Source organism: Balaenoptera acutorostrata, chromosome 20, assembly GCF_949987535.1.
Source record: "Balaenoptera acutorostrata chromosome 20, mBalAcu1.1, whole genome shotgun sequence".
Taxonomy (NCBI): domain Eukaryota; kingdom Metazoa; phylum Chordata; class Mammalia; order Artiodactyla; family Balaenopteridae; genus Balaenoptera; species Balaenoptera acutorostrata.
Genome location: NC_080083.1, coordinates 8,622,828 through 8,761,657, shown reverse-complemented (window position 1 = coordinate 8,761,657; position 138,830 = coordinate 8,622,828). Strand labels below are relative to the sequence as shown.

Below are 138,830 nucleotides of genomic sequence, written 5' to 3'. Positions count from 1 at the left end.
TGCCTACCTGTGTAGTGAGGGCACAGTCTAACAATGTGATTTATGATGGGGCTTTTTGGTGGAGGTAGTGATATCAGTTCTGTGTCTGGAGGGACCGGAGGCTAAAGGTATCAGCCTGATCTCCAGAAGGGCTGAAGACTAAAGGTCAGCAATCTGGGCAATGCGACTGAGTACCAGTAAAAACTCTGGGCACCAAGGCTTGGGTGAGTGTCTCTGGTTGGCAATACTCTATGTGTGTTGTCATATGTCATGGCTGGAAGGAGCTGGCACTGTCCATAACTCCATAGGGAGAGAACAATGGAATCTCCACATTTGGATCCTTCTGGTCTCTGCCCTATGCGTCTCTTCCCTTGGCTGATTTTAATCTGTAGCCTTTCTCTGTAATAACCTGTAGCCATGAGTACAGTTGCTTTCAGTGAGTTCTGTGGGTCCTTCTAGTGAATTATTGAGACTGAGGGTAGTTTGGGGAATCCCCCAAACTTACAATCAATGTCAGTCTCGAGGGTAGTCCTGTGTTTGGACTGCAGGGAACAGTGGCCTAAACTCAGTGACATCAGAAGTGGGATTCTCTAGAATGACCTTGACTCACTGAAGCATGTGGTTTGGAAAGAGGAAGGTTGAAAGGGTGGGGGTTGGTAAACTTTGGGTTCCTGCACGACTACCTAGTCACCCATGGCATGACACTGCAGGTACACTGTGATCGGTTACTGGGGCAAAAGTTACTGATGGAATCTAGAAATGACGGATTTAACTCCTGAGTAGTTGGTTCACTGAATGCATAAGGAAATGCAAAGGAACAAGAAACAATCTCTTGGTTATTGTTTTCCATGATAGCTAAAATGAAAGCAAGGAAGAGTGTTGGGGTTGCTCTTACTGGGCCAGGCTTGAACTCCAGCCAGGCTGAGTTATAGCTGCTAGCCTTGGGGCCACGACCAATGGTTAAAATTATGCTGAAACAACAGATAGCAAAGATAGACTGATTTGTAGTAGAATGAGGAAAGATTAAGAGGGGAGTTTAAAGGACTCATCCCAGGAAGGTGGAAATCTTTAAATGGTAATTAAGAAATGGGATGAAGGGCTTTCCTGGTGGCAAAGTGGTTTAAAATCCACCTGCCAGTGCAGGGGACACAGGTTCGAGCCCTGGTCTGGGAAGATCCCACATGCTGCGGAGCAACTAAGCCCGTGCGCCACAACTACTGAGCCTGCGCTCTAGAGCCCACAAGCCACAACTACTGAGTCCATGTGCCACAGCTACTGAAGCCCACGTGCCTAGAGCCCGTGCTCCGCAACAAGAGAAGCCACCACAATAAGAAGCCCACACACCTCAACAAAGAGTAGCCCCTCCTCACCGCAACTAGACAAAGCCCACGCGCAGCAACGAGGACCCAACGCAGCCAAAAATAAATAAATAAATAGATAAATTTATTTAAAAAAAAAGAAATGGGATGAATAAAGTGGACATTGGTGAGGTCAAAAGAAAGATCTTTTAAAAAATTGAAGTATAGTTGATGTACAACATTATGTAAAGTTACAGGTGTATAATACAGTGATTCACAATTTTTAAAGGTTATACTCCATTTATAGTTATTATAAAATATTGGTTATATTCCCTGTGTTGTACAATATATCCTTGTAGCTTATTTTATACCTAATAGTTTGTACCTCTTAATCTCCTACCCCTATATTGCCCCTCCCCCCTTCCCTCTCCCCACTGGTAATCACTAGCTTGTTCTCTGTATCTGTGAGTCTGCTTATTTTTTGTTATATTCACTAGATTGTTGTATTTTTCAGATTTCACACATAAGTGATATCATACAGTATTTGTTTTTCTCTGTCTGACTCATTTCACTTAGCGTAATGCCTTCCAAGTCCATCCACATTGCTACAAATGGCAAAATTTCATTCTTTTTTATGGCTGTGTAGTATTCCTGTGTGTGTGTGTATCCATTCATCTGTTGATGAAAAAACAAAGGTCTTAATTCTTTTGGAATTTGGGTGGACCAATGGGAGCCCCTGCTGGTCCAGCAACATTGAGGGGCCCTAAATAGATCTGCTTTAGTCACCATAGTTTGGAGGAATTTAAAAAGCCAGAAGGCAAAGATGACAATTGGAAACCTTACTTCAGATGCCTGAGACCCTCACAGTCTAATAAGGACTTCTGGAAAAGCCTGAGTCCCTCCACCCCACCCCTGGCTGGGGACTCACAGCCACGTGCGTGGGGAAAATGGTCAGCAGCTAGAGAAGAGACTTTTCTGGGACTCCTTGACATCAAGGCCCCATACACTGTGGTTCCAAAACCTGTTGGTGAGTCATAACGGGGGCTACAGTTAGATTGGGAGGATATGGCAATGTAACAGTTGATGGAATTAAGGTGAAAATTTGGATAAAAATTGTAAGGTTTGAACAGACTTTATGTGAAGTGGTTTTGTCCCCTTTACCTGAATGTATTTAGGGGATGGATATTGCGTCTTCCCTTAGCTAGCGTTGTAAAACAGAAGGCATGAAATTCTGCCCTTCTTCCAATATGACTGGCCATGCTGAAGGAGAACCAATAAATTTGCCTGAGTCCACACAGGTTGTTAATGTGAAACAGTGTGGAATACCTGGTGGACAGAAGGAGATTACCACTTTAATTAATGCCCCGTTTGAAGCTACAGTCCTGGTGTGGACAGTTGTCTGTACAACAGCCTTGTGTACAGTGCAGACTTGGGCTATAGCAAAATACCACCCAACAATGACCACTGGGATTTAAGACCAGAAAATTTCCATTTGAGAGACAATTACTAGCTTGCTATTGGACATTAATTGAAACTGTGCCTATGACTAAAGGATATAAAATAATCTCAAACCTGAAATACCCACAATGTCTTGGGTAATGTTAAAGAAACACTCCAGTGGGGAGGGCAGAGCCCAGAAGAGTTTCATAACAAAATGGAAATGGTTTATACGGGAACATGCTACCAGGGGGATGCAAGGAGATACTCACCAGCAGGTAGTCTCTTCCCCCCCGCCAGGGCCAACTACGGAAGAACCCCAAGAGCTGCTGGATCCTATAGCCACTTGGGCCACGTGGGCAGCCCCTTGCGCAGCTCTCTATTGGCCAACAAAGAGCTTCCAAGATGACAAGTGGCAGTTTCAAGATGAACAGATATCATCCTGTTTGGAAGACCACCACTCTGACTGAAGAAAGTAAAATCAATCCAGCTCAGTAGGCTGAACTGTGTGATGTTTAACCCTGTGTTTGAGTTTTTACCAACTCATGGGTGGTGTTTAATGGCCTGGCCATTGGGTCATGCAGAAGGGCAACTGCCTGCTCATCACAACGTCTGGCCGAGGAGTCTCTCTCCTCTTGTCTGCAGCTGATCCTGCAAGCTATGCTCTGTACCCCTCGTGCCCCACCTCCGCATGGCCTCACTCCATCTCTCTGTGGCTTCACTGTGCTTTCTGAGGGCTGCCCAGCACCCATTCACCCAGCTGCTAGTAGCAGAGCCTGATTTTGTCTGTAGACCCCTCCGCCCTCACCCTCCGTCCATGTCATCTGGGTTAGGCTGACTCCACCCTCAGCCCCAGGTGACCCAGGCCTCGCCAGTCCACCACATTGCCAGGGGAGATGGGCTCAGGAGTGGACACTCAACCAAAGTCAGGCCAATCTGAATCAAGAGACTCAATTCTCAGACTTTTGTTGAAGCCATTAGGTAAGCGAGGTCATTGTTTGTTGGAATTAAGCCTGGGAGAATGGGAGGCCAGAACTGCTGCAGCCACTTTGCCACTAGGAGAGGAGGGCCTTTTGGACAATAAAGCCAATCACAGAGGCCAGAGAGCAAAGCCTGAGGCCTGGGGTTGTTCACGCCTGAATCCAGCTATACCTGAAGTAAACCCTATCCCTCAAGTTTTCAGTTACAAGAAGCCGTTAAAGCTTTCTGGCTTAGTCTGTTTGGCCTCCGAGCCCTCACAGAATCCATCAGGACAATCATATTTTAAAGTGACACATGAGGGACTTCCCTGGTGGTCCAGTGGTAAAGAATCCACCTTACAACGTAGTGGATGCGGGTTCGATCCCTGGTAAGGAACTAAGATCCCACGTGCCGCGGTGCAGCTGAGCTGTGTGCCACAACTACCGAGCTCTCACACCTCAGCTAGAGCTCAAGTGCCACAAACTACAGAGCCCACGCTCCCTGCAGCCTGTGCGCCACTAGAGAAGAGAAACTTCTCAACTAGAGAAGAGGAAAAAACCTGCACGCCACAACTAGAGAGAAGTTCGCGCACCACAATGAAAGATCCCGCATGCCTCAACGAAGATCCCGCCTACTGAGACCTGACGCAGCCAAAAATAATAAATAAATCTTTTTAAAAATAAATAAAGTGACACATGAAAGACACAAAGAAACATTTCTCTTTAAAAAAAAAAATCTTCAGCGATAGCCTACAGCTCCCCCTAGTGGGTAACATTGTTTTTCAGCGTCTGGATAATATGCCACCAGGTTTCCCAAAGGTCTGTATATATCTAAATTAATTTAGAACATCTTTCCTAGTTCAAAAAATATATAATTGCTGCTGTTGACAATCCTGATCACAGCACTTTCCCATAATACTTTGTAGTTCAGAACTATAATCCTGAACGAAACATGTCCCAAAATCGTACAGTGAATTTAGAATGTGCTAGACCATTAGGAATCGTATTTTATAACTATTGAAAAAAGAGAAGAATAAGAAGATAGGATAAAAGTAGCAGAAAACTACAATGCGGTAGAATTTTAATATCCAGACAAGGATAACTTCATCGGCTTCTGCTTTCAAGGACTGTCTCACACCCCACCTGTCTTTTCACTCCATATCCCATGGAAATGATCAAAGAGAGAAACATTACAAGAAAAAATAAAAAATCTGTTCCCGCAAACAAAAAACTGGAGAGAATGCCATCAACCGAACTGAAGATTTGAGGGGTTTGAGGTCCACCGCTGAGGCGCCCGGTGGCTGGTCCAGTCCCTGCAGGGAAATGTGCCCTTTGCCTCCTCTCCACTCACACAGCATCCAGCCGACAGCCCTCCGCTGTGCTAAGGTGGTCCTGCGGAGGGGAGAGGGTCCCACGGGGGAGGCACAAGATGATTTGTGCAAATACCCGGGGAGCCTCTATCCCTGCCCACTTCCGCCCAAGTGTAAGTGTGAACAGCCAACAGAGAATCACCGCATCAGCATCCTGATAAACGCAGGGCAGTCTGGAAAATAACGGTCCCCAGCAGAACAGAGGAAATACAAAAGTACTTAAAATATTCAAATTAATGTCCTCAAAATTATGTATGACAGAATATCGCATTCATTAAAAAAAAAACACCTGGTACACGAAATGTGGTATATACATACAGTGGGATATTATTCAGCCATAAGAAGGAATGAAATTCCAATATATGCTATAACATGGGTGGGCCCTGAAAACATTATGCTAGGTGAAATAAGCCAGATACAGAAGGACAGATATTGTACGATTCTACCCATATGAGGTACTAGAATAGGCAAATATACAGAGACAGAAAGTAGAATGGAGGTGACCAGGGGATAGAGGAAGGGGAGAGGGGAACTTAGTGTTTAATGGGTACAGAATTTTTGTCGGCAATCATGAAAAAATTTTGAGTATAGATAGTGGTGACGGGTATACAAAATTGTGAATGTACTTAATGTCACTGAACTATACATTTTAAAAATGGTTAGGGATTTCCCTGGTGGCACAGTGGTCAAGAATCCGCCTGCCAATGCAGGGCACACTGGTTCAAGCCCTGGTCCAGGAAGATCCCACATGCCGCGGAGCAACTAGGCCCGCGAGCCACAACTACTGAGCCCACGTGCTGCAACTACTGAAGCCCACGGACTCTAGGGCCTGCATGCTGCAACTACTGAAGCCTGCGTGCCTAGAGCCCGTGCTCCGCAACACAAGAAGCCACTGCAATGAGAAGCCCGCGCACCGCAACGAAGAGTAGCCCCGACTCGCCACAACTAGAGAAAGCCCACCTGCAGCAACGAAGACCCAATGCAGCCCAAAATAAATAAATAAATAAATAAATTTTTGTAATGGTTAAAATAGTAAATTTTAGGTTATGTATATTTCACTACGATAAAAAATACCCTCCCCAAACCAACCTGTTATAGAAAAAGGAGCAATTAGGGACTTCCCTGGTAGTCCAGTGGTTAGGACTCTGAGCTTCCACTGTAGGGGGCACGGGTTCCATCCCTGGTCAGAAACTAGGATTCTGCATGCCACGTGACATGGCCAGAAAAAAAAAAAAGAAAAAGGGTCAATCAGAGAAAAAGTGTTCTTAGAGATTTAGAATATAATGGCAAAAATAAAAAACTCAGTAGAAGCAGAAAATAATGGAATGGCCACTGCTTTAAAAATCTTGTCATTTAGAAGGCAGGCTAAGGAACTCTCAGAATATTTTTGAGAACTCTGGCTTTATAATTATTTCCATCCTTAGTAAGTCCTATTTCCAAAGAAGTCTGTGGTGCAAATGTAAAAACTCAGGCCTGTCAACGCAAAAGCAGTGTTCACTCCACAGTGCAATGAAAACAGCCCTTGCACCTCACCTCAAGACTGAGTCGCAAGGTTTAGGGTCCCAAGGAGAAGAAAGGGAAGGCATAGGGGCAAACCCGGCTAAGAGAGAGCGCTTAATTTTTCCTCTTAAGGAAGCAAAGCCCAACTCTTCAGGCCCTGCAGGATATAAAAGGGGAAGAGAAAAAAGAAAAGTCAGGCCCACATGTTCTTGTTTTCCCTTTTTGGTTTGGAATTGGGGAGTGCTGGCATGGTGGAACCATCCAGGTGGGTATGGGGGCAGCTCATGGAACAGACTGGGAGATACTTCAAACCAGGAGAAGACCCTTAGGTAGCTGCACCCAACAGGGATTTGCATAAGAGTGCAGAAGACGCAGAGGAAGGATGGAAGAGAGAAGAGCCTCGAGATGCAGTGTGATGCAAGGGATCCAGGGCTCCCAGCTCGACACAGTGAGGGGATGCCAATCTGCTGAGAGGCCACCGAGCCAGCTGAGGGCTTGGGTGGAAGAGAGGAGTCACTGGTGGCCACGGGCATGGAGGGTGAGGAGCAGTGGATGCCATGACGTGCCCGAGGCCAGGTGGGACCTGTTGCCCCAAGCATACGCCAGCCCAGAGGCCAGCCCAGCCCAGCTTGGGTAAGAAACCAGCTGAGAACGGCACAAGGATAGCCCCCCTCTTCCACCATGCCTGGATGCCACCTGATGAGATGAGAAGGGGAAGGACAGCCCTGTTGAGAAGATGAACTTGGAAATGACTGTGTATCTACTTCAAAGACAGCATCTAATCTGGAGGAGACAGAGATTCCGTTAACTATCAGGTTAATGTCTTTTCTCCTGCTGCCGGCAGGGGAAAGGAAGGAAGAGCAGTCACAGACATGAAGCGTTTCCATCATGTGCACATCTGAGTGTGTGTGTAAATTTACAACCCTGCTACATAAACATGAATCAGAGTTGAGAACACAGTAAATGATAAAACACGATGAACAAGAAACAATGGTGAGAAAGGAAACCAGCAAAACATATGGTTAAGTCTTAAGTACTGTTCCAAATTTTTGAGAAACTTAATGCAACTGATTAGAAAGAATCATAAAAACAGAAAAGACATTTAAAAAAATAAAAGACAGTATTTTTAAAAATCTGGAACTAAAATTCTAGAATCTAGATTCTTTTCAACTTTCTGACTGAGTGGGGCGGATGGTGGTGAGTAGAGAGGAAGAAGAAAAGTTTCCAAAGCAAGCCAAATGAAAAAGCAAAATAAAATATCACCTCACGCCTGTTAGAATGGCTCTTATTTTAAAAAGACAAGAAATAACAAGTGTTGGTAAGGATGTGGAGAAAAGGGAACGCTTGTGCGCTATTGGTGGGAATGTAAATTGGTGCAGGCACTGTGGAAAACAGTAAGGAGGTTCCTCAAAAAATGAAAAATAGAACTACATAAAATTCAGTAATCCACTTACAGGTATCTAGCTGAAAGAAATGAAATCACTATCCAAAGTGATACCTACACCCCCATGTTCATAGCAGCATTGTTTACAATAACCAAGACATGGAAGCAACCTAAGTGTCCATCGACAGATGAATGGATAAAGAAGATGTGGCACATATATACAATGGAATATTACTCAGCTGTAAAATTTGAAGGAAATTCTGCCATTTGCAGCAACATGGATGAACCTTGAGGGCATTATGCTAAGTGAAATAAATCAAAGACAAATACTTTTATGATCTCATATGTGGAATTTTTTAAAAACCTGAACTGGGGTGGTGGGGGGGTATTTAAAAAAACAAAACAAAACATGAACTTATAAATACAAAGAACAGATTGGTGGTTGCCAGAGGTCGGGGGTGGGGAGTGGGAAAAATTGGTGAAGGTGGTCAAAAGGTATAAACTTCCAGTTATAAGACAAATAAGTCCTGGGGGTGTAATGCACAACATGGTGACTAAAGTTAACAATACTATATTGTATATTTGAAAGTTTCTAAGAGAGTAGATCTTAAAAATTCTCACCACAAGAAAAAAATTTGTTATTATGTGTGGTGATGGCTGTTAACTAAACTTATTGTGGTAATCATTTTTCAGTATGTACATATATCAAATCACTATGTTGTATACCTAAAGCTAATAAAATGTTATATGTTGATTATATCTTAAGTTTTTTTAAAAAAGCCAAACCGGTCTATGGTGAGAGGAACAAGTGCTTCCCCGGGGCCGGGGGTGGGAGAGAACTGACTGGAAGCGGCCACAAGAGAACCTTTTTTTTAAAATTTATTTTATTGAAGAATAGTTGATTTACAATGTTATGTTTATTTCTGCTGTACAGCAAAGTTGTACATATATATATTCTTTTTCATATCGTTTTCCATTATGGTTTATCACAGGATAATTTTTTTTTAAGATTTTTTTGAGGTGGACCATTCTTAAAGTCTTTATTGAATTTGTTACCATATTGCTTTTGTTTTATGTTTTGGTTTTTTGGCCCCGAGGCCTGTGGGATCTTAGCTCCCCAACCAGGGATCGAACCCGCACCCCCCTGCATTGGTAGGCGAAGTCTTAACCACTGGACCACCAGGGAAGTCCCTATCACAGGATATTGAATATAGTTCCTTGTCCTGTACTGTACAGTCGGACCTTGTTGTTTATCCATTCTATGTATAATGGTTTGCATCTGCTAATCCCAAACTCCCCCTCCATCCCGCCCCCACTCCCACAAGAGAACTTTTTGAGGTGATGAGAAGCTTCTGTATCTTGATTGGGTTGGTGGTTACAGGGGTGTACACGTTTGTCATAACCCTATCAAACTGTACGTTTAATATGGGTGCATTTATTGTTTGTGAATTATACCTCTTTCCCAGCCTTTTCCAGCTTCTAGAGCTGCACTCCTCGGGTTCCTTAACTCACAGCGTCTTCATCCATCTTCAAAGTCAGCAGCTACTGTCTTGCTTCAGTCCACCATTGCCTTCTTCTGTCTCAAATTTCCCTCTGCCTCCCTCTTTTTTTTTTATTAATTAATTTATTTTTGGCTGTGTTGGGTCTTCGTTTCTTTGAGAGGGCTTTCTCTAGTTGCGGCAAGCGGGGGCCACTCTTCATCGTGGTGCGCGGGCCTTTCACTATCGCGGCCTCTCTTGTTACGGAGCACAGGCTCCAGACGCGCAGGCTCACTAGTTGTGGGTCACGGGCCTAGTTGCTCCGCGGCATGTGGGATCTTCCCAGACCAGGGCTCGAACCCGTGTCCCCTGCATTGGCAGGCAGATTCTCAACCACTGCGCCACCAGGGAAGCCCCCCGAAGCGCCCCCGCCCCCCGCCTCCCTCATAAGGACATTTGTGATGGGATTTAGGGCCCACTCAGATAATCCAGAATAATCTCCCCATCACAAGATCCTTACCTTTATATACATTCAAACAGAAGAACACTATTTAAGGAAATGAGGTAAGTCTATATGGACAAACATGGGGAAAGGAGGTAAATCTATATCTAAGAACATAAGAAAATGCCCAAGGTATATTATAAAGAGAAAAATAGACATTAACAAGCAGCAACAAGTTAAAAGATATAAAAGAAGACCCTACAAAAGCAATTAAAAGACAAAATACCTTCTAATAAACTTAGCAAAAACCATATCATACCTACATTAAAGAAAAGTTAAAAACACTCCAGGACGCAAAAGTACACTTGAACAAATCAACATATGTGTCATATTCTTGCATAGGGAGTTTCAACATCGTAAAATATGAATGTTCCATAAATTAATCTATAAATTTAACACGGTAACAATGAAAGTACTAATTCTTCGGGGAAAAAAACTTAGACGAAGTGATTATAAAGACTATATAAAAAATAAATGCATAAGAATAGCCAGGAAAATTCTGGAAAAGAAGAGCAATGAGTCGGGGGTGGAAGTAGCTCTCTTCGTTATTTAAAAATATTATAATATTTCAGTAATGAAAACAGTATGGTGCTGGTTCATATTAGGCAGACTGACCAATGGAAGAGAAGAGAAAGCCCAGAAATAGATGCAAATACATTCAGGAATGTTCTTTATGATTAATATGGGGGAAAGCTGAATTATTCAATGAATAATAATAAGGCAATGAGAGCCAGCCAGAAGGAAAGTTGGATCCATTACTGATGCCTAACATCAGGATAAATTCCAAATGGGTCATCAAAGGTGAAACTATAAGTCCTTAAAGAAAACATTGGAGAATTCATTTATAACCTTGGCAAGGCAAAGACTTTTAAGACAATGACTTAGTATCCAAACAGCATTAACAAAAAAACACACTTTAAAAGGTGCTTGGCAAAAACACACCCAGGTTATAAGCAACCACTAAACATACAAACTGGGAAAAATATTTTTTTTTGCAAATTGTATCACAAATGTATAATTAACCCAACATTTAAAGAGCGCTAAAAAATTATGAGAAAAAGACCAATAACACAATAGAAAAGTGAGCAAAGGATATAAACTGTCAATTCACAGAAAGTGATATTCAAATGGCTTACAAACATGAAAATATATTCAGCCTCACTCATACGAGAAATGCCAATTTAAACCACACTGAGATATTTTAATGCCTTTTTTTTCAAATAGCAGATTGAAAATTTTTAAAACATACTCTGTATCCAGGCTGTGGGCAAAAAGACACTCTATTTATTGCTAGTAAATTGGTATAATCCCTGTAGGGGACAATTTGGCAACACCTATCCAATTCACAGTGCATGGACCCTTTGATTTTGCAATTTACCCTACCAGTGTGCTTGCACACACAGCAGAATGAGGTCTGGACAGGGTTATTTTTTGGAGCAGTGCTAGTAATAGCAAGATTAACTGGTCAGCCAAGTTACAGTAACTTCATTCAATGGAATATTATGCAGCTATAATAAGCTCTCTATGAAACAAAAAATGGAAAGTCCTCCAAGATCTATCATTAAAATAGAATATCAAGGTACAGAACAGTGCTATCTTTTATGAAAATAAGGGAACTATACAAAAATATGTTTTTATTTGCTTGTGTATGCAGAAGGGCCTCCAGAGGATACACAAGAATCTAACAATGGTTGCCTCTTTGGGGCAGTGAGATTCCAGGAGACAAGGGTGAGAGGGAGACTTTCATTGTACTCTTTTTTATTTATTTTATGTTTTAAATTTTTTATTTTATTTATTATTATTTTTTTGGCCATGCCTTGTGGCCTGTGGGATCCTATTTTCCGGACCAGGAACCGAACCCGGGCCCTCCCCAGTGAAAGCGCGGAGTCCCAACCACTGGACCGCCAGGGAATTCCTTATTTTATTTTTTAAACAGGTAAGTGTATTATCTTCTATTAAAAATATAAAATAAAACCTTTTTAAGGAGTGAAGCAGATTGTAAAGCAGCACATAGAATGATTTGTTTTCTCATATACGCATTTTAAAAAGCTATTAACATCGGTTATCATTGCAAGACTTTCATTTTTTACTTACACATTTTTGTATGCTTTCACTTGTACAAGAAACATGCATTATCAGAAATAACAAAAGTGGTGATTTTAAATTTATTTTCTATTTGAATAGGGAAAAATGATATATTTGTACGTTCCCTCCTCTCTATTCTTTAACTATTACAACTGCAGTTGAATGGAATACTGGCTTTCACGTTCTATTGTTTTAGATTCAGTGTTCTTTTCAAACTCAACTGGAATTATTTTTTAAGACTTAGACTCCCCCAGGCTACTCTGAGATTCAGGCCAAATTGGTTTCAAAAGTCCTTTTGCCTCATTTAAATTTAAGGATTTTTTTTTTTTTTTTTTTGTCTGCTCCTGCAGTGACTCCACAAACAGAGGCTTCTAATTCCTTCTGTCAGCCCCAAATTTAATGACTTTATGGGAGGCGGGGGAAGGACTAAAAATCCCAGAAGAAAGACATTTTACCTTGCCCTCTAACGAAGGAGAACCAAGACCTGCCAGAGGGGCGCTCCACGTGTAGCTGCGGTTATTTATAGAGTTGGATTTAAATGTAATTCTGCCCTCTGGTAACTCCAGCGGAACAGCTACTTTAAAAGCTGGCCCCGCCCCTTTGTGTAAGAGGATATTTTGCTTTGGTACTTTACAGGTTGAATACAAATTTAGCTGGCAACAGACGAGAAACATAAACAAGCTCTGGTATGGGTCTCTGGAAGGGAGGGTTAAGTCTGGCTGTGTAATCCTGGCATGAGGACCAGCACGGATTTAAAATATTCTGTCCCCCTCCCCAAATATAAATTGGTGCAGACTCTGTGGAAAACAGTGTGGCAATTCCAAAAAAAAAAAAAATTTAAACATAAAATTATCACCTGATCCAGCAATTCCACTTCTAGATATATACCCAAAAGAATTGAAAGCAGGGACTGGAACAGGTATTTGTACACCCATGTTCATAGCAGCATTATTTACAATAGCCAAAAGGTGGAAGTAAACCAAATGTCCAGGGAGGGATGAATGGATAAACAAAATGTGGTCTATGCATATAATGAAATATTATTCAGCCTTAAAAATGAAGGAAATTTTGATACATGCTATAACATGGTTAAAATTTGAGTACATTATGCTAAGTGAAATAAGCCAGTCACAAAAGGACAAATACTGTATGATTCCACTTACATGAGGCACCCAGAGTAGTCAAATTCATAGAAACAAAAAGTAGAAGTGTGGTTTATGGAGGCTCCTTAAAAAACTAAAAATAGAACTACCATATGACCCAGCAATCCCACTACTGGGCATATACCCAGAGAAAACCATAGTTCAAAAAGACACATGCACTATTTACAATAGCCAGGTCACAGAAGCAACCTAAATCCCCATCAACAGATGAATGGATAAAGAAGATGTGGTACATATAAACAAAGGAATATTACTCAGCCATAAAAAGGAATGAAATGGGGTCATTTGTAGAGACATGGATGGACCTAGAGACTGTCATACAGAGTGAAGTAAGTCAGAAAGAGAAAAACAAATACCATATATTAACACATATATGTGGAATCTAGAAAAATGGTACAGATGAACCGGTTTGCAAGGCAGAAATAGAGACACAGACATGGAGAACAAATGTATGGACACCAAGGGGGAAAAGCCAGGGTGGGGGGGTGGTGGTGAGATGAATTGGGAGATTGGGACTGACATACCTACACTAATATGTATAAAATAGATAACTAATGAGAACCTGCTATATAGCACAGGGAACTCTACTTCACTTTGCTGTATAGTAGAAACTAACATAACATTGTAAAACAACTATACCCCAATTAAAAAAAAAAAGGAGATTATGGAGTAAGCCAAATCACTCTCCGGGCCTCAGTCTTATCATCTGTGAAATGGAAGGGTTGGGTGGAGAATCCATGATTCCTAGAGTTGTTGTGTTAGAAGAGGAGAGACTTGGGGGAATTAACCCTTACGGAAAGTAAGAAGCCCAGGACTATATAAATAAACATTGATACCTACTAGGTTTTGAGACTCTACTACAGGTCAGACATAAACATTTTTTATTAACATTTTTTAAAAATTTAAATTATCAAATATTTCAAACAAACAGAAAAATCCCTAAATATAGTGATTGTGTCCACCTCCATGAGATCTTAACTCTTTATTCATTGCTGTATCCCCAGAGCCTAGAACAGTGCCTGGGACATAGTAGAAACTCAGTGAGTTTTTTTTTTAATGAATAAATGACTCCTTATGTCTCTTCATATACAAATAAATGTTAGTTCCTCTAGGGTAATTCCTACAAGTGGAATTGCTTCAACTCTAATAAGTTAATTGCCAAACAGCCCACCAATTTACACCCTCGTCACAAATATGTAGGTTTTGTGTTTGCTCAGATTCATACCAACGTTTGATATTATCATGCTTTCTTATTTTTGCCAATCTGATGGAGATGTTAATGGTATCTCACTGTTTTATTTTGCATTTCCTTGATTATTAGTGAGGTTGGGTATTTTTCCTTAGGCTTTTCTTATGACTTGCCTGTTCCTTTCCTATGCGCATTTTTCTACTGGGTTACCTCTTATAGTATTCAATATATATTTTGGATACTAACTCTTTGTTAATGTTTTGCAAATATCTTCCTGTTGGTGGCTCATGTTTTCTCTTTGTGATGATTTTTTGACCAGAAATTTTAATTTTAATATTTTCAAATTTATGAATATTTACCTTTATGGTTTGTACTTTATGTGTTTTGTTTAAGAAATTCTTTCCTACTCTGAATTGATAAAGACATTCTCTTTTTATCTAAAAATTTTTTATTAACTCTTATTGGGAAATAATTTCAAATTTACAAAATGCTGCAAAGATAAAAATAGTACAGAGAACAGTCATATACCCTTTACCCAGATAGTGTTAACATTTAATCACATTTGTTTGTCATTTAATAAATATAATATACAACATATAGTATGTAATATATATGATATAAAACATGTACATATATTTTTTCTGATCTATTTGAGGGTAAGTTGCATACATTATGGTGCTTTACAGCTAAATACTTCAGTGTGTATTTCCTACAAATAGGGATAGTACAGTTCAAAATTTACATTGATAAAATACTTTTATCAAATCTCCCATTCATATCCCAGTTTCGTCAGTTGACAAATTTGATGTTGATACACTTTATAGCATTTTTATAATCCTATGAACTCTATAACCATATAGCAGTTTTTAAAACCCTTTGTACAGGCTCCAAACTAGAGGCAGGTATTGCATTTAATTGTCATATCTTTCTAGCTTCCTTTAATCTGGAACATTTCCTCAACCTTTTTGTCTTTTATGATATTGACATTTTTGAAGAATACAGGCCCCTCCCTTCTTTTTAGAAGAATGTTCCTCATTTTGTGTTTATCTGCTGTTTCCTTGAGATTAGATTGATGAAATGCACTCTCGGCTGGAACATACATAGATGAATATTGTGCAGTATTGCATCTGTGCAGTATTACGAAGATGTAGTATTGTATCTTTCTCAGGTTATGATGTCTGGAGGTACACAATGTCTATCTGCCCCTCATAGGTTGACCAACGCTGGTCAAAGTGTTGTCCAATTTCTCCACTGTATAATTACTGCTTTTTATTTTTTTGCTCCCCCAAACTCATAAGCAATCTGTAGGGAGACACCTTAAGACATGCAAATACTCTGGGGACTTCCCTGGTGGTCCAGTGGTTAAGATTGGAGGCTCCCAGTGCAGGGGGTCCAGGTTCGATCCCTGGTCGGGGAACTAGATGCCGCTGGCAGCAAAGCAGGCAATGAAGATCCCTGTGCCGCGACGAAGACCCCACACAGCCAAACAAATAAATACATATTTCAAAAAAAATAAAAAGACATGCACATATCCTGCTCCTCATCAAAATTTCTTCCTAGCTTTAGCATCCACTGATGATTCTTTCCTGATCCAATCTTTGTCATGATAGTTGGAAAGTGATTCATTTAAAGTTTAAAATTGTGTTTTTATGTATGTTTTTAACCTGGAATTGATTTTCTATAGTGTGAGATAGGGATCAAATTCTATCTCCTCCCTCCCCCTCCTGTATGGCTAACTAATCAGCTCCATTTGTGGAAAAGCTCATTCTTACCCCACTGATAAGAAATGTCCACTCCTTCATACATCAAATTTCCATTTTTGCTGGGTTTGTTTCAGTAGTCTCTATTCTGTCCAACTGGTTTATTTGTTTATCCCTGCACCGATACTACAGTGTTTTAGTTATTATAGTTCTGTAATAAATTTTGATATATAGTAAGGCAAGTATCCCATTATATTCTTCTTTAAAATTGTCTTATCCATTTTTGTCATCCTGGCAATTATATTCATTGTCACAGATAATTTCCACAACAATCTTGAGAGAGATTAAGAAACTTTCCCAAGGTCACAAGGCCAATAAGGAGGAACTTGAACCCAGGTCTGCCCAAGGTCAGAGTTCTTTCCATTTCTTCCTGGGGTTCTGCCTACCCAAAGCCAAAGGGATGCTTACCTAGGCATGGAGAAGTGGAGGTCAGAGAATCAAGTGTGGGCAGGTGAGAGAAGGCAGCTATCAGACTGGGTTTGGGTTTGGTCTCTGGGTGTAGACTTTGCCAGCCAAGGGACTTGGTTCTGACTCGGCTGGCAGAACTGGAAACAAGATTGGAGGAAATGGGACCCCAGGACTGATTACCCACAGGTGTCCATGGGCACATCTTGCTGCTTCCCAGGCTGAGCAGGGTAATGTGGCAGCAGCCTGAAAGGGGGACCTGCGGCTGCTTTTATGCTGGGGGTTATGGTGGGGGGCTTGGGACGCAGGGAGGGGAAAGAATCTGGCTGGCTGCCTGGAAGCTAGGACAGAGCCCACCCCAGGGAGCCCCATCCTCCACCAGCCCCTCCCTGCCTGCTTAAGAGACCCTAATCAGCTTGGGGAGATTAAGGGCTCTGGACGGCTCTTCCCACACCCCCGCCCTGGGCCCTGGCGAAGGAGACCCGTGGGAGGGCGTCAGAAGGATCGGCCCTGTGACCCCGAGCCCCGGCCCTGCGCCCGAGCCCCGGACTTTCCGGTGAGTGGCAGAGCCCCCTCCACACGGACTCCAGGTCCCTTCTGCCGGAAAGAGACCATGGAAGGGAATGGGAGTGTCCCCACTGACCCCCGACAGCTCTAAGAGGGGGGAGGGGCAGACAAGGGGGAGCGGGAAGCAGAGCAAAGCGGGGGGAAAGGGGGTGCTTCCAGGCTATGCCCCTGACCCCATATAGTCGTTCAAGCCCGCGGAGGGGGATGTGGAAGCAGAGACAAGCCGCGGGTTAATTGGGCTTTGAGAACCTGGGGGTTGCGGAGAGCCCTGGAGGTCGCGTCCTCTCATGCTGCTCTGTTTATGCTCCCAGAAGCCGGCAATGACCGCCCGCGCGCTCCTCGCGGGTGGGCGTCGGGACCCCGGGATCTGCGCACCCACGCGGGGGGCTCCGTCTCCGCCCGGCCTTCCCCGGACGCCGTCCCGGCCCCGGCCTCGGCTGCGCCCCCTGCTGCTGCTGCCGCTGCTGCTGCTGCCGCGCTCCGCCCTCTCCGCTGCGTTCACAGTGGGGGTGCTGGGCCCCTGGGCCTGCGACCCCATCTTCGCCCGTGCCCGCCCGGACCTGGCCGCCCGCCTGGCCGCCGCCCGCCTGAACCACGAAGCTGCCCTGGAGGGCGGCCCCCGCTTCGAGGTCGCGCTGCTGCCCGAGCCGTGCCGGACGCCGGGCTCGCTGGGGGCGGTGTCCTCCGCGCTCACCCGCGTCTCGGGCCTCGTGGGGCCGGTGAACCCCGCAGCCTGCCGGCCGGCGGAGCTACTAGCTCAAGAGGCGGGGATCGCCCTGGTGCCCTGGGGCTGCCCCGGAATGCGGGCGGCGGGCACCACGGCTCCCGCGGTGACGCCCGCGGCGGATGCGCTCTACGCCCTCTTGCGCGCGTTCCGCTGGGCGCACGTGGCCCTGGTCACCGCCCCCCAGGACCTGTGGGTGGAGGCGGGACGCGCGCTTTCCACGGCGCTCAGGGCCCGGGGTCTGCCCGTTGCCCTGGTGACCTCTATGGAGCCCTCGGACCTGTCTGGAGCCCGGGAGGCCCTGAGGAGGGTCCAAGATGGGCCCAGAGTCAGAGGTAGGCTCCCCTGCAGGATGCGGGGGGTTTGGCTGTCCAGCGAACAAAGGACAGAGCACCGAGCGGAGCCTCTGTGTCCGCAGCAGTGATCATGGTGATGCACTCGGTCCTGCTGGGCGGTGAGGAGCAGCGCCGCCTACTGGAGGCTGCAGAGGAGCTGGGCTTGGCTGATGGTTCCCTGGTCTTCCTGCCCTTCGACACGCTGCACTACGCCTTGTCTCCAGGCCCGGACTCCTTGGCCGTGCTCGCCAACAGCTCACAGCTTCGCAAGGCCCACGATGCGGTGCTCACCCTCACGCGTCACTGTCCCCCGGGAGGCAGCGTGCTGGACAGTCTGCGCAGGGCCCAAGAGCATCAGGAGCTGCCCCCTGACCTCAATCTGCAGCAGGTAGAGGGCCCAGGGAGGAGGGAAGAGGGGAAGAGAACCAGGGAAGAGAGCAGAGAATAGCCAAAGAGGGGAGATGGAGGCTGGAGGCAATGGGAAGAGAAGTGGATAGAGTCGATGGAATGAGAGGAGGATGCAGTCAATAGGAGGGAGTAGGAGGCCAGTACGGAGAGAATAACCAGCAGCTCTGCATGTCCTGGCTGATGAAGAGGCTCTGGCCTTGCTTGGAGCATCTTTGTGTATTGGAATTGCTTCCAGAGAGTTGGCAATGAGACCTCTCAAGGTCAGCTCCAAGGAGCAAACGCTAACAAACTCTGCACTGCAGCATCTTTTGCAGTCTACTTTAAAGTAAACCCACTTCCAACACGGCCATGACATACAGTCTGTATTAAACAACCGGTGTTCTTAAGAGAGCAGGAAGGAGGGAGAATACAGATCTAGCCTCCATGCCCAGTTCAGAGGTGTTTCCTCTGGGGCTTCACCTAGTGGTCTTAACTTTTTGAAAGCCTTACATCTTGTGAGAAGCAGAAAGGTCCCTAGGTGGAGCAAGGGCTTCTATAACCATCTGGATTCACAGCTTGTTCCCAACAATCAGCTAATATCCAGGATTCCCTGAGAACAGTGGTGAGATGGGATGGAGGGCAGGTGGAGAAATAGAGGTGGGGGAAATGGTGGGGGAAACCCTCTTCAGTTCTCAGTAAGTAGCATAGCCTTTCACCTAGCTGCCCAAGTGAGACCCCTGGGAGTCACCCTTGATTCCTCTAACCCTTCCCCCAACATCCAGACACCAAGTTCTGTCACTTATGCTTCCCAAAGGTCATTTGAATCCATATACTTTCTCCATCCTCACTGTCACGCCCCTGGTTCAGGCCACAGCACCTCTGGTCCAAATCCCCAAATAAAATCTCCCAAGTGGTCTCTGCTTCAACACTTACCTACCCCAGGCCTTTCTCCACCCAGCAATCAGAGTGAACTTCAGAAATCTGACACATCTGACTGTGTCACGCCCCCATCCAAAGTCTCCCAGTGGCTTCTCTTGCCCTGGATAGATACAGGTCTCTTCACTTGGTTTATCAGGTCTCATGTCTTCCTCTCTCTTCCTTCTTTCTTGAACTTCAGCCAGACCGAGCTACTTTGGGTTCCCCAGATGTGACCTTCTCTTTTGCTTCTGTGCTACTGGGTGTACTGTTCCCTCTCTCCTGTCCCTACACTCCCCCAGATATTTCGGATTCATCCCCTGAGGGATGGTCACTTCTGGAAGCCTCTTCCTCCTCCCCCAGCCTGGGCTGGGGCCCTCTTTCCTGTCTCCTCAGCTCCCTCAGTTACTCCTCCCCTCACTCATTACACTGCTTTAACATCCCTGTCTGTCTCCCCCTACTAGAGGAAAGATTCCTCGAGATAGGGACTGTCTTGTACCCTGATATATCCCTAGCGCTCTACACAGTGCCTGGCACTGTGAGAGATGGGAACTGGGAATAATAGAGAAGCTCCATGAGATCAGGTGGTTGCCTTGGGAAAAAGAAAAGAACTAAAAATAGAAAATAGAAGCCAACCAAAAGATGAGAAAGAAGGCTTTCGATGAATGGTAGGTAATGATTTTAAAAATATATGCAGGGCAACCAAAAGGAGAGGGAAGAGAGGAGATGTAGGTATTGGAGTTAGAGGTAACAAATGATAAGAAGAGCGTTAAGAATACTGAAAAGAGGAAAGGGCAGTGGCAAAAAGAGGTGGGATAGCCAATTGGGGAGAGAGGAAGAGCGAGCCAATGAGGAGAGGAAGAGCGAGCCAATGAGGAGAGGAAGAGCGAGCCAATGCGGAGGGATATGGAACCACTAACTAGGAGGTGCGAACAGTCAAGGCACAGAGGGCTTGAAGGACTCGAAGGGCCCAGTGAAAGGATAAGCGGAGACAGTGAGTCCCCGTCTGTTTACGGGCCGTGACCCCGAAACCTGAACCCCCTACCCTTCCTCCCCAGGTATCCCCTCTCTTCGGCACCATCTATGACTCGGTCTTCTTGTTGGCTGGGGGCGTGGCGCGAGCGCGGGCGGCCGCAGGTGGCGGCTGGGTGTCCGGAGAAGCCGTGGCCCGCCACGTCCGGGATGCCCAGGTCCCCGGCTTCTGTGGGGCCCTGGGAGGAGCCGAGGAGCCCTCCTTTGTGCTGCTGGACACGGATGCAGCCGGGGACCGGCTGTTCGCCACATACGTGCTGAACCCCACCCAGGGCTTCTTCCGCTCCGCCGGAACCCCGGTGCATTTTCCTGGAGGGGGACGGGGGCCTGGGCCCGACCCCTCGTGTTGGTTCGACCCAGACGTCATCTGCAACGGAGGTGAGGGCGAACATCCCAGCCCACACTGGAACAGTGACCATGAACCCTCCACAAAGTGGTGAAAGAGAGTGAACTCTCATCCTGTAACTCCTGTTGGAGGCCCTTCCAGGCCCTCCTCAGAGACCCCCGGCTTGTGCAGGACCCCTGTCTTGCCGAGCCCCTGGAGCCCTCTTGGAACCTTTCTAGCATTCCCAGACCACCCCCCCAGCCCGCCCTTTGCAGGACCCATGATCTTTCCCTAGATCCTGTTATGAGCTCCCATCCCCCTTTTCTGGAGCCTCCAAGATTTGACGTGACCTCATTCCTCCCTAGAGGGCAGCGGTCCGCAACCTTTTTGGCACCAGGGACCTGTTTCGTGGAGAACAGTTTTTCCACGGACTGGGGTGGGGCGGGGGGGCGTGTTCAGGCGGTAAGGCCAGCGATGGGGAGCAGGCAGATGAAGCTTCGCTCACTCACGCCGCTCACCCCCTGCTGTGCGGCCCGGTTCCTAACAGGCTGCGCGGACAAGTAGCGGTCCGCGGCCCGGGGGTTGGGGGCCTCTGCTAGAGAGGATGCCTCCCCTCTGCCACAGTCCTCAGCATCTCTCCTCTCACTGCCCCTCCAGGACTGGAGCCCGGCGTCGTCTTTATTGGCTTCCTCCTGGTGGTTTTGATGGGGCTGACAGGGGCCTTCCTGGCCCATTATTTTAGGTGAGTAGGGTAAGTAGGAGAGAAGCTTGGCTCTCCGCCTGCCAGAAATGCAACTGTGCAGCAGGCTGGGCCCACTCAAGAGTAGAAGGAGGGAGGATGTCTTTTGGAGAGGGGGAGAAGGAAGGAGTCCTGGAGGGCTGGCCGAGTCCCGGGGGGGGTCTGGTTTGGGGATGACTGCCCTCCCCTGAGCCAGCATTCCCCCCCACTGGCTTCCTCTCATGGACCTTGGTCTCCGTTGCGAAGATGACCTCCTTTCTCTACCAGGCACCGGCTACTTCACATCCAAATGGTCTCCGGCCCCAACAAGATCATCCTGACTCTGGACGACGTCACCTTCCTCCCCCCGCAAAGGGGCAGCTCTCGGAAGGTGGGGGAGGAGGGGAGCCAGGACCCAGCTGTCCTCCCCTATATGTCCGGTCCCCTGCCTGGGCCAGCCCTCACCCCAGCCCCCACCTGGGAAAGCCTGGTTTCTGCCTTCACTCGGTCCCAGGTCTGAGTGCTGGGATCAACGCCCTCATGTGTGCAATGAGGATAACAGCCCCTGTCCTGACCGCTTTCCTTGGATAGGGTGAAGCTCCAACAGAAAATGAATGTGTTTGTTTTGTAAGCTCTGAAGTGTTGTGTACTTGGGAAGTAATGTCATTATCACCTTCCCGAACTAAGATTTATTCCCTTCCCCTCTTTAATCCCCAGAACTCAGCCTGACCTCAACCCAGGACTCTGACCCCATAGTATATCTTGACCCAATGCATTGACCTCTACCCTCCAGGTGGCCCAGGGGAGTCGATGGAGTCTGGCCGCCCGCAGCTTGTCAGACGTTCGCAGCATCCACAGCCAAATCCCGGATTACACCAACATTGGCCTCTATGAGGTGAGCCTGACCCCCAGGCAGGCCGAGCTCCGTTCCTGGAGTCACGTCGTATCTTGCAGAGTCCAGGAAATGGGGATAGGAGCCCAGAATGGGAACTAGGGAGAGTTCATGGATTCCTCCTCAAAGGGGAGCATCTGGGAATCCTTCCTGCTGGGGGATTTTCCATTATCCAGGTGAGGGCTCTTCAAAGGCCAATCACAGTGGCCTAAAGACTGGAGGCCTGACAGTGGGAAGTTTGATGGGACCAGCATGTAGCCTGAAGAGGCCACTGAGGCCATCCCCCACCCTGTTGGGAGCCCCTGGTCCTCCCCCTCAGTGCTTCAAGCCTTTGGGTTACTGAAGGGCACAGGCCTCCCTGGAAAGATTGAGACAGAGGCTCATCTGGGAAGTGATCTCATGGTCACAAAGAGGACTTTTCCAGGATTGCATTGTTCAGGATGGGGCTTCCAGACTGAGCTAATCTCTGACTCAAGCCAGACTCATGTCTTGGCCCCACCCAGTACTTCTACCCCAATCAGATCACACTCTGGAGCAGCAAGACTTAGAGGGGAAAAAGAAAGTCACAAAAGGGCATTAGGACATTAACCATGGGGTCAGCAAATCTGAATGTGGTGGGATGCGTGGGAGATAATGAGAACAGATTCAGAGAGCGCTGAGAGAGAGCTCCACTAATGAAGAGGGAGTGGAGATTTAGAGCTCTTGGGTGTCATGTCGTGGAGAGAATGCAGAGATTCCTAGTATGTCACCTAGAGGCCGTTGCAGCCATTTCCCAGTAGAACACTATTGTCGTTTTGGGCAGGACACTATGCCTTGAAGAATGTTTAGTGCCACTTGTCTCTGACTATGTCCACTGATCACAGCCCCCAGTGTTTGTGACAATTAAAAATGTCTCCACATTTATTTACAAATCATCTTTAAGGGTCAGTACCAAACCCCCAGAATTCCCTCCTAGTCCAAATCCTTTAACAACAGACAAGGCCAACTACATAATTTGCAAGGTCTAGGGCAAAATAAAAATGAAGTTCCCCTTGTTCATTCAAGATGACAGCAGTAGATCACTGAACCAAGCTCAGGCCCTTCTGAGCACAGGGCCCTGGGTGACCGCATGGCTCGCACGCCCATGAACTGGCCCTGCCGACAGCTGAGGACAGTGAGGCCCAGAGCCTGCAGGGGAGCTGTCTATTCTTCACAGTTAGTCTGTAATAACGCGTGATCTACTCAGACTCCTGACACCCACCACAGTGCTCTCTTATGGCAGCGGGTGGTGATGAGGGCTGTGATTTCAATGACACTTGTGGTGGTGATGGCTCACTTAATAGGGCTGTTGGTGAGCGCATCTGGCATGGTGAGGACAGCCTGTGCATCTCTCTTTCCCACGGGTGGGCTCTCACCCAGCTGGCCGTGAAGTGGATTGGCAGGCATTATACCCCTTGCTCCAGATGCTCTTTGTCGCATGGAAGATGGGTTCTGGGGCAGTGAGCCAAGGGAAACATGGGGGCTCTACAGGGCTCCTCACATCATGGGGTTTTAAGAAACCGAGTTCACTATTCCTGTCTCTGCTCCAGGGAGACTGGGTTTGGCTGAAGAAATTCCCGGGGGAACAGCACATAGCTATCCGCCCAGCGACCAAGATGGCCTTCTCCAAGGTGAGAGTGGGCCTGTGATGGGGTATGAGGTGGCCATCGTTTCCTCCCTCCTTGCCTTCTCTTTGCAGCTGAGTCCAAGTAGGCCCCATTGTGACAGGGACGAAGAGCTCTCAGTGACGTGTCCCCTCCTCTCTAAAGCAGGTTTCTTATCATGCTCTCTTATAACACTAGTTCTTTCCTTTGAGGTGTTGATCATAATTTGTAATTGTCTGTTCACCTGTGTGTGCTTGCTTATTTCTTATCTGCCTCCCTCACTGAACTGTAAGTTGAGTGAGGGCTTTTCCCCTACCCCCTCCATTGTATTAATATTTCCAGCACCCAGCACAGTGTCTGGAACATTAGAGACACCCAATGAATGTTTGTTGAGTGAATGCTAGAAAATAAATGGGTTTCCAGTTCTGTCAGGCTGCTTGCACAGAATGGCCTAGTTGGTGCATACTGAGTGACGTGGAAAGTTGGCAAGGAGGCTATAAACTGGCTTATTCTGGTCATTCCAACCTTAGTGCCCCCCTTACCCCTAACACCATACAGCCTTGGCCTGGCCTCCTTCCCAGATGCCTCCACAGAAGCTCTTGGTCACAGCTGCAGAATGACTTAAATGGACTACCAGTAGTCAACGGACTAAATCACCATTTAACAACAGGCATTTAAGATGAAAAGAAGCCCCTTGTTGGACCAAAGAAAAACTAGAAAGGGCACCAGTCACCCACTAGCCCTCATTTTCCCAGCCAGACTGTGAGGGCCTCTGTCCCACCGAGTGGGTGTGGCCTTGTTGTTGGCTCCTCTGGGACACAGCTCAACTAGTTAGTCCTTCTTCCTTAACTAAGGGGGGGGGGGCGGGGTGCGTCTATCTGGCACAATGATGTAACAAGCAAAGCAGCCCTGGGCTGAGTCACCAGCACAAGCCATTTCTGGTGATTTTTGAAAGCACTGCAGTGTCTGCCTGATTCTCCCCCCAAGGGACGGTTATATCAGAAGTGGCGGGGGCGGGGGGGGGCGCTGAGTTCCAGGAGCTTTTCCTTCATGAGGTGTTTTCCCTTAAGACCCAGGAAGTTCAAAGTCTTATGATTAATAAATCAGAAACTGCCTGGGTCCTGATTTACCAGCGCAAAATTGTCTTTTCATTCATAGCTTTAAGTTACACCACGTTCAGTGTCTCCACGGTGGCCTTTGCCTGTGGTGTCTTTTCCAGAGAGAGGTGTCTGTAGAAGGAAGCCCCTACACGCCCTATAGACCTTTCCACTCACCATTTTTACCCCATCCTCCAATCAGAAACCGACCTGAAGCACAGCCTCCTCCTCACCTCGCTCCCAGAACAGCAAATGCCTGTTAATTCCGCCCCCTCCCCCAGATCCGGGAGCTCCGGCATGAGAACTTGGCCCTCTACCTGGGGCTTTTCCTGGCGGGGGGAGCTGGCGGCGCCGCGGCCCCCGGGGAAGGGATGCTGGCTGTGGTCTCAGAGCACTGTGCCCGTGGCTCCCTCCAAGACCTCCTCGCTCAGAGAGACATAAAGCTGGACTGGATGTTCAAGTCCTCCCTCCTACTGGACCTCATCAAGGTGTGCGTGTCGGGGTGGCACCGGGTGGGCTGCGGCGGGGAGGAGCCGGCGGGGGAACCGCGTGGGCTGGGGCTGCCCCTGACGCCACTCCTTCCAGGGCATAAGGTATCTGCACCGTCGAGGCGTGGCCCACGGGCGGCTGAAGTCACGGAACTGCGTGGTGGACGGGAGGTTCGTGCTTAAAGTCACCGACCACGGTCATGGGCGCCTGCTGGAAGCGCAGAGGGTGTTACCGGAGCCTCCCAGCGCGGAGGGTAGGACTCCCCGGCTGCCTCCCGGGCGGCCGAGCAGCCCCCGCATCCCCGTTGTTTCAAGGGCCTCTCCTTTCCTCCTTCCCTCGCACTCTCTCCATCCCACACCCACCGGACGCGACTCCTGCCACGGAGAAGGTCTTGTGACCTCTGAGATGAGGGGGGTCTGGCTCCGTGGCTGGGGAGGCGGGGAGTTGTTAGGGGGCGGGACTTGTGCCTGAGGGGCGGAGCTCCTGCCCTTGCAGGGGGGTCTGCTTCTAGTGGGGCTTTGCCTAAGGGCGGGGCTTGTGCCCAAGGGACCTAGTCTGCTCTCGGCACCGCTTTGTCTAAAGGGCGGGTCCTATTTGTGATGGCCCGGCTTTCTGAGACCTGCTCTGGGTTTCTGGTAGTTTCTCCTGGGGATCACTGCGGGCAGCAGGGCCAGACTGAGGCTGGGGAGTTGAGCGGGTGCGAGCCTGGACTTTCTGGTGAGGGTGGGGGGTCTGTCCCTAGCGCTTCTATGGCCCTCCGCGTGCCCACGCTCCCTTCCCCGACCCCAGACCAGCTGTGGACAGCCCCGGAGCTACTTCGGGACCCGGCCCTGCAGCGCCAGGGAACGCTGGCTGGCGACGTCTTCAGTCTGGGCATCATCATGCAAGAGGTCGTGTGCCGCAGCGCCCCTTACGCCATGCTGGAGCTGACTCCCGAGGGTACGGCCTCCCTCGCCTGGCCTTTGGACTAGAAAGACACCCCGCTGTTAGGCAGAGACCCAGCCTCTCTCGGTGCTGAGACTTACTTATGTGGGACTCCCTAGAGCTGAGTTCTGAAGGGTCAGGGCAGTGGAGAGCCAAGCATCAGGATGGGAGGGGGCGGCCTTTCAGCACCCAGACATCAGTGGTTTCTTCTGTCTGGACCCTGGACCCAGCCTGCTGCCCCAACGGTGGTAGCAAGCTCCCCTCTGGTTCTTAGGGGCCCCAGGGAGGCAGCACGATAGGGGGAAGGGGGAAACACAGCAGATGGATCTGGTTCAGATCTATATTATCATGTATAGGATACAGCATGCTACTTGATCACTCTAACCCTCACTTGTCTTATGTGCAGTAAATGTCAGTCTCTTTGCCTATCCCTTCTTACTGCCCCCTGGCCCCCAGGGTTCAGGGTCCTGTTGCTCCCAGCAACACCTCCCACACTACGCTTCCCCACCTACTGAAGCTTCCCCTTCCAGCCCCCTCCTCTTGAGCTTCAACAATCAGGCCAGAGTCAGAGGTGGCTTCTGTTCTGGCACACCCCCCTCTCTTGTTCCCTTCATGCCTCCAGAAGTGGTGAAGAGGGTACAGAGCCCCCCTCCACTGTGTCGGCCCTCGGTGTCCATAGACCAGGCGCCCATGGAGTGCATCCAGCTGATGAAACAGTGCTGGGCAGAGCAGCCGGAACTTCGGCCCTCCATGGACCGCACCTTCGACCTGGTCAGGGGCTGGGCTGGCCGTTTGCTGGCAACTTGGGGTGGGGGAGGGGAGGCTGCAGGAAGGCAAGCTGGCAGGATCTCTGACCTTCCAGGCTACTTTCTAAGGGGTAGTCTGAGGATTAAGGGTTTGGTGGGGACAGAATTAGAATGGGGGCTGTGGAGGCCTTTGGAGTGGGAGATGGAGCTCCGGGTGGGAGAAATATTTAGTTCAATTCAAATAACATTTATTGAGTATGTGTTTGGTCTAGTGAGGGAGAAAGACCCTTGGCCTGGGAGTCCAAAGACTGGGCTGGTTCCAGTGCCTTGTCAGTTGCTAACAGAACAGGTGACCTCCTAATAACGTGTGAAAACACAGTGCCTAGCACTGGCAGCACGGGCTTGATGAGTACAGATGAAAGGGGGTGGGGGCAGAGGATCAGGCATAATACAGCCCCCTGAGAGGGGCGTGGCAGCCCAGGTCCTCGGCAGCCCCACCAGCTTCCTCCTCCTACTAGTTCAAGAGCATCAACAAGGGCCGGAAGATGAACATCATCGACTCGATGCTGCGGATGCTGGAGCAGTATTCCAGTAACCTGGAGGACCTGATCCGGGAGCGCACGGAGGAGCTGGAGCTGGAAAAGCAGAAGACAGACCGGCTGCTCACACAGATGCTGCCTCCGTGGGTGCCTAGGGGGAGAGGTGGGTGGGGAGGACAGCTGGAATCCAGGCAGACTGGGGTGGCCTCCAGGTAAGCTCACCACCTGCCATCCCCAGGTCTGTGGCTGAGGCGCTGAAGATGGGGACACCTGTGGAGCCCGAGTATTTCGAGGAGGTGACACTGTACTTCAGTGACATTGTGGGTTTCACCACCATCTCAGCCATGAGTGAGCCCATCGAAGTGGTGGACCTGCTCAATGACCTCTACACGCTCTTTGACGCCATCATCGGCTCCCATGATGTCTACAAGGTGGGGTGTGTAGGGGGCAAGCCCTCCTTCAGCTTCTCCCGCCCCCGCACCCCTGCCCGAGGTCACCAGCACGAACCTCTTTCCCAGCCCTCCTGTCCCTTTTCTCCTCTGCCAGTCCCCAGCTCAGTCCCCCAGCTGGAAGGCTCCCCAGGATCTCTGCACTCACCCCAGTTTAGGCCTCCCGACAAGGGACATTGGCATTGGCGGGGTGCTCAGTACTGAATTCTCTCCTCAGGTGGAGACAATCGGGGACGCCTATATGGTGGCCTCAGGGCTGCCCCAACGGAACGGGCAGCGGCACGCAGCAGAGATCGCCAACATGGCTCTGGACATCCTCAGTGCCGTGGGCACCTTCCGCATGCGGCACATGCCCGAGGTGCCCGTGCGCATCCGCATCGGCCTGCACTCGGGTAACTCCGCGCCTTCCCGGGCTCTCCAGCCCATCTCCCTCGTTAGGGCCGGGCTCCAGATTTCCTAGATAGGAGGCAAACTCGTGGAGTGGGTGAGGGCGGGGACTTGTCTTGAAGCCACCTTTTCACAGCAGGCACCGCATTGTAATTGGGAGGGTACGCTTGAGAGGGTTTCTTTGGGAAGCCAGTGGAGATTATGGGGTGCTAAAGGCCCCCCCGAGCCCTAGGTGCCCCCCAGCCGCCAGCAGGCCAGCTTCAGCGCGGGCCAGCCAGCCCGCCGACGCCGCGCGTCTCCACAGGCCCGTGCGTGGCGGGCGTGGTGGGCCTCACGATGCCGCGGTACTGCCTGTTTGGGGACACGGTCAACACCGCCTCGCGCATGGAGTCCACAGGGCTGCGTGAGTGTGACGGGGTGGGAGGGGTGGGGAGGGGGCGTGGGAGGGGTGTCCTGAGCTCACGGTGTCCTCTGAGCTCACGGTGTCCCCTGCCGTCCCAGCTTACCGCATCCACGTGAACAGGAGCACCGTGCAGATTCTCTCCGCCCTAGACGAGGGCTTCCAGACCGAGGTGCGGGGTCGCACGGAGCTGAAGGTGAGGCCGGGCTGGAAGACACAACTCGCCACGCCCGGTTCCACTGAGACCTCGAGATCCACTGGCCCTCACCTCAGCCCGCCTGAGTCCTCCCCTCCCCCGTGTCTCCCCAGGGCAAGGGCACCGAGGAAACGTACTGGTTGGTGGGCAGACGCGGCTTCGACAAGCCCATCCCCAAACCGCCTGACCTGCAACCGGGGTGAGGATCTGGCCTTCGTGCTGCCATGACCGAGTTGGTCCCTCCATGCCCTCCCTCCCCTCCTGCCATGCACCGGACCCCGCCCAAGCGGGGCGACCTGGGCCTCGCCCTCCTACTGCCTATTCTCCCTCCATGAGGCCGCCCCTCCCTTCGCCACAGGGACAGCAACCACGGCATCAGGTTGCAGGATATTCCGCCTGAGCGGCGCAGGAAGCTGGAGAAGGCGAGGCCGGGCCTGTTTTCTGGAAAGTGAGGCTGGGCCTGGGACAAGGTACTGGCCCCTTGGCTCCCATGCCCCACAGACCCCGGGGGCTACACACATGCTTCCTGGAGGACGGGCACCTCTTCCCCAGCCTGAGGACCTAGCCCTGCCTGCCTGCAGAACGTCCCACTCAAGCCAGGTGTCCCCGTCCTTCTCTGACTTGGTGAGCCCACGCTGGTTCCTAAACCCAGGGATTTCCCAGCTGCAGGGATCCTGGCTCGGTAGGTCTGGAGTGGGCCAGGAATCCAGACTAGGGAATGCCTCTAAACATGACCTTCTGGAACTTTTACTCTGACCTACCCCCGAACACACACACACACACAGACACACACAGACACACACAGACACACACACACATACACCATTAACCAGACCCTCCTCTTGGCCCCTCAGGCTATACACCGCCCAAGAGACACACACACACACACACACACACACACACAATTAACCAGACCCTCCTCTTGGCCCCTCAGGCTATACACCGCCCAAGAGACAGAACCCTAGGTAGCAACGCTCACCAGAGGACGAGCTGACTGCTGGCCCTAGAGCTCGGTTACAGCAGAAACCCTGCCCTCTGCCCTCCAAGAAACTCTGATCCATGACTCTCCCCTACTGAGGTGAACCCCCATGACCCCTTTCCATGATTTCCCTCTGAAACACTCCTCTTTCCCTCAGGATTATTCCGGAAGGTCCTTTTCCTGAAAGTTGCTGCTGTAGGTGACCAAAAGTCCGGCTAATACCAGTGGCTTCCGTCCAGCTCTGCCTCAAAGGATTCTGAGCCTTTGCAAGAGCTGGTTGCAAACCAGCTGTGTGACCCTGGGAAAGTCTCATGCACTCTCTGGGCTTGGTTTCCCCTCCGTGGTAAAATGAAGAGTGGCCTACCTAGGTGGTTGCCATACCCTCCGGCCCTGACAGCTGGCCTTCAGAATGGTTGGCCTTGGGGTACAGGGCACTGGGCACGTGGCCTCCAGCCCCAGTGACCCTGAGCCCATAAGAAAGGCCCCAGGAAGGAGGATCTGGGATTGGATGTCCCAACCCCAGAGGAGGTGGAGACCGCCTGTTCCACCAGAGCAGGGGTGTCGTGTGGCCTGAGGATTTGAGGGCTTCTGTTTAGCCTCAAGCATCCTTCCCTTCTCCATCCCCCACCAGTCAGAAACCGGCTCCTTCTCCTGTGGCATAACCACATACTTTGCCCAAGTGCAGAGAAAAGCTTGTTTCAAAGCTTTGGGGAAAGGAAGGTAAACAAACCCCACGAAACCTCTCCTAACCAGAACACCCAGGAATAGTAGTAGTCTCTGTTTAACTGGGCGCCACTGAGCAGGCAGTTGAACAGAAAATCCTCCCAGCTTAGATCTTTGTGACAAGTATCAACCCCTCCCATCCCAGTAAGTACCCAGGTAAAGCTTCTTTTGTGGAACTTTGATGTCCCAGAGCCTGAGCCTTGGCACATTGCACTCTGGGTGGCCTTCGCCATTGCCGCAGAACCTGGCAGAAGTTAGCAGCAGCTGTAGCCACCCAGGCTGTCACTAGGTAGTGCGCCTCCAGTCCCTGGAGATGTGCAAGCAGAACTGGAGACCTCTTTGAGCAGGGAGAGAACAGTCAGAGGGACTTCCTAGGCGGAAGGATGAACTAAATCCTCACCACACAGTGTGGTAGGTAGGCCAGCAGCAGCGACATTGCCTGGGAGCTTGTTAGCAATGCAGAATCTCAGGCCCAGGAGTATTGAAACAGAATCTACATCCTAACAAAGTTCCTTCAGAGTATTTATATGCACATTAAAGTTTCTGAATCATAGAACTAAAGGATCCTAGGATCCCTAAAATCTCAGAACTGCTAAGATTTCTTAAAAACCAGGCTAGAAACTAGCCCCGAGACTTCTTTTGTTTGATCAATGGAGTGGTTTTGTTTTTGTCTTGAGCTAACGTTTAGAAATCAAGAGATACCACATTGTAAAACTGGCTGCCAAATGTCCCTCTTTGAAATCAAAAGCCCCACACAGGGGCATCTGCTGACTTCCTTCTGGAGCTAAAGAGCAACCGTCCCCTCGTCCCGTCTCTCCAGGGTTTCGCTTTTCTGTTCTCACCGTGCCCACCACTCCCCGTGCACTCCAAGACACCAAGATTTTCTGAACATCTCTTATGTACCTGTCCAGAGCCTGTAGACGTTAGACCTCAGGACTCTGGAGTAGCTGATGTTAGGATTACAGGCACTGCTGGAGATTGCTTTGCCTGACTCGTAAAATCCACAAGTTCAATGGTCTTCCCCTCCTTCCTAAAGGTAGAGAAAGAACAGACAAGAAACCTAAAATCCAGCACTTGTAGGTTCTGGTTACTTAAGGAGGTGCTGCTATAGTGAGTAATATAGTATAATTTAAAACACATTTTTAACCGAGTTTGGAGATGATGAATTAAGGATTTTTTTAAAACCCTGATGCACACACACACAAAATATTTTTTAAATTATGTACATTCTTAAACATCTCTCTTCAGATTTTCTTTGTCCTTAGGCCCCAGGAATCAAGGGCAGGCTCTGCATTGCTGGTGTTGGACCTGACCGTGTGAACGTAGCTCTCCCTCCCCTGCCTCTTCCCTCCCTCCCTCCCCACCCCTTACCTCTCCTTCCCTCCCTGCCTGTGAGGGGCCATGGGTAGTTACTGGCCTGTGATTCAGGGGAGCTTTGGGAAAGGGTTGGCCTGGGAGTAGGTGCAGGACAGGCTGGGGCAAGGCACCCCCAGAGGGAGAGGAGTATGACCTGGGACCCAAACCCAGTTTGGGGCAGAGGTGGGGCGGGCAGGGCTGAGCCAGTCCCTTCCCACCCTCAACTCAGCCTTGTTCCTGGGACTCAGTCTCAAAGGCGAGTGACGGGGGGAGAAGCTGGTAAAGGAGAGGCCTGTCCTCCTCCCCAGCCAGGAGAACGCAGGACCACCCGCCCCAGAGCTCAGAGAGCTGGTGGGAGAAGAGGAGGGAAACAGTTAAGCCCCAGTCTCCTCTCTGCCCCTAGTCTCCTCTCTCTGCCGGGCAGTTTCTCCTTGCCTTTCTCCTCCATTTCCGTGGAACCTTTTCTCCTGGGCCCAGTCAGTCTCCTAGAGCCCAGCTGCCCTCAGACCCAAGTCCTCTCCACCTGGTCACCCCTCTTGTTCCTGGGACCCAGGCAATTCCCAGCCCAGAGAGCACCTGGCTTGGCCACTAGGCACCCCTCACCCTCAGACGTGTTTACACTACCTCGGCCAGCTGGCCTGTGCCAGGAGCCCACGCTCGGGGTGGCCTTACCTTTGGGATGGCTCTGTCGCCAGGAGCAGCGCTGGCCGAAGCAGGGAGCTCCCGCAGCTCTGCTGCTGCTTCCATCCCATAGCCCGGACGCCGCATCCTGACCCAGGGCTCACCTGGCGCCTTTTGTCTGTGCTGCTCCTCAGGGTCGGGGCCCTGCTCCCCATCCCCACCTGCAGTGGACCCCAGACACCCCCCTTTGGGGGATCTGTGACACTGCGTTGTGGGACCGCGTTCACCGGGATCTTCTGGACCGGGCACTGTGGACACCAGGCCATGTGCCGTGGTGCTGGGTCCTGGCAGGGTGGGGGCTGGAATAAAGGTGTGCTTTCTTCCACTCCACGGTGTGTGGTCCTTTTGTCCTGGGTGGCCCGAACACCCCCATCCGTGGAGTGTTCGAATTTGGCATTGCCATGGAGGGCTTCAGATAAGGGGTGAACCCTAGATATGACCTAGGCAGGAGGAGTTGAACTGGGGTCAGCAATCCCCGCCCAGAAACCCCTCTGCTCAGGGGATCTGCTCTGAGGGAACCAAGCAGGGAAGCGACAGGCCTTTCAGGCTTCTAGAAAAGACCAGGGTCTCTGAGGCTCTGGAAGTGGGTGGTGTGGCCTCATCCCTTGGTCATAGGCAGGAGAGAGGAAGGAAAAGAAGGGCAGAGTTTGTCTACGGCCAGGACCCAGGAACCGTGGAAGCCAGAGTCCAATTCTGAGGGAAGGGGGCCCCCAAATGGGGAAGTTGAGGTCCACTGATCTCTGGACAAGACCTCACCAAAACCTACACTCTACCTCCGACCCTTCCAGAGCCTGCCACTGGCTCATTAGAACAGGAGAGACCATCCCAAAGCCACCCATGGGTGACCAGCCCATTGGTCATCTATTTTCTTTGAGCCCAGCTATCCCTGCCCCAGGCTCAATGTTTCTGACATGATGACTCGTGATGGACGTCGGGTGTTCTGCCTTCCTAGCTATCCGTCTGCCCCATGATGGGCAACCATCCCTGCCCCATTCTCAGTCCCTGTGGAACTGACCCCAGACCTCCCTCCAGTCCTGCCCAATCGCTCCATCCCTCTGGCCACAGGGATTGCTTCAAGAACAGGCAGGTGACCCAGTCCAAGCAAACAAGGCTTCGTGTTGAGACATTGCTAGAAGCCAAGGGAAGAAGTTGGATCTCTTCTCTGGGGTTGCTGAGAGGATGTGACTCTGAGTGGTTTTGCCACCACAAAGAAGGAACAGAACTGACAGATGGGCAGTGACTAAGTCTTGCTGCCACTTGTTTGAGCCTCTGCCCTTCACTAGGCTTAACCAGATCCTGCTAGCCGAGTACGATGGGATAGCAAGTTGTTTTCTTTGCTTAAGCCAGATGGAATTGGGTATTCTGTTCTTTGCAGTCAAGTGTCTCAAAAGGATTGTGGGGGCTTCCCTGGTGGCGCAGTGGTTGAGAGTCTGCCTGCTAATGCAGGGGACACGGGTTCGAGCCCTGGCCTGGGAAGATCCCACATGCCGCGGAGCGGCTGGGCCCGTGAGCCACAACTGCTGAGCCTGCGCGTCTGGAGCCTGTGCTCCGCGGCAAGAGAGGCCGCGGCGGTGAGAGGCCCGCGCATCGCGATGAAGAGTGGCCCCCGCTTGCCACAACTGGAGAAAGCCCTCGCACAGAAACGAAGACCCAACACAGCCAAAATCAATCAATCAATCAATCAAAAAAAAAAAAAACATACGCATCTGATTCAAGATCCTCATTAAAAAAAAAAAAAAAAAAAAAAAAAGGATTGTGGAAAGCAGTGGGGGTTGGACTGGTTTAAGAGGAAAGAAAAGGAGAAAAACACTGAATTTGGAGGGAGGAGGGAGTGAAGGATGAATGACAAGAGATGATGTCTCTCTCTAAGCCTCAGCTCCACCGAGAGTCAGCCCGGGCCCTTCCCTGCAGTATGACTGTTCCTGAAACTCCATTTACGGGGAGCCTAACCCAGGCAGAGGTTAGGACCTTGTGAGAGAAAAGGCGCACAGCCTGGTAGCCTTGTCGGGACTCTCATGCTGACTCAGCATTTAGAAGGTGGAGGAATCTTCCAGGTCCTGCCCCAGAGGAGACGATGCAAAGGAGAGTGAGGTGAGGTCTCTAAGATCAGCGCATCTTGCTTGTCAACAGCCTCGTGAGTTAGTGACTAGACTTTGACGAGGAGATTAGGGTGGGACAGGTGGCTTGCCCCGCTCCCAGAGGGGGAAGGGAGCAGAGAAACTGGGGAGAAGGACAACTGCGATGTCTGGGAAACCCAGGTCCCCACAGAGAGGAGCTTGTTTGTCACAGTCTAGAGACTAATTCCACGGCCACAGGAAAAGTCCACTCAGCACCTTGTTACAGCAGAGTTAATGTGCATTTCATGAATGGGTTACACAATCAGCATTTTTAAAATGCCAAACAAAATTACCTTCTGTTGTATACCACACGACTCTCACAATTTTTCTCATCATGATGAAATGTTGGTCCATTTGATTAAAATGTGCTCATGACTGCAAGTTCAACAAAAGGCTTTCCCTTCTACTCTACCTCATCACCCAAACCACCAAGCCAAGTGAATAAATGTTCACAGTCAGCCGATTTACGGCCTTGCCGCGCCATTGTTCTCTTCATCCGCCAGGCCAGCCAGCCACCATCTCCTCAGGCCGCTCTCTCCGTCCTGACCATCCACTCCTGAGCCATGTGTCTCCTTCAGAACTTCCTTGTTACTACCGTCAACGTTCTGTCTGATTTAGGGCCACGTGGGTTCTCATGCATGACGTTGACAGGTCCCCCACTTCAGCCCCTGAGGTCACCCTCCTCCCCAGGGTTTAGCCTCTATCCCAGGAGGAACGGGAACCCAGAGCTCTTGCCACACTCTCTGCCAGGGCGGGTGGTGGCCCCAGTTGAAACAAGGCCTGAGGGACCACATTAGCGACAGGAAGGGCCAGCAGTGGAGGGCGCCAGGCCAGCCTCAGCAGACCCTGGAAGGGGAAGAGGAGGGGCCGGTACTGAGTGCGTCACCCTCAGCACCGCCCCCGAGGGATGGAGGCCTTCCTGGCTCTTGGCGAATAGGCCCCGATCTGGGCTTCATGTTGGTGGGCTCCTTGGGCCCTGGCGCCCAAGCCCGGGGCAACGCCAAGTACGCTGAGGTAGTTGAACTGGATGATCAGGGATCATCCCAAGGCCAGAGCTGGCCCCAGAACTGGTCCTTCCAGCAGTCAGTGCCACCCAGAGAAGGCCGGAGGATGCACCCTGTGAAGACACAGCTGTATAAGATGTTCCTGCAGACGCCAGAAAGGAGGCAGGGTAGGTGGAGGTGTTGTGTTTCTTTTTTTGAAGAAGGGAGAGACTTTTGCCCGTCAACAGCTCGTAGGAAAGAGTAAGGGGAGAGGGAGACACTGGAGGGGGTGATGAGGGGACCGGGTCCTGTGGCCAGTGGGGATAGATCCAGGTAGAGGAGGAGGGATTCCCTTGGATGGTAGGAGAGGAAACCCTTGCAAGAGGATTAGCACAGGACAGGATGGACCTGGGAGTAGGTACATTTGTGGGTTAGGTGGCTGCAGGTTCCAGGAGGTTTGACTCCAGGTTTCTATTTTCTCAGTAAAATAGGAAATTGAGGTCACCTTCAGAGTATGTGTGGGAAGGAAGGAGCAGCGTTTTATTGGGTGCTTCCTATTGGGTGCAGAAGCTGTACTAAGCACTTTAGTTGTGAAAGTTTAATACCCTCAACAAACTTATTAGTCAGATACTCTTATAACTCCATTTCACAGAGGATAACATTAAGTCTCAGAAAGGTGGTATGACCTGTTTAAGGTCACCCAGTTTCTAAGTGATAGTCAGGATTATAATTTTCCCAAGGTCTTAAACGCCACACTATGAATAAAGAGGCAAAAACTGGTGGGAGCCAGGGCCTGAGGAGATGGAAGTAGCTTCAGGCAGCGGCAAGCAAGCCTTTTCCCCCAAGGCAGGAGGCGGGAGTAGGAGAGGTGGAGTCCACACGTTATTAGTGGAAGCCAAAAATAAATAAATAAATACATTAAAAAAAAAAAAAAAGAGTTTTAGTGTAGCTTATCATGCAGTAATGGATAACCAGAACAAGCTCTCCATTTCAGAAGACCTCTAAACCTTGGCTGAGAGTTTTGAAAAACTCAGGTCAGCAATCCACTGACAGATGGTTTCTGAGAGGGACTCCTTCCAGAAAAGGTAGAATAAACACATTTTTTTTTTTTTTTTTGCCTATTTCTTCCCACATCTGAAATTCCTTTGGGGATCCACCCATCTCCACCCTCAATCCATATAGTTTGTATGGGGCTAATTCCAGCCCCAGCTTCAGAGTCTGTGACCAAGGCCAGTTCAGTGAGGGTCAGCCCCAGAACATTTGCAATAAGAGGGTGACATCGTCTTTGCGCTAGGGTTGCTAAGCTGGCAGGATAGAAGCCCAGAGCTGCTGGTCATCACTTCTGCCACCACTTGGGAAGAGTCTGCCTGAGAATGAGCTAACACGGTTCAACACAGAAGAAAGCAGAAATGAAATATTGAGGAAGCACAATTCCTGACACATGTTCTGGGCACCTGGATCCATCCAGGCCTGAAGCCATTACTCCTGAATTTTCCAGTTACATAAAGCAATATGTTCCCATATTTTATCAGGCTGGTTTGAGTTTAGATTATCCTGTTTGTTCATCTCTGCCTATTAAAATTGTATCCGTTTTTCATCACTAGTTTAAAACTCACCTCCTATGAGAAGCTTTCCTTGAATTATTTAGGGGACATTTATTGTTCGGCGTTTTCTATTGCCCAGAAAATACCTCCCCACATACTTCCGAAAAATCCCCACAGCGCTCACAGCTCATCAGCATCACCAACGTGGCTACAATGGACACAGCCACCCTGATATCTTGTGTGACCCCTTCCTCCTGCTGAACAGGGGTAATTGGACCATAGGTGGATCTCTGTCCCAAACTGGGTCAGTGAGAACCTTTTGCCTGGGGAACTTGGAATTTGAACCAGGACACTCAAAACCTATTTATCTGAAACGGAGCAGAGCCCCATGGTCCTTCACCCCCATGTCCTTTGTCTGCCTTTTGTCTGCAGAAAAACTTTAGCCAAAGAATAAGTTTAATCAGAGAAGTGAGAAAATGCAGAAACAAAGCAAAACAGTCAAAGGAGACCAAATAATAATAGTTTAGTCATTAAACATAGTCAAGGACCTTTAGTTCCTCCTCAAGGGCTGTAGATAATATTCTGAGCCGTATCCTGTGAGCTGTCTTGTAGATACTGAAACCCCACCAGGTGGAAGACGTTAACTACATGATGACCAGACTGTAGCCATGACATAAGCTGCCGCAATTCCAAGAACTGGCCTCAAGGAAATGGAAACAAACCAACCCTGGAACTGAAGATTAACTGTTCCTAAAACAATCAAGATAACGCTGGTCAGACCACCGATGACCAATTTCAAGATGACCATCAGAGCTGACTGTGCAGTTTCTGCATGCAACCCCCTCCCTCCGCCTATAAAAGCTCTTGCCCATTGATTGTCAGTGGGGGGAGTCAGCCTTTGGACAGGCGTCCGCCCTCCCCCACAGTTGCCAGCATCCAGAATAAAGCAAACTTTCTTTTCCACCAACCTGGCCTCTTTATTGGGTTTTGAGCAGTGAGCAGCCGGACCCCACTTTCAGTTACTCTCTTAGACAGAGAGTATATAAACATGAACTGTGTGGCATCTATCTCTGTCATGTGGACTGGAAAACAGAAAGAACTGGTCAAGGGAGAGAGAGAAAAAAGAGACAAAACAGACATGCAGAGAAGAGAGATGGAGAGAGAATTTCCTGAGTTCCTACAAAGCTCCAGCTCCTGCCTCCAGGCTGTCCCTGAGGCCCAGCTGTATCCCCAGTCTTGTGTCCTTATAATAAATTCTCCTTCTAAGACAAGTTCTCTCTTGCGGGTGTCTGTTACTTACAAATGAAAGAGTCCTAATTAACCCCATCTCCCCAGTCTCTAGACTAGTTCAGTCCTGTCTCCCTTCTATTCTGGACCCACGTTGCCCTGAGCCATACCTTACCTTCCGGATGACACTAGGCTTCATCTTAAATGCCAACTTTAGTCAGTTGGCTGTGACTCTCTGGAGTGCTATGATGACAAAGATTCTGAGGCTACATCTGGGCTCAAGAAGAAAAATACATGGATTGATTGGCAATGTCTGCCATGGGCATGAGATGGGAAGGGGTTGAATGCTCACCATGTCTGTTCTCTGACCTTGTCACTCATCTTTCCCCTCACATACTACACCCAGCTTAGTGCCTTACCCCGAGTACGCTCAGAAGATATACTTGTTGAATGGGTACGTGACAAGAATGATTGTCTATGAGACCCATTCAGTGGGACGAGTGACAGGAAGCGGAAGATGAGAGGATGAATTGGACAGAAGAGAGAGAGGCAACTCATGCTGTCAGTTTTGGAATCAAATACACAGGTGTGGTGACAGGTGGGATTTACAGAGCACTTTCCTCACCTCCGTCTGCCTAAGTCTTGCTCATCCTACAAAACTCAGTGTGAACACTGAGTTTTCAGTGTTCTTATCTGAAGGAAGTTTTTTCTGACATGCCCTACTCCCATGTCTGAGATAGACCTCTGTACTAAAGAGGATTCTTCTGATTGAAAGAGTCCAATTTTCTTTCAAAGGAAAATTGTAGTTAATGTAACCAAAAGACCATGAGTATCAGGCATGGCTGGATCCAGGTATTCACATGAGGGGTCTATAAATTACTCAGCTATGTTTTCCACTGGGTTGCCTTCATTCTCAGGTGGGCTCTCCCAAAATGGTTACAGAAATGGCCAGCAGCAGCTTCAAGGCTTACTTATATCCTATCATGCAACTCCTAGGAAATGAAAGTGATTTAAAAAAAAAAAAAACAATTCCAACAACAACAGAAAAATCCCAAGGCTGACTCTGACTGGCCTGGACAAAGTCACTTATTCATCCCTGAATCAGTTCCCAAACTCTGCTCAAGTCTGTTTGGGCATGTGGATCACATGTCCACCCCTGGAGCCAGAGGATGAAGTCAGTTCCATGGTGTTCCATGTGGGCTGAGAATGGGGAACGGATTATTCTGTATAGGAAAACGAGGATGCTGTCACCAGAATAAGGGGAATGGGTGCTGCCATCCACACATCGTCCTTTATGTTCCCTGGGCCCTGGGGTTTTCACATCAAATCAGGAGCTGTTGGAGAACAAGGACCTTGTCCTATTTATCCATTCACCCCCAGCACCCAGCACTGGTAACCGATGAGCCAACCTGACATCAATTCCCCCTATAAATGGCGGCCTCCTTCTCCCCCGAGTAGCGAAGACTGCCGCCATGTCCTGTCTGCTATCTGCCAGCCACGGTGAACGTGTTGCTCCTGGACCCTTTGTTTCAGACTTGTAAGATCCCCTGTCCGTTAAACCATTGAGGCCTTTGTTGCTGTCTCTGGGCTCTTTCTTCAGTCTCGAAGGTGGGCAATTACAAGGCTTGCAGGCCTGCCAGGGTCAGCCCAACAGTTGGCTTAAAACACCCAGTGTGTTCCATCCTCCTGGCCACATTGGTTGGTTCAGGCATCAGAGTGTAACCCATTTGGAGCAATGACAAAGGAAGAGGTGAGAAGACATTTGCCAGAGCTTTGTAGAAGAGAGACATCTCCCCGACCCCCTTCTACAAGTGCTACCTAAAAACTCCTCTCTCCTGGTTGCTGTGGTGGCCACCTCCCTTCCCTGAGCTAAATTTGCAGTCTATGAGGAAAGGAGAAGGGAGAATGGATATTGCATGGGTAATTTATTGTCCTGATTTACCCTCCTTTGGATTCAGTTACAACAGGCAAGTGTATTGCTCAAGTCAGTTCTGGTTGGAATTTTCTGTTGTTGAACCTAAGATCCTGCTTTTTGCACCCATGAGAGGCTTGTGTCCCCACTCGGGCTCTGCATTCTGCCTTTTTCACCTTCTCAGGATTTTACTTCTGAGATTAGCACTTCTCCTGCATCTTTCCCAACAACACAAACACACCTTAAGGGCAGTTGTTCTCAATGTTGACTGCACATTAGAATCACCTGGGAAGCTGTAAAAAAAACAAAACAAAACCTAACACCTGCATCCAACACCCAGACCCTGGGTGAGAGGCCTGAGCCTTGCTTTTTCAAGCACCCCTAGTAGTTCTAGTGTGTGAAGCCAATACTGAGAATCATTGTAAGAAGAGTTGCTCATCTTGAAAGCAGCTCTCATTTGATGCCATATCCTCTGTTATTGCTCTATTTCTCTGCCCCTCTTCACAGCAAAATTTATTAAAAGAATATTCATCCTCCCTGTTTCTACTTTTTTAACTTTTTTAATTTTGCAAGTTTGAAAAACCAGATAAGATGAATATAAAAAAATAAAATGAATGCAAACATTTTATAGGAACCCACATCTTTTTGTTCTAGTTCAACCTTCATATGACTCCCCACCAAATTCCCTACAGCTAAGAGAACGTAACTGTTGCCTCCTTCAAGGCACCTCCTGCTTCAGCAGAAATATATAGAAAACAGCAAAAGGTAATAGAATGGGGTGGGGACTATGCATGGAACCAGTGGGGGATTAGGGATAAATAAATAAATTTATAAATAAATAAATAAATTTATTATTTTTTTAAATCTACAAACAGTAAATGCTGGTGAGGGTGTGGAGAAAAGGGAACCCTCTTGCACTGTTGGTGGGAATGTAAATTGATACAGCCGCTATGGAGAACAGTATGGATGTTCCTTAAAAAACTAAAAATAGAACTACCATATGATCCAGCAATCTCACTACTGGGCATACACCCAGAGAAAACCATAATTCAAAAGACACATGCACCCTCATGTTCATTGCAGCACTATTTACAATAGCCAGGTCACAGAAGCCACCTAAATCCCCATCAACAGATGAATGGATAAAGAAGATGTGGTACATATAAACAATGGAATATTACTCAGCCATAAAAAGGAATGAAATTGGGTCATTTGTAGAGACGTGGATGGACCTAGAGACTGTCATACAGAGTGAAGTAAGTCAGAAAGAGAAAAACAAATATCATATATTAACACATATATGTGGAATCTAGAAAAATGGTACAGATGAACCGGTTTGCAAGGCAGAAATAGAGACACAGACATAGAGAACAAATGTATGGACACCAAGGGGGAAAAGCCGGGGTGGGGGGTTGGTGGTGGGATGAACTGAGAGATTGGGATTGACATATATACACTAATATGTATAAAATAGATAACTAATAAGAACCTGCTGTATAAAAAAATAAATTAAAAAAAAACTAGATTGAACACAAACATTGGCTTTTGCCTCCTCCCCAAACGCCATTAAAAGTGGCTGTAAAAGGATTTTTTTGTTTTCCTTAATGGTGTTGTGGGGAATTTCCTGGTGCCAGTGGCTAGGACTCCGCACTTTCACTGCCAAGGGCGCCAGTTGATCTGCAAGCCAAAAAAAAAAAAAAGGTGTTCCCACGTTGACTCTGAGCTGATCTGTGACTTGCTTTGACCAACAGAATGTGTCTGAATTCCAGGCCTTAAGAGGTCTGGAAATTACAGCTTTGGGCTTCTTGGGATGCAGGCACCATGTAGTGAAGCTCAGGCAGGATTACTGAATGATGGGAGACCACGTGGAGAGAGAGATGCCGGGCCAGCCCCCAGCCATCGACACAGGAGTGGCTGAGCCCATTTGGATACTCCATCATTAGCCTATCTCCCAAGTGAATGTAGCCGTGTGAGGGACTCCAGCCCAAACTGCAAAATCATCAGAAAGTAAATCATTCTTTGTGTTTTTAACTGAGAGCGTTGCATAGTTAACAAAAGTAGGTCACGTTGTGGTGCAAGATTGTGAAGTTACAGAACACCTGGGGCAAAGAGAAGATTCCGAAAGCTTCTGGAGGGAATAGCAGGTCCTAGGAAAAGAACCAGGAATCCAAATGACATTAGGTTTCTTTACAACAACATTGTTTCCCGTGAAGCAGTGCTCTCAAAGTTCCGTACAAAAATTATTTCCACGCGATCATTCAAGTGTGTAGATAGAGTTTAGACATTTCCAGACATGCAGGGTCTTAAAAACTGCTCCTCCCTCCCATGTACCCTTTCTGAAGTAGCTATGGAAGGGCGTGCTCCATGGAAAGGAATCCCAAGGATGGTGGGGAAGCAAGAGCCCAGGATGACAGCTAAGGAGCAGGCTAGAGGGCCAACAGTGCAGGCTGGAGATAACCTGGGAGTATTTGATGTGCCCCAGCATACTGAGAGGGATCTAGATGAACGGTGAAATTAATAAAGGTGCATAGAACACTAGACAAATAACAACAAATATAGAGTTATTATCAAGAGCAGCAGCAAAAGGTTTTGTAGGAAAGGAAAACAATAATTACAGTACACGCTAAAGCTCCCCTATGAATAGATGTACATAATCAAAATCATGTAAATACTAAGTACTGGTTTGCCTAGTCCTAGTGAAACTCTATTAGAAGGACAGGAGGGGCTTCCCTGGTGGCGCAGTGGTTGAGAATCTGCCTGCTAATGCAGGGGACACGGGTTCGAGCCCTGGTCTGGGAGGATCCCACGTGTCACGGAGCAACTGGGCCCGTGAGCCACAACTACTGAGCCTGCGCGTCTGGAGCCTGTGCTCCGCAACAAGAGAGGCCGCGATAGTGAGTGGCCCGCGCACCGCGATGAAGAGTGGTCCCCACTTGCCACAACTAGAGAAGGCCCTCGCACAGAAACGAAGACCCAACACAGCCAAAAATAAATATAAAAATAAATAAATAAATAAAAGATTACTATTTAAAAAAAAAAGAAGGATAGGAGATGAGGAAAAGTTTGTGTCTTAGGAGCAAGCCTAGGAAAGAGAATGCCACCTTGTCCTCCAGAGTGGGGAGCCAATGTCTGCCTAAAACTGAAAAATCAACATGAACAATACATGTATACTATGTTGAGATGTGGCAGTAAATACCAAGATTATTAACTAAAGAGATGAAAGTTTTTGTCTTTGATTAGGGGAAGATAGCAGAAGAGGTGAAGGGAACCACTGGTGAGAAATTTATAGACCTGTCTGTCTCTCTCTTTTTTTTTTAATTGAATCATAGTTGATTTACAATGTTGTGTTAATTTCTGCTGTACAGCAAAGAGATTCAGTTACATACATATATATATATATATATATATATATATACACTTTTTAAATATTCTTTTCCATTATGGTTCATCATAGGGTAGTGAATACAGTTGTCTGTGCTACACAGTAGGACCTTGTTGTTTATCCATTCTATGTATAATAGCTTACATCTGCTAACCCCAACCTCCCACTCCATCCCTCTCCCAACCTCCTCCCCCTTGGCAACCACAAGTCTGTTCTCTATTAGACCTGTCTCTTTAAATCATGTGCATCTACATCTTTTACCAAAATTTTTAGAATTTGAAAGAAAGAAAAAGGAGACAGGAAAGAAGGAAGAGAGGAAAGAAAAAGGGAGGGAGGGAGGAAAAAGAAAGAGAGGCAGGAGGCAAATCATTCAGGGGTTCAAAGCAGGGGAGCATGAGATCTGATTGACATTTTTAAACACTGAGTAATTTCCTTCCCCAGTCAGGGCTCTGATTTCTTCATCTATATCTTGAAGGGTTAGATGACAGCTCCCAGAAGACCCTGCCAGCTCAGATCATCTTGAGCTGTCAGCCAGAATGTAAACAAATATTTAAATGCTCAAGGGCAGCGGTTCTGAAGAAGAATCACCCTATGTGCCTATTTAAAATGTATATTTCCCAAATTGAATCTCTGGAGATCCTGCCTCCCTGGTGCAAGGGTCTGGGGAATTGGCCTCTTTAACACGTACGTGAATGGTTAACTTGCCTCATTCTGAGCAGCCCTGCTTTAAGAAGGATCCCGGAAGGTGCAGGTTCACAGGTTTAACTAACATTCCATCACAAATCAATTCTCCTTTCAGCCCTGATTACATCAGGGAGAAAGTACCAATTTGGTGCTGATGTGGCTTTAGAACCTCCGCAATTGTGATTATTCTGCCGTTGTGGGTCACCTACCAGGGGTGTTGGTCTTGACTGTACCACATCTCCACCCTCCTTCCCATCTCATTGTGGTTCCTTCTTTATCTCTTTAGTCGTGGGAAGTCTTTTCTGCTAGTCTTCAGGTCATTCTCATGGATGGTTGCTCTGTAAATAGTTGTAATTTTGGTGTACCTGTGGAAGTGACCTCACCGTCTTCCTGCTCCACCATCTGTGGGTTTATTGTTTAATAGGCACAGAGTTTCAGTTTGGGATGATGAAAAAGTTCTGGAGATGAACTTTTTCTGGAGATGGTGATGGTTGCACACCGAAGTGAATGTATCAATATTTGACTGTACTGCGAATGTACCATCTGAACTCTACACTTGAAAATTCTCAAAATGGTATATTTTATGTTATGTGTATTTTACCACAATTTATAAAATGGATGATCTATAAAATCCAAACTTTTTACCCAGAAACAATGGGTAAAATTGGGTATATTTTTATACAAACAATGGGTGTATTTTCTATAGCCACATGATTTCCCCTCTCTGAGGATCCAAATTACGATTTCTTTGAAGTCCTCTGTTCCCTGAATTATCTGCCCCTTCAGTTTTGTTTTTGCCCTTATCTTTTAGATGGAAGCCTTCCTTGAAGATTGGGTGATCCTTGGCCATTCACTCATTTTTAAGAATGAGGCAAGAAAAACTGGAAACTGTGTGAACAGGACTTATCAACTGGCGGGCTTAATTGGCAGAGCCATTTCATTGGGGAACCCCACATGACACTTGGGCTCCACCGTCACCTCATCCTCCAAGTTTTTTTTTTAATAAATTTATTTATTTATTTTTGGCTGCATTGGGTCTTCGTTGCTGTGCACGGGCTTTCTCTAGTTGCGGCAAGCAGCGGCTACTCTTCATTGCGGTGGCTTCTCTTGTTGCGGAGCACGGGCTCTAGGCATTCGGGCTTCAGTAGTTGTGGCTCACGGGCTCTAGATGCGCAGGCTCAGTAGTTGTGGCGCACGGGCTTAGTTGCTCCGCGGCATGTGGGATCTTCCCGGACCAGGGCTCAAACCTGTGTCCCCTGCATTGGCAGGCAGATTCTTAACCACTGCGCCACAGGGAAGTCCCCACACTTGAGTTTTAACCTGCAAAAGGACAAAGACTGGGCCTTGCCTGGGACCATATTCACAGCACCCAACATAATACCTGGCACAGAGCAGGTTCTCAAAATTATTCATGAATCAAATAAAATAATGAAGGTAGGCCAAGAAGGCTTGTAGAAAGTGGGGAGTTGGTCCTGCATAGGCTTTTAAAGGCTAAGGAGGCAAAGAAACAAAGAGGGGGACAAACGAACCCATGAACTCCACTGGATCCCAACTCCCTCCGGCCCCACCCATCACTGAAGTGTTCTGTTTCCCAAACTTCAGGACGCCCAGTCCCTCACGTCCCAGAGCACCCCAACCCCCATCTGCATCCCTCCCTTCCTGCCTCTCAGCCACGCCCTCTCTGCCCCGAGCCAGCGCTTGCTTTTGGGGGTGGTGATGGGCCCCGTGGGAACTCAGAGTTGCCTCCACAAGGCCTGGCCAGGGTGGGGCGGTGCCTGTCCCTGGGGGTGAGCGTCTGGGCTGTGCAGTCGCGTCAGATGAGCAGGAGAGAGCCAGACTCCAGCTGTCACCATGGCCGAGTTCAGGGTGCGGGTATCCACTGGGGAGGCCTTCGGGGCTGGCACGTGGGACAAAATGTCTGTCATCATCGTGGGGACCGAAGGAGAGACCCTGCCACTGCCCCTGGACCATTTCGGCAAAGAGTTCACAGCGGGCGCTGTGAGTGTGGGGTGGGGTTGGGGGGGGCGGCGGAGGAGGGAGCAGGAGAGACGGTCCTCTAGGATGCTAAACATGCCCCCCAGGAGGAGGACTTCGAGGTGACGTGCCCCCAGGACGTGGGCCGGGTGCTGCTGCTGCGCGTGCACAAGACTCCCCCCGCGCTGCTCCGTCCCTTCTGGCCCCTGGCCTCGGACGCCTGGTTCTGCCGCTGGTTCCAGCTCACGCCGCCCCGGGGCGCCCCCCTCCGCTTCCCCTGCTACCAGTGGCTGGAGGACAAGGGGAGCCTGGTGCTGCGGGAGGGGACAGGTGAGGGGGACACAGGAGGGAGGAGGGGCTGGTGTGTTGGGGGGAAGGGCAAGAGGAGTGGAGAGGTGAGCCGGGTGTGGCCAAGGGGGAGGGACAGGGGAGGGGAGCTGGGGAGTTTGGGGGAAGGGGGGGCGTGGCAGTCTGGTGTGGGAGAAACTGTACTTATGGGGGCAGGGGATCTGGTAAGGGGTGGCTGGAGTGGAGGGGAGAGCGGCTGGGGCTGGAGGTCAGGGGGCTTTCTCTGCCCTCCCCACCTGCTCCGCTGCTCCCACAGCGAAGATCTCCTGGGAAGACCACCACCCCACCCTCCAGCAGCAGCGCCAGGAGGAGCTGCAGGCCAGGCGGGAGACGTACAGGTGAGGAGGGGGCTACTGGTGGGGGGGGGTTGCCAAGGGGATGAGGGTCAGCCTCGTTCCACTGGTGTTGATGCGGTCTGAAGTCCCTGCCTGGTCCTCTGTCCTTTCCAATCACAGCATCTCCAGGAACTCATTAGAAATACAGTTTCTCAGACCCACCTCACAGCTACTGAATCAGATATTGAGGGTGGGGGCAGCAGTGTTGGTGTTTTTAACTGAAGTCTAGTTGATTTACAATGTTGTGTCCATTTCAGGTGTACAGCAGCGTGATTTGGGTTTTTTGTTTATTTGCAGATTATATTCCACTATACGTTATTACAAGATACTGGTGTCAGCTTAATAAAAATGCACAACATGACAGTTGTGTGTTAAGTTTTATTTGGGGCAAAATAAGGACTACAGCCCAGGAGACAGCATTTCAGAGAGCTCTGAGAAACTGCTCCACAGAGGTAGTGGGGAAAGTCAGTATATATGTGATTTTGGTGAAGGGGGAGCACATGCAATCGAGCACATATTTTTTTTTGCAGAAGGTTTCTGCTAGTCACGAAGAGCAGTCGTCACCATGAAGGATTTTAGTGCTTTTCTGGATATGAGGAGATACAAGAATTGGGCTCATAAAATCACGTCTATCTGAAGACCTGTTCTGCCAGTTTTTCCCAGAGCACAGAGTGCCTCATTTCTCCTCTCCACCCTGAACTCCTTCGGGAGTTGAAAGTCAGCAGCTGCAGCAGCACATGATTTAGTCCTTGTAAAGAAGGATGGCAAGTGCCAAATTGTAGTTGACACTGGATATATAATTCCCTGTGCAATAACAGTAAATCCTTGTTGCTAGCAATATTGGGGTTTTTTTTTTTCTTTTGGCTGCGCCTGACCAGGGATCAAACCCAAGCTCCCTGCATTAGGAGCGCGGAGTCTTAACCACTGCGCCACCAGGGAAGTTCTGCTAGCAATATTGTTTTAACAAGCCTTCCAGATGACTCATGCCCACTAAAGTTTGAAACCCACTGCTTTTAAATGCCTGACTCTTGCTGGAGTCTTTCTGGGTCGCTGGCGAGGACTCCTAAGGCAGAAAGCCAGGGACCGCACTCAGGAGCAAATTTTCAAAAGGTCATGGTCTGGCCAACTGGGCTGCTGTCTGAAGCGCGGTCTGCAGGCTTTCGCTTTAGGTCTCTGGGGGCACAGCAGCTGCAGGCTTATTTGGCTCCTGGTGATTCCACGTGTGTTGTGAATTACATCCCGGAGAAAACCATGGCGCCTAATCGGCCAGCAACAGCCCCAGGTGAGGGAACAGATGGAGGGAGCTGTGTCTGTGGAGTGGCCTTTCTTCCTTTCTTGGCAAAACAAGGACACAGGAGTCAGGAGACGCAAGGCCAGCCTAGGCCCTGCCGAAAGGAGCTGTGAAATCTGAAGCAAATTAGTTAACCTTTTTGATCCTTATTTTCTTCTGCAAAAGGAACTAAGAATACCAGTCTGATTTGTGTTATTAGGAAGAAGAAATGAGAAGATGGTTGAGAATGCAGCTTGTCAGCCGCAAAGCCCTGCACAAGTGCGTACTGAGGTTCATAATGTCCCTCAGTTACCTCTGATCCAAGTGGCTACGCCCTCAATACTCAGAGTGAGGTCTCACATCCACAGGGTCAGCGTCACCTGGGAGCTTGTTAGAAATGCAGGGTCTTGGGGCCACCCACCCCAAACCTGCTTGATGAGAATCTGCATTTTACCAAGATCCCTGGGGGAACTAAGTTTTTGTGCATTAAAGTTTGAGAAGCAGGGTTTGGCCACCACCTGGTGGCAGTGTACTTTAACTGCAAATTGTTCTCTGAAGTTGCCTGTTCAAACCCAAAGGCAATGATGGAATGAACCAAAGAATGAATGAGTGAGGGAATGAGAGGACGACTGGCTGGGGGTCCTCAGCTTTACAGCTGACATGATTTTACCATTTCACCTAAAGGTCTTCAGGCTGTGTTGCTTGCTGGATAAAGGGATTTAGAGATGCTAAACCTCTTTAGGCCAGGCCAGAGTACATTTCTGGGCTCCCCCAAGCTTTGGAGGCTGAAGTGTCTCTCCACGGGATGCCTGCCAAAGGCAACTGCCGCCTTCCTGTGTTCCCACCTTCAGGACAGCCTCTGCTCTGTGATGCATCTGTGTTAGTCGGGAACTTTGTGGTTGCAAGAACAATAACAGACTCCAGCTAGCAGACAGAAAACACGGGAATGCGTCAACAGGTCACAGAAGTGAGGGCTGGAAGCGTAGCCAGATCGTACGGGCCAGAAGCCAGGGTGACTCTCCCCCTGTCTCTGGAGCCCCCTAGATGCTTCTCTCTCCGGCTCCACTTTCCTCTCTGCCTGCAGAACAGCTTTCTTTGGTTCCCAGTCCATACAGTGGAAAATGGCCTTTTTCTTTTTTTTAATAGCAACTCCTTTATTTTTAATTATTTTTTTAGAATTTATTTACTTATTTGGTTGTGCCCGGTCTTAGTTGCGGCAGGCAGTCTTCTTAGTTGCGGCAGGCAAACTCTTAGCTATGGCATGCACGTGGGGTCTAGTTCCCTGACCACGGATCGAACCTGGGCCCCTTGCATTGGAAGCATGGACTCTTAACCACTTCGCCAACAGGGAAGTCTCCCAGTCCTGGTGTTTACATGCTATAACCCAGATATCCAGAGAGAGATGACCTCTGGTCCAGCCCCAATCTCCAATTCCCTGGGAAGGATTCTGATTGGCCTCGCTCTGGCCAAGTGCCCAACCCTGGACCAACCAGGGGAGAACATGGCTGTGGGAACATGGCAGCTCTCCCTGAGGCCTTGAGGGTGGAGGGGAAGGGCAGAGCCCAGGAAGACCCCTGCTTGTGGAAGGGGGCTGGCCCTCACCAGGGCCTCCAAGGGGTCTGCCACTCCCTTTCCCTAGTCAGTGGTTTCCCTGAGGCTTCTTGCTGACTGCCTTCCTGCTCCTCCCTCCAGCTGGAAGACTTACATCCCAGGCTGGCCTCACTGCCTAAACGAGGAGACCATAAAAAACCTGGACCTCAACATCAAATACTCTCTGGCAAAGAACATCACCTTCTACCTGCGAGGCGGCTCAATGTGAGGATGCCCACCCTCTCCTGCCCCTGGGCCTCAGATGTACTGGTACCCCTGCCTTCTGCCCTTCCCCACTCAGCTCCCCCACCATCGGGGTGTGGGTCACACAGCCCCGCCCAGGGCACGGCCTCTGCTCACCACCTATTCCAACAAGGTGAGGATGACCTCAGGGGCAGTGACTACCTGGGCCCCGGAGGCTGGTTCAGGACCCCGGGAGGGATAAGCCTAGCCAACGCAGGCGGGTCTCCCAGGGCCTCTTGCCTCCCTCTCCCCACCCTTCACATCTTCTGGCAGGTTGGCAGATCTGAAACTCAAAGGGCTGCTGGACCGCAAGGGGCTCTGGAAGAGTCTGGAGGAGATGAGAAGTGTATTCAACTCCCGGAAGACCCCAGCCGTGGGTGAGGAGCTCCAGCCAGGGCTCCAGACCTCTTCCCTGGGGTAGCAGCTCTCCTGGCTGTCAGGAATCGCAGAAAACCAAGCGCCAGTTCACTGTGTGACCCTGGGCAGGCCCCTGACTCTCACTAGACCTTACTTTCTCCTCAGACACAGAAAAGGATGTGTAGTGGGGGCATCTCTGACCTTCTAATGCCTTTCATCCATCAGATGCTTGTTGGGCTACCACACATGAGACACTTGCTTAGGGGCTGTGGACACAATCCTCGTCCCCGCAGGGCTCCCAGTTGAGCAGACAAGTGCACATTAGGCTCAAAGACAAATAATGAGTTTCACTTATGAAACCTGTGCAACAGCTCCAGTGAGAGTGTGTAAAAGGGGGACCTGGCCTAGTCCAGCTAGGGAACTCTCTACAGAGGTGACTTTTATGCTGAGACCTCAAAGTTGGGCAGGTGGCAACAGCGCCAGGCATGGTGTGTGTGAGGGCAGAGGGTGCTTCAGGTTCGGGGTGGGGGGCGGTCCGGTGCACGTGAAGACCCTGAAGATGGAAGGAGTGGAGACCTTTGAGGGGAAAAATGCTGCTGTGGCCAAAGGGTATTGAGCCAGGGAAGGAAGACAGGAGGTGAAGCAGGAGAGGTGCATGGGCCCCGGGCCGTGCAGGACCATGGAGGCCGTGACAGGAGCTCGGGCCTTTCCTAAGCGCAGTGGGAGCTTCAAGCAGCTGCCAGCTGGGGGGTACTGTGGCCAGATGTGCCGTGGGGGGTGGGCTGTTGGGGGACAGGAGTGGAAGCAGAGGACCAGTTATGAGGCTCTGGCTGTGGTCAGCAGAGGAGGGAATCCTCAGCGAGGCAGTGACAGCAGAGATGGAGTGGGCGTGTGCACCAAGAGCTACTGAGGATGGAGAATCGGTGGGACTTGATGGGCGGAGGATGGGGGGGAGCTGCCGAGAGGACTCCGGGCTCTGCCACCTGCGATCCAGTGGATGAAGGTGCCGTTCCTGGGATGCCAGGCCACGGGGTGGGGACTGGACTAGAGCAGGGGCCCACGTTCAGCCTCCGATATGCTGTGTTTGAGTCATGGGGTTGGAGACGGCAGGTAGATGGTGGGACTGGTGGGCTGGGGGCTAAGATTTGCTGTTTGGTGAACTGAAGCCAAGGGGTCAGAGGAGGCCACCCTGAGAAGTACTGCCTGAGAAGACAGGGGCGCACAGGACGGACGCAGGAGAAACTCCACAACGGCGCTCAGGGGGAGACCCCTGGGCGCTGGAGTGACTGGTCCCGTCTCCCCTGCCCCCCTGCAGAGTACGTGTTTGAACACTGGCAGGAGGATGCCTTCTTCGCCTACCAGTTCCTGAATGGCCTCAACCCGGTCCTGATCCGCCGCTGTCGCCACCTGCCAAAGAACTTCCCTGTCACTGATGCCATGGTGGCCCCAGCGTTGGGCCCTGGGACGAGTCTGCAGGCTGAGCTGGAGGTGAGGGGCACAGGAGTCCTGGCTCTGCGCACCCCCGTCTCAGTGCTTTGGGCCCATCCCCTACTGGAGAGGAACAGCACTCACATTGGTTAAGGACCTACTGTGTGCTACGTGCCGAGACACCCTCTCCCGTGCACAGTCTCCTGGCCCTGAATCCTCTCCCCACCCCCATACTCCCCACCTTCTGCCTTTAGAAAGCCAGATGGCAGCCCTGGCTCCCCTTCTCTCTCCCGCAGAAGGGGTCCTTGTTCCTGGTGGATCACGGCATCCTCTCTGGCATCTGCACCAATGTCATTAATGGGAGGCCTCAGTTCTCCGCGGCCCCAATGACCCTGCTATAGCAGCGCCCAGGGTGTGGGCCCCTGCTGCCCCTCGCCATCCAGGTCAGCAGCCGGGCAGGCGACAGGGCAGGGGCAGGGAGAGGTCTGACTAAATGGTTGGCAGACACTCAAGGCTGCCTCTCCCCACTGGCCTCTCCTATAGCTCGCCAGACCCCTGGGCCCGACAGCCCCATCTTTCTGCCCAGCGACGACAAGTGGGACTGGCTGCTGGCCAAGACGTGGGTGCGCAATGCCGAGTTCTCCATCCACGAGGCCCTCACGCACCTGTTACAGGTACACCTGGTGACCGAGGTCTTCACCCTGGCTACGCTGCGCCAGCTGCCTCACTGCCACCCACTCTTCAAGGTCAGTGGTCCAGCAAGATTGATGGCCCAGACTGTGCCCCAAGCCTGCAGGTCCCTGCAACTTGGCCTGCCCTTCGGGGTTCTATGCCGCCTGTCCCCACGTGGCCCTGTCCTTCCAGGCTGAGATGCTGAGCCCCCATTCTGCCTCAGCAGCATCTACCTGCACAGTTCCCCTGAGAGGCTGCTTTCCAGCAGGCCCTGAGCTGGGGTGAGGTGACGGGGACAGGCGCGAGGGAGAGGACCGCATGTGAGAGCAGGCTGTGCCCCAGAGAGATTCTCTTCTTAGGGGAGCTCAAGCCAACAGCGGTCACAGAAGCCCAGCTCCTAGGAAAGGAGAGACCTGGGGCTGACAGATGCCAAAGTGTGAACATGGCTTTGACCAACAGGTTTTCTGCAGATAGCTGCAGGGTGGGAAGCCCTGGGAGGGAGACCCGTGTCTCTAAGGTGGGCTCTGCTAAGCCTTCAGATGGCCCAGATTCATTTCCTCCAGGGACCTGGAGCATCTCCTCTGTGAAGATGAGGGGTCCACAGCTGCTCACATTTTCTGATTCTTCCTTAGACAGTCTCCTGGGTCCTGGATGCAGGCCCTATTCTGTCCTCTTCAATCCAGGCTGATTCTTTCTGACAGTCTACAGCTCCCAGGGCCTGGCACTCAGATGTGGTCTCTAGGGGACCATTTCACATTGCCAGGCCCACAGGCCCTGGTTATCATGGTGCTTTGCCTGCCTGGGGTTAGGAAATCACAGGATGCCAGAGCTGGAGGGATTCATAGTGCTATCCAGATCAGCCCTCTCATTTGCCCAGTGATCTGATGCCCAGAGAGAGGAAGGCACATGCTCAAGGTCACAGAACAGGATGCTGGTGGACCTTAGCCCCTATCACTGGGCCTGGAGCCCTGATCCCTGTCCCAGGCTGCCCCCCTTGTCCCTGTCATCTCTTTCCATGCGTGATTGACAGGACTGGGTTCCTCTATGGGGGGAGGTCTGGGACCACAGAGACCCAGGCTTCGCCTAGCTCCACCTTCTCTGGCCCTTACAGCTGCTGATTCCGCACACACGGTACACCCTGCACATCAACACGCTGGCCCGTGAGCTACTCATTGCCCCCGGGAAGGTGGTCGACAGGGTAAGGACTGCTTTAGGGAGGGTGGGGATGGGATATTCCTTCAGTGTAAAGAATCTGGGGTCTTGGGGTGGGAGTGGCCCTGTCTCCCCAACCAGTATTACCTCCTGCTTCTGGGGCAAGGGCTGTGGTACCCAGGAGTTCCATTTCCCAGTCCACAGGCCTTGGCATTGAAGGTTTCTCTGAGCTGATACAGAGGTACATGGAACAGCTGAACTATTCCGTCCTGTGTCTGCCTGAGGATATCCGGGCCCGAGGAGTTGAAGACATCCCAGGCTACTACTACCGGGATGATGGGATGCAGATCTGGGGTGCAGTGGAAGGGTGAGGGTGTCAGCCCCAGAGAGCTGGGGCCTTGGGGGACAGGAAAGAAGACTGGGAAGGAGAAGGAAGGCCCAGGGAGGCGCCCACCAGGAGGAGGGCCGGACATTAACAGCACTGGGACCAGGCAGGGGCACTCCTCAGAGAGGGTCGGGGTTCACAGCTGGGATGGAACCCCGTGCACCTTGCAGCTTTGTCTCCGAAATGATTGGCATCTACTACCTGAGCGATGAGCTTGTCCGCGATGACAGTGAACTCCAGGCCTGGGTGTGGGAGATCTTCTCCGAGGGCTTCCTAGGTCGGGAGAGCTCAGGTAGGGGGACCTCGGTTCTTAGGTCCTACCCTCAGGCCTCTGCGGCATTGTCCTCAGGACCCTGGTAGCCCCGTTCCCAGCCCAGCTCTCCCTGCAGGTGTACCGTCCTCCCTGGGGACACGGGAAGCCCTGATACAGTACATCACCATGGTGATATTCACCTGCTCGGCCAAGCATTCCGCTGTCGGTACAGGGCAGGTGAGAAGGGTCAATGCCAGGGTGGCGGGACGGAGGGGGCCGGGCTCCTAGCCTCACTCTGCCCTCTCGGCCTTCAGTTTGACTTCAGTGCCTGGATGCCCAACCTGCCACCTACCATGCAGCTGCCACCGCCCACCTCTAAAGGCCAGGCAAGCCCGGAGGGGTTCATAGCCACCCTCCCGCCAGTCAATGCCACGTGTGATGTCATCACTGCCCTCTGGGTGCTGAGCAAGGAGCCTGGAGACAGAGTGAGTGTGGGGCTGGGAGCCAGACCAGGCCAGCCCTGGGGTAAGGGAGGCGACACTGTTTACCCTCCCTGACCCACACCCCACTGTGCCATCAGACCCCAGTGAGTCTTCCCAGGGGGACACAAGGGCATTGGACATCTCACAAGGAGGGTCAAATGGCCAAATGAGATGATGCAGAGTCACCCTTAGCTGCAAGGGCAACGTGTGATATGTTCCAGTGAGGCCGCCCCCTTTAAAACTCTGACCTGAGCTTTCATCCCCGAGAGCTGCCTGCAGTAATCATCACTGTTCACGGGGAGGGGGCCCGGATGAGGCTCAGTCGTACGCTGCTTCAGGTCCCCCAGGGTGGATGGCTAAGGCGGGTCCCGGCTGCAAAGCAGCCCCTTCACCCAACCTTGTGTTTGGTTCCCAGCGGCCCCTGGGCACCTACCCGGACGAGCACTTCACAGAGGCGGCCCCGTGCTGGAGCATCGCGGCCTTCCAGGGCCGCCTGGCTCAGATCTCGCGAGACATCCAGGAGCGAAACCAGGACCTGGAGCTGCCCTACACCTACCTGGACCCTCCCATCATCGAGAACAGCGTCTCCATCTAAATCCCCTGGGGAAAAGGGCCCCACATGACATCCCTCTAGGCTACCTGCCACCCAGAGAAAAGGACTCCGCAGAAAACCAGGCCCCCATATGCCCCTGCTGGGTCTGGTGTAACTCACCCCCAACACACCGCAAAACAGAAACAAAAAAAACCCAGAGAATAAAAGCTCACTGGACGGCACCACTATGCCTTTTGAAGACTCCAAGCCTCAAAGTGCCTGCACACCCACAGCCCCCTGGAAGAGTACCATAGGGGGAACACAGTCCTGCCCCCGATCCCCCTGACCACAGCTGATTGGACCTAATGGTCATGCGGCTCAAGGGCAGCCCTCTTCCAGACTGTCCAGCAGCACAAGGCGTGGCCCACCTGAAAACTGCTCAAGAGGTTGATGATGACATATGGTCCCAACTTTAAAATGAACAACCCACTGAGAAAGGGCCATGGGAAGCAGGGCAGAAGGAAGACCTACTGCCGGGGACTTGCAGGCAGTGCCCACATATGCTTTCTAAAAAAACATACCCCTTGACTTCCCCGGTGGCTCAGTGGTTAAGAAACCGCCTGCCAATGTAGGGGACACGGGTTCGAGCCCTGGTCCGGGAAGATCCCATATACGGTGGAGCAACTAAGCCCGTGTGCCACAACTACGGGAGCCCACATGCCTAGAGCCCGTGCTTCGCAACAAGAGAAGCCACCGCAATGAGAAGCCCACACACTGCAACGAAGAGTAGCCCCCGCTCTCACCGCAACTAGAGAAAGCCCACGCGCACAAAAACCCAAGGCAACCATAAATAAATTAATTAATTAAATAAAAAATAAAAAACATGCCCCAAAGTTAGACAAGAGCCTTGCACATTATAAAACAGTTTCCATTTCCTGAGACTTAGGCAATATATCATTAATCATAGGTTGCCTTCTAGATTCAATTCTCAGTGGCGGAATTCCAACATTTCATACACATTCTTTAATTCTGTTTTTCTTTTTTCTTGTTCTGACTCAATGAGCATCCATTAAGGCCAAAAATGTGTCCCCTTGAATTCACCTGGTGATTTCCATTTGTCTCATATTGCAGGCAGCAGAGCTTTGGTTTTTCAGGTTCACTAATTTTTATAAAACACTGCAAACAGATGCAATATATATTTGAATGACTGCACAAACATGGCCACTGAAAGAAACAGAACAACACTTCAGAAAGGGCAACGCCGCCCAGCACGCAGCACTGGAACTGTTCATTCTTTATTGAGATTCAGTGTAACCCGAAATGATTCAGAGATATATAGCTGTCAAACTTCTTTGATTTAAAACAATTCCTGCAAACTGAAGCAAAAAAGGAGTTTATGGAAAAGAAACTGTGTGCCTTGAGGGATTAAAGAAAGGGTTAAGGGACTTCCCTGATGGTCCACCGGGTAAGACTCCACGTTCCCAATGCAGGGGGCCCAGGTTCGATTCCTGGTCAGGGAAATAGATCCTGCATGCCGCAACCGAAGATCCCACACGCAGCAATGAAGATCCCGTGTGCCGCAACTGAGACCAGTACAGCCAAATAAACAAATAAATTTTTTAAATTTTATTTATTTATTTTTATTTTTGGCTGCCTTGGGTCTTTGTTGCTGCCCGGGGGCTTTTCTCTAGTTGTGGCGAGCGGGGGCTACTCTTCATTGTGGTTCCCGGGCTTCTCATTGGGTGGCTTCTCTTGCTGCAGAGCACGGGCTCTAGGCGCGCGGGCTTCAGTAGTTGTGGCACTCAGGCTCAGTAGTTGTGGCACACGGGCTTAGTTCCTCCGCGGCATGTGCCTGGAGGCCCAAGCCAGGCAGGGAACGTCAGACAGACAAGAGTGGAAAGGCCAGCCTCCCGAGGTGGAGAGGTGGAGCAGGGATCCAGAGCCTAGAGAAGTTGCTGCCCTGGACAGGCAGGGCCAGTATGGGTGCAGGACAGGAGCCCGGATGGGGCCGTGCTCTGGGCTGGTGAGCAGGCGTCTGTGCTGCGAGCCCTCTGGGAGCTGGCAGGGAGGAACAGCAGGCAGGGCGCTGGGCCTGCCTCTGAGAGGGCGGGTGGAAGATGCCTTGGATGAAGGAGGTTTCAGGGTGGGAGAGCCAGTCCAGCCTGAGCCAGGGCCCCAGGAAAGTGGGGGAGGGTCCAGGCGGGGCCCCCAGATCTTTATCAGCCTAATAGCTATTTCCTTCTGCCTGTCCCTATCGGCTGCAACGCTGGGCACCCCTGCTAAGCAGGGCCATGGGCAGCGGATTACCTGCACTGGTTCTGGGGCCCCCGGCGGGTGGGGGTTAGGGGAAGGGGCACACAGCATAAACCTACTGTCCAGCTGGCCTGCTGCCTTGCCATTCCTCTCTGGGAAATGGGGCAGGTAGCGTCTGCAGCAGGAAGGCTGGCCTATCCTTCTGCCCCAGGGCACAGAACCCACGATAGGCAGCGTGATGGGTGTTGAAGTTAGAGCTTGGGGACCCTAGAGCGGAGAGGCTGCAGGGAGAGATGGGCAGGGATGGGAGGGGGCTTATCTGGGGCTTCCTGCGGGACCACGAAGAGGTGAGGAAGAGTTGGGATTGAATACAAAAGTAGAAGACATTTGGAGCGAAATTTAGGGCATAAGAATTAAGCTAAAGAATGGATATATAATTTGTGATATAGTCATAACGCAGAATCCTGCCCAGCAATTTTAAGACACAAAAACAAAGACTACCCTGGTGGTGCATTGGTTAAGAATACTCCTGACAATGCAGGGGACACGGGTTCGAGCCCTAGTCCGGGAAGATCCCACATGCTGTGGAGCAACTAAGCCCGTGTGCCACAACTACTAAGCCTGCGCTCTAGAGCCCACGAGCCACAACTACTGAAACCCGTGCTCCACAACAAGAGAAGCCACCGCAATGAGAAGCCTGCGCACCGCAATGAAGAATAGCCCCCGCTCGCCGCAGCTAGAGAAAGCCCTTGTGCACCAACAAAGACCCAACACAGCCAAAAATAAATAAATAAATTTATTTCAAAAAACACATACAAAAACATAAAAACAAACTGTGACATAGATGAATCTCACAAAGATTATATTGCGTGACAGAAGCCAGATATGAAAGAGAACGCACTCTATCATTCCACAGATACAAAGTTCAAGAACAGACAAAACTTAGCAGTTCTTAAGTCAGACCAGTGAGTAGCTCTGGGATAGGGGTACAGATTGAGCATCTCCAAGCAGGCAGCCATACAGGGAGCTAGAAATGTTCCATCGCTTGACCCGGGTGGTATATAAGGCACTGTACGCATTTCACTGTATCTATGTTATCCCTCGATTTTATAAAGTACACACCCTCACCCCAAGGGGAAAAAAAAAGAAACAAAAAGAACGAAGCTAGGAAGAGTCAGGGTTGGGCCCCAGTGGAATTGGGTTTGTCGGGAATCAGGTCATTCATTCCTTCATGCCTTCATTCGTTCAGGAGATGTTTTTGGAGCACACCCAGTGTTGCAGGCGCAGTTGTAGGCACTACAGCTACAAAGAAGGAATACAATACACACAAGGACAAGAAACAGTGAATAGTCATTCATTTGCCATAGTTTTGGAGAGTAAGTGCTCCGAAGATAATAAACCTGGAATGGGAGGGAGGCTGGGATTGGGGACGAGTTTCTGATGGAATCACAGAAGCCAGAGCCATGAGGACTGGGGTGGGATCAGGCCCCAGGCTAGGGTCCAGTTTAGGCAGGTGTTGGGACTAAGATGAGATCATGAGAGACGATCAGCATTCTACTCTCAGCAGATAGCATTTGGGACCCAGGGAGAGTGAGGAGAGCGTCACATTCTCATCCCCTTTTCTGGACCTGCCCTCATTCCTTCTGTCTCCCAGGAGCAGCTCCTGCCAACAGGAAGCAACAGCCCAGGTTTCCTCCCTGATGGCACCCTTCTGTCACCATCAAGTGAAGGTCACACAGTGCCAGGGCCAAGTAACGGCCAAAGGGGGCTGGGATTCAGAGATGCAGAGAAGGTTCCAGTAGATTCGAGATCGGGGGAGGAATGGGGATGAGATTGCAGTTCAGCTTGAGCTCAGGGGTAGGGATGTGGTTGGAGTTCAGGAGCGAAATGACCTTTTTAAGACCCAAGTCTGTTCATGTCAACCCTTCACACTCCCTCCTACCCCAGATCAAGCCTGGCGGTGGCAACTTCTCACCTTTGGGACAATGACATCACCCTTTCATGTGGCCCCCATGGCCCACCTCATGGATCTCATCCCCCACCACGTTCCCCTTTGCTTTCTTCTGTCTGGGACTAGGTGCCTCTCATTCATTCATCAGCAGACACTATGGAGCCCCTCCTGTGTGCCCAACACTGTGTGAAGCCCTAAAAACACAATGTAACCAAAGCAAACCCCTGCTTTTCCTCATGGAGCTTACATTCTCCTGAGGGGAACAGACAACATTACCTAATAACCCAGTACATTAAATACTACATTAGGGTTCGAGCCCTGGTCCAGGAAGATCCCACATGCCGCGGAGCAACTAAGCCCTTGCGCCACAACTACTGAACCTGCGCTCTAGAGCCCACGAGCCACAACTACTGAGCCCGTGTTCCACAACTAGTGAGCCCACGTGCCACAACTACTGAAGCCTGCGCGCCTAGAGCCCGTGCTCCACAACAAGAGAAGCCATGGCAATGAGAAGCCCGCGCACCACAATGAAGAGTAGACCCCGCTTGCTGCAACTAGAGAAAGCCCGCGTGCAGCAATGAAGACAGCACAGCCAAAAATAAATAAATAAATAATTTTTTAAAAAATTTAAAAAATAAATAAATACTACGTTAAAGAGTGATAAGTGCTGAAGAGAAGCTATAAAGCAGGGAAGGATAATACAGTAAGTCCCCTACACACGAACCTTCAAGTAGCCAACTTTTAAAGATGCGAACATGCTTTCGCATATCCAATCACCTAAGTTAGTTTCCGTGTCTGATATATATTGTCATGTCCGTGCATCCTCTGCAAGTGGTTGTGCTTTTGTGTACTTTACTGTACAGCACTGTATAGAGTATAATAGTACAGTATCTTTATTTCAAGCCCAGGATGTCCAGAAGCAAGAATAGAAGCAGTGGTGATGTAGCTGGTACTGCCAAGAAGTGCCAGCTGTTGTACTGTACTACTGTACTTTTCAAGGTACTGTCCTGTAAGGTTAAAAATGTTTTCTTTACTTTTTGTGTTTGTTTATGTATTATTTGTATGAAAAATATTATAAACCTATTACAGTACAGTACTGTACAGCCAATTGTGTTAGTTGGGTACCTAGGCTAAATTTGCTGGGCTTAGGAACAAATTGGACTTATGAACGTGCTCTTGGAACACAACTCGTTAGTAGGTAGGGGACTTACTGTATAAAGTATAGGGGAGCAAATTTAGATATAGAGTAGCCAGGCAAGAGCTCTTTAGAAGGGGACTTTTGAGTAAAGACATAAAGTGTGGTCGACTCCTTCCAACCACAGGACCTTTGCACATACTGTTCCCTCTCCACCTCTTAGACCTGGTTAATGTTTCCTCTTCCTTCAGATCTTAGCTTGATAATTGCTTCATCAAGAAAGACCAAGTTTAACTCTTAATGGCTCCCAGAGCACTGTAGTTAACATCTCTGATGGATATCTTTCTTTCCCACTAGATTAGACTGTCTGTAATTTGGTTTGGTTTTCTCCCCACCTCCAGGCACAGTACCTGGTAACTGGGAGATTCTCGAAACATGGGTTAGTGATGAGGACAAGATCAGGGTTGGGAACTGAATCAATGGTGGGATTGGAATTAGGATGAATATTCAGTAAGGATGAGGTGAGGGGTAGGAAGTGACGTGAGGGAGGGGAATGCCTTAAGGGGATGGAGGCAGGACAGAGAAGAGGCTGGGGATGAAGGTCATGCACATGCTCTGTGACTGGCAGAGCTGTCTCACTTGCCTGGTCACAGTACTCTCACGGGCTGTCAGGCTGGTCAGGCCTGACCTCCTGGGCTCTGCTCAGCCACCCTGATGACCCTTGGGTGATGCTAGGAACTTGATGATTCAAATTTGCATCTTAAGATGAAAATTTACCCAGGCTCCTGCCTTCTAGCCACTCCCCTTCTCTTGAGATTGTGCCCCCAGGGGGCTGCTAAGGCTCGGTAAGGAGCAGGGCCAGTGGAGGGGGGAATTGAGGCTCAGAGGTTTGGGAAACTGCACCTCCAGGCCCCTCTGGGATGCTGGGTCCTGGAGGAGCAGGGGTGAGAGGCCCAGCCTTAACCTTCTAATCCAGCAGCAACATCACTCTGTGGGGGTGGGAAGGAGGCAGGGGCACACAGGCAGCCTGGAGGGGATTGTGGGAGGGGATGTGGGGGAAACAGGGGAGGGAGCTGATGGTGTAGAAGAGTTTGGGCGCCATTCTCCAAATCACAATCCACTCTCAATAGTTGTCCCCCAGCCAACCCCTCTGTCCCCAGAAAAGTAGGAGTGGTGGCTCTGGGTTTGATCAGGGCTCAAGTCTGGAGTGGAAATTAGGTTCCCGAGGGAAACAGATGGAGATGGGGATGGTGGGGATGTGGACGTGGCCGGGGACATGGATGGGATTAGGCATGAGGATGTAGATGAAGCACTCCCCAGTTACAACCAAAATGTGGATGCGTGACTCTGGGTAGATGCTCATTGGGCTGAAGAACTGGTTCTCCTTGACCAGGGGTGGACCCGGAGAGCAGGAGAGGCCCCAGGGAAGGATATGAGCTCGCTGGGTTGGCTCACAATGAGCCACCCACACAGGAAGCTGAGCCCTCACTGCTGGGGCACCCACGTCACCCCCACCTTGCCCCACCCTGAGCTCTTCAAGGCAGGGGAGCAACCCCTGGAGCCCCCCTCCCCCCCAAGACAGAAGGAAAACAATCAGATTGGGTCACTCCCCTACTGTAAGCCAGAGCTTAAAACGGTGTTTCCCTTAGAATCAAATCCAAGGACTCAACTGTGGACTATAGGATCGTGCGTGCATGACCCAGCTTCCGTCCACCCCTGGCTCACCTATTGCAGCCACTCGGGCCTCGAACGCACAGCCTTCAGGGCCCTTGCACTTGCCCTGTCCTTGTTTGTAACACATTTCCCCCAAGTCTCAACTCAACTGTCACCTCCTCAGAGTGACCTTCCCTGATCACCACACCTAATGCAGCCCCCCCCCAGGTCATGCTAACACACCACCTGGTTTCATCTCCTGACTGCACTTGCAACCATCTGAAAGGATTTATTTGTTTACGTGCTTGTTTATATGTTTTTTGTCTGCCCCCATAAGCCAGTTGAAGTAGGGATCATGCCAGGGGAATTCACAGCCGCGTCCTCCACATACTGTCTAGGGAGACAGGAGCCACGAGGCAAGCAGATCCCAGAACGTCAGTGCTGGAAGGGACTTTCCTGGTCTTCACGTTCCTCCCATTTATCTGACAAATCTGGGCCACTGAGGCTGAGGGACTCGGAAAGAGGGCTGGTGTCTTCTTTTTACACCATACCAGCTGCCCTCCAGACTGACGGAAAAGCACAGAGGGGTCCAGAGTGCAAGCTGGGGGACGCCACCTGTCTGACAAGGCTGGAGTGTTACATGGGCCCCCTCCCCACGTCCTGTCCCCAGAGGTGTCCAGAGCCCACATAGAATCCTACGTGTGGCCAGGTGTGTCTCCCCAGTAAATCTCCCTCCAAGCTGGCTTTCTGGGGAAACAGATTCCAATGATCCCCCATGGTTCCACCCTCTCTGGCTCTGGGACATTTGCAGACGAGGCATGTCTTCTAATGCTAACTTTGGTGCAGGCCAAGGAGTGTCCGTCCTCTTGGAAAGACAAGATGCCTGACTGTGCCCTGACATCCTTCCAGCGTATCCTGGTCCTGCTGTTCTAAGTCAAAGCCCAGGTTTAAGGGGATGGCACATCCAGCCTCTGCTATAGTTCTTCTAGCCACAAGGGGGCGCCGTTGGGTATGTCTTATTCCTTGATTTTGTTCAAAGGCGAACAGAAACTGGTGATTTTGGCTAAATTCTTAGGTTGGAATCTGCAGGTGAGACATCCCCAAACACGCCTCTTCATGCACAATGCCATGGGGATCCTATTCTCCCAGTATCACATGTGCAGGAAGTGAAAATCCGATCTTTGACGGAGCCAAAGTCTGCCCCACGTCCACTCCCCAAAGACACTGTGACTCTGGCCAAAGAGAGGCGGTGACCAGGGTTTGGTCGGGTACAAAATTTGACTCAGGAGGCAGAAGAGGTAATGGGGGCTAGATCTGAAGTGTAGGGAAGCAGGAAAATGGGAAGGTTGGGTGGCTGTGGAGAAAGATGTAGATGACTGACTTGAGGGCTGCACAAATCTCAATTTTTAAGGGCTACAGGGCTGGAAGGGAGAACGTTAGACCCCCCAGATTACCATCTGTTTCAGTCAGGGTGGGTTAGATTATGCTGCAACAACAAATAATCTCAAAATCTCAATGGCTTAACCCAGCAAAAGTTTATTTCTGACTCAGCTCCATGCCCAGCTCAGGTCATCAGGGAGCTCTGCTCTAGTCCCTCAGAGACAGAAGTTGATGGAAGCAGCATCTCATCACATGCTTCTAGAACACAGAGGCAGAGAGCAGAGAACGCTGGTGGGCTCATGCCAGCAATTAAATGCTCCAGCCTGGAGATGACCACATCACTTCTGTTCATAGCTTGTTGGCCAAAACTCATCCATGACTCCACCCATGCACAAGAGAGCCAGAGGTTGAATCCTCCATGTGTCCAGAAGAGGAACCAGATCTCAGTGGCAATGCTAACAACTCCCACACCCAGAAGCTGGATTCCCAGGCTTTGCAAAATACCCGCTTTTTTGTATCGGCCCCTTGAGCCTGGATATTCCTTCACCTCCTGATGGATAACACACTCTGGGAGGTGAAGGAATGTAGGGTCTGGCTAGGTGGTGGGTTGAGCTGGGAGGCTTCCTGTCTCCAGAGCAGGTGATCCAGGGACTCATTGCTGCTCCTTCTTTCTCTAATCCCCTGGTTCCCCACCCACCTACATACACCCAGGAACAAAAACAAAAATGAAATGGGAGCCAAGTATATTGATTTTTATTGAACTCACTGGGCTCAAGGACAAAAAAGGTGGGGGATGATAGTGGGGATAGGAAAGAGCTGGGGAGAGACTCCACACACGCACGCACACACAAGCCAGGGAGCCTGGCCCTGAGAACTACAGCTAGAGGTACAGGTAAGCTGGGCTCTAATTCTAACCCTCTCCCTAAAGATGCTGGGGTCAAAGTGGACCACATGACAGATCCAGGGCACACATCCTTCCTTGTCCAGTTTCCAGGCTCTTCCGAAGAAGGAATTTGGATTGGGTTGGTCCTAGGATGGGAGGAAAGTGGAAACAAAGAGGCAAAGTAGGAGAAGGAGTTTTGGAATGGGGAGGACTGGGAAGGCGCCCTCAGAGTCCCAACCTGGGCCAAATGGGAGGAGGAAGAGTTTTCACAGAAGGCGGGAGTAGGCTAGGCTTTCACAGGAGCCTGCCCAAAGTAGGGCAAGGGGTGTTGGGGTTCCTTCCTTTTGAAGGGCCTGTTGTGCGTTTGACTTTAGCCAGCGACTTCTCACCCTGGACACCGCTGTACTGGCAGCTCAGGGCCCAGTTCATGTGATGCTAGAGCCACCGTGGGTGGAAAAGGTCCCCACGTGCAGAGAAAGTTCAGGCTGACCGAGAACAGGGAAGACGGAAGGGCCTTGAGGACCCTGGGAAGCTGGGCCTCCTCACGCTTGGGCTTTCCGGGTGGTAGGAGGAAGGGGTTAAATGGAGACGCTGTTCTCGATGAGGGGAGGGTCCAGGTAGATATAGGGCAGCTCCAGGCCCCGGTTCCGCTCCCGTTCCCGGATGTCTCGTGAGATCTGAGCCAGGCGGCTCTGGAAGATGGCGATGCTCCGGAGCGGCCTTTCTTCGGTGAGGTGCTCGTCCGGGTAGGTGCCCAGGGGCTGTTGGGAGAAAAATCAGGTGCGGGGTCAGGATGATGTTCAGGACAGGATGCAGAACAATGAAGGGCCACATTTGCCAGAAAATACAGTCAAAGTGGCTTCTAAAGGCGGGCGTGACCCAGCCACGGCTACTGTAAACGCAAACCCTTCAAACCTCCAAACCACCACTCCAGCGACCTGCGCAGAGCAGCCTGGACACCCGCAGCCCACGGGTCCCTAAAAAGGTCCCTTCCTGTGCCTGGGCCACTGCTCTATGAACTAAATGCAACCACATTCAGAACACACCTGAAATCAACGTAAACACGCCCGAGCAAGTATGCCCAAGGATACACCTGTTACCTCACAGTTTCACAGATGTAAACCCCTGAAGACAACCAGGTCTGAGGCATCTCCCAGTCAACCAGTGTTGCCAGCATAATCAGCATCACCATACGCTCGTGCTTTACAGCGTAGCCAATCACAGTCAAGAAACAGCGCAGTGAACTTCAGTCAGTGCCATCCTGTGGCAGAACAGAACTGGCCCTCTGGGCTTGACCACAGTGCACAACCAGTTCACTGTCACGGTTCATGGGGCCAGTCTCCGAACCAGCACACACTGCTCATACAATACAACTGTTGCCAACAATCCTGATGTTTAAAAAAATTCTTTGTCTTGTTTTATTGCGCCAGTAAAGCCTCCCAAAACACTGTTAAATCACAGCCTTGTTTTCTTGTCCCTGACTTTAACGACCTCTATTGTTTCACCATAAGGACAATGTTTTCTGAAATATACTTTATCAAAACTCCATAAGGGAGTTTCATCTTTTTTAAGATTTTTTTTTTTTTTTGATGTGGACCATTTTCAAAGTCTCCATTGAATTTGGTACAATATTGCTTCTGCTTTATGCTTTGGGGGTTTTTTGGCGGCGAGGCATCCCCTACCAGGGATCGAACGCTCACCCCCTGCAGTGGAAGGCAAAGTCCTAACCACTGGACCACCAGGGAAGTCCTGGGAGTTTCATCTTATACTGAGTTTTTATTAGTAATGGCTGTTTTCATTTATCAAACGCTTTTTCAGCATATATTGAGATGATTATATGGTGTGTTTCTTTATTGATGTAAGGAAGTGTATTGTTAGGTTGCATAAGGTTGAACCAACCTTTCATTCCTAAATTAAACTAGATTTCATCATGATGTATTATTGTTTTACTATTTACTGTTGGCCTTCACGGACTACTGATGTATTTTTAAGATTGTTGTAGCTAAGTGGAATGAGTTTGTAATTTTATTTTCTTAATTACAGCTGATGTTGCAGGGGCTTTACATGGACCATCACAACGGCACAACAATTCTATAAGACAGGTACTCTCATCATTCCCACTTTACAGATAAAGAAACTGAGACTTAGAGAGCCCGATTACGTATCCAAGGTCACATAGGTGGGAAATGTGGATCTGGGACTAGAACCCTCTACCTGAGACTCACTTCTCTTCTTAAGAGCACTGCCTTTGCCAGGTGCTGGTATCAGGGTTCCCAGTAAAATGATTTGGGAAGCTTCTACTTTTTTCTACACTTTCAAGCAGTTTGACCGATTTAGGAATTATTTGTTCTTTGAAGGTTTAATAGAATGTCCCTTTACAAGGAGAGGGATCAGATCTTTTACAACCTTTTTCATTTATGTATGGTTTTCACCTCTTCTGGGTTTTTTGTTTTGTTTTTTTAGGTTTTCTTAAAAAAATCACTTATTTCATCTAGGTTTCCAAATTTATTTGCATAAAACTAAGTATTTTCTTCTCCTTTTTTATTTTTTTAAAATTTTTTCAATCTTCTTGAATATGTGGCTATATGCCTTTTACATTCCTGATGTTGTACATTTATGGATTTTTTTTTCTTGATTTGAATTGTCTCTGGTTTCTTTATCAGTCTTTTCAAAGAATCAGCTTTATGTCTTACTTACCAGATTGACATCTAATTTCCAAAACTATAGTGTCACTATTGATAAAGCAGAACACAGAGATATGATAGACTGGGTTCATAGCCTACTTACTAGCTGTGACCTTGGGCAAACTGCTTCGTGCCTTTGAATCTCAGTTTTCTCCCCTGTAAAATGGAGCTGCCATTTATGGAACGCTTCTATGCCAGTCACTGTCTTAAGCATTTTAAATATAGCTACTTATTTATTTTGTATTTTAAAATAGTGTACACAAGATACCTGATTTAATGACTGAGGCATGATAGATCCTCAGAAAGTGATAGGTGCTATTATTATTGTTGTTGTTGTTGTTGGAACTTTCTGGGTTGAACTTCCCACTGGCTTATGAGAAAGGGAACTCTCCACTCTCGTCGTCTTGTGTACTCTTCCCTCTGTACTGTGACATTGTGATTCATAATAAGAAATATATATTTGGTCTTCTTCCCGTTCCTAGCACAGAGCTCTTAAAACCCTTGTAATTTTGTTAAGTGATAGAGTGTTAAAGGTGTCTTTTGTTATTCATAATAAGCCCTTTTCAACCCCACCCAAGCTTATGTTAATGAGGTGACTTCTGGAAAGCCCCTCGGTGGCCGGTTGCCGGGAGAATCAACCTTGTGATTAGAGGGTGAGAACTTTGTTTCACCCCTGCAACCTCAGGGGAGAGGAGAGGGACTGAAGGTTGAATTAATCCCCAATGGCCAATAATTTAGTCAATCATGCCTAGGTAAGGCAGCCTCCATAAAAATCCCTCACGTACAAGTTTGGAGAGCTTCCAGGTTGCTGCACATGTGGAAGTGCTGGGAGGGTGGTGGACCCAGAGAGGGAAGGGGAGCTCCGCGCCCCTTCTCCAACACCTCACTCTATGGAGCTCCTCCATCGAGCTGTTCCTGAGTTGTATCCTTTTAGCATAAGCCAGTCATGTAGTAAGTAAACTGTTTGCCTGAGTTCTGTGAGCTGCTCTGGCAAATGATCAAAACTGAGGAGGGGGTCATAGAAACATCTTATAGCTGGTTGGTCAGAAGCTCAGATGACAAGCTGGGCTTGGCGATTGGCACCTGAAGGGGGGGAGGGGGGTGGAGTGGAGGAGCAGTCTTGTGGGACTGAGCCCTTGACCTGTGGGATCTGACGCTATCTCCAGGTGGACAGGGTCAGAACTGGGTTAAGTCATGGGACACCCAGCTGGTTTCGGAGAATTGCTTGGGGTGGGAACCACCCACACACATTTTCTGGCTGGAAGAATCGAGTTGAGAGTATCGAGAGTACCCACAGAGTGTTCCGTGAGTAGACAAAAAGCAGAGAGAGCTTTTCCTTTCTAACGACAGAAATGGGTGTCTCCAGATCCTTGGGACCTGGGACCAGAGAGAAGCAGCCTCCAGGGACGAGTTCCTGCATTCCCAGGCGATGAGATGATAAGTTAAAACTTGTTAGAGAGATAAACTCTCTGTGCCAAATGGAGTCAAGCGGGAGAAATGAGGATATTACATAATGTCAGAAAGCTTCGGGTCACGACCTGGAGGGCAGAGACATGCCTGATAACCCGGTAGTGATAGTAATTGGTGATTAAAGGGCTGCTCCCCTGGCCCAGCCTAACTCACAGCCTCCAGAATTGCTGCTCCCATCCATCCGCACAGCCACAGAAGCACCCTCGCTAAAACACAAATTTAGCCACGTCACCCCAGGCTTAAACTCGTCAATGGTTCCCCTCTGTCCTGTGAACAAATACTGCGCCCACACTGAGCCGTATATGCTCCTGCAAACCCACCGACAGACTCTCACCTTCACTTCGCTTCACTTGGTAGAGTCCTTCCCTCTGCCTAGAAACTAATCCTGCCCCTCTTTTGTCTGCCAAACTCCTCCCTGTCCCAGAGGTTTCATCTGAGATGTCACTTCCTCCAAGAAGCTGTCCCAGGTTCTCCCAGAGTTGGTCAGGTTCCAAGGGGCCCCATTCTCACCTCTGTCACTAGACTGTAAGCTTAGGACATCAAGGTTCATAACTGCCCACCAGTGTCTGGCACATTGCAGGTTCTCAGGAAGTCCAGATTGAATGGAGGAATTCATGAATAATTCCTACAAGATGGTGGTGCCCTTTTCCATTTTCCTGTGTGTCTCCTCAACTTGGCCACAGGATTCTTGAAGGCAGGACGTTCTCACCCAGCTTTATGAGCCTGGCGCCCAGCACTGTGTTGACACATGGGAGGGATCCAGTAAATGTGCGCTGGATATCTGGGTGAATGGATGAGTGGTTGATGGACGAGTAAGTGGTCGGATAGACAGACGGACGGATAGGTGGATAGATTGGTAAACTGGTGAATTAGATGGAAGTTGTGCCCCAGCCACTAAACTGGTATTTGCTTCAGTGTATGTCTTTGGGGACCAACTGTCATTTCCTGAAGAAACTGAAGAACCCAAGGCAGCTCAGCAGTGGGCATAAATGCCAGCTGTCGGCTCCCAAACTCCCTGGGAGAGCTGCCACCACCTCCACTGCCCAGGCCCTGCAAACTCCCCCCACCCCCAGACACCCCCCCACACCTGGTCCTTGGGCTCTTGGCTGACCAACCAGAAGAGGAGAAGGTTGCTACAGGTGGTGTTCACTTCCGGGAGGGTGTCTAGGTGGCTCTTCAGGGTGGTCCCCTTGGTCTGCGGTGGGGGCTGCCTCATGGATGACGGGGCATTGGGCATCCAGGCCCCAAAGTCATGCTGTGGAGACCCCACCCCAGTGGAGTCGGTTGGCCAGAGAAAGAGGACCCTCTCCCTCCTCAACATCCCTGTTCCTGCACCTGCCACCCCAGATTTTGCAGTTGGGAAATAAGGGGGTCGGGGAGAGGGAGGAGAGGGAGGGGTATAAGGTTGAAAGTTCCAGAAGGGTGGCAGGAGCCTGGGTCACCCCTTGTCACTCCCCGCCCAATGTTCCAGGACTGGGTGGAGTGAGTCACCTAGGAGGGAGGAGGACCCAGAGTAGAGGTCGCCCGAGAAGTGGGTCTCGCGTTGGCCTCCCACACAGAGCAGGCTTCTACTCCATTTGGCCGTGGCCCATCCGAGACAGGAGCCCCTAAGTTCCACTCCCTCCACATCCCAACTCGAGCCACCGTTACAAGCTTGCACCCGGCTCCACTCCAGTCATCATCCAGCCCCAGCGCTTCACTCCACCCAGCTGCCACTCCAACCCCGGCCCTATTCATAAACCCATCACAGCTCCGACCCTCCCACGCTCTCAACCCGAACTCTGGCCTCACGTCCATTGCTGGGCCTAACCTCGCGTGACCCAGTGCCCCCCAGGCCCGCCCTCCGCGGCCTCACCTGCCCACGTTGACAGCGGCATGCTGGGCGGAGCAGTTGAAGATGACTGCAGTGAGGAGCTTCACCAGCTCTCCCGGGTGCACAGCCTGCGTGGGAAGCCTGCGTGTGGGAGGAAGGGAAGAGAGTGCAGGTGGAGGGGACCAGATTCCCCAGGGCTGGGGCTCACCGCAGGCAGAGAGTGAGCAGTGCGGACTCAACATGTGGCCACCACTGTCTTTAGACAAGGATTAGGGTTGGGCTGAGGTTAGGGATGGTCATCACCAAGGTGTGGTCTCTGAAGGGGCTACTGGGATGGGACCAGAAAACGCCCAGCCGGCAGAGCTCACAACCGAAGAGCCAGGTAGGTTCAACGTGACAGCCAAGCTGCCCCTCCCTGAACACCAAGGCACTTCTTTCTGCAGCCCATATTAGTACTTAATGACTTAATTCTCCCCGGTTCACCAAGATTTGTCTGAGCACTCAGGAGCAGATCCTCCACTGCTGGGTTTAGTGGCAGAGACAGATGGCCAGAGAGGGTGCTACTTATAAGCTCGCAGTGATAGAAGCAGAGGGAAGCTTTAAGGCCAGGGCTTGGCTCTTTGAGGAGAGGGCAGGCAGGGCAGGCTCGGCACTGGGGCTGGCGTGGTTAGGGGAGACTTTCCTGGAGGAAGAGAAGGGGCCTCCCTGGGTAGAAGAATGGGTGAGCTTTGAATGGAAAGAAGAAGACAGAGGAAGGCATTTTCAAGCTCAGCCCTTGGTCCTCTTTTCTCTGTACCTCAGTGGTCTCATTCAAGACTATGGCTTTAACCACCTCCCACTGGCTGAGGATTCCCAAGTTCACATCTCTCCTCCTCCTGGCCCCTGAACTCTGGACTCAGCAGTGGGTGTCAGCTACTACCTGACACCTCTGCCTGAGTGTCTGTGAGGCATCTCAGACTTGACACCTGCCAAGCCTAATGCTTGACTCCCTACCCTGCACGCTCCCCAAACCCATCTCCCCCTCCCCCAACAGTGGTCCCACTTCGGTGCTCTCTGTCCAGTTGCTCCCGCCAAAATCCGTGCACTGGCTCCTCTCTTTATCTCATACCGCACATGTCAGCAAATTCTTGCAGAAGCCAATCTCGTCCCATCACTTCCAGTCTCCATACCACCCTGTCTCCATCATTTCGCTCCTGGATGAATCTAACTGCTTCCGCCTTTGCCCCTGACAGCCTGTTCTTCACATGACAGCTGGAGTGAGTGATCCTTTAGAATTATAAATCAAATTATGTCACCCCTAGCTAAAACCCACTAAGGGCTTCCCACCTCACTTGCCTCGCCATGGCCCTACTTGATCTGGCTCTCATTCCTTCTCCAACTTTATTTCCTTCCCTACTTTTCTCCCTCTGACTCTACTCTGCCACACGGGTCTTCTGATTCCTCAAACCCACCAGCACACTCCCACCTCAGGGCCTTTGCACTGACTCCACCTCTGCCTGTACACTCTTGCCTCGGTTATCCACAGAACTAGCTCTCTCCCTTCCTTCACATCTCTGTCAAACATCACCTCCTCAGAGACTTCCCTGGTGGCGCAGTGGTTAAGAATCCGTCTGCCAATGCAGGGGACATGGGTTCGACCCCTGGTTTGGGAAGGTCCCACATGCCGCAGAACATCTAAGCCCGTGCGCCACAACTACTGAGCCTGTGCTCTAGAGCCTGCGAGCCACAACTACTGAGCCCGTGCCCCACAACTACTGAAGCCCGCACACCTAGAGCCCTTGCTCGCTGTAACTAGAGAAAGCCTGCGAGCAGCAACAAAGAACCAACACAGCCAAAAATAAATAAATAAATTTATTTTTTTAAAAAATCACCTCCTCAGAGAGGCCTTCCCTGACCACCTACCTGAAATAATCCCCCTACCTCGACCCACTGTATCCCCTGATGCTCTTTTGTTTTTCTTAGTATTCATAACCACCTGACATACTTGCTAGTTTATTATCTGTATCTCCCCACGAGAATGTTAAGTTTCTTGAAGGCCAGGATTTTTGTCTGTCATATTCACTGCTGAACCCCAGCACCTGGAACAATACTTAATATTAACAGTACTTAATAAATCTTACTGGTTGAATGAAGTGAAAGGGTGAGAGGATAGGAAGCCAGAGTGGGAAGGCACGGAGGCATAAACAATGTGAGGGAAAAGGAGGAGACTTAATTGGAGGTGAGGCTGCAGCAGTGTGCCAGGCGGGGTGGTTTCTGGGCACTGTTCCAGAGGATTACTGGGGCGGTGGCCCCACTAATTGAATTGGCAGGCGAGCAGCGAGAGGCTGGGAGGGGTGGGACGGGTTGAGCGGCGGCTGCCACAACGCACGAGTAGTGAGAGGACCGGGACTAGGACGGTGACAGTAGGAGATGATGGGGACGGTAGGATTAGCCACCTGCTGGATTTAGGGACAGAGGAAGACATCGGGGAACATGAGTCAAGATGGCGCCAAGGTTTGGAGTCAGGATGACAGGAAAGAGGCTGATGCAACAGAACAGACGGAGAGGCTTGGAGGAAGGACCAGGTGTCTGTCTGCCTGGGAGTGTGTGGGAATTTTCTGAATGTTCTGTTCGTGGTGGATAGAATAAAAAAGCAAAGAAGCTAGACCGTCTACGGGAATTTTTCTGTAGCACATATCGTTTGTTTTTTCCCTTTGAAATATGGAAGCAAAAGGCATGCTGACTGAGGTTAATGAATGAATGTGTTTTACCTTAAAACATGAGTCTAGAATTAGTTTGTGCTAGTTGGAAGAAATGTTTGTCTATCTGAAGGATGTCCTGATGTATTATTATTATTATTTTTTAATTTATTTATTTTTTGTTTATTTATTTTTGGCTGTGTTGGGTCTTCATTGCGGCGCGTGGGCTTTCTCTAGTTGCAGGGAGCGGGGGCTACTCTTCGTTGCGGTGCGTGGGCTTCTCATGGCAGTGGCTTCTCTTGTTGCAGAGCACGGGCTCTAGGCACGCAGTCTCAGTAGTTGTGGCACATGGGCTCAGTAGTTGTGGCTCACGGGCTCTAGAGTGCAGGCTCAGAAGTTGTGGCGCACGGGCTTAGTTGCTCCGCGGCATGTGGGATCTTCCCGGACCAGGGCTCGAACCCGTGTCCCCTGCATTGGCAGGCGGATTCTTAACCACTGCGCCACCAGGGAAGCCCGTCCTGATGTATTAAATCAGAGATAAGTTGAATAAAGAAAGATCAGAGAATTGATCCCGCTCTGGGTCTTGAATAGGAAACAGATAACCCCAAAGAGAAAAATAGCTGTCCCTGGAGGAGAAGCAGTCAGGATCAGGACGCCCCTGATTAATAGTAGGTGTGCAAAGCACAGGGAGGGGCTGCCCTTTAAAAGATCCAAAAGAGACCTGGCTGTCACCACCTTAACCCAGAAATCACACTTGGCATCGCTAATAGTGAGACAGCCTGACGTCACGTGCCTCCCAATATGATGCAATGCGGAGAACACAGCATCACTGGAGAAATACTCTTGCCCAAAACATTTAACCTGTAGGTATTGCTTCCGGTTGACAAAAAACACAGGGGGTAGAGGAATGACATCATGAGGAAGCAATTAGATAAATTTGGAAGGTGAGACATTCGGCAGAACAACTAGTCCTAGCTTTTCAGTAGCCCTTGTGAGATGTCATGTGATTTCAAAAAGGGTGGAGGGGCCCCTCCTAAAGTGAGAGAGGCTTTAGAGTCAAAACAAACAAAGGTGTCATGTGGTCCTTGACTGGCTCCAGAATCAACAGGATCAGCTGAGGGAGAATGGGACAAGTGAGGAAATTTGAATATGGACGAGTAAGAGGGTGATGTTGGAGATTATTGTCAATTTTGTTAAACACGATGACAGCATTGTGGTTGTGTAGAAAAGCAGCGTCGTGTTGTGGGTTTGTTTGGGTTTTTTTTTGAGATGCATATCAATTAGGGGTAAAATATGAAATGTGTGTAATTTACCTTAAAAGACTTCAGCAATAAGCAAAAGCAACAGCTTAATCAAATATGGCAAGATGTTAGGAACTGTGTCCAGGTGGTGGGTAAATGGGTGTTCATTACGTCATATCCTATACTTTTCTATATGTTCGAAATTTTGTTTAAAAAAAAAAAAAATGCTGGGACTTCCCTGATGGTCCAGTGGTTAAGACTCCGTTCTTCCAGTGCAGGGGGTGCAGGTTTAATCCCTGGTCGGGGAGCTAAGATCCCCGCAGGCTGCACAGAGTGGCCAAAAAAAAAACCAACAAAACTTTGGAGCCCATTACAGGTAGGGCTACACCAGCTGTTCATTCTATTTCCTGTTGACCTGAGACCACGCCTCCTTCCCGGGTCTCCCCCGACGGGAATTCCTCTGGGTGGCCACCAAAAGTGCTAAGTCAGCTAAAAGTCACATCCCTGCCGAGAGAAGACATCCCAGGCAGTGCGAGTCTTCCACCCTCCGGCCAGGGCTGGGATGGGGAGGCGGCAGAAGCCCTGAAAGAAGTGGGAGGTTCCGAAGGACACGTCCTCCCTGGAGCAAAGGGAAGACTTTAAGGAAGGGAGGACTAAGCAAAGGAGGCTTGAGAGGGGGCCACTGGTGTTGGTGGGCTCAGAGGCCACTCTGGCAGTGTCAGAAGAGAGGGGAGAGTTAGGGGCCAGTGACAGGTGTAAATAAGGAGGAATCAGGCAGCAGCGGCACCAAGCTACTCCATGAAACCAAAAGTGAGAGAGGTTGGTGGCTGGAGGGGCCACCCGGCAGGACGGGCATAAGAGGGCATGAGAGAGGATTCCAGAGTCCTTAGTGCTTGCAGCTGGAGATGGCTCCTACCACGTGATGTGACTCATCCACAGACCTCAGCAAGCGGAGGTGAAGGGGTGGTAAAGGTCAAGCAGGGACCAGACAGGCACCATGTAGTGGCTGAAAGCAAGGGCTTTGGAGATGTTGGGCGCTGGCTCTGGATCCCGCCTCTGCCACTTACTACCTGTGCAGCCTTCTGTGCCTGTTCCTTATCTGTTTGGTGGGGCTAACAACAGCATGTACTTCCAAGGCTGGTCAATGAGTAAGAACTGGGTCATGGTAGGGCCAAGGGGGACAGTGGGTTATTGGGAGTCTGTGGTTGGAGGATGGGGAGGGGATACCTGAGCTTTCCCGGCCCAGGAACGCGTGAGCAAAGATCTCTCCTACCCAGGCCTGCAGCTCCAAATCCTGCTGCACGGACGCATCACTGGGTAATAGTAGCCCAGGATTTCTGAGACAAAACTGTAGGAAAGAGATGTCCCTGCTATGGCAGTGACCTTGGGCTCAGGCCTCGCCTGAAAACCAAGGCCCAGTGCTGCTGAGGCCAGGGAGAGCCAGCCGCCCAGAGTCCACTGAGAGTCCATGGGGGTTCAGTGGGGACCCCCAGATTCCGTTGGAACCCCAGTGCCCAGGCTTCCCTCAAGTCTCACCCCCACTCCAGAGAGGCCACCGAGGAGAGGCTGACATGCTGCGTCCCCTCGCCACTCAGCACCCAGGAGAAGGGAAGACCTGCCCACCTAAAGGCCCCAGCCCACACCTAGCTGTTGCTGCTGCCCTGACTCCTCTGGACGCCCCATCCTTCCCCTTCCCCGTCCTCTGCTCATTCACACACAGCCCAGCCCCTCCTCAGCCCACGGCTACCTGCCATTTCATAAGGAACCCCAACCGCAACTCTCACCCTTGAGGTGCCCCATGCTGGGCCTGAGGACACCTGAAGCCCCCAGCATCAAGCGCCCCAGCCTGCATGAGCACATGGGTCCACCCTGCCCCTGGGCCAGATTGGCTGCAGGTCCCGGGCCCACACCTCTCAATGGCCGCCCAGATCTTCAGGCCATCCTCTCGGTAATGGTAGTTGGGGATAACCAGGACGCCGCGGGCCCGCAGGCTGTCCGGAAGGCAGAAATTGGTGTAGGTAAAGTGGGCCAGACCGGTGCTCATGAGGTAGAGGAGGCCTTGCCTCCCGATGGACGTGACCTGAGGACAGAACACAGCTGGGCTCCCGGAGCAGCCCATCCCCCACCCCAGTGCCTGGGGATGAGATTGGTCTAGTGACTCAGCAGAGGGCATTTTTCAGTCAATCGAGCAGTCCAAGACTGAGGATCAAACACCCATGAGAGCACGACATGGGCTGCGCAGGCTGCGGCCTTACTACGCGCGTAGGCGGTAATCCTTAGGCACGTGGGAACTGGAAGAATAAACTGAAGGCCGGACAGGCCGGAAGGGGAGCGCCGACGCGGGGTCAGCGGGCGGCTGTGCTCAGGCCGGGGTGACTTGCCCAACTCCAGGAGCCTTTGGAACCCGAGCCCGAGGAGGTGGGCCCGGTGGGTGGGATCGAAGGTGGGGAGACAGGGTTTGTGGGCGGGGCAAGTAGGAGACTGGAGGGGAGGGGCGGGGCTCGTGGGGAGGCTGGCAGGCACTGGGGAATGGGATTGGAGGTCCAACAGGGTTTGTAGGCGGGGCAAGGTGCCCTCGGGAAGGAGCCCCCTGGAAGGGGCGGGCGGGGAGCCGGGAGGCCGCACCTTGTCCACAAGGCCCTCTGGGTTGAGCAGCGTGGCCCGTGCGATGGTGTTCACCTGCAGCGTGTAGCGAGTGTGCGGAAGCAGGAGCTGCGAGCGGGTTGAGATCACAGGAGCCGAAGGTCAGGGGAGAAGGCCGCCCCGGCCCCGCTCCCTCTGGCCCCGCCCGGGGGTCACCCAGACCTTGTAGATGGGGTGGCAGAGCGGCAGCTGACGCAGCGTGGCCACGGTGAAGGCCTCGCACAGCAAATGCGTGCACAAAAAGTGCGTGTTGTTCTCGTGCACCAAGAACTCAGAGTTGCACACCCACGTCTTGGCCAGCAGCCAGTCCCAGTCGGAGTCAGTGGGCAGAAAAATGGGGCTGTCTGGCCCGGGGGTCTGGCTGAGCTGCGTCCAGGAGTAATAAGGGGGTAAGGCTCTAGACTGCTAGTGTGCCCCTTGAGGCCCCGCCCCCGAAGCCTTGCCGCCCCCCCCCCACAACCGCCCAAAGCCCGGCCCCAGGTTCACCTGGATGGCCAAGGGCCCCAGCGCCCCCTGGGGGTTGAGCCACAACAGGCAGAGCGGGGAGGCCGCGTACTACGGACAGCCGTTTATGCAGTGGACGGGGACCTCTGCCAGGATCCAGTAGTCCGCTAGGAAGATGCGCCCCCCCCTCAGGGGAAGTGACACGGAGCCTTAGAGTGCCCTCCCCACCCGCGCTCTGCTTCCCTCTCCGTTCTCTGGCCACCCCCACTCCAGCCTGGGTCTCAGTAATTATTGGTGCCTGCACTATAGGCCAGTGTTGGGTACCCCACCCTTCCCAAAATGTCCAGAATGAGGTCCAGCTGAGTCCTTCGTTGTGCAACCTCTCACCTGGCTTCCCAGCAGCTTGGACAAGCCAGCATCCTCTCCCCCTTTCCCCATTCCCCATACCTGGTCCTTCCTATTCTCTCAAGTCAGATGACTTCAGTGTATCCAGTATCAGCAAAATCAACACACGAGGGGAACTCACCAGCCCCATCTCCAGCCTTCTGGAGGATGCCTGAGGGCTTGACTGCCCCCAGAGAGACTGGGCCGTCATCTTCTCCCACACCCTCGGAGCTTCTAGTTCTCAAGGATCATTCTTGCTGTGTCTAGTGGTGCTGCCTTTGGCCTGTCCTAAAACAGCCTTCTTTGGGCCTCAGCACCTGGGATCTTGGAGGCCCCAGAACAGGGACAGGGCCTCCTCCTCCAAGCTGTCATGCTCATTCATACCACTTCACCAGGCCCCATCTCATGCCTCAGGCCTGAGCCCCATCTGGCTCTCATCCATATCTGCTCTATTTAAAGGTGCAGGGCTGCGGGATGAGGCCTGCAGGCTGGATGCAGCCATCCTACCCTTACCCTCCATACCCATCCCTTCTCCCTAATGACAACTCACCCACCTCTAGCTCTGTCTGCAATAGGTGCCTGGTCCCAGCGAGGGGGCCACCATGTCATTGGTGACAGGCAGCTTGCTGGGCAAGCTGGAGAGGCAGTGGAGCATGACAGGATTGACACCATTCAGGTACTGGTATCCGAAGAAGTGGTCTTCACACCAGTGCTCAGTGACGTATTCTAGGGGACAAGAGAGGGGGGCCAGTTGGGCTGGAAACCACTTCACTAGATCATGCTCAACCCAGCCCTTTGCTCGTCACCATGGTTTAGCCTTTCCTTCCAGCAATCCTATGAGAGTAGGTATAATTATATCTTCAGTTTAACACTGGACACCGAAATTCGAAGAGGTAGAGTGACTTGCTCAGTTGGGTGGCAGAGCAGGGATTTGAACCAAAGTCTGGCCCCAAAGCCCAGAACTCTTGGTGGCAGGGGTGGGGGAAGAGAGGCAAGTGCATCTGATCAGGGTCAGGACTCCCTAAGTGACCCTTGACCCTCTCTGTCCCCACTCACCTATTCTTGTCCCCTCCCAGAGGGAGGAGAGATTGGTTCCTGAGGGGAATCCGGGAGATTGCCACCAGTGAAACCAGGAGCCCCTCCCTGTGGGATCCAGCAGTCCCCCTGAGAGGGCCAGAAGAGGGCCTTTTCCCAGGATGGGGCGGAGGGGTCTGAGTATGGGGTAGGGTGGAGGACGGACATCTCTGCCTGGCTCTGCACACCTGAGGTGAAGGTCTTGTGGCAACACATGATATTCCAGATGTCATCCAGCTTCTTCCAGGAGCCCTTGCGGTCCAGCAGCCCTCGAAGCTTCATGCCCAAGGACCTGTGGGAGGGGAAGTGGGGGTGGGCAGGGGGGCTAGGGGCTGCCAACGGCACTGTGCCCCCAGCCTAGAGGCCTGGAGGGATCTGACGAGGTCAGTGCCCAGAGAAGAGGTACCTAACAGTCCACATGGGAGAAAAGTCTAGAGGCTACTTGAGGCTTTGTAGGGGTGACTCCACATGTGTGTGCAAAGGTGGCGCGCAGGGTGCAGACAAGTCTCCTCGTTGGTGTTTCGTCCTGCTTTCTCCAAGCTCTCAGCTTGTCACAGACCTTCCCTGGCTCCTCTCCGCCCACACGACAAAGCCCCAACCGCTAAGGCTGCCTAGGAAGCTCCCCACCAGCTGATTTCTACAACCTTTCTAGCTTTTTCTCCCACCCTGTGCACTAACCAAGCCAGTCACAGCTCTCTTGCTAAACATAGCCAGAGATGTACTTTGTATGCTGAACCGGTAAAAGTGGGCTTGCCAACCTGCGGGCCGTGCACTTTTCACTTTGTGGATGTCGGTACTGTTTGATTTTTTTTACAATGAGCATGTATTATTTTATAATCAGAAAAAAATGCTTGAAATGAAGTCAGCTTTCTGCCCTGTCCAGGGCTTTGCTCAAGCTGTGCCTCTCCTAGAAAACCTTCTCCTACATCTCCACCTAGTATCAAACCTATCTGTTCTTCTGTGTGCATCTTAGATGCAAAGTCCTTCATGAAGCATGGCCTGATGGCCCCCCAAACACACGCCTTGTGTGTATCTTTCACAAAATACCCATGACTTCCTTCGTTACATCGTAAACCCTTAAGTACATCACTCCCTTTATTATCCTACAGTGTACTCAAATCAACTCCTAGTATACTATGGGCTCCTTCGGGCCAGGACTGGGCTGTGTACGCCCGACATACCCAGTTCGTAATTATCGCCCACTAGCTAGGCCAAGTCAAATGGAAGGGGCTGGAACACAGGACAGGAGGGCTGTGGCAGCTGGTCAGTAAGGTAGGCTGTGGAAGGGTGCTGGTGTGCCATGAAGAGTGTGGGCGCCTGGGGAGGGCGCGGGGCCCTAGTACCTGACAAGCCCAGGGACGGCTTCCTGCGTGGTGCTCACTAAGCCGCTCACTCCTCCGTCCAGGGGTTTTTGCTGAGCGTCTGCCCACTCAGGACCCAGGGGATGGGAAAAACTGGATGGGAGCTTGGTCATTAAAGCAGAGGCTGAGGAGGCAAGAGAGAAGAAAGAACAGGCCTTCCTTTTCCCAGGCCTGCCACACATGTCCTTCAGGACACCCTGCAGTCACCTCGCACTAAAGCCCAGTGACTCCCTCCCCTCTGTAAATGACCAGATGGCTGCCAAATGCCAGCTCCTCTTCCCATTGGCCCTTCTCTGAGCCTCACACAGGCTGTCCACGTGGTCTCCTGGGCCCTCCCTTGCCTAGACCCGCATATCCATCCGGGGACCAACTCAGGTGACTCTACCTTCCAGGATGCTCCCCTGGTCCCTTAGCCCTGCCAGGGCCTCTCAGCGGGTCCTTGTCCTGAAGCCTGAGCCCCCTGTGTCTGCCTGTGCACCCCAATCCACTGTGGACACACTCAAGCTCCGTACTCCGCCTCACCTCTGCATCCCCTCCCCCTAGTGCTTCTCCAGAAGAACCGTTCTGGCACCAAAGCCCAGAACACGAGGATCCGGCTCCTTGCCCTGGCCTCCTCTGGGCCTCCTAATGCAGCCCCTGTGCAGATGGCCGAGCCCTGCACTCCTCCTGCCATACTGACCTGGGTCTGCCCAGGACCCACCCACTCTCCCCTCACTGATCCTCTCCCCCACCCGCCCAAAGCTTCAGTCCCACCTGTCTCCCCAGCAGCCACCTCCTGAGCCCCGCTGACCTGCCTCCTCTAGACACTGGATGTCAACTGTACCCCCTCCAGCCACATCACACTCACAACCTCAGACTTGAGCTGCTTGTGACCCCTCCGGCTGCTGATTAACTGTGCTGCACGTCTCCCGAGGGAGACTGTGAGTTCCTCCTGGCCAAAACTGTATCCTAATACTACTCAGTAACCTCTATTGAGAGATTATTTTGTGCTGGATGTTAGCTCATTAAAGTCTCCCCCACACCTATGAGGTAGATATGAATATTATTTTCATTTTACAAATGAGAAAACGGTTTAGAGGCTAAGTGAAAATCAAGGTTATAAAGCTAGAAAGTTTTGGTCTGGAAATTGAACCTGAGGTGGCCTGACCACCTCCTTAAATCTTAAGAGCTGGGCCTCTCTGGTCCTACTCAACATGGTCCCACCAACAGTGCCTGGGACCGTGCTCTGCTCTGAGTAGGTGCTCAATTAATTCTATTGATTTGAGGAATGGAAAGAAAAGGGATAATTAAGAGCAAAGAGGTGGTGATGGGGAGCTAGAGAATGGAGTTGCTTAAAGAGAGAGCGGAGACGGGGTGGTGGGACAGGGAGAGGGGAGACTGGGGACAGGGAGAGGGGAGACTGGGGACGGGGAGAGGGGAGACTGGGGACGGGGAGAGGGGAGACTGGGGCAGAGACATGGATGTGCATCAAAGGGACAGAGGCTGAAGGGAGAGCGAGCAGGAGTGCAGAGAAGGCAGTGGCCTCACGCAGGGATGGCATTGAAGAGCAGCGAGGTCGTCTTGGTGGCCGAGTAGCAAATATTGGGTTCCGTGGGCAGCAAGGACGGGATGTCAGTTTTCATGGGAAAGCCGGGCAAGTACCTGTTTCCCCTGCTGGGGAGTGGAGGGAGCAGAAGGGCAGAAACCAGTCGGAGGGGCCTGCAGCCCACTCCCCTGAATCCCTCTCCTCCTCCCCCAGAATCCCCAGGCCTCCCCTCACTCCAGGCTCCTCCCCTGCCCTCTCCCCTCCTCTCTGCCAGACCCCAGGGGCCATCCCCACCCAGTCTGCTCCAGACACTTGAATTAAACTGCATTTGTCACAGATCCTGCTTTCCAGGCTGCCCACCCAGTCCTCACAACAGACCCTTCACTTCACGCCCCTCCAGCTTCTTCCCCAAATCTCAGTTCACCCTCACCTGTCGCCCTGGTCTGCACCAGGCACCGTCTTGATCAAAGCAAATTTCTTATCTGACTCCACCTCCTCAAAGCTGCTGACGGGGGCGTAGACTTTCCAGCTTCCAGGGGAAAGAGGTCAGAGGTGGCAAGTGAAGCTTAGGGTAAACAGGAACCTTAGCTTTCAAAGACATGACTTTAAAACTCCCAGAAACCACCCATTTTCTGGGTAGGTGACAAAGTTTTTTTTTTTCCTGAAGGCACTAAGCTTCAGATCAGGGTAGTATTTGAGGATGACATTAACGTCCACACTGGTTTAGAGTTGGGTTTGTGTTGAGATCAAGATCATGGCTGGTTTGGGGGTGAGGCTGAGGATGGGCTGAAGTTGGTCAATCCTAGGGTCATGTCTGGTATCTGGGTCACATCAAGGACAGCTGGGGTTGAGTGCGGGTTCATTGATGTTGTTGGGACAATTGTCGGTACTGGCATTTTGGGTCTGGACTCAGAGTCAATATTAGATTAAGGTTAGGTTTAAATGAGGGTCGTGATCAGAGCTGGGGCCCCAGAGTTGGAATTGAGTTTAGAGTTAGTACCAGTCTGATTAAGGGTGAGGTCGGATTAAGAGAGCAAAGAAGTCAAATTAGGCCACCCTCCCCGGTAGCATTCCTGTCGGGCCTGGAGTTCCCATTTCCTGTGATCCAAAAGGAGGGGAAGGGAGTCCTGACAAATAGTTCTTGCTGTGAGGAATGAAAATTACTCATTGGTAAGTCTCTTGTCAAATGACACCTCCTCCAGCATGCCTTTCCTGAACCCCCCAATCCTTGAACCCGATCCCTCAGTGACACAGATGTCCCACATTCTTTGTGCATTCATCAGTAGAAGGGATTCAGGACAACCTCACCCCCAAATTATAACAATCTTCCTAATTGTTTGCATGTTTGACTCCTTGGGGGCAGAAGTCACGTCGTATTCATTTTTTGTATTCCCAGCATCCAGCATGGTGCCTGGCACCGTGCATATAATATGCACTTGACAAAGGACTGATGAACGAACATATTTTGTGAAGTGATGGGTGGATGTGCTGTGATGACAGATGGGGGTTCGGAGTGAAGTCTGTGAGTAACTCACAGTATTAGCAAGGGTGATGTTCACTCGCTTCCCCTTGACCTAGAACATCATCTCTCATGCCTAAGACTCATCTCCACGCTCGGACTCACCTTAGTCTTGCCTCTGCAGATGAGAGAGCTGCTCAGGAGATATGGGGGTCCAGGGGCTGAAGGAGCTTCAGCCCAGCAACCTTGAAACGTCCCACAATTTCAAGAAAGAATCTGAACAGCCCCTCACAGGGACTTCATCCATACCAGAAAAGCCAGTGGTAGTGGCCAGGGCCTCTCCAGCTAAATTCTCTAAACGTTCAGGGCTTCTTCCCCTGTTGAAATTCAGTAACTCAGCTTGCAGGTTAATTCCTCTCAGAGGAATTGGCTCTGGGGAAGGGCAGAGGGTGTCAGTGGTGAGCACACATATCTGTGTGTTTGTGTGTGTGTCTCTGAGTGGTGTGAGTGTATGTAAGTGTGTGTGCCTAGTCTCTGTGTGTCTGGGGTGGGGGGTAAATACTGCCCAGAAAGCCCCTGCATTTCAGGGCGTTAGAGGCTTATATTTTCAGAAAGCACCTACTTGGGAGCCCTGAGTTCCAGTTACCCTAATTCCAGCCCTATTCCCTACACCCTGGGCTTTTTTTTTTTTTTTTAAAGGAATTCCTTTATTTTTATTATTTATTTATTTATCTTTGTTTGCGTTGGGTCTCCGCCTCTGCGCGAGGGCTCTCTCCAGCCGCGGCAAGCGGGGGCCGCTCCCCATCGCGGTGCGCGGGCCTCTCACCACCGCGGCCCCTCCCGCTGCGGAGCACAGGCTCCAGACGCGCAGGCCCAGCAATTATGGCCCACGGGCCTCGCCGCTCCGCGGCATGTGGGATCCTCCCAGACCAGGGCCCGAACCCGCGTCCCCCGCACCGGCAGGCAGACTCCCAACCACCGCGCCACCAGGGAAGCCCCACCCTGGGCTCTTGTGAGAGCTCCCCTCCCCCGCCCCGCCCCCGATCCCAGCAGATGTCTTCTGCAGCCCAGGCCAGCCCCTGCCTCTGGCCCACCTGTTCCTGGTCGAAGCTCTATGGTGCAGTAGCCCTCAATCCACTGATAGCAGGGAAAGTGGCAAAGAGTACCACCGTGGGTAGTGACGCAGATACGGCTGCAGTACCAGGAGTCCTTGGGGAAGAAAGCGTAGCGCTCCTTGTGGAGCCGCAGCAGCAAGAGCTCCCCCAGCTCCTCTGAGCAGCGTACCTTGTACTTCTGCACCTGGGGGGCAAGAGAGCAAGCAGTTGAGAGGCAAGGAACTGCCAGCGTCATCCTTGCACCTTGGAAAGTGCGTCTGCACCGACACCTAGCCTGACATATAAACCCGAGCTGACCGTAACCCATGTGGTGCCTTTGCATGAATTAGAAAAGGGCATCCTTCATCCTGGCAGTAGCAGCCACGGCGCTGCAGGAGCCCTGTGTGAGCAGAGTGGATTCGGGATCTCCCTAGCCTCCTTGGAGCCCTCACCTTATGTAGGCCACCAGCAAACAATCCTGGGGCCTGGCAGAGGGAGGGGAGGTGGACCCCTTCCAGAGAACAGGAAACCCAGGCTCAAAGAAGGCAAGCGCCTTCCCCAAAGCCCACCTTCAGTTATTGGAGGAGGAGCTAGGAAGCCAATGGAATTCTCCGGAGCCCCTGCCCAGGGCTCCTTCTCCACAGCCCTGCCCGGATAGGGTTTATCATCCCCAGAAAAGACAGGGACCAGAATAGGGGTAGTGACGAGGTCAGGACCGGCATCCTGAGTTCTGCAGGATTTGATGAGCTCTGGAGGAAAGACCCTCCCCTCCTTCAGGGTCCCCTGTCCGCCCTGCCCCTCGGGGTGGCTCCTCCCTCTCTCCTCCACTCACCGATCCAGGGGCGAAGTCCCTGCCCACGCGATCCAGCCGCCGCTTGGGGCTCTCACCACATGTGCCCACCAGTGTGACAAAAATGCTGTCCAGTGTGCCGGCCATCAGGTAGGGACCAGTGCCCACACACACGCGGTACACGGCCATGATGGGAGGGAAGGAAGGATGCCCCCGGCAGCCGGCCTGGAGGAGGTGAGCCGCAGGCCAGGCAGGGCTGGGCTGCTGGGCTGCTGAGCCGCTGTGTCAGGGCCTGGGGGTCAGGATAGGCCTTTGAGGAAAAGTCCAGCTCTCTCTGGGATGCTCTAGGGCTCACTCGCTGGCTCGCTCTCTCCAGAAACTCTCTGTTGTTGCTAGCTGAGGGCTCCCTCTTCCCGCCCACAGCCTTTCGCCGTAATAGTTGTTTGTTTGCATCTGGCACAGCCGGTCCCTCTGACTGGCAGGACCGGGTTCACCCAGATGATTATCAGGAGCCCGGGTCCCATTGGGAAGGGAGGGACCAGATGCCGAGAGGGAGACAGGGATCCGGTGACACCTGTATGACTGGGACACTGATCTGCTCCTGGTCAGGGGCCGACTGATGCCCTGGGGCCCTTGTCCGCCCACTCCCCAACTTCCCCCAAGACTCTTTCATCCTCTCTCTCAGCCAGAACTGGCCACAGGGCACCCGCATTCCTACTTGTGAATCATCCATGTGAATCACTGTACACAAGTGAGCCGTAAATCACACGTGACTACAGCCACACGCGAGTCGGACACGCATCCCTGCACACTGCCTAGGGGTCAGAAACAGCCCTCCTGTCACCTCCTAAACTCGGCACCACCACCCCCAAGCCCGGCCCTCTGTGTCCCCGGTCTTTGGCATGCCCGATCTCAGTCTCTCGCTTGGAATAGGGCCGGTCTGGGGACCGAAGTGGTCTCCGGGCGCACAGCATCTGAAGGCCCCATGTGGCCTTCTTTCCGCTCCGGGCCGCCCTTGGCCTTGCGGCGGTAGGCGGGAGAGCCCAGGTGCGTGGGGTGCCTGGGATCTCGGTTATCCGGACTGGGAAGAAACCTCTCCACGAGGGAAGCCCGCGGCCGGCAGCGCCCCCGTGCGGCCGATACCGACACCGCACCCACCTAGCCTCCGCGGCGCTCCAGCCCACAGCGTCCTAACAGGTGCGGCCGCTGTACGGAGGGGGTCCGATTAAGCGCAGTCACCCTCCATTAGCTTCACCGGCTTCCTCGAGGTGCGTTCTGTAGTCTCCTGCGCGCATGCCTACAATACCCCTTTGCGTCAGCATTTTCGTAAATGCAAAACTCTTATAGGAAGTAGAAGAAGGCGCTTGGGAGAGCCCGGATAGCTCAGTCGGTAGAGCATCAGACTTTTAATCTGAGGGTCCAGGGTTCAAGTCCCTGTTCGGGCGTTTGCCCTTTTTCTCCACCAGTACATGACAATCTAGAATACTTTTGAGTACAGTAAATGTATTCCTTCGAACATAACAGAGGAAAAGAGTAATGCAAATATTGCTGCTTGGTGTTATTGCTGCTTGGTGTTAAGAGGAAATGGTATTAAGTGCGTCAGGATTTTATTCAGAAGGCAGAACGAATGACAGTGGAGGGAGAGCAGAGATATTTTAGAGCAGTGCATATGCGAGCCATACATGCGAATTTCAATTTTCTAGGAGCCACACATTAGAAAGAGTACAAAGAAATAGGTGAGATTTCTTTGAAATTAATTTTAATAACATTTTACTTAACCCATTATATCCTAAATCTTATTTTATCATATAATCAATATTTTTAAATTATTAATGAAATTTTAACCATTTTTTTGTACTGTCGTCTAATTATAATGTGTATTTTATACTTACAGCACATTTAAATTCATATTTCAGGTGCTCGATAGCGGTATCCACCCTAATCCGACAACTCTTTTTTTTGTCTTCTATGAATGGCAAAGTATGGAAAGGCACAGAATAGGAAGTTCAGTAATATATATACTGTCAGAAGGCTGTGCTAAGGAGTGGGTTCCATGGTGTAATGGTTAGCACTCTGGACTCTGAATCCAGCGATCCGAGTTCAAATCTCGGTGGAACCTTTACATTTTTGTTTTCACTCAATACCAATGTGTTTTATTAATTATTCATTAGTTTCATGTATGATATTCTCTTATGTTCTGAAAGGATCTGGAAAGAAAATTAAACTAGGATCTTACCTTCTGAGCTTTTCAGGCTAGATAATTCGAGCCTGTAGCACACCGTCAGGAGAACATACAGTAAGTCACTTAAATATATAGCAAGTTGCACTAATTTTGATAGGAATGTTATTTGACGACATGTTAAAGTGGAGATCGATTATGAAGGTCCGAGGTTTCTTTGGCAGTTTCCATTATGTATTGGTTTGGGGCTGGGATGCAGACCTAAGTTCTGTCTGGAATACACGTTGGTGAGACCGCTACCAGGAGTTCTCATAAAAGTAAGTAATTTCCTTTAGGAATTAAAGGGTGCTTAAGCCTCGAGAAAAACTTTGGTCTGGCAGCGGTGGGATTCGAACCCACGCCTCCGAAGAGACTGGAGCCTAAATCCAGCGCCTTAGACCGCTCGGCCACGCTACCTGCGTGGGGGAAATTTTATCCCGCAGTCTTCCTAAGAGACTAGAAAGAAGGAGTGGCGCTACAAATAGTTCTGCTAAATTGGCTGGTCGTCTTTGGGAACTATCGAGATTCCTTCGGACAGCGGAGCAGCAGATGGGAAAGCAGAGAGACCAGAAGAAAGAGACACACAGAAAATTTCCAACAAAACAAGTTTATTCTTAGGGGTGGGGCCACATCTGGGAGTGGGATGCGCCTGGACTGGAGGCATTCCCCAAGCGGGCAGCTGGAGCTCTGTACTCGCTCGCTCGCTCGTTCATATTCAGTTGCGCTCTCTCCCAGTTTCTTCCACCCCTATGCTCCCGCACTCCCACCTGGCTCACGTGCTTTGCGCACGCTACCTCTTCCAGGCAAGCCTCTGAGGTCCAAACTACGCGCTTGTGTCACGCCCCGCCCAATTCCCTCACAACCCTCCCCCTCCCCCCGCCCCTTTCCCATTCTAGTACCCGTAAGCCGTCAGACGCCGCCGCCCGCCAGGTGGCTCTGTGGCGCAATGGATAGCGCATTGGACTTCTAGTGACGAAAGAGCGATTCAAAGGTTGTGGGTTCGAATCCCACCAGAGTCGATTTTATTTTTTTATTTTTTTCCCTTTCCTCTTTATCCGGCTTTTCTTTAAAGGCTCCCATCCCTTCTCCCCCATCCTATCTCACTGTTTTCCATCTGGTTTCAGTTCCAACCTCAGCCTCCGCTCTGCTCTCTTCTTTACTTACCTGTCTGCCCCGGGTCTTGGGCCAAGGAGAGCAGGACTGGGGGGGCGGGAGACAGAAGGGGAGGGAAGGTGGGCGTGGACGCCGAGATAAAGGCAGGCCCCTGGCTCGGGGACACACGGGGATTTAATAACCACTTTATTCTATGCACTAGGGACTGGGGAAGGGACTGGGACTGGGACTGGGGCTGGGCCGGGGGCAGAGAGGGTACAATCCTAGACGCAAAGGGGGCAGGGAGAAGGGACAGGAACCAGGGAAATATATATTTATATAGATACTCTAATATAGACCACATCTCACCCGCGCGCCCCGCCGCCCTCCCCAACACCTCCTCACCCCAACGCCCGGGTCCCTCTGCTGCGCTCGGGCTGGAGTCTCTACCCCAACCCCCCAGCCCCCGTCCCCACCCCCACCCCCCCCAAAGCTCAGGGCCAAGGTCTCCAGAAAGCGGGCGGCGGGGGCGGCGGGGCCTTGGGCGCCCCGTCTTGTCTGTGAGGCGGCGGCGGCGGCAGCAGTCCGGTGAGGGGGGCCGGCGCGCCGGAATCCCCGGCTCGGGGGGAGCAGGGGGACGGGGACCATGCGCAGCGCGGGCTAGGGAGGCCCTTGTGCCCTGGGGGGCGCTGGTGCAGCGCGGGGCCAGGCGCTGGGGCGGCGGGGTCCAGCGGCGGGCGCGGCGCTTGGGGCCTCGGATCTACCGGTTCCGGGCGGGGCGGCTTGGGGCGCAGGTAACTTTGCAGCGCGGAGAAGAGCTGGGCTCGGGCGGCCGGGCTGGCGTCGTGCGCGAAGGCCGCCAGGCGAAGCAGGCACTCGCGGAAGCCGGACAAGTAGCAGCTGGCGAGCGCCTCGGCGTCCTGGGCTGGGGACCGGGGAACACCTGAAGCCGCGGCAGCGGGTACGGCCGGCGGGGGGACGGGCGGGCAGGGCAGGGCAGGGGTCCCAGAAGGAGGGAGGGAAGGGGCGGGGCGCAGAGATACCGAGGCCGGACAGGCGCACAGACAGAGACAGGAAGCCAGATGGACCGACAGAGGGAGAAAATGAGGGAGACACAGAGACAGACACGCGCGGGTGTTATTATTAACCTCGCCTCGGAGCGGAGCATGCCACTCCCCAAGCCCACCGTCCACCACAGGGTCCGCCCCATCTACCCCGGCCCGGGCCCCAGTGAATTCCCCCCTCCCTCCCTCCGCTGCCCCACCCCCGCGCTGTACCCGGGGGCTCCACCCGGCTTCGCTCCCTCAAGTAGCCCACGGCGAACTCCAGTATCTCTGCTTTCTCCAGCTTCGGGTTCCGGAGGTTCTACAGATGGGAGGGGAGGGCGCAGAGACAGAAAGGGGTGGGGAGAGAGGGGGAAAGTGGCAGGGGGAAGAAGGGAGGGGGGATGCGGGAGCTGGGGGTGCCCCTGGATCGCGTTTGTGCGCGGACCACAGAGCGCGCTACCGAATGCGGAGTGGAGATGACCAAGAATGGTCCTGGCCCACCCTGAGACGAAACTGTCCAACCCGAGGGGATGAAACCAACCCACACAGTGTGAGGAGCGGATTTGAACAGGAAACCCGGGGAATGAAATTAACCACCCCGCTGGCTATCTTGGGGAGTGTGGGGGAGGAGGAGGGAGAATTTACAGACCCAGAGGTTGAAACTGACTGACCCCGGGAATGAAATTTACAGAGCCGGGTGTGAAACTTACAGACCCGAGGGGTGGCGATGAAGATCGCGTTCTGAGAGCGAGAAGGGGTCTGGGATGGGATTCGAAGGGTCAGGATGCCTTGGGGCCAGGGTCGCCAAAGCAGCATATGCCCCCACCCAAGTGGGAAGCCCTGAGACAGGAGGACGGAATGCTTGGGAGTCCGATGATAGCGGAAGAACTGACCTGGTCTCGGGTCCTCTCCAGCAGCAGCAGCCTCAGTTCTTCCAGGCTGCGGTTGATGCGGTCCCGGCGCCGCTTCTCCACAAGCGGCTTCAGCATCTGCGACCAGCAGGAAAGGGAGAGCGGGCCGACCCGACCGAGACTCAGCGCGGCCGCGCGGGCGTCGGAATCCCGCCGCTGGGATAGTCCGGCCTCCACCCCTTCCCCAAGACGCCAGAGAACCTAAGGCCGGGCCCATTCGATCCCTCTCCGCTCCCCCTCCCAACGCCCCTAGGGTCAATTTCTGTAGCTCGCCTCCTCTCTCTCCCGGGTCTTCTGCATTCTCCTCTCTCATTCTTGTCCTCCCTCCTCCCCTCTGTGTCTCTCCTCCTCCTCTTTTCTCTCTACGTCTCCGTCTCGTGCAGTCTTTCTCTGTCTCAGTGGAGAACTTTGGGGGCCCTCTTTGCGCCCAGACACGTGGGCCGCAAGGCGCCGGGCTGAGTTGGTGGCCCTGAGTGTAGAAAGGGAGATACCCAGCGCGACCGCGCCCCCTCTTCTCCCACTAACCCGTCTGTGCGGTCACCCTTCTCCGCTGGTTCTAAAATCTTCCACCTGGGCTCGGGCCTCTGGAACCAATGCCCTCCAGACCTTCTCTTACAAGGCTGCATTGGCCTAGCTCCAGCTCACACCCCGCGTGGAGCAAGTGCCTATCCTCTCCGCTTTTTGTTTCCACTCTCCTCCCTTAGCTCTGTGCTCCTCCTGCTTATTTTACTCGGACTCTGACCCCCGCCCAAGCCCGCCAGGCCGCAAGGTGTCAACTGCCATTACCCACCCCACCCCCAGACCTCTGCTTCTGCCGCCCACCCAGTGCCAGCTCTGACGCTGACCCCTTCTCCATACTTCGCAGCTTCCTCCCCAGCTCCTGGCTCCTTGGGTCCCCCGCGCACCTCTCCCCCTTCCAGCCCTGCATCTCCAGCCTCTTCTCTGACCTTCCATCTCAGGGACCCTGTCCCCTGACCAGCCCAGGGACCTCTGCTTCCTCCCCTCCCGTCTCTCACCTTGGGGCCGTCCCTATTCTCGGCTCGATCCCGGGTGACCATCGCTCCTCCGGACCCTTGTGTGGACCGAGTCCCCGCTCTCCCTGAGCCTTATATCTCACAGGCTCCCGAGTAGGGGGTGGTAAAGACCCGGACCCGCCCCTTCGGCACCTGGCTCCTGCCCGACTCTACCCTGGGCACGAGGCTCCCGGAAAGGGGAGGAGCACAAGGGGGAGGGGTACGAGTGGAACTGGCCTGGGAGTGTGGGAAATTAGAGGCCAGTGCAGCACCGGCTGTTTAAGGACCATAAGGCTGTATAATGAGGCGGGACCCAGCTGAAGGGAGGAGGTAATTAGGAGAAGAGAGAGTTTGAGTAATTTGGGGATAGAACTCAGGAGTGGAGTTCAGAGTTCCCCCCGTTCACTATTTCAGCTTTCTTGGGAGCTCACTGTACCCCCCACTAACCCTGAAATCGAAAAGTTAGCACCCCTCAGCCCCTAGGCTGGATCCTATACATCTTTACCCAAAATTCACCTCCTACTTGAGATAATGAGCCACCTGAGTGTGCTGGCTGGATCCGTTTATTCAACTGGGACTTTGTCTGCAGGTGGAAGAGAATCTCTGTTCAATCTAAGTCAATCGTATTCAGTTCCCCAATATCTGCGTGTTCATTGTGCCCACTGGGCACTGGTCTAGGCTGGGACCGTTCATACTGAGATATGGACTGGAGGCCCAGTTTATTCCTGCAAGATTCGGTAGAAAACGCGGATGTGTTGTCAAGTAGCTATTTTAGAAGCACAGTGAAGTAGGTGCTCTGGGAAAGGGTCATCGTGAGGGACGGCTGGACTGGGGTGGGGGAAGCCTCATGCAAGAGGAAGCAAGGCTTTGAAGCACGGGTGGAGAGATCTTTCCACTTAGAAGTATTTGATTCAAAACTAATTATAGGAGATTCAGGTGTGCGCCTGCCAGGACACCTGATACAAGTGCGCTCGTGTTGCTTGCTCCTGGGGACCCCTCGTGATTACGGGGGGACAAGGAGCAGGCAGTTTTTAAAAAAAGATAAGAAAGGGAACAAAAAAGGGATCAACACCCACCTCAAACCAAGAGCATGCCACTCTGCAGAATGATGCGTGAGACTTGGAGACTTCAAAACAAAGTGCCTGAGAAGATAAAATCAGAGATTTAACGGGACAGCAAGAATGCCAGGGACAAGGACACAGAAAGACACGGTGGCGTTGCAGACCGAGTCAGAAGATAGCTGTGGAGTCAGAGACGGATGGGGCTCCTCCCAGCCCTCCCAGCGCCCGTCCACAGCTTGGTTTTTTCACGGAGCCTGCCTTGCCAAAGTCCGAGCCAGGGGAACACAGACCTTGGGGAGGGCGCTCCCATTTGGAATCAGGGAACCCAGCACATCCCACCTCCCCCTACCTGAGCCAAATGGGAGCGCAGATGTGTGGCCCCAGAACCCCCCGCTGCCCCCCTCCTTGGGAACCTGGGCTGGGCTGAGTTTTTCTCACCTGCACGCGAGGCTCGGGGCCCCCGGCGGCAGTTCGCACCCGGGTGTGGGGCCGCCCCTGGCCATATGGGGCGACTTTATGGCCGGGTGACCGGATCCAGGCGGGAGGAAGGATGGCCTGGCGCTCCACCCATGTCAACTATTGGGACCGTTTCTCTGCGAAGCCCCTGGCTATAAAGCCTTCCTGGCCATAAAGCCTCCCTGGCCACGGTCGCCTCGACTCCTTACAAACTGAGTTGGATCTACCGAAGGTTAAAATTCACTGGCATTGGTGGTTCAGTGGTAGAATTCTCGCCTGCCACGCGGGAGGCCCGGGTTCGATTCCCGGCCAATGCACTGTCTGACTTTTCGTCCTTTCTCCAAAGATGTCTTTTCTGATGTATCTGAAAGGCATCTTAAGATTTCTACCCAATATTAATATTAATACTTAGCTTTTTTACTCTGTCGCAGAGTTTGAGGCGCCGGATCCAGACCCTGATTTCGAACGTCCTCACACTCCCATCCTCCCAGCCTGGGGGTCCGGCTGTCCACACCCCTTCCTCCGCCCCCTGCCCGCAGCTCCGCAGGCGTGACCCTGAGAAAGGACCCGGCGCTGGGATCCCTGCCCCGGGGGTCCTCTCAGCCCTCCGCGGAGGAGGGGCGAGGTCCTCCGCCCCTTGAGCTCTAAGGTCCTGGCTCTTCTTTCCTTTTCTCTTCCTCGCTCTCTCTCTCAGTTTCTGTTCTCTGGAGCCCGCCTTCTTTTTCTAAGTCCCCGGTCACGGCCTTTTTGTCCCGCCTTCTATCGGCGTCTCTGTCTCTTTCACATTCTTTCCAGGCCTCTTCACAACTGCTACGCTGGGTCTCTCTGGGTCTTCTGTGGTCTCTGCATCTCTGGCTCCGGGTCTCTCCGGCCTCTGCATCTCTTTCCGCGTCTGCGTCTCGATCTCTGGGATCGTCTCTCCAGGACTGTGTCGCCTCCCGGCCCTCTGTGCTCCCACGCTCCGGCCATCCCCTGGGAAGCTCGCTCACACCTCCAGGTTCCTGCCACTCCCCGCCCGCCCCTTCCCGGCAGCTTTGATCCCGCACGCGTCGGGCCGGCGGGCGGCCGGGCTCCCGCCAGCTGCCGCGGCCACTTGTGAGCGGGGGCGGGGTGGCCGGGGCTCCCGGGCTCGAGCGCTGGTTTTCCGCCGTCTTCCCCCGCGCTCGCGCCCCTCCTCCGGGCACAGTCTCCGGCTGCTGCCCGGGCTGCCGCGGGCCCGCGTCTCTAGTTCGCTGAGTCTGGTCCCTCTCAATCCCTCTCTCTGGAACTCGCCCCGGGTCTGGGTCTCTGCCTCTGGATCCGGTCTCCTGTCTCTTCCAGCTCCATCTGGGCTTCATCTTCCTGCTTCATCTGGGATAGGCTTGGGGTCTTTTTTTTCGCCTCTGGATTGTGTCAGCGACTGGGAATGCTCTCTTCTCAACTCTAAGGCGTGACAGTGGCCCCCAGAAGGAAACTCTACAACTGTCTGGGCATCTGTATGTCGGTGTGCACAGCCGCTGTACTCAGTCACGAAGCCGCTATTTATGGAGGGCCTCTTGTGCACCAAGTGTTGTTAGGCATTGAGGGTGCCTTGGATCTGGGCTCTCCTTACACTTACATTATGGTGGGGGCGGGGAGAAGACAGAAAATAACTAAGAAAGCAGAAAATAATCTAAGATGGTTATGAGGGTGGGGCCGGGGACAACTGGTCGTGGCAATGACTTGAGAGTGAAGGGCTACTTTACTCTGGGTGATCACGTAATAGGGAAGAACCTTTGTGTTCTGTTACAACTTAATCACTAAAGGGATGTTGCCCATAATCTTAAATTACACATAATGGCCCGTCTCTGGGAACCCTGCCTCCCAGGTCATGAGCATTAAGATAAAATACCCTTGTTAGCTCACAGGAAACCTCCTGACCAGGTCCACCTGTGCTGGAAGGCAGACATTAACACATCCCTTCTGGAGGCTGACCAGAACCAAGAAATGTTTGACTTTACTCCCTCCCCTTTTGGTATAAAAGAAGCTGAATTCTAACTCAGGCAAGATGGTTCTTTGGGATAGAAGTCCACCATCTTCTTGGTCAGCTGACTTTCCAAGTAAAGTAGCTATTCCTTGCCCCTTACAACTCATCTCTTGATTTATTGGCTTGTGGCAGTGAGCAAGCCTTGCTGATCATGCCCAGCTGGCCCTGCTTGGGGAATTCTCGGGTAAGGCCCTAGCAGCTGCCAGGACCACTCGTCCTGAGGATCTGCCCTTCAAAATTCGCCCAAGCAGCACCGACTGCCCCAGCACTTGGAAGTTGGAGCAAGGAATCCACGTCTGGGAGCTAATGGGCTCCATACTGTAGGGTAAGTCACTCCGGTGTGTACAGCGGGAAACTTTATTTCCTCTATGTTTGGGGTTTTTTGTCTGGAATAAGCCAATTTGTTTTGTATTTGAGTGGGGGTACCTTGTTGGAGAGAGGAAAGAGTTGCTGAACTTTTACCTAATTTGTGAACCAGTTCGTTTGTTTCTTTGGATGCTAGTGTTTGTGTGTGCCATTTGTGTTTTGTTTGTCTTGCATTTCTGTATTCAAAAATGGGGAAATGTTTCAACTATCCCTAAAGAAAGCCCTCTGAGGCACGTTTTGATAAATGACCGGATTACAGCCAAGAACTCATGAGTGGGACGAATATATTTTATTGAAACAATGCGTGGCCACAGTACCTGTTAGGATCTCCAGAAGGGGTTTAGGCATGGTTATCTTGGGACCCTGTGCACCATGTACTGCTACCCTTGCTGTGTTAATTATATCATTTGTGGCCTCCTGTGTCGTTGGTATATGTAAAACCCCAAGACCAAACTTGAGGATTTATTTAGGATTTTCTGTTGTCCTTTGGGTTTTTCACTTCATTTTGTTTGGTACTGTTTCTCCATTTACAACCAAATCAATTTTGCGATATTTAGAGCTTTTACTGATGTCAAATGGAGGAAAGGAACAACGGGGGGGAAAAAGAAGTCTGTGGGACATTCCCAGAGAGAAGAGAAAGGTTCCACTTGGTTCCTAAAATCACCAAAAGCCCCATCCCAGAATTCAGCCTGGTTGGTTGATGCCAAAGCAAAAAGTCATCCTTTTGATGGTTAGAAATGATCAATTGCCATTTATGATTTTATGGTGGCTATTCTGTGAAAAAGCAGGGAAGAATAATGAAATCCTTTATGTGTAAGCATTTTTGCTATTACATCAGGGAAAATAAAAAAAGGAAGGGAATGAGAGCGAGAATATGTTGCTTCAAACCTTAACCCCTCCATCCAAGCAAGCTGTCTTAGCTGCTCTGACCACTATGCCAATATATCCACTCCTTCCAACACCTTGCACTCCTATCCAGCCCCACTTCCTGACACTGGGGCTCAGGACTTCCCCTCATCATAGGAATCAATTAGAAAATCCTGTGTTTGTTAGTTTCTGGGGCACAGGGACTTGGTCTGGTATTGTCACATAAGACCCAACTGGGCACCCAGTTTGGGCCAGAAGGCACTCCCGGGGTGGGGCGATTTCCCTCATGCCGTTATCTCATAGGGGGCCTGAATGCAAACGGCCGGTTGGCGGGGCTTCTCAGACTTGTTTAATTGGAAAGATTGCAACCCTCCTTTACAGGGAGGATCCTTCACACCTGAAGCCCACTTGGCAGCCCCCACAGCTGAACCCAGTTGGGACCCCAGCGAGGGAAGAAGGCCCTTATTAGAGCACTGCTTATTAGTGCACCTTGGCAGGGCTTTGAAAACGGGAACCAAAGCAAAAGGGTTTGAACAAAATTCAAGAAATTCAGCAAAACAAATGAAGAACTCTCGGAATTTTTAGAAAAGATTTATCAGGCCTACAAACATCATACTAATGGAGACCCTGAGGCCCCTGAAAATATTAGAATGGTAAATTTGACATTTTGGGGGGCAAAGTGCCTCAGATATCAGGAGAGAGCTGCGAAGAGGAGATGGTGCTTGATTGAACCCTTGATTGATGGTGCTTGATTGAACCCTTCTCAACTGGTAGATGTTGTTCCCTGTTGAACACTTTTAAAGCAACAACAGAAGAAAGAAGATGCAAAACGAAATGCCACTTTCTTTTGGCACAGTGGCATTGGATTCCCAGAAGGTGAATAACCTGAAAAAAAGTAAGCCCCCACTGGGGAAGGAACAACGTGCTTACTGTCAGGAGGAAGAATATTGGAAAACAGATTGCCCTAGGTTAAAACAAAAGAAGAAACACAATAAAAGAAGACAGCCTCTTGCATGGTAGAAAGAGAGGAACACTCTGATGAATGAAGAGGCCCAGGGACTCCCTTGGACTTGAGGTGCCCAGTTCCAATTTCCCCACAGGAGTCCCGGGTAAAATCGACAGTGGGAAATGAGCTGATTAACTTTCTGATAGACCTCACCCTGAATTTTTTCACCACAACAGCTTGACGTCAGTCCCATCAGAACAGGCTTTAAGCCTACAGATGGAACTCATAGTTAGGTTACTCTGTGGCTTCAATTTCTATTGGAAAAAATGTCCACTTTGTTGCTGGTGCTCCTCGGACAAATAGTACTGGCCGGGTAGTACTGTACGGTGTTCATGAGAATGGCAGTGTCACAGTTATTCAGTCTCACGGGGGTAACCAGATTGGCTCCTAAGTTGGTAGTGTGCTGAGTTCAGTCGATGTGGATAAAGACACATTACAGATGTGCTCTTGATCACTGCACCAATGTACACAAATGACCTAAAGAAAGAGGAGGGAAGAGTCTAGCTGTTCACTACCACAAAGGGCGTTTTGAATTGGCACCAATTTCTGGAAGGCCCCAAGGGTGTTGAAAATGCTCGGTTTGGTTCAGCAACTGCAGCTCTTTCAGACGTCAACCTGGATGGCTTTCATGACATGATCATTGGTTCACTTTTGGAAAATCAGAACTTAGGAGCTGTGTACATCTTCCATGGTCGTGAGGGCAGCATTTGCATGAGGTATTCCCAGAAAATCTTGGGATCTGTTGGAGCCTTTAGGAGCCATCTTCAGCACTTTGGGAGATCCCTGGATGGCCATGGAGATTTAAATGGGGATTCCATCACCGATGTGTCCATTGGTGTCTTTGGACAGGTTGTTCCCCTCTGGTCACAGAGTATTGCTGATGCTTCCTTCACACCAGAAAAAAATCACTTTGCTCAACAAGAATGATGAGATAAACCTCAAACTCTGCTTCTGTGCGAAGTTTAGACCTACTAAGCAAAACAATCCAGTGGCCATTTTATATAACATCACAATTGATACAGACCAATATTCATCCAGAGTAACCTCTGTGGGTTTATTTAAAGAAAATAATGAACGGTGTTTGCAGAAGACCATGATAGTAAATCAAGCACAGAGTTGCTCTGAGTACATCATCCACATAGAGCCCTATGATGTTGTCAACTCTCTGGATCTGTGTGTGAACATCAATCTGGAAAAACCCTGGCACTAGCCCTGAAGCCTACTCGGAGACAGCCAAGAACTTCAGTATCCCTTTCTATCAACAGAAAAAAAAAAAAAAAAAAAGAAAAGAAATCATACGCTAAAAAGGAACATCATTAATATATGTCGAGAGACTAATTTAACTTGGGATAAGGCCTTGCCAGTTGCCCTGCTCACAGAAGCAGGCTTAAATTAAGCCCCTTTGAAATATTGTGTGATAGGCCATTCCAGGTGTCTGCCCAGCAGGAGAATCTATAAATGCTCTAAAAGACCTAGCATTTGCCGATTATGTAAAAACGTTGGGCACTATACTCATCTCTGTTCATGAGTTGGGGGGGTCAGAGCTGGAGGGTAAACATGGAGGAGCCATTGGAAGATAGATGGCTTTTAATGCCGTGAGACTGGAGTGCCTAGGGAGAGAGTGTGGAGAGAGAAGAGAAGGAACGTGGAGCATCACAACACGTAGAGGTCAGGTTGAGCAGGAAGACTTGTCAAAGGGATGTAGAGTTAGAGAAGTAGCAGAAAAGCCAAGTGACCTGGAGACCAAGAAAAGAGAGTGTGTGAAGGAGGGAGCCGTCAGCTCTAACTAAGCTGCTGGGAGGTCAAGTAAGAAGGGAGCTAAGCAACCACCTGGTTTAGCTCTTAGAGATCACAGATGCCCTGGGGGGAGAGTGACTCCGTGCGGTCCCACTCGAGTGGGTCGAGGTGAGAATGGGATGTGAAGGCATGCAGACGGTGGCTGTAGACACAACTCTGTCAAGCTTTGCTGCGAATGGGGAGGAACATTGTTGGCAGCCGGAGCACAAGAAAGAGATGAGGATTGCTAGAGTGTGTTTAATGCTGGTGGGAGTAACCAAGGGTGGGTGGGCGGGTAGACTTTGCTACCAGGTGGAGAAATGGGTCTCAGGTAGTAGGGAAGACTCCTCACCCGCAGGGAGATGGGGAAGACAGGGGGTGTGGGTCACTTAGAGTGTGGGAAGGATGAGGCAGTTTCCCTCTAGTGGTTCCTGTTTTCCCAAAGAATGAATTAATCCTGTGATAAACCATAATGGAAAAGAATATGAAAAAGAACGTATATATATATGTGTGTGTGTGTGTGTGTGTGTGTGTGTGTGTGTAACTGAATCACTTAGAAATAGACATAGAAATTAGCACAACATTGTAAGTCAACTATACTTCAATAAAATAGAATTTTTAAAGAAAGAATGAATCAAGCTTATTGCTGGAGGGGAGAGAGCTACAGGTCCTTTGAGGAGAAAGAAGGCGTGAAATGTTCATTTTGGGGAGTAGGAAACTAAACCTTCTAGGATAGAATAGGATTTCTAGGCAGGTTGAGAGTCCATTTGAGATGTGGAATCAAAAATTACAGTTTCAGAGGTGAATGTACCATGAAGCTAATGAAATGTACAATTCAGGACCCCTCACTTACGCAGGCCCCTGGGAGGGTCCCAGCAACGTGCTCACACGGCCATATGCTTCTGTAAAACTTGCCAAAACAAGATACTTTAACTGCAAATGGTAAAGCCCACTGTCTGTTTTCACTCCAGCTTCCCCTGTGTCACCCTTCCCCCCGCCCCCGGTGTTGGAGTCGCTGTGGGCATTCGAGGGTATGTTAATGGGAATGCAGTTAATGTGGTTCCCAGTCACTTCCACACATAGTTAAGCTAGCCCAGCCATCCTGGTGTGGGAATGGCTTCCAGGGAAACTCCTGTCACCTGTGCCTACTCACTAGGTGTCATGCAGTGAAGGTGCAAAGCCCAAGGGCACATGTGATATGAATGCATCCAGTGCTCTTGTCACTATAAGTACATGGGTGGTAGAGGAAAAATGAGATTTGAAATATACAAAGTCAGTAGCCAGTCTGTGGAGAGTATTACAGGGGTATGCAGGCAATTAATTGATACCAGTAAGGTATTTTTCTGGACTTCGTAACCTTTGTGGCATTTGCCAGCCTTTTCAGTTTGTAAGTTGTGATCTCTTGTTTCACAGTAAATATTATATTTTTTCATCTTTATTGGAGCATAATTGCTTTACACTGTAAATATTACTTTTTGTACCTAGTTTTATATAATTTTCTTGAAAAGCTCTCACCCCCCAAAACAATTATATACACTTCAGGCTCCCCAAACCTGAGACCAGTTGGCCTGGTTGGGGGATTCTCTCCAGCCATCGCTCCTGTGTAGATGTGGCTGTGACGGCATCCTCCACACCCATTCCCAGGGTTTCCAAGGCTACGGGTTGGGGGCCTCTGTGGATGGCACGCCTCCGTGTCAGCGCAGGCCTGTGTGCGTGTCCCTTGTGGTTGTCCGTGTACATGGTGTGTGTATGGGTGTCTGGGCCTCTGGCCTGTTCCTGGCCGCCCTCTCAACACGGGGCAGCGTCAGGGCTTGGGGGAGGGGAGCTCGTGTCCCACACGCGCTGGGGCCCTAGGGAGGCGGGAGGCGGGGAAGGAACTGAGACAGCACAGCTGGCCTAGTGTCGCTGCTTCCCCTCCCCCGCTGTGACGTCTCCCCAGGCCTGGGTTCCGAGGCTCAGCTCCTCCCTCTTTGTTCTTCAAAGAGAAGCCTGGCTTCCTGGGACCCCCTGGGTCCTGGGAAGGGGGAGTTCCTGGAGAGTTGGGACCTGGGGGTTGGGGGTGGGGAAGTAGGAGGCCCAGGCCCCTGGGCCAAGGGAAGAATCAGGATAGAAGACTTCTGTAGAGCCCCAAACAAAACAGACAATAATCCCTGCCTTACGGCACATACGTCCTTGTGGGGGAAACAGTCAAATGCACATCGTACAGAATTTATCATTTGTCAGTCGGTGATAAGTGCTATGGAGAAAAGTGAAGCAAGGAAGAGTGGAGAGTGGGAATTGTGACTTTAGGCAGTAAGATTAGGGAAGGGCTCACTGAGAAGGTGAAATTTACAGAGGTGAGGGCACAAGCTACAGGGCCACCTGGGGTAGAAGCACTCCAGAGGGCCAGGCTGGCTAGAAGGACAGCCTGCCAGGCTTGTCAAGGGAACAGAGAGCAGCAGGGGGCGGAGTGGGGTTGTCTGGAGTGGAGGTAGCAGGTGAGATCAGACCGACAAAGCAGGAGGCTGATTATGTAGAACCTTCTAGGCCATTGCAAGGACTCTGTCACCTCTGAGTGTAATATGAAGCCATTGGAGGACTTTTTTCCCCCTAGCTTTTTTGTTTTGTTTGTTTTTGGAACTTTTAATTTTTATATAATTTCAAACTTTCAGAAAAGTTACAAAAAAGTACAAGGATTATACATCAACTATGCTTCAATTAAAAAAAAAAAAGAAAGTACAAGGAACTCCTGTGTATTCTTTTCTCTATTAATTGTTTGCATTTGCTCCATTTGCTTTATCATTTCTCTCCAAATATAATATAGATATAAAAGATTTGTTTTCTGAATCATTTGGGGGTAAATTGAAAACATCAGGCCCTTTTGCCTGAGTTACTCAGTGTGTTTTCTGAGAATGAGGACATTTGTAGTAATAATAGTACATAATAGTACAACTATCAATATCAGAATATTAAAATTAATATAAAACTATTATTTAATGCCAGTCCATACTTAAATTTCCTCAAGTGTTTCAATTATGTCCTTTATAGCCCTTTTTTCCCAATCCAGGATTCCATCCAGGATCCCACACTGCATTTAGTTGTTCTGTCTGTTCAGTTTCATTTAATCTGGAAGGTTCTTGATCTTCAGTTTTTTTATATATATCCTGAAATTTAAAAAAAAAATTTATGGAAGTATAGTTGATTTACAATATTGTGTTAACTTCTGCTGTACAGCAAAGTGACTCACTTATATGTATTCTTTTTCATATTCTTTTCCATTATGGTTTATCACAGGATACTGAATATAGTTCCCTGTGCTATACAGTGGGACCTTGTTGTTTAGCATCCTATATATAATAGTTTGCATCTACTAATCCCAAACTCCCAATCCTTCCCTCCCCACCTCTCCTCCCCCTTGGCACCCACAAGTCTGTTCTCTATGTCTGTGAGTCTGTTTCTGTTTCATAGATATGTTCATTTGTGTTGTATTTTAGAGTCCACATATAAGTAATATCATATAGTATTTGTCTTTCTCTTTCTGAGTTACTTCACTTAGTATGATAATCTCTAGGTCCATCTATGTTGCTACAAATGGCCTTATTTCATTGTTTTTGATGGCTGAGTAATATTCCATTGTGTATATACACATCTTCTTTATCCATTCATCTGTCGATGGACATTTAGATTGTTTCCATGTCTTGGCTATTGTAAGTAGTGCTACTGTGAACATAGGGGTGCATATATCTTTTTGAATTATAGTTTTGTCTGGGTATATGCCCAGGAGTGGGATTGCTAGATCATATGGCAACTGTATTTTTAGTTTCTTGAGGAACCTCCATACTGTTTTCCATAGTGGCTGCACCAATTTACACTCCCACCAACAGTGTAAGAGGGTTACCTTTTCTCCACACCCTCTCCAGCATTTATTATTTGTAGACTTTTTAATGATGGGCATTCTGACCGGTGTGAGGTGGTACCTCATTGTAGTTTTGACTTGCATTTCTCTAGTAATTAGCGATGATGAGCATTTTTTCATGTGCCTGTTGGCCATCTGTATGTCTATTTAGGTCTTCTGCCCATTTTTCGATTGGTTTTGTTGTTGTTGTTGTTGTTGAATTGTATGAGTTGTTTGTGTATTTTGGAACTTAAGCCCTTGTCAGTCACATCATTTGCAAATATTTTCTCCCAGTCCGCAGGTTGTCTTTTTGTTTATGGCTTCCTTTGCTGTGCAAAAGCTTTAAGTTTGACTAGGTCCCATTTATTTATTTTTGCTTTTATTTCTATTGCCTGGGAGACTGACCTAAGAAAACATTGGTATGATTTATGTCAGAGAATGTTCTGCCTGTGTTCTCTTATAGGAGTTTTGTGGTGTCTTGTCTTTAAGCCATTTTGAGTTTATTTTTGTGTGTGGTGTGAAGGTGGGTCTTCACAGTTTTGAAGAGTACAGGATGGTTTCCTTGTAGAATGTCGTTCATTTTGGTTCATCAGATGTTTCTTCACGGTTAGATTCAAGTTATTCAGGTTGTGCATTTTTGGCAGGAACATCACCCGAGAAGTGGTGTGGTGTCCTTCTCAGTGCATCACATCAGAAGACACATGTCAGTTTGTCCCAATTTTGAGGTATTGACTTTGATCTTGAGGTTGAAATGGTGTTTGCCAGTTTTCTCCAGGTTATCATTTCCCCTTGATAGTAATTAATATGCAATTTGTGGGAAGATACTTTGAGATTCTTTACTACTTGTACCTCACTAAAAGTTCACCCACTAGTTTAGTATCCGTTGATGATTTCTAACTTCAGCCCTCCTTCTGTATTTATTAGTTGGCAGTTTACTGTAACAAGAGTTTTCTCTTTTCCTCCCATTTATTTATTTATACTGATATGAACTTTGGATTCTTACTTGACTCAGTGCATTATTTATTTTAATGCTCAGATTGTCCAAGATTTAGCCAGTGGAAGCCCCTTTAGCCACAGCCCCTAGCTGCTGTGTCTTTTTGATACACACCCAATATTTTTGAGCACTTCTTTACTTTCTGGAGAAACAAAGTGTTCTAAGATCATTTTGTAATTCCCCAGATGCAGCCCTAGAGACACCCTTTTCTCCAAGGAGTGCTGGTTCATTTTAGTGGAAAATGGTATTTAGTAACCAAGATCTGAGCACTTGGTGTGTTTATCACTACTTGTGTGTCATTCCTTTTAGGCTCCCTCAGCAGACAGAGCTAGGAAATATAGGTGTATGTATACATTGTGTATGTGCATACATTTCCTTATATTACATTTCCTTCCTTAACTATACATATTAAAACCATGAATTCATATTGATACCCTACTGAGAGATTTTAAAGAGAGGAACGACAGATCTGATTTATGTTTTAAAAAGATCACTTTGCCCAGTGTGTTCAGAGTAGACTGTAAGGGAACAAGGAACAAGAGTGGAAGCAAGGAAATAATTTAGGGGCTATTGCAATAATCTGGGTGAGAGATGAGGGTGGCATGGACCAGGGTGTAGTATTGAAGTGTAGTAACAAAGAGTCAAATTTTTTACCTATTTTAAATAAGAAATTGTTGACTGATTTGATGTGGAATGTGTGTGAGAGAGAGAGAGAGAGAGAGAGACAAATCAGAGATGATTCTAAGGTTTCTGGTCTGGCTAACTGAAGAAATGGAATTTCCATTTACTGAGATGGAAAGACTACAGATGAAGCAGTTTTGGGGGAGATGACCAGAAATTTGGTTGGGACATTTTAAGTTTGTGATTCCTTATTAGATATCCGAGTAGAAACAATAAGTGGGCAATAGGATATATGCATCTGTAATGCAGGGAAGAGTTTTGGAGCTAGAAATGAAAATTGGGGATGTGTTATTATAGTATAGGTTGATATTTTAAACCATGAGCCTGGAGATCATCAAGGGAATGAATATAGATAGAGAAGAGAAGGGGCTAGAAAATTGAGCCTTGGAAACACTTCAACATTTAGAGATCCAGGAGATGATGAACTAGCAAAGGAGTCTGTGAATGAATTGTTAACGACATGGAAGGAATATAAGAAGAGTGTGGTGTCCTAGAAGGCAAGTGAAGAAAGTGTTTGTAAGCAGGAAGAGTAAGCATTTGTGTCAACTGCTGCTCAGTAGTGATCAATGGATATAGCAATGTGATGGTCATTTTGTAACGTTAACAAAAGCAGTTTTGATGAATGGGGGTTGGGGGCACCTGATTAGAGAGGGTTCAAAGGAAAATGGAAAGATGGTATTGGAAACAGTGGGCATAAGAGAAGTTGTTCTGCTGTAGAGGGGAACAGAGGAACATAGTGGTAGCTGGAGGGGAGTTGTGGGATTAAGATGGTGTTTGTTGTGTTGCATGTTTTAAATTGAGATAAACTTCATTATGTTTGTAACCTGGTGGGAATAATCCAGTTAGAAAAGGGGGAAATTGATGGTAAAGAAAGAAAACAGAGCAATGTCCTTGAGTGGGCCAGAGGGAATGGGAGATCTAGTTGGTGTAGGGGTTGGCCTTAGTTAGGTGGAAGGGTTCATCTACAGTTAGGAGGGAGGGCAATAGCATGTGGTCACAGACTCAGGTAGGTAGGCAGGTGCGATTGCTGATGTCAGTAGGAAAATTTCTTCGGAATGCCTTTTTATAAATTGAAGTATAGTTGATTTATAGTGTTATGTTAGTTTCAGGTGTACAGCACACTGATTCAGTGAATATATATACGTTTTTTTCAGATTCTCTTCCGTTATAGGTTATTACAAAATATTGAGTATAGTTCCCTGTGCTATACAGTAGGTCCTTGTTGGTTATCTATTTTATATATAGTAGTGTGTATATGTTAATCCCAAACTCCTAATTTATTCCCCTACTTCTGCTTTGGTAGCCATAAGCTTGTTTTCTATGACTATGGGTCTATTTCTGTTTTGCAAATAAGTTCATTTGTTTTGTTTTGTTTTGTTTTTAGATTCCACATATAAGCCATATCGTATAATATTTGTCTTTGTCTGGCTTACTTCACTTAATATGGTAATCTCTAGGCCCATCCATGTTGCTGCAAATGGCATGATTTCATTCTTTTTTATGGCTAATATTGTACTGTATATATATATACCACATCTTCTTTATCCATTCATCTGTCGATGGACATTTAGGTTGCTTCCATGTCTTGGCTATTGTAAATAGTGCTGCTATGAACATAGGGGTGCATGTATCTTTGTGAATTATAGTTTTCTCCAGATAAATGCCCAGGAGTGGGATTGCTGGATCATATGGTAGCTCTTCTTTTAGTTTTTTTGAGGAACCTCCATACTGATCTCCATAGTGGCTGCACCAATTTACATTCCCACCAACAGTGCAGGAGGGTTCCTTTTTCTTCACACCCTCTCCAGCATTTATTATTTGTCGACTTTTTGATGATGGCCATTCTGACCAGGGTGAGGTGATACTTCATTGTAGTTTTCATTTGCATTTCCCTAAATTAGCGATATGGAGCATTTTTTCATGTGCCTGTTGGCCATCTGTATGTCTTCTCTGGAGAAATGTCCATGTAGATCTTCTGCCCATTTTTTGCTTGGGTTGTTTGAACTGAACTGTATGAGCTGTTTGTATATTTTGGAAATTAATCCCTTGTTGGTCGCATCATTTGCAGATATTTCTCCCGTTCTGTAAGTTGTCTTTTTATTTTGTTTATGGTTTCCTTTGTTGTGCAAAAGCTTTTAAGTTTAATTAGGTCCCATTTGTTTATTTTTGTTTTTATTTCCATTACTCTAGGGGACGGATCCAAAAAGATATTGCTGCAATTTATGTCCAAGAGTGTTTTCCCTGTTTTCCTCTAGGAATCTTATAGTCTCCGGTCTTACATTTAGGTCTTTAATCCATTTTGAGTTTATTTTTGTATATGGTGTTAGAGAATGTTCTAATTTCATTCTTTTACATGTAGCTGTCCAGTTTTCCCAGCAGCACTTATTGAAGAGACTTTTTTCCATTGTATATTCTTGCCTCCTTTGTTGTAGATTAATTGACCATAGGTGAGTGGGTTTATTTCTGGGCTTTTATCCTGTTCCATTGATCTATATGTCTGTTTTTGTGCCAGTACCATAGTGTTTTGATTACCGAATGCCTTTTTAACACTGTGAAACAGGAAGTAAAGCTGAAGGAGGATGAAGGGATTCGTGGTTTGATGTGAAAAGGAATGAAAGAGTCGTGTGGGAGAGTTGGAGGGGAAATGGATGGGGAAATGTGATATGATTGCTAATAGCACTGAGAAAACACCTGAGTTTGGAGTTATGAATTCAAATTGGCAGTTAAAACGGCTTGTTGCTTGATATAACCTTTGGAGGAGTAGAGGCAGGAATCTGAGGCCCGCAAGAGGGCGCTCGTGGACAGGCCCTGGGTGGCTGAGTCCCTGAGTCTTGGAATAAAAGTGGGATCTGCTCCAAAGGAAGACAGCACTGGAAAAACAAGTTGTTTTCTTCACCAGAAGTGGCAGTAGTATCTGTTCCCAAAACTACTGACGCTGTGAGCAGGATTCGAACCTGCGCGGGGAGACCCCATTGGATTTCGAGTCCAACGCCTTAACCACTCGGCCATCACAGCCGCGTGCGGCCTTGGGCCTGCGCAACTATAGCTGCCTATCAACACGCCCGCCTCTCTGCGAGCACCGTCTTACTGTCTTGATGTGTCAGTGCGCGTGCGCCTGTGAGGCAACGGCCCTACGGAAGCGGCGAATTTCCAGTTCTCTCTCCCTGCCCCGAGCCACAGTACAAAATGGGCCCAACCAAACCTGAGTCCACGTTCCCACCCCGCTGAAGGCAGACAAAGGGATGCCGCTACACCCTGGTTCATGACAGCTGGCGTGAGCCTCCAAATTCGCACTAAAAGTGCACAGGGAGGGAGACTCAAATAGCAACGGGATGGATGGTAAGAAAAATAATCCTTCGGTATGTACAACAGAGAGGCCCCCTCTTAAAGTCTGGAGATGTGTCCCCTTTGCAGCAATAATATACTACAGTCAACTGTCCTAGGCACCGCTGGGATTTGAACCCAGGATCTCCTGTTTACTAGACAGGCGCTTTAACCAGCTAAGCCACGGCGCCGGTGGGTAGGTCGTTGAGTCTAGATATTGATCAGCTGTTCCTGAGGGTCAGTAATCGAGAGACGACCGAAATAATGGTTGCCACGGGTCTTCAGTGACTCATCCTTTACAAGGTTCCCCCTCTCTTTCCCAAGTTCTGAGCCTGAGGGTTAATACTCTGCATCACCTCCCTCTCTCCCACACCGTTGGGGACCAACTTGACTATGAATGGGTGCGTGGCTCCCCGTCCCTTAGCCACCTAGACTGACCTGCTTTCTCAGCGAAAAAGGGTGTGGGGAGAAGAGGGATGCGGGTCCTCACGGGAGGGAATGGCTCACTCTCACTACAACCTTCCGGAAAGCGGGGCGCCACACCTCCCCACAAAGAGCTCCCCTAACCCAACCCGCAAAGTTCATTCCACAAAGTCCTGGTATTTTTTTTCTTTTTATATTAAAAAATAACAGACACAATATCAAAAACACAAATGTCATCGGTAGAGGGTACAGCTGAGAACACCTGGGTCCCACCTGAGGGGCAGCACCAGGGACTCCACGGTCCACCAACCTCCCCCACCCCGGAGCAGCTAGGGGTCTGGACCACTGGGTCCTGCTTGGGCCTCAGAGGGCTGGCTCTCCCAATAAATAAACGCAGCCCCAACGCTCAGGGACAGGGACTCCGGCTCGGCTGGGGCTTGGAGAACCACTTCAGCAGCTTGTCAGCAACCCTGTCCAGGGGAAGGAACGACTCCTCAGCAGGGAGGGGAGGTGCGGCTTCTCTGGGCTGGGCTGAAGAGCGCCACCCTCTGTTCTCTAAGAGGCCAGGGGCAGCCCCTGGATCCTGCTGCTGGTGGGGGGGAGGTCCCACCCCCGCTACAGCGGGAGAAGCCGGGACAGTTTTCTATTGGTTGGTCCAGCCACATCGGAGTTCTTCGAGTTGGGACATGGGAGAAGGAAGCTTCTCATGCATTCCCGGAGGTGGCCCCAAATGTAGTCTAGCTGGTGCCATTTTCTGCAGCAGGTAAGGCTAGACTGGATGAGCTCCCACCTTGCTCCTCCTCCTCCATGGCCAGGTCCTGAGAGCTTGAGACCGTGGCCCCAGCTTGGGCCTGGGCCTCATCACCACCCTCACCCTCACCACCACCGCCACCCCCCTCGCCTCCACCCTCCTCCATGGGCTCCAGCCCCAGTCCATCCATTTCCGAGAAGAGTGGGTCATCAGGGTGGCCAGGGTCTTGGGTGCTGCTACCACAGTCCACACAAGCCTTGAAGAAAGAAAGGATATGAGTGAGTCAGGCAGAGTTCTCACTGCTGACCTGCCACCCCAGCTCCCCTTGTTCCCCAACTCGAGAGTACTTCCCAAAATGTACGCCCAAGAAACATTAATCCACACGGATGCGCATGGGGTCAACAAGATTGGAAAATGCATTGTACCCTGTATCCAGACCCCACTATGGGACAATCACAATATACATTAGCATAAGATTGGCCAAGAAAAGGTCTACAAAAACACACGTGGTTTAACACTAAATAACCCAGCAGCAAACTTAGTGGAATTAACATCCTTCAGAATTAATGATCCAAGGAACAATGAGGGGATCAACCCTTAGCCTCTACCCTTTCAACTTGAGCTCAATTCTTTCTTCTCCCTCCTGGCCCAGACTTCTCTTCTCACCATCACATCAAGGGCCCGAGGCAGTTGACCCTTCCGGACCCAGGAGTGCACAGCACCCAGTTCCCTCCGCTGGTCCTCCGAGAACCGAGGCTGCTGCTTCTGCATGGCCCGGAGCCGCTCCCGGTCCTGCTTCAGCACAGAGGCCATGTCCCTGCTCCGGGAAGGGGTTCAGGAGGCAGAGAATGGGAGCTGGGGCCAGGGTCCACGAGGCTGGCATTTTTCCTTTACCTCAACTCCCCAGCTCCCCACTCACTGCCTCATGCTCCTCCCCTGAACCGGTGCTCCGGGAACTCAGGCCTTCCAAGACCAGGAAAGCTGCCCTCAGCCTGACTAATGATGGGGCTCCAAGGGGCAGGGGGCAGAACAGGAAAGCCCCAGGGCAGAGCCAGGCCCAGAAAGAAAACCCCAAGTTAGCTGCAGAGTGAGGGTGGGCCGCCAGCCTCCCCACTCCTCTGAAAAAGAGGCAGAGGAGGTCCCTGAAAGTCCTCACCTGGAGGGCACCTGATAGGTCATCATGACATGCTGGTCAGCATTGGCCATGAGCAGCCAGATGGGATCCTGGAGCACGTACTTAATGACCTGGTCCCCGGGCTCAGCCCTGGCATGGGCAGCCCCAGCCTCAGCCTCGGAAGAATCGATGCTGCCGAAGTACTTGCTCGTGTGGCTGCTCTGACAGCTGCCTGTAGAGTGAGGAGCGGGCAGCCAACAGAGTCAGGCCGACCGGCGCTCCACCAGGCCTCGCTCAAGCCCACTGGCGTTAGGAAGCAGGGCAGGGGCCCAGGCTGCTCGGCCAAAGTGGGGCCTGGCCTCCCAACCCCCCAGACCCTGTCCTACCCCGGGAGGGGTTGTGGGAGGCGGGGCACTCACGCGTGACGCTGGCTGAGGTGCTGCTCCCCTCATGGGAGCCTGAACCAGACCCAGAGCCCAAGGAGCCCGAGGCAGCAGAGCCGGTGCCAGAGCGCGAGTCCTCCTGCAGCAGCAACTCCAGCAGGTCGCTGGAGCCCGAGAGCGCATCCTGGTTGGAGGACTCAGTTATCTCCACCTGGGGGAGGGGAGGGGGACGGGGAGGGATTAAGGGATCAGCACCTAGGCTTCCCTTCAACTGCTGCCTCTGGCTGGGGGCACACCCAACCCAAGCGGCCTCTTCCCACTCCATGACAGTGGGCCCAGGCTGAGTGACAAGAGAGCTGGCGAAGAGTAGAGCCGTGACGCTGGACCCTTTCCAAGCGGCAGATGCACTCTCAGAAGTTATTGGGATGTCCTCACCACCTGTCAGACACAGGCCTGTCCCCACTTCATAGATGAGGCAGCTGATTTCTGCCTCATTCAGAAACGCAGCTGGGGCCGCCCACCCCACGACACCACCATCTGGGGACGCCAGGTGGGCAGGGGGCAGGAGGAAGCCTAACGGGAGGAACGGGGGAGAGGGCCGCATGGGGGCCGTAAGAGGATGGGGGCGGGCCTCAGTGCTCACCAGTCTGGCCGCTGGGTCGGCAGTCTCCTCACTGGGAGCGGGGCGCCCAGCACTACTCCCCTCGACACGGGGGGGCTCCTCAAGCTGCAGCAGATTTAGCTGGAGCGGGGAGCTGCATCTCGAGTTGAAGAGCGGAGAGTCGGGGTGGCGGGGAGGGCTGGGGGGCGGCAGGGGCAGGGACGGAGAAGGGGAGTGGGAGGTGGGGGTCTGGGGTACCCCACAGGGGTAGGTGGGTGGGGCAGGGAACAGATAGTTAGGGAGCACCAAGGCCACCACTGGGGTCACCAGCGGGGCAGGGAAAGCTGCAGGAGACACAGATGTGGGTGCAGGAGGGAGAGGCTGGGGGCCTCCTCTCGGGGAGAACGCGGGGAGGGGGCAAGGCTGGACCACAGCTGGGAAGGGCGGCGTGGCTGGTGGTGGGGGCCAGGGGGCAGAGGATGGCACAGGCGACGGGTGGGAGACGTGGCAGGGGGCTTCGGCCTGCGGGGTCGGGTGCTGGCGGGAGCGCTTGGCTTTGGATCGGCAGTGGTGGCGGCGGCCAGGGGCCGCGGGGCCGTGGCGGCAGCCTGAGGGGAGAGACTAGGGTGAGCAAGGCCCTCGACCTGGGGGTTAGCGCCCCTGCCACCCCGGCTGCCCTGCCACTCGGACCAGGGAGAGGGTAGGCGAAGGACCCAGAAAGTCCAGCTCCCTGGCCCACACGTTAACAGAGGGGATGCTGGGGAGGTGGGGGGACCTTCAGGGAAGAGTCACAGGGACGCGGGATTCACTGACAAAGCGGCCGGGGAAGGAGAGGTTACACGAGGCGGGGTGCTGGGGGTGTGCAGAAGACCCAGGCCTGCTGGCGGACAGGAGGCAGGCGAGGTCGTGGACGAGCGGGCAGGTGGCTCCGGTCCAGCCACCAAACTCCAGCAGCCACTGCCAGCCTGGGCGACCCTCCTGCCAGTGGGGCCGTGCTCCGCGTGGCTCACGATGGAGCCAAGGTGGGCGGGAAAGCCCAGTCCCGAGCCCTGTGCCCGCCTGCAGGGGGCCTCCATCTGCCCTTGAAGCCCTGCCCCCACCCGAAGTCGTCCCAGTTCTCCCTGCCGGTCCACACAGATCTCCCAGTCAGCGGCAACTGAGTCCTGAGTGGGCTTGCTTCCTGCCCCTGCCCCCAGATGGGGCCTGGAGTGGCTTACCTGGAGCAGAGCGCCTCTGCCTGCCCGTCTCAGTGCTGCCCTCCTCTGGCGGCAGCCTGGACCCCCGCCCGCTGGGGAGGAGCTAGCGAGGGCCCATCCCTAGGCAGGGCCCTGGTGGCGGAGGTGGCAGCAGCCTGGGTCCCTGGAGCACAAGGACCTCCCTCAAGAAGCCCTCCCCCGACAGTCTGGTCCTAGACCGGGCCGCAGGCAGGCTCAGGGACGTCCCAGGTGGCTACCCGGCTCACCGGGGGCCGAGGGGCCCGTGGAGGAGCCGTCAAGTCCACGCAGCCTGCCGAGGTCGCGGAAACGGCTGAGGAAGGCCTGCTCCTCCTTCTGGGTGTGCAGGGACAGCACAGCCTTGGTCAGGCCCACTGGCCGGTAGGCACCTGCGGCTGGGTCAGGGGCCACCGTGGGGCTGGGGACTGGGCTGGGAGCTGGGCCGGGAGGCGGGCCAGGCAGGTCCTCCATCATGATGATGTCTGAGGAAGATGAGACAGGGGAAAGGTCAGAATCACCTTAAGCGTTAGCACACCCACACCACACGGCACCCTCCATGTCCAGCAGCTTAGCCAAAACCCTGGCCTCTGCCCTGCGGCCAAGCCTGGGCCTCCCCTGCATCTCTTGGCCGCCTCCCCACTGAGAACTGGCTCTGGGCCTTCTTCCCCGTGTAAAGCCGTCCCAGGGTAAGAAAAGATACTCAGTCCCCGCCAGTGGCACTACCCCAGGATGACACCCCCGTGACTTTCCTTGGAAGGGAAGCCCACACCTCGCACTTCCCTCCCTCGTTTTCCAGGTCAATGCCCGAAGACCCTTCAGGGCTTTTCAACAGTCCCTGCCTCAGACCCTCTGTGGGCAGCACCTCAGGTTGAACTACACCCCAGACTTTGTGTGTGAACTGACAGTGAGAACACAGGAAGCAGGATGAGGGACAGACAAGGCGGCAGAGGCTGGCGGGCGGGGGGAGAGCAAGAAGCGGCAGCCCTGAGCTAGGACGGGGGCTCCTTCTCTCCAGCAGGAACCAGAGGGCGGGAGAAGGCAGGTGGGGGGCGGGGGTGGGACGCTGGCTGGGGGACCAGATGGAGCCCGGGCACCGCCCCCCTCAGCCACGCCCGTACCCGATTCCGGGGGCTTCTTGTCTCCCACATGGACGATGGTGGAGCTGAAGCTACACTGACTGGTGACGGACACCACGCTCTCCGCCTTATTGGCCAGGGCGAGCGGGCTCAGGGCGCCTCCTCCCACCACCGGCTCCTTCAGAGGGGCGGCCCCCTCCCCAGACAGCACTGCCGATGGATCTGTACGGAGAGATGGTGCCAGTTACCGCCCCGCTGGGAGGCTGGGGGGGACGGGACAGAGTGAGGTGGGGCCCCAAAGACAGAAATGCAGACGCAGGAACAGAGGACGGGGTGGTGGGGGCAGGGCGGCCTGGCTCTTCACCTTTCTCGGCCCCCACAGAGACCGCGCCCGCCCGATGCCTGTCCTCGTCGGAGGCCGAAGAGGTGGTGCAGGAGGAGGAGGAGGTGCATTTGCGCTTGGTCGTGCTGGGGAGGTTGCAGCTCTCCAGGTATCTGAGGAAGCACCAGAGGACGTGAGGGCAGCGCCTGGGTGGGGCGGGGCGGGGCCGGGGCCCAAGCGGGAGAAGGGGCCAGGATGGCCTTACCGGAGGATGCTGTCCAGGCAGTTGATCTGCTGGTAGGAGCAACTGGAGGCTTCTTTCCGCTCAGCCTCCTCAGGAGCCAAGGCTAGTGGGGCCTGGATTGGAGCAGGTGCCACCTCCAACTCTGGGTCTGCGGATTGGCAGGGAAGGGTCTTGGCCTTGAATGTGCCTGTAGCTGGGCCGAGGAGAGAAAAGCTCCTCTGGGTTGGGCTGAAGGTCATGGGACCCGCCCCACCCCAGGCCTCACTCCTCACCCACACCCTCACCAACTCACCAGGGACGCGGGGCCGGGGCAGAGGCCGGGCCCGGGACTCAATAAAAAGCTGCTGCCCCTGATGCTTCACCAGGTGCACATCCTTACAGATCTGCTGGAAGGTCACCTGTGGGGCAGGGCAGTGGGCAGCATTGGGGGGGCGTGGCCAGCCTGGGGAGCCCAGGGCTTAGCGCAAGAAGAAGGCCCCAGTGGGGAGGCGCGGAGATCACGATGAGAGATGAGAGCAGGACGAGAAAGAAAAGGAGGTGGACGAGGCTCCTCTGGGCTTGGCAGTGCTGACTCCGAGAACAAGGGGACGGGGGACTAAAGGGGTGAAGTGGCAGAGAGGCACTCACCGGCGCAGGAGGCCCAGGTCCCTCGGCGTCACCCCCGTTGCTGGCACTGGAGGAGCCAGGGCTGAGGAGAGGGCCTGGGGAAGTCACCGGGCCGACTCCACAGAACCCCGTGGGGCTGGGGCTGTGCACAGGCTGAGGCAGGGAGAGCGACAGGTCAGATGTCCACGGCCCTGCTCCGCACGCCTTCCTCATTCCCAAGCCCCCTCCCCTCAACTCTCACCTGTAACAGCAGCCGGTGGATCTGCTCAGAGAGCTCCTGGATATCAGGGTCCAGGGAGAGAGCGGGGCTGGGGACTGGGGGAGTGAACACGTCTTCATTCAGGGGCGCCCTGCGGGGTGGGAAGGATGAGCTGAGCCCTGCCCCCTCCACACTGGCCCGCCCTCCAGGGCACCACCCACTTACGTGCGTACTTTGTGGCGGCCCAACACAAAGGCCACCTTGCGGCTCCAGGGGTGCACGAAGCCAGCCCAGCTGGTGTCCATGGTGACGTACTCCCCGTTCCGGGCACAGAAGCGGATAGGGGAGTGGTCAAAGGGCTGGCCAGCCAGCTGCAGGACTGAAGAGAGTGGGAAATGAGGTGCGGGTCAGTGGGAGGGAGAGCTAAGTAAGGTGGTGGAGCCCTACCCCCCACCCCGAAATCCAAGAGACCAAGGCGCTGAAAGACACAACCACAAGGGCAGCTGTTAGGAAGCCCGTGAGACAGCCAGAAGGGCGCACAGGATGAAAGGAACTCACTCTTCTTGTGGATGGCCAGCATGAGGGGTCGGTCCTCGGGATGCAGGAAAAGGAGCACTGGGGCCCCCAGGAGGTCCTGGGGGAGGTAGCCCAGCAACGGGGCGGCCCTGAAATGACAGGAGGCATCAGAATGGCCAAAGCCTCGGCCCTGGACACCTCCTTTTCCTCCAAGTCCTGACCTCACCTTTCATCCACATCCTGGAAGAGGCAGCTGGGCGTGTGCCTCGTAGTGAAGATCCTCTTGTCGGGGGGAATCCGGGGAGCTGAGGCACAGAAAGCGTGGCCATTGGATTTCATCCAGAATGGTCCAGCTCCTCAGCCCTCCATGCTGCCTCAGGCCCAGGCTGGCTGGCAGACAATTCTCTCCACAGCTCTGCCCTGGGCCCTCTAGCCTACAAAGATGGTCTGGACAATCTTTGTGCCCCATGCCAATAATGAAACTGAAAACCAAGGTACTCTCCTTTGCCTTCTCCTAGCTTAGGACTCTCATCCAACTCTACCTCTAAAGGGGCATTCAAACCCTCATTCTAACAATACCTTCTGTGTTCCAAAACTGTCTTCCACACTCCTGTCCTGCCTCACCCCCAGCCTAGAGAAGGCCCCCTTCCTCCTACCCCAACCAGGCCAGGCCCCTGGCCCGCCCACCTTCATAACCAGAGTGGATGCGCTCTGCGATCAGCAGGCAGCACGGCTGTGCAGGGGCCCCATCAGAGACCCGGATCTTGGTCACATATGGGGTTAGGCGGAAGGGCTGGTACCTAGGCCCTGGATCTCGGTCAGGACCCCCTCTAGCCAGGAAAAGAAAGAGGCATTAGGGACTGTCAGTGAAGAGCCACCCACCCCCCCACCTCAAGGTCAAGAGCCACACAGCAAAGAAAGACAGGGGGTGTGGAAGGTGCAAGGGGTCTGCTCCCACGTCCCCTGCCTACCTGATACGGCAGAAGACAGACTTCTCCTGGGTGAAATCCTTGAGGCCTGAACCTGAGACAGACCAGGAGAGCAGTGAGCACAGCTCCCCATCCCCTCCCTGGGTTGAGAAGAACCCAGCAAGGAAAACCCTGGGGCCCCTGGCCCCTCATGGCAGGTGTTTCCTGGGACTGCTCATCCCTCCCCCCAAGCACTTGGGGACCTCACCTGCCGAGGCCCCTGTGCCCCAGGTGGGCAGGCGAGATGGGGCAGTGGAACCATAGAAGACGCCCACATCCTGGGGAGCCAGGAGCTCTGAGAAGCGGGCACCGCGGAACACATCCTGCTTGCAGCGCAGCAGCATACCTGCCTGCTCAGAAATGTAGACGATGCGGCCTGTCAGGAAGGAGACAGCCACAGAGAAGGTATCCTAGGCGAGAAAGCAAAGACAAGAGCAGGTTCAGGAGCTGTGGGAGTGGGGCTGGGGGTGCGTCGGGATACAGAGGCTGGGCCGCGCTGACCTGGTTGCGAAGCGTGTACTCAGATGTGATGTGCTCCAGTTCCTCCAGGGTGTAGGTGGACATGTCCATGGCACAAGGCTCGCCCTCCTCCAGGCTCCACTGCTGGTAGTATTCCTGGTTGGCTGCAGGGTGCGGGCAGCGGCACACTTAGTGAGGAGACTGCCCCCATGGTAGTTGCCCAGGACCTGACCATTGCCCGCCCAGGAAGCACCACTCACTCACCTTGCACCTGCTTGACACAGGCCAGCGCGTACTGCAGCGTGGCCAGGGTCCCAGAGCGGCCCTTGCCCCTGCGCTCTGGTGGCAGCCGAAGCTTGAGCTCCCGCAGTGCCGTCATGAGTTCTTTCTGGGTCCTTGCCCGGGCAGACTGTTCACTGCTGCAGGGCCCACAGGGAGGGAGCAGGTACAGGCATTAGCCCCCAGCGTGGCCCCCAACCCTCTCCCCCAGCCCTCACCTCACGAACCTGCAGCCACTGGTAGACGGGTTGTCCTGCTCTGAGCTGGCACTCAGTAGGCTGTAGGCAATGGAACTGCTGGGTGGGGATGGGCTCTGAGAGTTTGTGCTAGGGGAGAAGCAACAGACCCAAGATGAGAAGAAAGTGGCCAGCAGCACGGGCCTGTCTCCCAGCTCAGTCTGCTCAAAAGACCACTCCTAGCACCTGCAACCCATCCAAACACACCTCTTGCTGCTTTCAGTGGTGTCCAGCAGGGCCGAGTCCTTGCCATTGCCGGAGGAGGAGCTATGTGAGCTCCGCTGAGATGCACCCCTGGACTCCGGTCCATTGGACTCATTGCCGCTGGAGCCATTGCTGTTGGCATCCGTGTCGTCAGCCAGGCTGGGGCCAGGACAAGGTCGATGCTGTGGAGGCCCAGGGGATGGAGCCCCTCCAGGACAAAAGGATTCCCCCGGCCTGGGGTCCCCTCCCCCATCAGCCCCTTCGAGGGGGCCGCTCATGTCTGGGCCATGGGGAGGGCAGGAGAACAGGGAAGGCGGAGAGGCCACCAGAGAGGCACGAGGGGGCCGGGAGGCCTGGCCAGGGGAGTGAGGTGGGAGACTCAAGCCTCAGAGAGCTGAGAAGTTTGATCACAGCCAGCGCCTGAAAAGAGAGACCAAGAAGGAGAAAAACCTGGGCTGTAAATTCACAACACCTGCCGATTTCATTCAGACCCTCCCTTTCAGGCCCCTACGCTCCTGAGACCCAGGCTTCCAATATGGAGCCTAAGCAATTTCTGTTTCCTGTCCGCGTACGGGGCGCGGGGGCGGGGGTCGCGGGGCTGCAGGTGGGAAGGGGCCTCTCTTGGTCCTTCCCCCACATCCCCTGCCAGCGTGGCCTGGGGAGGTAGCACCTAAGCGGTCGTCTACAAAGAACTTCAGCTGTGAGCCACAGCCTGGATACTTCCCATACCCAAATTGCCAGCAGGGCCCCACTCCGCCTGGAACTCCAAGGCCTCCGAGCAGGGGGCGAGCCTGCCGCCTTCTATATTTAGGCCTCCGGGCTAATTTTATCCGGGGGCGGTGCCACCTCCGCCGCACATGCGCGCGGACGTGCGCGGCCCCACCACGCGCTTCCGCCGCCACTGCGGTCGCCAAGGAAACCGACGTCAGCGGCTGAGCTCAGCGGTTGCTGGAGGGCCCGCAAGAGGGCGGGGGTGGGGGCGACCCCTCCCCCATTTCTCGGCGGAAGCGGGGCAACGACACACTCCCGCACTTGCAAGCGCGACCAGGGGTCGCCCACCTCTAATAGATCCCCAGTCCCCGGAGGGCCGAGTGGCCGTAGGAAGAGGGGCAGCCATCGGGGTTTTCAGAGGCTGGCCTTGCTCCCCAGGGCAAAACACAACCACCACCGCCCTCCGCGCAAAAGCCCCTAGACTGGCGCTCGCCAGGATCCCAATCATTCTGGTCAAGACAACACAGCCTTTCCTCCTCTGGCCCCTGCACCTTCTCCCGACCCCCAGGACCGAGGCCTCCCATTGTCAGGAACCCAGGAATCCTCTCTCTTCGGTCCCCTACTTTTCTATACACTCGCCACCACCGCCACCCCCCCCCACACACCCATCCGAAGCAGACACACTCTGCTCTGACCAAGGGACGGACAAAGACCAGCAGACGGCTGTTCCCTTACTCTCCCTCCAACCACACCCCCAACCTCAGAGCATTTTCTGAGCTTCAGGAGGAAAGGGAAGGCTGTGGCCAACAGCAGGAACTAGTACCGGGAACGAGATGTTCCAGTTTGAACCGGGCTGACATCACAGCCGGCGCGAGGCCAGGGACTGGAGGAGGGAGCGCGGGAAGCGCGGAAAGCCCGAAGGGGTCCTGGTGCTGGGGCAAAACCGGGGCCCCCCGAGTGACAAAGGCAGCAGGGGCATGCCTGATGAGGGTCAGGTGTGGGGCCGGGGCAGCTGGGAGCTGGGGGCAAAGCTGGAGGTAAGGTAGGCAGGTCAGGAGTGCGGACGCCCAGTGCTGGATTGTGAGGAATACCTAGGTCCCCGGGGACAGGGAGGGGGTGGACAACGGTAAGGAAGGCGGATTATTGGTGTGCCATCTGAGCGCCCGGGCCGAAAGCGGCCCATCAGGCTGGAAGTGGCGGCAGTCCGGCTCCGGGCCGAAGACCGGCCCCTGGGGTGGCCGCGGAGATGCTTACCTGGCCGCGCGAGTGCCCTCCGGCCGCCTGCCCGCCGCCGTTGCAGCCCGCAACCGAGTGCAAGCTCCGCGGGGCCAGGAGGCGGGTTGCATAACGCCAGGCGCTGCCCCTCATTGGCCTCCTGCCGGCAGAGCCGCAGGCCCCGCCCCCAATTGGCTGGGGATCTCGTCCCGGCGCCTGATTGGCTACTGGCCCCCACTGAGGTCAGGGCTGTGTCACACACCCGGGCGCACGTGGATCTGGGTGCTGGCGCTGGGCTGTAGGGTCCCAGACACCACAGCCCAGCCAATGGGCGCGGGACGCCTTGTACAGTAAATAATGGAAGGGAGGGGAGGGGAGGGGAAGGGAGGGGAGGTAAGCTGTCCCTCTTCAACGAAAATACCAGGGCCACAGTAGGTATTTAAGAGAGCTCTACTTCCTGAACTCACCAGCCTTGCACAACGGGACACCCTGGCCTTGCCAGGGGTGGGCAGAAAGAATGCAGACCTTAGGAGGTGGGCCAAGCTGGATGAGACAGCTGGTCCCTGGGAGGAGATGGACAGAAAACCCAGCTTGGCCTTTCCTAGGTTCCCCTCCCCAGCCTTGTCAACACAATAAAGCCATTTTACCCAATCCCTTCCTCTGACACTTCAAATCCTGTGGACAGCTAGGAGGAGGGTAATCGAGGGTCCACATCTGAGGAGGGGGTGGAGTGGGGGGAAGGATGCAAACAATAGAAGGGGCAGCCAGAGCCAACAGGAACTGTGAAGGGAAACAATGGCAGGTGTTTCCATGGCCAATCAGAGAAAAGGTCACTGGGCAACCTACGTGGTGACTAGTGCTTCTCTCCTGAGGATGCAGCCGCCCAGTTACCGCTGCCCCAAAAGTAGGGGCCAGGCAGCCAGGGCTGCAGGGGAACAAAGGGGTGGCTGAGAGAAGAGACCTTAGACAGAGAAAGTTGGGGCGGCAAGGGCTTCAGGTCCCCACCGCAAGGAGAAGAGAAAGCCAAGGACCTCATCATCTGTCTCTTAACTGTATTCCGCAGCCCCCAGGAGAGAAGCTGACACACAGTAGGTGATCATAAACATGGTGACTTTATAACTAGAGCTAGGGGAGGGGGAGGGGCCTCAGTAATAGAGAAGGAGCTGGAAATTTTTTTTTTTTTTAAGAGGCCAGAAGCAGAACACTGAGTCCTAATTTGGGGGAATAAAGTGCCAGCTTGGGCCGCAAAGAGCTGCAGTTACACAGACCCCCTCCATCCAAGGCTGATGTGTAGTTCCTCTCAGGGCTCCCTGGAAACGTGGGTGGCAAGTGAAGAGGCTGATGCTGACGTAATCAGCGTGGGTGCACACCCCTCACCGTCACGTGGCCTAAGCTTTCCTTAACAATTGTGTTCCCCGTGGGGGGGTGGGGGGGTGGGCAGGGTCAGGGCTCTGTGGAAAAGCTTACAGAATAACCCAGAAAAACCAAAGCAAGAAAACACAGGAAATAAAGGATTCAGGAGCCTGGATTCTCAGTCTTCTCTCCTTGAAAATGTCCCCCCAACTCATATACTGTGGCCCAGTCCCTTGTCTCCTTTTCAGACACCTCTTCTCTGGAAACATCCTTTTTCTTCTTCCTCAGCACTCCTTAGGGCTCTAGATGTGATCTCCCCCGACACAGGCGATCCTTGCTCTCCACCTCCACCTCCACCTCCATATTTTTCTTTTGCGTAGACGAAAGGGTCCAGCGCTCCAGCAGCTCTCAAGGCCCTAACCAGGATCCTGCCTCACGGTCCCCACAGTAACCAGACCCTGCTGCCGTCAATGGAGGAGAGGGGGCGGGAGGCGGCGGTGACGTCAAAGCGGAGGAAGGGGGCGGGGCGGGGCAGCCGGGGAATGTGGGGCAGGGAGGCTGGAGAGGCAGCGGTTTGGGAGGCGGCCAGCCCGAGAGGGCGGCGGCCAGCGAACTTGGGAACATCATGTTCTTTTGGCTGGTAGCCCAGGACATGCACCCAGCCTGAGCGCCTCCCCCCAACCCAACGACAGCCGTCCTGTCCCAAAGCCAGGGATTCCTGGAGAGAGGATTAGGAGGAAGGGGTCCCCCCCTCCCCCGCCCCCACGCCTGGCTCTTTTCTCCAGACTCGCATCCGCCCTCCCCTTGGCTTGCTCCGACAGCTCCTGGCATTGGCTTTCCCCCTCTCCCAGACTGTACACATCTGCTGGCCCGATCCCAAAGCCAGGGCGGGGAAGTTGGAGGCCAGGTTCTGCAAGAGACCTTTGTTCCTTCCCTGAGGCCCCCTTCAGAGCCTGAATCTCTTGTTACTATGGTAGCAGAGACAGGGAGGAGGGATAGGGAGGAGAATGGGTCTAGGATGAGGAACTCGAACTGGGAAAGAGCAAATGGCCCAGCCTGGGGCCTGGATCTTGGGAGAGGGATAAAAGGGAGGAATGAAGGTTTGGGGCTGGTGCCTCAAGACAAGAACCAGGAAGAGGGAAATGGGGCGGGGGTCACCAAAATTTTCAAAACAACTTAAGAATGTGAGAATAGTTCCCAACCACAGCATTCACATAAATCTTACACCCTGTCACTGTTCTTTTGTCACCCTATAACAATTTTGTTTTACCTAAAAAAAAAAAATTAAAAACATGACCCAGGCATTGCGCTGAGCACTTTACATACATTATCTTATTTAATCTTCAGAACAATCCTGTGAGATGGGTATCATTATCCCCATTCCACAAGGACCAACTAAGGCTCAGAAATTACCAAACTTGCCTAAAATGTCTCATAATCAGTTCTCAGGCTCTTAACAAATGGGACCCAGGGTTCAAATCTGAGCTCTGATAATGGCTTGTCATTCTGGTTTCTTACCCTTCAGGAACCTGTGAGGTGTTACCAGCTCTGGGAACTTGGGCCTCTCAAACACTCAGCCAATTCTAAGTTTGGTGCCTAAAACACAGACTCCATCCAACCTCTCCTCTACTCTGGGACATTCAGTTTGCACTCTCCACACACTTCAAATCATCACAGTCCCAGTTTTCACATGCTCACAAAGTCCTTGAGATCACCCTAGCAGCCACCAGCCCCAGTGATTTCCTAGGAACCCCACTTCCTCACTCTTCCACCTTACCGCAGGTCACTTTACCACAGGCCTGGTTGCTTGTACAGACAGATACCAGAGCACCCTGTTGGTGCCTCCTCACCTCCAGGGGCTCAGGAAGACACGTGTACAGCCAATCTGCACAAATCCATCCTCCCTCTCAGGATCCGACAGTTGCTACCCCACGATTACTCCCAAAGATGGCTCCGAGTCCCAACCCCTCCCCTTTACACATGAGAAAGACATCCAGAGCCCTGATGTGACTAGCTCAGGGTCACACAAATCATCACCCCACCCTTTTTCAAATCACCGTATCCCCTTTGGTGCCCTCTCAACTGCCCTACCAGGACCTCTCTCCAGCCTCAGAACCCCTGCCTATTTCAAGTGCTTAAGGCACCTACCCAAACAGCAGTCACGCACTGGAACGTCTCCCACCGGCTCTCAGGGGTCCTGTCCCGTACCTCCCTGGGAGCAGGGTTCTCAGCTCCCTCAGTTCGCTGGCTTCTGAGCCCCTCCCCGCGGCAGTCAGGAGTACAGGGACCTTAGGGCATTGAGGGATTTGAAGTCAGGGATTCCCGCTCCCCTCTCTCTAGAGCTGAGTTCGCAGCCCCTATTCCCGCGCAACCATCAGAGCTCCCACCGCGGTGATCACGCATTTGCAAGATCCCCCTCACGGCAATGCATTAACACCCCTCCTTACAGAACCACCGCGGAAAAACCCATACCGACCGCCGCTCCTCACCCTCCACGCCTGAGCACTTACCGCTCAGCGCGCACGCCGTCCAATTTCTTCCCAACTAGCATCAAGGAGACTTGGATTCGCTTCTCCAGGCCCGCCCGCCGACCAGGATGCCACACCCCTCAAGCTTATTGGCCGAAGGGCGCCGACCCATGCCCCGCGCCGCGTGCGGCCACCCAGCCCCCGCACTGCCACCATTGGCGCCGCCCGCCTCCCTCATCTTCTCATTGGTCAGTTTGCCAACCAGCAGTGACAGATACACGTGCGGGAGGGGCCGCCCTAGCACGTTGATTGGAAGCTGACCTAAAGCCACGCCCACATCCACCTCCGAGGTTCTTATTGGCTGTGGCAGCGTCCCCCGACCTGCCTAAATCGGTGACGCAGACGCCAGTCCAGTCCTCCAAATTTTCTCATAGGCTGAGAGGTCCCGGAGCTGTAGAGGACACGTGCGGGCGATCTCACGCGGCAACTTGTTTACCTAGAAGCTGGGGATTTTCCTTGACGACACGCTAACCCAGGATGGCCGAAGTCTGCGCAGGCGCAGATGTGAGGGGTGGTGGCTTTGGTGGGGGCGCTTTGTGAGCCGTCAGGCGCGTGACAAGAGCGCCCCCGCGCTGGGACTGCGGACCTGGGTTCCTGAAGCTCCCTGAAGCTGAAAGCTGCTAGCATTACGGTGAAGCGCTCTTCAGGTCTCAGTGCCGCGTGGTAACGATGAAGATGATAGCCACCTCCCAGATTGTATTTTCTGTGGGCCAGGCCATGCGCTTCCTACAAACCCAGAGGAGGCGGCTGATCTACTTGCCACCGTCTCATACATGAGACTGAGATCCAGAGAGGTTACATAATGTATCCGGATTAACACACTAGTCTCCAGTGGGGTCAAGATTTGAACCCAGGTCCCTGATACGATAAAGAAGGTGGGTCCTAAGGGCTGCGGGAACCCTAAACCTGTGAAGGACTCAGTAGATGAAGCACAAAAAGGCCCTGAGCACTGTTTTGAAAATAGTAAGCCCTCAACAAGAGATGAACATTATAATGACTGTATTCCTAATGGTAAGAATCACCTGGGTCCTTTACAACTGCTGAATCAATCTCCAGGGAAGGGGCCTGAAAATCTATTTTTAAAAGCATTCCCGGTAGTTCTTAGGAGCCTAAAAGTTTGGGAAACACTATTTAGGTTTCCTAAGCTGCTGAATCCTCATGCTGCAGCCCAGAAAAGTGGGCCCTCCAGAACTCACCTAGCACTCGCCACCCACTGTTAACAGTGCCTGTGGGCAGGGATGCTAGGGTGCCACATCAAGGGCGTTATAGAGCTGGAGGTTAAAGGAGTTCAGTATGGGGTCCAGAGCCACCAGTGGGACAACACAGAGTGCAGGGGCAGCAGGCCATCTACAGCCAGCTCCACACCGCACTCAGCTGGATCTCCCTGAGCTGTTTTTTTCAGTAAGTATTTACTAACGCCTTCTGGATGTTAGCACTGTGCTAGGCACAATGAGGGAGAGATGTTTCACAGTTGTTCCATCTACTTCAGGCCTAGGAGTAAATGACCACGGGAGAGACTGCAAAGCATTTGAGACTTCAATCAAGGAGTAGAAAGGGATCCAATAAACAGCAGGAACATGCCCGCAGGGAAGGGAGAATTGCGGGGGGGGGGGGGGGGGAAGCTGGCAAGCCCAGACCTCAGGGTTCACAGGACCGAGAGACACTGGGATCATGAACACTTCCCATTATCAACTCCTGGTGCCCCCTCGTGGCCATTTGGGGAATCACACTTTGCCTTTGCCCTGCCCAAGGTCAGGCCCCTTGGCAAAGCTGTCGCTTCCAGATGTATCTTCTCAACCTTCCTGTTACACCTGCAGATCCAATACGCTTCCCACTGGTTAAGAAAAGATCTTAGAACACCACCTGGTTACTCATTACACATTTATTGTACATTTTCACAATCTGGATGCGCCACAGAATTGGGGGCATGGGGTGAGGGAAGGGGGGCAGGGGATACTGGGATAATATGGGGGGTCTAGAACACAGCACCCTCACCCCCAGCATCTCTCCCTACCCTTTCACACCACAGCTTTGATCTCCCTGCTCCCCCTCTACACAGGAACCTCGACTGTGGGGGGGGAGAGTTTAGGGGGTGCCCTCCAGTGGCAGGTTAAGGGACTGCACCCTCAGACCCCTAAAATTGTGCCATTTAAAAAGACATTAGACCCTTCCTTCATCATTTCACCGAAAGAGGAGACCCGGAGAGGGGCAAGAATCCCCGTCTTGCAGCGCGTCCCATGCACACATTGGCAGTGACCAGTACCCCCAGCCTGAGTTCAAGGGGGCAGTCAGAGGAGCTGGGCAGTGACGGGGCAACACCCCCCCAATGAGGGAGGAGGGATTTCAGTCCAGCCCCCAACAGGGGTGGGGCCAGAGATTTCAGGAAGGAACTGGGGGGATTCTTTGCCCTGCCCCATCCTCCCCAAGGCAGTGATGACCCCCCCGACACACTGGCAGCCACCTCTCCCAAGAGAGATCAGATTGTGGCCAAGCCCCAACTCTCCTGGTGGGAGGAGGAGGCGGCAGATCAGGCAGATGGGAGGGAGGGAGACCCCATGGGAATGTCAACTGAGCACCCCACATGGAAATTGGGGAGCAGGAATGTGGGGAGAGACTCCAAGTGGCAGAATTATTGGTCCATCATAACACACTGAACTCCAAGACACTTACACACCAGCTGGGGGGAGGGAAAGGAGGGACAAGAGGTTTGGAAAATCGGGGTAGGGGAGGCAAACTGGACTAGGGGGGCTAGGAGGGGGCGATCCTGGGGGCCAGAACAGGCTGGCTCCCCAAAAGCCCAGGCTCCCCACCACCTGCAAGTAACGTCATGCAAATGAAAGTGTGATACAAGGCCCAACAGGGACTAACTCCTCAGTAAAAAACACAGGTTGAAAGACTGAACAGAAGAGAAAATGGGGGGAGGAAGGAAACCAAAAGGGATGTCAGTAGGCAAATGGATGCTAATTAACATGCTGGAAGCTCCCAGAAGACCTTGGGATTCTTAGGACCATAAGGGACCAGTCTCGAAGCCTCCCAATTATGCAAAGAAGATGCACCTAGGGAGGCCTGGACAGTTGCTTTTTATATTTTTTGCAGAGGGTTGGAGGTATGGGGAAGTCCAGGGCGGGAGGAAGGATCAGCTAAATCCAAGGGAAGGAGAGGAAGAGAGGACTGCATAGCAGATGCAAATGAAGGGGACTTGAGGCTGGTCAGGAAGTAAGGGAAAGGGAAGGAGGGAAAGAGAAAAAGGAGGTGATGGGAACCTCAGGAAGGGGTGTTAAGGACAACCGGAAAGAATCTTCTAGTAATAAAACTACAAACAGACCAAATATATATAATATTATATATGTATAAATAACAGCTGGCTATTTACAAGGGGGCACACACACGACACACACACACGGATCCGGGGAGGTGGGGCTGGAAGATATGGCTGAGAGGTGGAGGAGCAGCTGGGGGTGGGGGGGAGAGGCCCTTCTCTGGGCAGGGCAGGCTCCTCAGGGGTTTAAGAGCTGAAGTAAACTGTGGAGAGGGAAAGAGAAGGAAGAAGAGGGAGAAGGGAGAAAGAGAGAGAAAGCAGTGTGTCAGCCCGGCCCTGCTCCCATCTTCCCCACCTCCCAGCTGGTTGACATCCCTTCCCCTCTTGGCCTCAGGTTCTCCATCTGTAACACAAAGAGGCTGGACAGGTCGGTTCCAAGGTCTCTGCAACTCCACGGTACGGCCTTGGGGCCACGGACCCCTAATCCTCTGGGCCTCTGAGACCACAGCTCTCAGACAGTGGGGTGGTTGGCTTCCTAGCTGTTTCTCAAGCCCCTGGGTCTTTGCTGCTCTCCCACTCCCCAATTCCAGGGTTCCCAGACTGGGCTCCCAGGCCCAAAGGGTCCTCAAGGGAGCAGTGGGGATCCACCAGCTTTCCTGTTTCCAAAAATCTTAACAGAAATTGCCCAGAATCAGGCAAAGAGCAAGCTAAACAGCTTCAAGGTTTGGGGCTGTAGATGAATCAGAACTTCTACTGGCAGCTATATGTGCTTTCTGCTGAATAGTAAAAATTAGGTAAATGACCTTCAAAACCCAGAAATCACAGGGGAAACCTCTTCAAGAAAGGGCCCTAACCACTCCCACCCTACTCACCGATGATGATAATGAGGATGATGGCGCAAATCACTCCCAAGATGATCATCATCTGGGGGCGAGAGGGGAGGGTCAGTGAGACAGACCATGATACTCCCGTTCGCCCACCACTCCTCCTACTTGCCCTCCCGCCTGCCTCCACCCTTACCTTGAGGTTTTTCCACCAGTATTTGCGCTTGAGCTTGGCTGCACTTGTTTCAAACTGGGAGGCCCCTGCTTGGAGTGCGTCTGCACGGTCGTCCAGCTCCGACAGCTTCTGGTCCCGCTCCAGGACCTTGTCCACATTCACCCTCATGATGTCCACCACCTGGGGGAAGGCCCGCAAGGCAGGGGGAGTGTGCCATGGCCCATCGCAAAGAGCACTCCTCCACCATGAGCCCACATATGCAACACGCACCCCGATGCTGCTTGGCTAACACGACAAGGACATACACAGAACATGCCTAGCACAGCCGCAGATGCGCCAAGGAGCACGCATCAGGGGCACGCTGGTAGCCAGACATCTCAGATATCACAGCAGCACCCTCTATTTACCGAGCCTCAAACAGCCTGCCAGTCACCAGAGCACACCCGCCCAGGGTGAACACCCCAGGCTAGCAAGGCTGACTGACACCCCACGGCCCTCCCAACTGCATGCTGACAAGGACCGGGCATGGCATATTTTTGTCCCCAAACTCATAAACATGAACTGCCATCACCCCCAACCCAAGACGGGCCCGCACACCGGTTTGCCAACCCTCAGGGTCCTTCCCACTGGCCTCTGACACCGCCCCCCCCAACTCACCTCATCCACCTGGGCCTGTGTCTGCTGCAGTCTCCTGTTACTGGTGAGGTTTGGAGGGGGCGCAGGGGGGCCTCCCTCCCCAGCCGAGGCGGCAGGGGGGGCGGTGGCAGCGGTGGCCGACCTGAAGGGCAGGGACGGATCAAGACCCAAGGCCTGGAGCCCTTGGCCCCGCAGCCAAGGCCCCGCCCATCCGCCTGTCCATCCATCCGTCCCTCCCTTCCTCCTTCACGGGAAGAAAGCCACCCGATAGGAACCCTGGACTCCGTCCAGCCTCGCGGGCGAGTTGTTGCGTGACCTTGAGTGAGGACCCCTCCCCCCCGGGCCTCAGTTTCCCCGTCTGTCAAATGAGGGTGGACCCGAAACGACAGGCGGCAGCGATGACAGGGGCGGGGCGGGCGCACGCCGGTCCGCTCCCTCCCGCGGCCAGGGCCCGCGCGGCCAGCCGGGGACGCGGGGCCTTCCGGCTGCCTGCGCGCAGTCACTGGCGCCGGCCTGGTCTCGGGATGCGGGGCGCGAGTCGAACCCTGGGCCCTCCCCGGGCCTGGGCCCAAGGGTGGCGGCCGGCGCGGGCCACCTGGTGCGGGCGCGGGCGCCAACTCACATGGCGGGGGCAGCGGGCGGAGGACTTGGCAGCGGCAGTGATGGCGGCGGCGGCGACTCGCGCTGGCTCCGACTGGCGCTGGCTGCCCGGGACAGGAAGATGGCGGCCGCACGTCACTCACATCCGGGCACTGCGGGCGGGGGCGGGGCGCGGCGGGCCTCTAGTCGGAAGCCGGGCCGCGGGGGCGGGGCGCGGAGAGCGGAGATCGCGCCTGGCTGGGCAGCTGGTCTGGCGCCGCGGGGCCCCAGCCACTCCCTGATCGCCCGGGAGCCCGGAGCCTGGCGGCCGCGGCTTCCCCACACTGACAGCTGGCCCACCCGGTCTGACCACAGCCCTCCCCGTCGTCCCCGTGCCCCCGCCGCCTGGCCCTTACGGCACCCTTCAGCCCCAAACACGTCCTCCTCCAACTCCGTGAAACCCATCAACCGGTCCGCACCCCACCCAGCCCCGGGTCTCGGCCTGCCCCCAGGTCCCAACGCCTGTTGACCCGCCTTCAGCATGTGGAATGGGCGGGCGGGGGGAAATCAGAAGGGGCAAGTGCAGGTTCCCTGGCCATGCGAATAGCTGGGACCCCGCTGCTGAGGTGAAGTGGTGGCAGTTGGTCCCCAGCCCCTTGCCCCGCAGGTGGATATCTCAAGGGAGGTCTGGGACCCCTGACAGCTGAGTAGGGGGGATAGCAACACGATCGTCACAGCTGAGGTTCAGACCGGGGGTCCTTGGCAGGAGAGGCCTGACTGAGGTGGGGCAAGCTTAGGGCGCCGGGAGGAGAGCACGGGGCTGCCCCGTGGGGCTGCTTCAGGTGGTGGCTGCAGACTGGCCTAAACCTAGCTCCGTCCCAGAGTGGGGGCAGCTACGCCGGCAGCAGCAGGAGGGCTCAACCTCTGATCCCAGGCACAGGGCCTGGGCGAAAGGACAGGACTTTTGCTTTTTTGTTGTTTTGTTGTTTTGGTTTTCCTTTAGGCGGAAGGACAGTAAGTAGGCAGGGACGGCACCTGCGGTACCCAGGTACTTGGTACTACTTTACGTGCGGATTAACCTCATGGGTGTCATCTTAACAGCTCCTGTCCTGGCTCTGGACCCAAAATATACTACACATGTAGAGGCTACATGTATATGTGTTAGATGGCTTGATCTGGGACGCGGTAGGAGATAATCCACTACCCCTGCCGTCCCTGACTGGTCTCCATTTAGGTCCTCTAAACTGGCGCAGCAGCTGACACACCCACCCCGCTCCTTCCCAGAAGGACTGGCCCCCTGACGCAGGGGAAGATGGGAACAGGTGAGCTGCCTGTCCGGTGGCATGGGTCAGGACCAGCCTCAAGAGTGAAGAAGGAGACCTAGTGGCCCGGGGGTAGGGGTGCTCACTGTGTCCCTGGAAGGGGGGCAGGGGAGGCTGGTGGCCTTGGACAAACAGGAGCTAGCTTCTTCCCTCCCCCACCCAGGCTTCCCAGGGCCTCCGGGTGTGACAGCCTCCCCCATGCAGCACCCCACCCCCTCCCAGCAGAAGCCTGGGACTGGCTCTGTCACCAGAGGTGTCATTTCCCAGCTGTCCGGCGGAGGTGAGTGAACTGGGAGTGTCTGTTGGGTGTGGGGACCCAGCAGATCTAAGATAAGATGCGCTCAGCTCCCTTCCCCTCCCGGGAGCCGCCACTTCCCTGGTCCTTGGGCGCTGACACAGAACGTCTGGGTGGCTCAGCCTATGTAAAAAGGAAGAAAAGAGCAGCTTCCCTGATGGTCTCAGATGATGCTGTGGGAGACTAGCTCTTGCTTTTCGGCCCTGAGATTACTTTACTTTCTAGCCAGAGAACAAAGATGCCAAATTCCAGGCTTTTGAGTTCAAAAGCCTCAGGGTCTGGGTCTCAGACAGGTAAGGTTGGAAGGAGGTACAAACAGGCACCGCTCCCCACCCACACCCTGCCCCGACACCCTACGCTAGCAGGGGAGAAGCTAGTGGAGGACCAGACACGATGATAGACAAGGGTTTAAGAGTGATCCTCATTCCCCAACGGCCAAGTCCAGGGGACATGGAAGGGACGGAACCCCGAATACACTGGGGGAGCCAAGGCCATGCGATGTGGCTTGGAAAGCTGGCACATTGCTATTGCTGTTGGATCCTGGGGGCAGCAGCAGAATAGAAATGAGAGCACATAGATCCATGGAGGCGGGGACCCAGGAGGGTTTATCCCCAAGAGAGGACGCTCACCGAGCAGCCCTCCCCACCCACCCCACCTATGCTGTGATGCTAGGGAACTCCCCACATTTACATCAGTGGTGGAGGCGGGAGAAGAGGTGGGGTGGGGAGACCAGGTGAGTTCACCTGGAAATGACTAAGAGAATGTTTTCTGCAAGCAGCTAGAATGGAGACCCAAAATAGAGGTAAATTGAACTAAAGAAAAATAAAGTAATATATTTGCATAACTGAGATTGTAGCTTCTACATTTACCTGCTTCTGGGGGTTGGTAGCCAAATTTCCAGGCTCCGCTCCCAACGCTCATTCGAAAGATGTGCGAGCGGGCCCAAGTTCACTTCTAACAAGCACCTCCAATGATTCTGACGTAGGCGGCATGGCAGAGACCTTTAATAAAGGCTTAATAAAGGTTTTCTTTTATTGCTTTTTCCTCTTCTAACAACTGACTTCAAAGTTGGGATGGAAGGGAGCTGGGTCATTGCCCCACTGACTCATGAACTTGCTCCATCCACATGAGTCAAACTTGACGAAACTAGTAATTAATTTCAGAGACCTTGTGTGTCCCTCAATACAGCATGTACGGAAAAGGCCTTCTAATTAGGAGGAGAAGAATGCCCCTGGGAGGGCTGCATGGAATGGGGACCAAGGGGCTAGCCTCCCTCACAATCAGCTACTCAAACCCTGTGACCTCTGGCTCTACCCTCCAAACTGGAAGGCTCGGGGCTGCCTGCCAATCCCTGGGCTCCTGGAGGGAAGGGAAACTACCAGGTACCTACTGCATGTGAGGAGCTTTACAGGGATTGCCACCCACGTTCAGTGTCCTAATTACGCAAATAATATGGATGCATTCTCCTCAAAAAATATTAAAACACTACACATAAAACCGAGGTTCCCTTGGACACCCCCCACTTCATCTTCTTGTTTTACTTTCTGGAAGTTTTCCTGTGTCCTCCTTTTGGGGGAAAAAACGTTTTTTGTTATATTTATTTTTTTCTATTACTCTTTATCCTTAAATAAAGATGGATGTTGATTACCTTTTTAATTTCCAAAGTGCAATATCTTCTCGCATCTCTCTGCATCTATATTTTTAAAATGCAGTATTATATTGTAACCCAAGAAATAGGTAACAATCAAAATTCAAAAGGTACGAAAGAATGTACAGCGAGCCTTTGTCCTGAGCCACCCAAGACCCCTATTCAACACAGCTGCTGTTTCAGTCTTGTAAATCCTCCAGAATGGTTGGTGCAGAGACACAGACATAGATACATCTTTTCTCTTTAAAAATACAAATGCTAACAGACTATATGCATTGAGTTTCCTCTTCCATTTTTTTTTAACTTTCCAATTATAGAGTTTTTTTCTTTTTTTCTTGTGCTTCTTAGTTTCTCTATTTCTTCCAGGTTTCTTTGATAGGCTTTTTAATGTCTGGGAGGAATATATGGGAGGAGTCTCTCTCTTTTCATTTTGGAGGCTTTCCTTAAATGTCTGCTGGTCGTTGGCTCTCTGTTAATATTTAATAGGGAGCCAGCAAGAAGCAGAGTGGAAGCTGTGTGTGTGTGTGTGTGTGTGTGTGTGTGTGTGTGTGTGCGCGCGCGCGTGTGTAGGGGGAGGGCACTCATTGACTGTCGGCTTTGCTGTAGGACAGTGGAAGCCTTTTCACACAGACTCCCAAATGTTGACAGGTGGCAGGCCTTCTCTGGGGTCGTTCAGTTTTTTGAGAGAAGAATATCCTCCATTCTCCATCCCTGTCCTGCATGGGTGTGGCTTGGGAGGGCGGATCTGGAGCAGGGTGGGAGTTCCTGTTTCTAGCTTCAAGCCTCACCTCTGCTGCGCCTGGGGTCCCCAAGTCCAAAGCCTCCCCAAAAATGAGCGTGCGGAGGGTCGGTGTGTGTGACTCAGATGTGAGAGGTGAGGGAGACCCAGGGGTCTCGACACCCTGAACACAGGCTCTCGGCCACCCTCTGTGTTCAGCCAGGCCCTGACCCGGAGTCTAGGGACCTCCAGGATCTTCGAGCATCATGTCCTGTTCATTCTGTCACCACTCTTAGGCCACTGTCCAGCCTCTAAAGCCTGTTGGAATCTTTTTATCCACTGCTGTCTTCTCTCCGGGTCTTTGTCCTTGTACATACATGCCTCTCTGACGCCTCTCCTGTTATCCAGTTCAGTTATGGAAGGGAGAGAAGACAAATGCTCATGTTTACATGTCTTCCATGTTTAGCCAGAAGTCTCACCACAGTTTATTTAACTAGTCCCTCAAGGACCAACTTTGGATTTTTTTTTTTCTGTTTTTTTTTGACCGCTCCTTGCAGAATCTTAGTTCCCTGACCAGGGATGGAACCCGTGCCCCCTGCCTTGGGAGCGTGGAGTCTTAACCACTGGACCGCCAGGGAAGTCCAAGGACCAGCTTTTAGGTTGTTTCCAATTTTTCCGCTGTTACAACAGTGTTCTTAGGAACATTGTTGTAAATACCTCCCACCATCAGTCAGCCCTCAGGACAATCCTATGAAGTAGGTATCGGCTTGATTTTACATTTGGGGAAAACTAGGCTCAGAGAAATGCCTTGATGGGATCTTTTATTAAATTGGTTAGTCAATGTTTTCTTTCATATACAGAATATCTCTTCATTTTTCTTTTTTGTATGCAACATAATATAGTACATAAACTGGTATCTCTTTAATCTGTGTAGTTCTCCCTTCTCAGGTACCAAGCACAGTGCAGAAGCCAGGCAGGCAAATGAATAATGAATGATGGTGAACCATGCTGTGAGGAGTGTTTTAAAGGAGAGCCCAGCATAGCAGGCCTGGGAGGCCTCCTGATCCCATACGCTCACTCTGCAACCTTCCATTCATTAGAAATTCACTGAGGGGCTTCCCTGGTGGCGCAGTGGTTGAGAATCTGCCTGCCGATGCAGGGCACACGGGTTCGAGCCCTGGTCTGGGAAGATCCCACGTGCCGCGGAGCAACTAGGTCCGTGAGCCACAACTACTGAGACTGCGCGTCTGGAGCCTGTGCTCCGCAACAAGAGAGGCCACGATAGTGAGAGGCCCGCACACCGCGATGAAGAGTGGCCCCCGCTCGCGGCAACTAGAGAAAGCCCTCGCACAGAAACGAAGACCCAACACAGCCATAAATAAATAAATAAATAAATAAAAATGAATATCTGCTTAAAAAAAAAAAGAAAGAAAGACATTCACTGGGTTAACAAGCTCCTCTATCAAACACTTGCTGAATTGAGTCAACTGATCTGGCCTGACAGCCAGGAGTCTCAGGTTCTGGTCCCAGCTCTCCCTGTCTGCATGATGACCTCAAGCGAATAGCTTTCTGCTTGGGCCTCATCTTCCTCATTTGTTAAATGAGGGCTCTTTCACTCTACAATGCGGGCACCGTACTGGCACCAGGAGCTACAATAATATACAAGAAAAGAGATCATTAAACAGAGCATGGGGAAATTCCCTGGTGGTCCAGTGGTTAGGACTCTGCTCATTCACTGCTGAGGGTGCAGGTTCAATCCCTGGTCGGGGAACTAAGATCTCGCAAGCCATGCCGTGCGGCCAAAAAGAAGAAAAAAAACCACAACACATCATGTTTGTCAATTATACCTCAATAAAGCTGGAGGGAAAAAAAAGCACCCACCATGATCTTTGATGGACGTTATGATCAAGACACTTGCCAACACAGCTCAGGCAGACTTAAACTAGAAAGGAGGCTCTGAGGGCTCACATGACTGGCGTGTAGCTGGAAACAGCAGGGTCCAGGTACTCACGTGATGTCATCAGGGATCTGGGTCTCTGTTTCCAGCCCTGCTGGCCTCTGCCTTAGCTTCATTTCCAGACAGGGAACAGAAGCAGCTGCAGGCTCACATTCTTTTAAAATGTTAGTTGATTTGTTAGAACAAATCATCTTAAAATTTGTATGGAGACACAAAAGACCCCGAATAGCCAAAGCGGTCTTGAGGGAAAAAAACGGAGCTGGAGGAATCAGACTCCCTGACTTCAGACTATACTACAAAGCTACAGTAATCAAGACAATATGGTACTGGCACAAAAACAGAAACATAGATCAATGGAACAAGATAGAAAGCCCAGAGATAAACCCACGCACCTATGGTCAACTAATCTATGACAAAGGAGGCAAAGATATACAATGGAGAAAAGACAGTCTCTTCAATAAGTGGTGCTGGGAAAACTGGACAGCTACATGTAAAAGAATGAAATTAGAATACTCCCTAACACCATACACAAAAATAAACTCAAAATGGATTAGAGACCTAAATGTAAGACCGGACACTATAAAACTCTTAGAGGAAAACATAGGAAGAACACTCTTTGACATAAATCACAGCAAGATCTTTTTTGATCCACCTCCTAGAGTAATGGAAATAAAAACAAAAATAAACAAATGGGACCTAATGAAACTTCAAAGCTTTTGCACAGCAAAGGAAACCATAAACAAGACGAAAAGACAACCCTCAGAATGGGAGAAAATATTTGCAAACGAATCAACAGACAAAGGATTAATCTCCAAAATATATAAACAGCTCATTCAGCTCAATATTAAAGAAACAAACAACCCAATCCAAAAATGGGCAGAAGACCTAAATACACATTTCTCCAAAGAAGACATACAGATGGCCAAGAAGCACATGAAAAAATGCTCAACATCACTAATTATTAGAGAAATGCAAATCAAAACTACAGTGAGGTATCACCTCACACCAGTTAGAATGGGCATCATCAGAAAATCTACAAACAACAAATGCTGGAGAGGGTGTGGAAAAAAGGGAACCCTCTTGCACTGTTGGTGAGAATGTAAATTGATACAGCCACTATGGAGAACAATATGGAGATTCCTTAAAAAACTAAAAATAGAATTACCATATGATGCAGCAATCCCACTACTGGGCATATACCCAGAGAAAACCGTAATTCAAAAAGACACATGTGGGGCTTCCCTGGTGGCACAGTGGTTGACACTCTGCCTGCTAATGCAGGGGACACGGGTTCGAGCCCTGGTCTGGGAAGATCCCACATGCTGCGGAGCAACTTGGTCCGTAAGCCAGAATTACTGAGCCTGCGCGTCTGGAGCCTGTGCTCCGCAACAAGAGACGCCACGATAGTGAGAGGCCCGCGAACCGCGATGAAGAGTGGCCCCCGCTCACCGCAGCTAGAGAAAGCCCTCGCACAGAAACGAAGACCCAACACAGCCAAAAATAAATAAATTAAAAAAAAAAAAAAAAGACACATGCACCCGAATGTTCATTGCAGCACTATTTACAATAGCCAGGTCATGGAAGCAACCTAAATGCCCATCGACAGACGAATGGATAAAGAAGATGTGGTACATATATACAATGGAATATTACTCAGCCATAAAAGGAACAAAACTGAGTCATTTGTTGAGACGTGGATGGATCTAGAGACTGTCATACAGAGTGAAGTAAGTCAGAAAGAGAAAAACAAATATCGTATATTAACGCATGTATGTGGAACCTAGATGGTACAGATGAACCGGTTTGCAGGGCAGAAGTTGAGACACAGATGTAGAGAACAAATGTATGGACACCAAGGGGGGAAAACCGCGGTGGGGTGGGGATGGTGGTGTGCTGAATTGGGCGATTGGGATTGACATGTATACACTGATGTGTATAAAATTGATGACTGATTTTAAAAAAAAATGAACGTGGTTCAAAATTCCAAAAATTCAAAAGAGCATATGGAGAAAGTCTCTCACCCTTTTTTCCCAGCCCTCCAGCTTCCGCCTCTCAGCCACCAGTCCTCCCAGTAGTTTCCCTCCTTCCAGAGATGCTCTGTGCACATAGCTTTCCACCTTTCTTTACACAAAAGGAAGAACACTACACGAACTGTTCCGTAACTTGCTTTTGTCACTTAAGTATCTTGGAGACTGTTCCATAACCGTGTATAAGGTTTGCTTTTGTCCTGGCTGCAGTGTTACGTGGTAATGCAGTGTAACCAATCCCCATTGACAGACATTTGGTTCCAATCTTTTGCCAATACAAGCAAAGGTGCAAGGAATAATCTACACATCCCCATTCTACCCATGTGCAAATCTGAAGGGCTAATTCCTAGATGTGAAAGTCCTAGGTCAAAGGGTATGGGTCTTTGTGATTGATTTTGATTTTGATGGAATATTGCCAAATTGCTCTCAGGTGGATGTGTTACCAATTTTTATTCCCACCAACAAACAGGTGAGGCTTGTTTACTTAAACCCAATACCCTCTTCAACTCTCTATGAAACTTCTTGGTCATTGAGACTGTAAGTTAGGCATGATTTGCATCTGTCTTATGCTGAATGAAGTCAGGCATCTCTTCATATATTTGAGAGTTCTTTATATTTCCTTTTCTGTGAAATGTCTGTACAGTTTTTTTGTACATTTTTATTGGGTTGTCGGTATTTTTCTTATAGATTTGTAGGACATTTTCATGTATCAAAATTAGCTCTTTCTAATACGAGTTATGAATATTTTTCTTTAGATTTTCATTTATCTTTTAACTTTCGCTTATTTTTTTTACCATGCATACTTTTAACATTTTAAATACATATTTAAATATATCAGTCTTTTATGACTTCTGCATCTTGTTTTCATACTTATGTCCTCCCTACTCCAAACTATTTACTTCTGTGGTATTCTTACCAGAAATGCATAACCTCAATCTAATCACGAGGAGACATTGGAGAAATCCAAATTGAGGGACAGTCTGCAAAATAACTCGCCAGTACTCTACAGATGTGTCAAGATCATGAAAGGAAAAAAAAAAAGACAGGAGCTGTCTCAGATTGGAAAAGCCTAAGGAGACATGACAACTAAATGCCATGTGAAATCCTGGATTAGATCCTGAATCAGAAAAAATGCATTAATGGGAAAACCGGAAAAATTCAAATAAGACTTGTAGATTAGTTAATAGTATTGTATCAACACTAATTTCCTGGTTTCCATAATTATACCATGGCTATGCAAGATGTGAATATCTGGAGAAGCTGGGTGAAGGGTATACAGGACATTTGTACTGTTTTTGAAACTTTTCTGTGATCTAAAATTGTAAGGTATTGATCCATATTTTCCCCCCAATGCCTACTCAGTTGTTCTAATAAACTTTATTGACTAATCCCTTTCCCCACCGATTTTTAATTTTTTTTACTTTTAAATTATAAAAAATACATAAAACTTACCATCTTAACCACTTTTAAGTGTACAATTCAGTAGTGCTAAGTACATTCATATTGTTGTACAACCAATCT

The 138,830-nt window shown here is 51.6% G+C and overlaps 6 protein-coding genes and 7 non-coding genes across 17 annotated transcripts; 6 read left to right on the top strand and 7 right to left on the bottom strand.

The window, feature by feature from the left end:
- Positions 1–17,396: 17,396 nt before the first annotated feature.
- On the top strand, positions 17,397–31,588 carry GUCY2D (guanylate cyclase 2D, retinal). Its single transcript, XM_057536695.1, has 19 exons — positions 17,397–18,135; positions 18,219–18,523; positions 20,496–20,847; positions 21,452–21,536; positions 21,801–21,903; positions 22,306–22,407; positions 23,973–24,053; positions 25,405–25,611; positions 25,709–25,865; positions 26,402–26,551; positions 27,159–27,307; positions 27,801–27,964; positions 28,060–28,252; positions 28,488–28,662; positions 28,962–29,060; positions 29,159–29,253; positions 29,367–29,452; positions 29,612–29,723; positions 30,390–31,588. Exons 1-18 carry the CDS (start codon positions 17,397–17,399, stop codon positions 29,703–29,705), a joined length of 3,336 nt encoding a protein of 1,111 aa, XP_057392678.1. The 3' UTR covers positions 29,706–29,723; positions 30,390–31,588.
- A 15,104-nt stretch (positions 31,589–46,692) lies between these two features.
- Positions 46,693–55,974, top strand: ALOX15B (arachidonate 15-lipoxygenase type B). Its single transcript, XM_007166365.2, is given in 14 exon segments — positions 46,693–46,839; positions 46,923–47,145; positions 47,420–47,501; positions 50,461–50,583; positions 50,875–50,978; positions 52,274–52,446; positions 52,683–52,836; positions 52,930–53,132; positions 54,170–54,256; positions 54,408–54,577; positions 54,766–54,887; positions 54,985–55,085; positions 55,163–55,333; positions 55,746–55,974. Coding segments are annotated over 14 exon segments (2,040 nt in total). The 3' UTR covers positions 55,926–55,974.
- A 9,031-nt stretch (positions 55,975–65,005) lies between these two features.
- On the bottom strand, positions 65,006–86,203 carry LOC102998369 (hydroperoxide isomerase ALOXE3). The gene is given in 19 exon segments (XM_057537064.1): positions 65,006–65,878; positions 69,268–69,270; positions 70,359–70,526; positions 71,029–71,037; positions 71,135–71,205; positions 71,208–71,225; positions 76,231–76,317; positions 76,320–76,351; positions 76,914–77,083; positions 77,629–77,715; positions 77,809–78,012; positions 78,133–78,277; positions 79,029–79,200; positions 79,737–79,840; positions 82,437–82,559; positions 82,865–82,963; positions 83,491–83,578; positions 84,988–85,192; positions 85,820–86,203. Coding segments are annotated over 19 exon segments (2,115 nt in total). The 5' UTR covers positions 85,967–86,203; the 3' UTR covers positions 65,006–65,695.
- A 946-nt stretch (positions 86,204–87,149) lies between these two features.
- Positions 87,150–87,222, top strand: TRNAK-UUU (transfer RNA lysine (anticodon UUU)). Its single transcript has one exon. It is a non-coding gene; the product is annotated as a tRNA-Lys (tRNA).
- Positions 87,223–87,824: 602 nt separating this feature from the next.
- TRNAQ-CUG (transfer RNA glutamine (anticodon CUG)) lies at positions 87,825–87,896 on the top strand. The gene has a single exon. It is a non-coding gene; the product is annotated as a tRNA-Gln (tRNA).
- A 434-nt stretch (positions 87,897–88,330) lies between these two features.
- Positions 88,331–88,412, bottom strand: TRNAL-UAG (transfer RNA leucine (anticodon UAG)). Its single transcript has one exon. It is a non-coding gene; the product is annotated as a tRNA-Leu (tRNA).
- A 515-nt stretch (positions 88,413–88,927) lies between these two features.
- Positions 88,928–89,014, top strand: TRNAR-UCU (transfer RNA arginine (anticodon UCU)). The gene is given in 2 exon segments: positions 88,928–88,964; positions 88,979–89,014. It is a non-coding gene; the product is annotated as a tRNA-Arg (tRNA).
- A 567-nt stretch (positions 89,015–89,581) lies between these two features.
- Positions 89,582–92,102, bottom strand: HES7 (hes family bHLH transcription factor 7). Of its 2 annotated transcripts, none has more exons than XM_057536560.1 (4): positions 92,061–92,102; positions 91,027–91,122; positions 90,365–90,452; positions 89,582–90,030 (listed from the first exon to the last, which is right to left on the bottom strand). In XM_057536560.1, exons 1-4 carry the CDS (start codon positions 92,100–92,102, stop codon positions 89,582–89,584), a joined length of 675 nt encoding a protein of 224 aa, XP_057392543.1. The 2 variants fall into 2 exon arrangements, with proteins under 2 accessions (XP_057392543.1, XP_057392544.1); XM_057536561.1 differs by lacking the exon at positions 92,061–92,102 and adding an exon at positions 91,570–91,605.
- Positions 92,103–93,820: 1,718 nt separating this feature from the next.
- Positions 93,821–93,891, top strand: TRNAG-GCC (transfer RNA glycine (anticodon GCC)). The gene has a single exon. It is a non-coding gene; the product is annotated as a tRNA-Gly (tRNA).
- Positions 93,892–108,076: 14,185 nt separating this feature from the next.
- Positions 108,077–108,158, bottom strand: TRNAS-CGA (transfer RNA serine (anticodon CGA)). Its single transcript has one exon. It is a non-coding gene; the product is annotated as a tRNA-Ser (tRNA).
- A 426-nt stretch (positions 108,159–108,584) lies between these two features.
- Positions 108,585–108,658, bottom strand: TRNAT-AGU (transfer RNA threonine (anticodon AGU)). The gene has a single exon. It is a non-coding gene; the product is annotated as a tRNA-Thr (tRNA).
- A 409-nt stretch (positions 108,659–109,067) lies between these two features.
- PER1 (period circadian regulator 1) lies at positions 109,068–123,948 on the bottom strand. Of its 4 annotated transcripts, none has more exons than XM_007166361.2 (23): positions 123,852–123,948; positions 118,066–118,482; positions 117,850–117,948; positions 117,608–117,762; positions 117,386–117,507; positions 117,093–117,294; positions 116,888–116,939; positions 116,604–116,746; positions 116,143–116,221; positions 115,959–116,065; positions 115,626–115,779; positions 115,443–115,551; positions 115,223–115,354; positions 114,888–114,993; positions 114,617–114,788; positions 114,394–114,524; positions 114,072–114,251; positions 113,202–113,435; positions 111,782–112,347; positions 111,175–111,349; positions 110,798–110,987; positions 110,308–110,458; positions 109,068–109,897 (listed from the first exon to the last, which is right to left on the bottom strand). In XM_007166361.2, exons 2-23 carry the CDS (start codon positions 118,338–118,340, stop codon positions 109,628–109,630), a joined length of 3,804 nt encoding a protein of 1,267 aa, XP_007166423.2. In that variant the 5' UTR covers positions 118,341–118,482; positions 123,852–123,948; the 3' UTR covers positions 109,068–109,627. The 4 variants fall into 4 exon arrangements, with proteins under 4 accessions (XP_007166423.2, XP_007166422.2, XP_007166420.2 ...); XM_007166360.3 differs by lacking the exon at positions 123,852–123,948 and adding an exon at positions 123,490–123,629; XM_007166358.2 differs by lacking the exon at positions 123,852–123,948 and adding an exon at positions 120,028–120,175.
- Positions 123,949–125,736: 1,788 nt separating this feature from the next.
- Positions 125,737–129,513, bottom strand: VAMP2 (vesicle associated membrane protein 2). The gene is made up of 5 exons (XM_057536965.1): positions 129,386–129,513; positions 128,785–128,905; positions 128,149–128,307; positions 128,001–128,052; positions 125,737–127,391 (listed from the first exon to the last, which is right to left on the bottom strand). Coding segments are annotated over exons 1-5 (351 nt in total). The 5' UTR covers positions 129,388–129,513; the 3' UTR covers positions 125,737–127,374.
- Positions 129,514–138,830: the final 9,317 nt, after the last annotated feature.

What these genes read in the sequence shown, in the direction of transcription:
- VAMP2 (XM_057536965.1), bottom strand. An exon ending in CACAGGCCCAGGTGGATGAG is followed by an intron (nt 128,308 to 128,784) that starts GTGAGTTGGGGG and finishes GCCTTCCCCCAG; the next exon opens with GTGGTGGACATCATGAGGGT. An exon ending in ACTGGTGGAAAAACCTCAAG is followed by an intron (nt 128,053 to 128,148) that starts GTAAGGGTGGAG and finishes TCTCGCCCCCAG; the next exon opens with ATGATGATCATCTTGGGAGT.
- GUCY2D (XM_057536695.1), top strand. Translation starts at nt 17,397, where the DNA reads ATGACCGCCCGCGCGCTCCTCGCGGGTGGGCGTCGGGACCCCGGGATC. An exon ending in CTGACCTCAATCTGCAGCAG is followed by an intron (nt 18,524 to 20,495) that starts GTAGAGGGCCCA and finishes CTTCCTCCCCAG; the next exon opens with GTATCCCCTCTCTTCGGCAC. An exon ending in CCGCCTGACCTGCAACCGGG is followed by an intron (nt 29,453 to 29,611) that starts GTGAGGATCTGG and finishes CCTTCGCCACAG; the next exon opens with GGACAGCAACCACGGCATCA.
- HES7 (XM_057536560.1), bottom strand. Translation starts at nt 92,102, where the DNA reads ATGGTCACCCGGGATCGAGCCGAGAATAGGGACGGCCCCAAG. An exon ending in AGAATAGGGACGGCCCCAAG is followed by an intron (nt 91,123 to 92,060) that starts GTGAGAGACGGG and finishes TGCTGGTCGCAG; the next exon opens with ATGCTGAAGCCGCTTGTGGA. An exon ending in TGGAGAGGACCCGAGACCAG is followed by an intron (nt 90,453 to 91,026) that starts GTCAGTTCTTCC and finishes TCCCATCTGTAG; the next exon opens with AACCTCCGGAACCCGAAGCT.
- PER1 (XM_007166361.2), bottom strand. Translation starts at nt 118,340, where the DNA reads ATGAGCGGCCCCCTCGAAGGGGCTGATGGGGGAGGGGACCCCAGGCCG. An exon ending in CTGTGTCAAGCAGGTGCAAG is followed by an intron (nt 117,508 to 117,607) that starts GTGAGTGAGTGG and finishes CGCACCCTGCAG; the next exon opens with CCAACCAGGAATACTACCAG. An exon ending in ACCTATCAGGTGCCCTCCAG is followed by an intron (nt 110,459 to 110,797) that starts GTGAGGACTTTC and finishes TTCCCGGAGCAG; the next exon opens with GGACATGGCCTCTGTGCTGA.